General features: G+C 44.9%; 2 protein-coding genes across 3 annotated transcripts; both read left to right on the top strand.

Annotated features, from left to right (window-relative positions):
• The first annotated feature begins 897 nt into the window (after window positions 1-897).
• On the top strand, window positions 898-41,297 carry LOC132589247 (membrane-spanning 4-domains subfamily A member 12-like). Of its 2 annotated transcripts, XM_060261945.1 has the most exons (6): window positions 906-1,213; window positions 10,051-10,170; window positions 21,951-22,007; window positions 37,628-37,759; window positions 40,599-40,709; window positions 41,012-41,292. In XM_060261945.1, the coding sequence occupies exons 1-6, from the start codon at window positions 1,124-1,126 to the stop codon at window positions 41,132-41,134; spliced, it is 633 nt and encodes a 210-aa protein (XP_060117928.1). In that variant the 5' UTR covers window positions 906-1,123; the 3' UTR covers window positions 41,135-41,292. The 2 variants fall into 2 exon arrangements, with proteins under 2 accessions (XP_060117929.1, XP_060117928.1); XM_060261946.1 differs by lacking the exon at window positions 10,051-10,170 and having other exon boundaries at window positions 898-1,213; window positions 41,012-41,297.
• Window positions 41,298-41,513: 216 nt separating this feature from the next.
• Window positions 41,514-86,667, top strand: LOC132589681 (membrane-spanning 4-domains subfamily A member 15-like). Its single transcript, XM_060262413.1, has 7 exons — window positions 41,514-41,517; window positions 80,225-80,475; window positions 81,129-81,254; window positions 82,411-82,467; window positions 84,272-84,394; window positions 85,971-86,084; window positions 86,466-86,667. Exons 1-7 carry the CDS (start codon window positions 41,514-41,516, stop codon window positions 86,502-86,504), a joined length of 714 nt encoding a protein of 237 aa, XP_060118396.1. The 3' UTR covers window positions 86,505-86,667.
• Window positions 86,668-104,412: the final 17,745 nt, after the last annotated feature.

Genomic DNA, 104,412 nt, shown 5'->3' with positions numbered 1-104,412 from the left:
GACAGCCACATTTCCCATCCACTCTAGTATGTCTGGATACTGCTACAAAAAATGCTTGTGGCGGGTAGCATTATCCTGGTCTCAAGGATGCCTTAACACTGCAGCAAGCCCTCCCTTTTGCTCCCATATCGCTTAAAATTTGAGGAAAGGCTTGGGTGGGGTCAGTGGCAGACAGCCTTTAGATCCTGTTGTACTTCTAATGATGTCATAGGGAGCATAACAGGGCCTTAAAATGGGATGGGTTTGAGACTCAACAGTATAATTTAGGTGCTCATCAGAGATTAATCCAATTTCACGAGCACTATTCTGGATTGGAAATGTATCCAGCCACAGCAAGTTTATACTCCCAGCACATCACCAGGGAACGCTGCTCAAATACAGGATTATTCAGTCATTAGTCCCACAGAAACCCCACCTGATGTCACCCAGTATATCAGAAGCAGAATTTTACAGGTAACTTGAACAAGAGAGACACACACTGGAAAATAAAAGTGAGCTCAAGATTAATCATACATCTTTGAACTAGATAACCAAGGATCCTGAACAGGTCTACTCAGAGGTAAGCAACATATGTTTCAATGGGATTTACTTATAGTATAAATCTCTTACTTCAAGGTGTACCTGTGTTATGATGGAGAAGATCCAGGGAAGGTTTTCATATGGATTGCATAGCATGAGGGTTTCTGGCTTCTTTCATGTACCTATGAAATGCTCATTTTTATGGTTTGTATAGCAAGCCCTGCTCTGGCATAGAGATTCCAACAGTTTTCCTCCACGCTTGTTAAATGTATTATTTTAGCATACCATGCAACACACACACACACCCTAGCTCTGTCTTTCTTTCTTCTATTGAAGCTGCACCTTTATCTAAGAGCAGGGTCTGAATTCCTCTCGTAGCATGCTTTTCTCTGTTATGCATCTTCTGCAGCATCTCTGTCTGTGTGACATCATCACTGACAGAAGCCAATAAGACCCTTCTTTCTCCTTTCCCTTGAAGAGTGCCGGAGCTGAGCAGCCAGGTCAAACAAGCTGTCATCCCCGCTCAGCCTGTGGGGCTGATGCAGCTGAGTCTTCAGTTGCTAGGGACTCCGTAGGCTTTGGAGAAAGCACACCAGCAAATCCCATGCAGGGAATGGGGACCATCCGGCTGGGGAGAAGGGCTGTGATGTACACGGTGGAAACCATTCCTAAAGGGAAGAACCGAGTGCTGGGGGTGAGTGACAGGGGAACACTTTGAAAAGGGAGCTCTGTGGGTGTATGGAGGGGAACAAGAGGGGTGGAAGAGACTGGGATGGTTTCTCCTGAACTGTCATCTGATCTTGCTTCCTAATTTCAGGGATAGCATTATTCTAGGTTTTTTTGTGTGGCTATGAGTGAGAGAGAGAAAGAGGGAGAAGACAGGGAGAAGTGCTTGGGTCAGATAATCATAATGGTCTCTTGAACTAATTTGCAGATCTATTAAGCCCCTCCTGTGTTGGATTAGTCAGGATTCATGGGCCATTTGGTTGAAATCCCTTTCTAAAGGCAGCTCATTCTCAGGATGATCCTGACCAGCCATGTGTGTGTGTTTGTGTGTGTGTGTGTGTGTGTGTGTACTGTGGGCATATGAAAGCAAACTAAATGTTCCCAAGAAGCAGTGATTTTTGAAGCCAGCAAGGAACGTGGCAGGACATAGCTGCCTGCTACCTCTGGCATATCCAGTGCTCTGGCTCTGTGTAGATGGGAAACAGATTTCAATTTCCATTTAGAATAAAGGATAAGCGTCACCACCTTCATACATAGGGTGTATGCGGAACAGTATTGCCCTAGGAACAGATCTAGGCCTCCAAGTGGTGTTTACAAGAAAAAATTGGTGTCTTAGAGGCTATTAGCCTTGAATGCTAACTGGAATCTCCACATCCAGGGAGAAAGTATTCCTCTGGATGATAGATGCTTGGGAGAAATAACAGGGGAGATCTGTCAATTTTATGCCCTTCTTGAGGGATTATGATGAACATCTGGCTGGCCAAAGTTAGAAGCAGAATGCTGGATTTGATGGGTAGTTGGTCTGATCCAGCAAGTCTATTTGTGTTTTGCCTGAAGATTGTTTAGAAATGTAACCTGGAAGCTCTCACCTTTAATCCCCGATGTGCATGCACATGTATTGGCTTGGCTGTGATTATTTAGTAGTGATTATTTAGTGCTCCTTCTCATGGATTGCTGCCTTGTCGTGGTGAGAGGGCTTGCACAGTTCAATGAGGCAGTGGGCTATGCCATGCAGAGCCACCCAAGATGGACAGGCCACAGCTGAGAACCCAGACTAAATGTGATCCACTGGAGAAGGAAATGTCAAACTACTCCAGTATCCTTGTAAAGAAAACCCCATGAACAGAAACAAAAGGCTAAAATATACGGCACTGGAAAATGAGCCCCTCAGGTCAGAAGGTGCCCAATATGCTACTGGGGAAGAGCATTCAAGTAACCACAGAAAGAGTGAAGCGGCTGGGTCAAAGCCAAAAGGACGCTCAGCTGTGGATGTGTCTGATGGTGAAAGAACAGTCCGATGCTGCAAAGAACAATACTGCATCGGAACGTGGAATGTAAGATCTATGAATCAAGGTAAACTAGATGTGGTCAAACAAGAGATGGCAAGACTGAACATCGATATCTTGAGAATCAGTGAACTAAAATGGACAGAAATGGGTGAATTTAACTCAGAGGATCACTACATCTATTATTGTGGCCAAGAGTCCCGTAGAAGAAATGATGTGACCTTTATAGTTAACAAGAGTGTGAGGAAGGCACTAATGGGATACAATCTCAAAAATGACAGAATGATCTCGGTCCATGTCCAAGGCAGACCATTTAATATCACAGTAATCCAAGTCTATGCCCCAACCACTGATGCAGAAGAGGCTGAAGTGGACCAGTTTTATGAAGATCTTCAACACCTTCTAGAATTAACACCAAAAAAAGATGTCCTCCTCATCATAGGGGACTGGAATGCCAAAGTAGGAAGTCAAAAGGTGACCGGAACAACTGACAGGTTTGGCCTTGGAGAACAAAATGACGCCGGGCAAAGGCTAATAAAGTTTTGTCAAGAGAACAAGCTGGTCATAGCAAACACCCTCTTCCAACAACCTAAAAGGTAACTCTACATGTGGACATCACCTGATGGGCAACACAGAAATCAGATTGATTATATACTCTGCAGTCAAATATGGAGAAGATCCTTACAGTCAGCAAAAATGAGACCTGGAGCTGACTGCGGCTCAGATCATGAACTACTCATTGCAAAATTCAGGCTGAAACTGAAGAAAACTGGGAAAGCTATTAGGTCATTCAGGTTTGACCTTGATCACATCCCTTATGAATATACAGTGGAGGTGAAGAATAGGTTTAAGGAACTAGAGTTGATAGAGTGCCTGAAGAACTATGGACGGAGGTTCATGACATTGTACAGAAGGCAGCAATCAGCATCATCCGAAGGAAAAAGAAATGCAAGAAAGCAAAGTGGCTGTCTGATGAGACTTTACAAATAGCTGAGGAAAGAAAGAAAGTGAAAGGCAAAGGTGAAAAGGAAAGATTCACCCAACTGAATGCAGATTTCCAGAGAACAGCAAGGAGAGATAAGGAGGCCTTCCTGAAGGAACAATGCAAAGCAATAGAGGAAAATAATAGAATGGGAAGGACAAGAGATCTATTCAAGAAAATTGGAGAAATCAAGGGAACGTTTCATGCAAAGATGGCCATGATAAAGGACAAAAATGGTAGGGACCTAACAGAAGCAGAAGAGATCAGGAAGAGGTGGCAAGAATACACACAAGAATTATACAAGAAGGATCTCAATGTCCTTGACAACCATGACAGTGAAATCGATGACAGTGAAATTGAGCCAGACATCCTGGAGTGTGAAGTTCAAGCTGGGTTTCGGAGAGGTAGAGGAACTAGAGATCAAATTGCCAACATTCGATGGATTATGGAGAAAGCACGGGAGTATCAGAAAAATGTCTATTTCTGTTTAATTGACTATGCTAAAGCCTTTGATTGTGTTGATCACAACAAACTGTGGCAAGTCCTTAAAGAGATGGGAGTACCAGACTACCTCACATGTCTCCTGAGAAACCTGTATAAGGGTCAAGAAGCAACGGTCAAAACGGGATATGGAACAACTGATTGGTTTAGAATAGGAAAAGGAGTTCGACAAGGATGTTTATTGTCACCCTGCTTATTTAATTTATATGCAGAGAATATCACGTGGAATGCTGGCCTGGATGAAGTACAAATCGGAATTAAGATTGCCGGGAAAAACATCAAGAACCTCAAATACGCAGATGACACCACTCTAATGGCAGAAAGTGAGGAGGACCTAAAGAACCTCTTGTTGAGGGTGAAAGAGGAGAGCACAAAAGTAGGCTTGAAACTCAGCATCAAAAAACTAAGATAATGGCATCTGGCCCAATCACTCCTTGGCAAATAGAAGGGAAAGACATGGAAGTAGTGACAGACTTCACATTTCTGGGATCCAAGATCACTGCAGATGGTGACTGTAGTCATGAAATTAAAAGATGTTTGCTCCTTGGGAGGACAGCTATGGCGAACCTGGGCAGTATAATAAAAAGTAGAGACATCACCCTGCCAACAAAAGTTTGTATAGTCAAAGTGATGGTATTCCCAGTAGTAATGTATGGCTGTGAGAGCTGGACCATAAGGAAGGCCGAACGCAGAAGAATAGATGCTTTTGAGATGTGGTGCTGGAGAAGACTTGAGAGTCCCTTGGACTGCAAGAAGATCAAATCAGTTAGTCCTAAGGGAAATCAACCCAGACTGTTCCCTGGAAGGTCAGATGCTGAAGCTGAAGCTCAAATACTTTGGCCACCAAATGAGAAGGGAGCACTCCCTGGAGAAGATCCTGATGCTAGGAAAAACAGAAGGCAAAAGAAGAAGGGGACAGCAAAAGATGAGGTGGCTGGACAGTGTTACTGATGTAACAAACACGAATTTGAGCAGATTTTGGAGGATGGTGGAAGACAGGAGGGCCTGACATGACTTTGTCCATGGGGTTGCAAAGAGTCGGACTCGACTGTACGACTGAACAACAGCAACAACAAATTTAGTGCTACTCTCTGCTCATTCCAGGAACATCATTATTTCATTTGCTGCAGCCATCATTCAGGCCCAGCCTTACAACTGTGTACCTTGAAGAACTCTGTCGGGCTCTGGTTTGGACAAAAGCTTGCCTCAAATCCTGAAAGTAGGGAGAGTTTCTCCACTTTCATTTCCACATATTAAAGGGTGGAAACACTCTGGCATTACATTTGCCATAAGTGCAGTCACATGGAGAAGTAGCAGTCCTATCTTGTGAAACTCCTTACCTGCAGCAATTTTCCTTGGACTTACTTTTCTAAGGTGCCAGTTGAAGTATCTGCCTTTCCAGACACTTGGTGATCTTCAGGTATTTACAGTTTGATAGCAGGGTTGTTTTTTTGCTGCCTTTTAAAACTTGCTTTTAATTGCTGTTGTTACTAACTTAGGGTTTCAGGTGGCTTACTGCTGATTGTTTACTGCTGTTTGATTTATTGCAGAGTTGTGGTGCTTTTTATTTTATTATATTTGCTTACTTTTTGTGAACCTGGGTTAGGAGTCAGTCCAGAAATTTCACACACGCACATCGAACAGACTTGTCATATAGTCTTGGAAGGAAGAAAAAATGCCAGAGATTAATATGATGGTGAAAGGGTTTGAGTGCCCCCTGCCATAACTGTATTACCTGCTAGGTATTCTGCAATGTGCAAATTTTGTAAGCGCAACGTTTTCTTATTCTACAGCAGAAAGAAGTTAAGGCAGGCTTTGTGACCTTTAAGGTTAAAGCTTAAACATTTTTACTTAAGCAATTTGACCTTTCACAGAACCCCGGGGAGTCTTCACACTAATTTACATCAGTCCTGCAAAGGTGCAGAATAAGGCAGAGCAGCACCTACAGAGGAAACCCCATGCTTCTGATTAAGTGCATTAAAGCAACGCAGAAGCATGGAAAGCTCCCACACTGAGACTTTTTTTTTTTTTTGCATGTGCTAAAAATAGAGATGCTGCTATGCTGGGAATTTGTAGATCAGCTGCGCTGATTTCCTTCATTCAGGTTCTATATTTTTTCCTGGCCCCAAGTTGTCCCCATATAAAGGACAGACAGGTAGGAGATTAGTGTAGACTACTGGGCTGTCAAGGAATGAAGACATGATAGAAAAGCAGTTCTATTCTCCACCTGGTGTTAGCAGAATCAGTGTCAACACCACATTGTTATGTTGTCCTAAATTGTACCTGGCTGAAAAGGATTACATTTCTATTTTTCCTGCCTTCAGAAGCTGTCCCAAATGCTATTCATCTTGTTTTTAATTCCGAATTTCATAAAGTTGGATCTAGCCAGATTTACCAATCAATCACTCCTAATTCATCTTTTTACTATAGTTTTTATTCCACCTGCCTGTCCATACAGACACCACAATCCCCAGCATAGCTTCCCCTTTATAAGCGGACTTCCCTTTACATCAGCAATAAAGCTAGTTGGATCCAACCCAATCTACAATTCCATGGAAGCATACATGCATTAAAATGCCTATTAAAATGGGGGTGGGAGGAAGAGAGGGGTCCATGTCTCACTAGGGTTTTTTTTTTTTTTAAAAAAGAGGCAGCAAGTATTTGGTTACTTTTAAAGGAGCACCTGCAAGCCATGCTGGGGGACACCCAACTGCCCCAGTATGGATGTGGGTGGCAAGTCTAGTTATAGGATATTACATTTGGATTTTTAAAAACCATTTTCCATGAAGCACAGCCTAATTCCAAAGCCATTCTGGGGTAGGGTTAGAAGGTTCTTGGGAGTCTGGCTGGTGCCTGGATGGGAGATCTCCTGGGGATCCCAAATGAGCTGCCCTGAGCTGATGAGATAACAAATTACAGGTCTCTGGAGAGCTGTGTATACATTTGCTATATAAATAAATAGCTGGCTATCAGTGAAGATGCCGCCTTGGCCAGTTTATTGTGTAAGCCCGAATGCTTGATTCACTGGGTCAAATATTCCTTAACTCTGGACAAATGATCTGGCAACAGTCAGGGCCCTAGAATTTGCACACACCCCCCACACACGCACCATTTTTATTTACTTATTATATTTTTAGCCCTCGCTCCCCTGCAAGCACCAGTCGTTTCCGACTCTGGGGTGATGTTGCTTTCACAACGTTTTCACAGCAGACTTTTTACGGGATGGTTTGCCGTTGCCTTCCCCAGTTATCTACACTTTCCCCCCAGCAAGCTGGGTACTCATTTTACCGACCTCAGCAGGGTGGGTTACAAAATGTAAAATACAATTCAAAGTTAAAATTAACTTCATCAATTAATTGACAAAACTTTCAGCACCCACAATTTCTCAGAAAGACGGCACTGAAATAGACAAGATAAGGACACGGTCTATGATGATGACCATTACTTCCTTTCTCCCTTTTGATAACCAGTAAAAAACTAAATGGATCATTTAAGAAAAATGTTGCCTCCCAGTGCTTTTTTCACACATCCCTACTTAGGGTTGTCAGATCGCTCCTGGCATCTGGTGGGGGAATGGGAGTGGGAGGAAGGCCCAGGTCACATTGTAGGGTTGCCAAGTCCAATTCAAGAAATATCTGGGGACTTTGGGGGTGAAGCCAGGAAACTTTGGGGGTGGAGCCAGGAAACATTATGGGTGGAGCCAGGAGCAAGGCTGTGACAAACATTATTGAACTCCAAAGGGAGTTCTGGCCATCACATTTAAACCACACCTTTTAAATGCCTTCCATTTGGAAATAATGAAGGATAGGGGCACCTTATTTTGGGGCTCATAGAATTGGACTCCCTAGTCCAATCCTTTTGAAACTTGGATGTATTTTGAGGAGAGGCACTGGATGCTGTGCTGAAAATTTGGTGCCCCTACCTCAAAAAACAGGCCCCTCAAAACCCCAGATAACTGTGGATCAATTCTCTATTATACCCAAATTGATCTCCATAGGGAATAATGGTGTGCCCAGCAGACATCCCCCCCCCTTACTTTCTGATGACCCTGAAGCGTTGGGAGGGCCTCCAAGCTGTGAGATCCCCTCCCCCCTGGGAATTGGCAACCCTACCACATTACCAGCAACATGGTGATATCTCTTCTGGTGTGTACCAGAAGTGACATCACGTTTTGTAGTAAAAATGGCTTCTACCATAGAATTTTTGCTTAGACATTGCCAGTACACACCAGAAGTGTCATCATGTTGCTGGTTACCGTATATAGCCTGGGCTTCCATCCTGTTTCTGGTAAGTCCACCCACTGGCCAGATGGTTGGCAGTAGGGCCAGGGTTTGGGGGTGGGGGATCTCCTGCTCCAGCAGGGGGCTGGCAACCCTATGCCTACCCCATCTTGTAAAGGGCTTACCTTGCTTTTTATCAATTGCCTTTGGAGGAATGCTATTTTCTATGATTGCCTTTTCCAGGTTGGGAAATTCCTAGAGATTTTGCAGTGAAGCCTGGGGGGAGAGGGTGGAGTTTGGGGAGAGATGGAACCTCAGTAGGGTATGATGCTATATAATCCACCCTCCAGAGCAGTCATTTTCTCCAGAGGAACTGATCCCTGTAGTCTGGAGATAATTTGCAATTCCAGATCTCCAGGCCCCACCTGAAGGTTGGCAACCTTCTATACTCTCTGTGTTGCTTGATCTTGTTCTTTTAGGCCTGCCAATAGGGGCCAGGAGAGGGGGAAGAATGTCCAGGCCTTGGGATACAAAGAGGTGCAAATTTTGTCTTCATAAATCTTTCTTGCTTTTTCACCTATGAGATCAACCTCTGTCCTGCTGACCAGAATGCAAGAGGTTTATGTTACCAGACTGGCATAGTTCCTCTAGCTGTTGTAGGTTGGCAATATCAGTAATTCCCTTTCTTCACAAATTGAGAATATTAATATAAGACCTTGGGAGAGGCTGTGGCTCAAAGATGGAACATGTGTTTGATAGCCAGAAGATCCCTGTTTTAGTTGAGCATTTCCTGTTAAAGCATCTCAGGCAGTGGGAAAGACACTTCTGTATCTAAGATCACAAACAGCAACTTCTAGTAGATGATCCAATAGTCTGGTTCAGTACCAGGCAGCTTCATTTTCAACATTTCCACAATCAATACAAATTTAAGTTGAAACTGGATTTTAAAAAGAGCCATTTTATACATATCTTATAAAATCATGGCAAAACCAGGTCACAGTGATCTGGGGTGATGCCAGTGTACAGAGATAGACAACGGGAGTATTATTTGAAACTCCAGTAGATGACAGAATGCTGCAACCTCTGATCCAGATGAACACAGACCACAAGCCATGTTTTTTAGCTACCTGATGTTTTGAGACGATTTCTGCTTTGTGCTTTCCTAGGAAGGTAGCAAAAGATGACCCTAAAAGAGTCTCTCTTGGGGTGCCATAGAATAGCTGATGGGTGATACTCAGCAAGCTACAGGATGTACAGGCCCTACCTCCAATCATGTACCATTGCTCCCAGGCTAATTAGAAGATAACCCAATCATCAATACATTGCCTGCTGGGAAATAATAATATTCATCCAACCAAACTAAGCCTGCTGTAGGATGATCCCCCACTTCCCTACTCAACAGACTTTGGATCCACCTGGCCCAGTTGGGGTACATTTTGTTAGGTGTCTTGTCAAATCACATTGGAACTATAAAAAAAGTGTTAATTAGAGCAGATTTTTAAATGTCAGATTTCAGTCTGCTGGCAAGGGACATTAACCATTCCCATGAGCATCTGGGAATTGCTTAGAGAATAAAGATTTTCTGAAATATGAAAAAAAAAGTGAAAATGGTGAAATACTTTCTTTGTGGAAGGAAGTTATAAAACGAAGTAAATACTAACTATACAAATAATTTGTAGAATGCCTAGCATCAGCCCTTGAAAGTCAGTGCGGTCAGAAAGAGAGGCATGTGTGTATGCTATGTGTGTGTGTGTGTGTGAGAGAGAGAATTTAACCCATGAAGTGCAAAGCATTATTCCCCTGATTGTTCCCACAGACCATCCAGATCATGACTGGCTTCATACATATTAGCTTTGGGATCATTCTCAGCACCTTGACCAGTGTATATACCTCATTCTTTGTGTCTGGAGAGATCCCCTTCTTGGGAGGAGCATCCGTGAGTATCATATGTGGGGCTGGACCATTCCTTTGGGTAGATGGGGAAAGCTGATATCCTAGCAGGGAGATGGCCCATAAAGAACCTCTTGGCGTGCCATGTGAGAAAGAAAGGGACCAAGATGGTGTGGGAGGGGCAGCAGCTGCTGAAGGAAATATCTACAGATCCATCCAAGTTCCTGGATGTGTGATCTGATAAAGATTTTAGCTAATTCTGAAGCATGACACCATGCACTGTCTGCCTGGTTTCTAAAAACCGAACAGATGATGTCTTTCATCTTTCAACAGAGTCTAATCCATTTTGAATCTCTTTTAAGTATTTTACCAAAAAATACAGTGTTATGGACTCCCTTCCTTACTTCAAAAATTTGTTTGGTTACATTAATTTATTACATTCCTGGCATGTTTCTACAAAAAAAAAAAAGATTTTTAAATTAAACTTTTATCAAGATTTTGATCAGAACATCTCCAAGGGATGACTGTACAAAGTCTGTACTGAGATCCAGTGAATTTTCAAGAATGGATACATCATTTGCCCCTAAAAAGCCAGCATCAGGGTTTTCAAATCTGTTTCATGTTAGAGTAATTGGATACTTTCCTGAATGATGTGTGAGTGCTTACAAAATATCTAGCAAGCCTCAAAGACACAATTCCCTTTTTACACAAATCCTTGTTTTCCCGGGAGCTAGGTATTCCCTTTATTTATGGCCCTGGTCCTCAGGATTATTGAGATGTTTGAAGGTGTAGGCTGTGTCTAGAGCACCTGAGAGGTAAACTACACAGTGCACACACATTTAATGAAGCCCTGGTTATTTTAAACCTCTCCCCCCACAAAATCCCCTTGGGAAAGTGAAATTTTGACCAGATGAGCAGCCAGATTAGAGGAACAATTGCTCCTCCCGCTGCTTTTTCTCCCTATCCAGAGAAAAGCAGATGAGGGAGATTTTGAACAGAAAAGCAACTGGCAGGGAAAAGGTTAAAATATACCCTTTTGTTTCCCTCAAAAATTGCAGGCTCCAGAGGCTGGTTTTTATTTGCCCCCAGGAGCTAAAATTTAGTGAATATACTACTCAAGGGAAACTCTGCAGCAGAGCTATCAAACATAGCACCAGAGAATAGCGGAAGCAGGAGGATGCGGCCCCCGTTCCTTCTGGAACAGGCTGAGTGATCTGCATTTCCAAGCATATTTTGTCAATCAGAGATTTAGATCTGAGACCCAAAGTGGCCTGACACACTCCCTTTTTAAGGATTTTCCTGGGTTTTAATATGTACACACATTGCATACTATGAAACAAATGTGTGTTTTGTATAGACTGTGGTCCAGTAGCAGAGCATCTGCTTTGTGTGGAGAAAGTCCCAGGTTGAATCTCTAGTATCTCCAGTTAAAAGGTTAGTAGGTGATATAAAAGATCTCCACCTGAGAGTATTACAGCTAGTCTGCTGACAGCCAGTTTGCTGATCAAATGCTCAATTTAAAGAAGCTTTATGTGATCATGTATTAAAAATGAGTCATGTGCCAGGGAGACAGCAGTTGGTTTGGGTTTAGTATTGCCAACTCTGGGTTAGGAAATTCCTGGAGATTTTGGGACAGGACTCTTGGGAAGATGTGGTTTAAGGGGAGGGGGGACCTCAGTAGGATATAATGCCATAGAATTCACACACACACCCCCAAGCAACCCTTTTCTCCAAGGAAATTGATCTCTGTGGTCTGGAGATGAGTAACAATATTCCAATATTTAGTTCAAAGAACTAAAAGAAGCCCTTTCAAAGATGTCTGTTCTAGATATCAAGACGTTTCATTCGTCTTTCTTCAGTTTGAAGGCTTATTTATCACTGGAACCCAATCTTTACAATACATTCACAGAAGACCAACAAGGTTCTGAACTGTCTTTCTTCAGTTTGGAAGCTTATTTATCACTGGGACCCAATCTTTACAATACGTTCACAGAAGACCAAAAAGATTCTGAACCATCTTTCTTCAGTTTGGAGGCTTATTTATCACTGGAACCCAATCTTTACAATACAATCACAGATGACCAACATGGTTCTATGTGCAAGCTTTGTCAGAAAGCCACTGACCTTTATATTACACTGGGCGTTTTCGCACAGGGCTTTCCCCGGAGCGATGTCCCTCTTCACCGCGCAGCGTCTGCGCGGATTTCGCACCAACTGCTCCACAGAACCAGGAAGAGCCGCGAAGTGCTGCGGCTTTTGCGTCGCAAATGTAAACCGCCAAAAACCAGTTTACATTTGCGACGCAAAAGCCGCAGCTCTTCGTGGCTCTGCGGAGCAGTTGGTGCGAAATACGCACTGTCTTGTTTAACATTTATGGTGTCTCTTGGCAGTTTTTCTATTTATACTTCCTCTCTCTGTGGCAGTGGTCTGAGCCCAAATAGGACCTGCTTTATGTTAGGATTAACTGGTATAGTTAGGTCAGTTCCCATTAGTTAGCACCGCTGAGTGCTTAAACAAAGCTACAAATGCAGGAGTATCACTTAACCATGTCACTCAGCTTATCGAGCCACATTGCAAGTTTAAAAGGAGAAAATACTCCTCTCTGTATTAGAGAAGTACACTTTGGATAGGAAAGAGTAGCAGCAGTATAGATTACTAATTTACTAGCTAAGGATGGAAGCAGATGGCAAAAAGGCCATCTGCCTCATGGTGCCAAGAGCACGTTGTCCCTCCTGGTGTTCGCAGGGAGAAAGGCATTAGCATTGTGCAAGAGAAGGAGGAAGGAAGGAAGTTCCCAGAGAAAACAATCTGCACTTCAAAGGGATAGAGGCCGAAGAGTAGACACGTAGGAAGAAAGGATCGGTGTGACTATCTAGCTATCTAGCTTGTTGCTACAATGTCTAGAGGCTGAGACGGGACAGCACCTTCACTTCCAACACTTCATTCCCCACAGCTGCTATGTGGCTGTGGGGAACCCAGACCTAAGTCTTAAAAAAAAGAGAACACATAATGTGGCTCTTAGATGTTAGCAAGAAAGGTCGGGCAATCTAAGCCTTGCATATGGAAAGTAGGGTTGCCAACTCTGGGTTCAGACCTGGAGATTTGAGGGTAGAACCTGGGAAAATGGAATTTAGGAAGGGGAGGGACCTTGGTAGGGTATAAAGTCATGTAGCCCACCTTCCAAAGCAGCTGTTTTCTCCAGATGAAGTGGAATAAGTGTTTTAAATAAATAATTAATATGTGATTGATGTAGTCTGGAGCTGAATTGTAATTCCAGGAGATCTCCAGTCAATCTGGAGGTTGGCAGACAGGCCTACCACTCTTTTGGTACAAAGCCCCAACGAGAAAAGCCTCATGTAGAGGTTACAGTGGCCTTCCATTCACATGTTGTTGGACCCCAAGTTGCAGGAGTGCAAAGGAACCTGCAACACACCTTATATTACAGAACCACATGTACATACTCTCAAATGTCAAGCTCCTGCACTGTGTGAATGGAATGCCACTGTAACATCTGGAGAGGGCTAATGACTGAGGAAACTATACTCACATGTTGCATATATACGATAAACTAGGAATAATGCACTTTCAATCCACTTTCAATGCACTTTCCAACTGACAGATACTCTGGATTTAACAAGGAAACTATTAATTTATAGTAGTGAAGCAATAAGTAAAATTACAGTAGAGTGAAGCAATAAGTAAAATTACAATAGAGTAGGGTAAGTGTTTAAAGAGATACTTGTTCTTTGAGAGTTGCTGATGCCATCCTTTGCGCTGACTGGTTACCAGCCTCCAGGTGGGGCCTGGAGATCTTCCACTTTTACAACAGATCTCCAGTTGGCAGAGATCAACTCCTCTGGAGAAAATGGCTAGTTTGAAGGGTAGACTCTATGGCATTGTACCATGCTGAGCCCCACCCCCCCACTCCCCCAAACCCTGCCCTCTCCTGGGTCTGCCCCCAAAGTCTCCAAATATTTTCCAAAATAGACTTGGCAACCCTATTTATACCTAATTGAAAAGAGGCAAGGTAAGAAAAGAAGTACCCTGTGCCAATGCCAGCCATCATACTGAACCTGAGTCTGATGGGGGATCATGTTGAGCTACCATCTGGCTTTGCCACTGCAGTACTGACTTCAAGATGGTATGTCATATGGCTTCTCTGCAGTGGTTATGTCATTAATGAACAACAAACTTGGAACAATGTTACCTTATGTTTTTGCCTTGTGTAGTATGTTCAGTTTTTCCATCAGCTTGTCACTCTCTAAAGTGAGAGGAATGGCATCAAAAACAAATCATGTGCTCAGGAGCATTTATTTATTTAGTATATTTTTATTCAACCCCTTCTTCCAAGGAGCTCAGAGCAACATGCATAATTCTCCTTGCCTCTATTTTACACTTTGTGGTAAATTAGGCAGAGAGAATTACACAGAAAACTTTATAGCAGAGTGGAGATTTGAACTTGGGTCTCTGAGCTCCTAGACTGACATTCTTATCACACGCTGACGTCATTTTGAATCAATATGCTTAGTCAGCTAACCACACTGAGGGCTTTGTGGATTTTCTTGCAGTTGCCTTATATTAATAAAAATGAGAAGATGATTCAGAGCCTAACTGTTAGGACCTCAGGCTTCCTTGCCCACAAGTCTCCTTGTGAGTCAGGATATACCCTGCAGATTACTACCTGCCAAGGTCTGGAGCACAGAAGTAGGCACAGTCTGGATCTGCATCCACTGCACAAGAATTTGGACTTTATTAACTGGTTGACCCAGCAAAGCTCATCTCCTTGCACTCAGCAACCCCAGATGTTCCAGGCAGTTTCTTGAACTCTCTGTTGAGTTCTTAATCTGGCCAGAATCCTGCAGAGAACTACGTTTAGAATGGTTCCACAGTTGGTTGGCAAACTTGGCACTGCATCTCCTTTCAGTTCTCTCAACATGAGCCCACTGACTCCACTATTCCTGTGAGGCAGAGTGGGATCCTGGTGGACTCATGGTCCAGGTCCTGGAATGGTACTGAGCTGCCCCAGAATCTGGGGGAGATAAATGGAAGTTCTTGTCATGAGTAGGGTTGCCAAGTCCCCAGTCTGGGCGGGGGTTCCCCTGCCTGGGAGATTCCCAACCCGCCAGCCCACATTGGGCCAGCGGGGGAAACCTCCCCCTACATTGCTGGTGCGATGATGTCACCCGGAAGTGACATCATCGTGCTGGCGACATCCCCGCGCAGCCGCTCTAGGTGTTTCCGGGGAAAATATGGTTTTCCTGGATGCTCTAGCCATTTGGGAGGGGAAACTCTATGGTACAATAGGTACCAATGGCTAAAGCGCCTGGGAAAACCATAGAGTTTTCTCAGAAATGCCTAGAACAGCCATGTGGGAATGTCACTGGTGAGAAAAGTCCCCGGCTATGGGACACATCGGACTCGGCAACCCTATGAGCCTCAAATTCTAGTTCCTCAGGGGGCAGCCTCTGGCACAGCTGGTTCAGACTCTTCTATTATGCTGAGTTTCTTGTACTGAGTTTCTTGTCCTTCCTTGGGCCCTTTTTCTGGTTCCCCATGCTCCTCCTCTGAGGCTTCTGAGTCACAACACTAATTACACAATATGTGGGAAGTTTCATGGAAGCAGTATCCAGTGTTAGAGTTGCCAGTACTCCCCCATGCCTTGCCACCACTTAATGGGCTTGTGAGGGGAAAAATAGCATTGCTTGCTGGCAACTTGTCTGGGGGGGCACCATTAGGCAATGGCATTGTGTCACTTCTGTGGGGAACATGGAAGTGATGTCATGCTGTTGTAGGAATTGCCAGAAACTCTGTGGTAAAACTATAGAACTTCTGGTGATTCCAAGAATAATGTGACATCACTCCCAGGTTTCCTCAGGAAATGATGTAACACCATCACCTAATGGTGATTTCCACCCCCTACCATCTGCTGGAGTGACAGAAGGCAATATGATCTCATACCTCTAGTGGGTAAGCAGGGAGCCTAGAGCAAAATGAGAGGGCAAAACTGTGATCTTTTGATGCCATAAAATCACTTCTGGCTATATAGCTGAAAATGACATCACTGAATCATGGGATGTTCTAAGATTTACTTCAAACTCTATGCAGCCATAGATAATGGCATGAGAAGGTCATGGCCTTGTTTATGGTAAGTCCCATGACCACCAGTCTCTCAAACCTACCCAGCTTTTTAAAAAAAACTCAGTTAGCAAGCATTCAGGGGCCAAATTCACTGGTGTGAAGGGAGGGGACATTTAGCCCCTCAGAATTTTTTCTTGATCAAAAATGCCTGAGGTGTGGCATTGCACTGTACATGTGCACTTTAACAACAGGACACATAGCACTATCTAGGGGCTGCATTTGATTAGGAAAACAATGAAGGGGAAAAGATTAAAAGCCCCATCCCCTATGGCATGGTTCCAATACCAGGCCTGCACCACCAAATGCCAGATTTTAGGGGCGATGCCTGAGAGGGTAAACTTTCAGAGGATGTGACAGCATATTCTCCATGATAACCTAGGAATTTCCCCAACCACTTTGGTAAAGACCATAGATACTGGGGAAATTCCTAAATCATAGTAGAGGGTGTAATATTACATTCAGAGGGAGGTTTATTTGATGTCACTTCTAGGTGATACTCTAGGGATCTCTAAAATCTCCATGGCCTTCACCATAGAGATTGAGAGAATTCCTAGAGCATCACCATTGAAGAAGAAGAAGAAGATATTGGATTTATATCCCGCCCTCCACTCCGAAGAGTCTCAGAGCGGCTCACAATCTCCTTTACCTTCCTCCCCCACAACAGTCACCCTGTGAGGTGGGTGGGGCAGGAGAGGGCTCTCACAGCAGCTTTCAAGGACAACCTCTGCCAGAGCTGTGGCTGACCCAACGCCATGCTAGCAGGTGCAAGTGGAGGAGTGGGGAATCAAAACCAGTTCTCCCAGATAAGAGTCCTCACACTTCACCACTACACCAAACCGGCTCTCCGGCTCTCCACTATCCCCCCCCCCCACTCTCTCCTGTTCCTCAAAATATTGAGGGTGTGGGTTCGCCCAATGTAGGTAAGCAAATGGCAAGGCTAATGCATGCTAAGTAAGTTTTTTAAAATGTTGGGTGTTCTGCACCTGGAACTCCCAGAATATTTTGTCATTAGGCCCTCAGAAAGTCATTATTCTGGGAAAAAATTCTATACAATCCTGAATGTAGAAACTTGAATAGTCAAATGTACATTCAGCAGCTTTGTGTCTGGCACATTCCAGCCATTATAGCATTACGCCATCTGGCAAGCAGCAGGAGATTGGGGTGGAGCTGGCACTGACAGCATGACATCACATCTGGAAAACTTGGAATCATTGGAAATACCTCTAATTTTGGTGATTCCTAGAGAGGACTGATGTAACTTCTGGTTTTTGCTTTCAGAAAACCTGGAAGTGACATCATGCCATCAATGATGGCATTTAAAAAAAAATTCTTTCTCCAATCAGTCACTGGTGTATAAGGGCTGCCAGGGTAGGAAAGGCACATGACAACTCTATGCCATTACCATGGGTAGGCACAGTTTGGAGTATCAAATAAATAATGAATGATATTATGTTTTTTAAGAAATATAATTAAAATTCAATATTTCCTCAAAATTACTCAGGCAAAAAGTTTGTATGATGCTAAGAAGTTGTACTGCACTTCCAGAGTTCAAAATGCTACATATCAGTTATCACTGTAATCTGTACAAGTAGGATTGCCAGCCTCCAGGTGGGTGATACAAAACTGGGAGAAGGTCATGAAAGTACAGATGTAGAAAGCATACAAAGAAAGTATTGAAACCCAAAATAACTATGAAAAATCAATAATATTCCAAAATATTCAAAACGGTCTGTTTTGGCATTTGGCAGCCTATCATATCTGTTACGATTACCACAGTCAGATTTTGCAGAGTTTAAATTTTTGCAGTGTGGTGGTGCAATCCAAGAAATAAGCAGAGACAGTGATCTCTGGAAGTAATTAAGCTGAGATACCTGAAATTAGGATATGTGGATGAAACTGTGCAAAGTTAGGCAGTCCCATCCTTCTACTGATGAAATTCCTTCCCTACCATGCCCTTTTCTCCTGACCTTCCAGAGGAGACTTCTCAAACATTTTAGAAAATTGTTTTTTAAGAATGAAAACTCTTGTGTTCATGCAGCTCTATGTAGATTTAGATTCTAGGCTCTTCACCATATATTAGGCAACAAATACTTAGTATTCTTGAACATTTACCCTTATTAGGCCCTAACCATAGTCCTCTTTGGACATTCTAAGTGCACAGAATAAACATATGTCAAAGGGCACAATTTTGAGTGCTGGCTGGCTCTTACCTTTAAAGCCCTAAATGGTTTGGAGCCAAGCACTGCCTCCTCCCATATTGTCCCATCCTGCAGTAAGGATCTGCCTCACAAGCCCTGCTATCTCCTTGAGATCCGAGCTAGGTGGCCACCAGCAACAGTACTGGTTTTTCAGTAGTGGCACCTCTCCGGGAGTTCACTGTATGTGCTTTAAAAAGTTTGAAATGAGCATGAATATGGCAAGGAAGTAGAGCTGCTCCCCTCCCACATATCCCTTTCCTATGTTTTCCTGATAACGCCTAGTAAAAGAAATATGCAATGTGGTCATCTGCTCAATGTTCTCTATCCCAGCAAGCAACACTACCAGTTAGGGTTGCCAAGTCCAATTCAAGAAATATCTGGGGACTTTGGGGGTGGAGCCAGGAGACTTTGGGGGTGGAGCCAGGAGACTTTGGGGGTGGAGCCAGGAGACATTAGGGGTGGAGCCAAGATCAAGGCTGTGCCAAGCATCATTGAACTCCAAAGGGAGTTCTGGCCATCACATTGAAAGGGACGGCACACCTTTTAAATGCCTTCCTTCCATAGGAAATCATGAAGGATAGGGGCACCTTCTTTTGGGGCTCATAGAATTGGACCCCCTGGTCCAATCGTTTTGAAACTTGGGGGGTATTTTGGGGCGAGGCACTAGATACTATACTGGAAATTTGGCACCTCTACCCCAAAAAACAGCCCCCCCCCCAGAGCCCCAGATACCTGCAGATCAATTCTCCATGATTTTCTATGGGAATAAATCTCCATAAGGAATAATAGAGTTCCCAGCAGACATTTCCCTCCCCTCCCCCCGCTTTCTGACAACCCTGAAGTGGGAGGAGGGCCTCCAAACAGGGGGATCCCCTGCCCCCACCTGGGGATTGGCAACCCTACTACCAGTTAAGTGGAATAGTCATGATAGGAATGCTAAACTGAATGATATTGTGTCATATTTTTGTTTGCTGAACATTGCTGGAGTGTTGCATGAAAGCTAAACAGGTTGATGGCAGCTTTGTGTCCTCTTGATGTCTAGTTAGGCCTTTTATAATTTGAAAGGGGCGGAGGGAGGGGAGAACAATGGTTTTAATGTTTGAAGCTGTACCATACCAAGTACTCTAGTCGCATTTTATTTCTATTCCACTTCTTATTCTCATTGCTGCATTACTGATTGCTTGGTTTTTTACATCCTTTCTCCTCCTGGAATTGTGGGCGTAGGGTATTCCTTAGTAATTTTCTGAATTTGCAGAACTGTGCTCATGTGCACCCTATCCATATTTAATGTCATGTGATAGAGAGGCGGAAAAAGAAAACTTTGAGGAGAGATTGTGAGGGCGTTTCATTCTGAGTTTGTGAAGCCAAGTTAAGCTTCTGCTAAAAATAACCCCCTGAAGCTGTTGCTAGGGTGCCTTAGGGAGGGGGAGGACTGTATGGGTCCAATGACAAGAACATAGAATTTGAAAAAGAGAAACAAAGATTCAAATGTTCCTTTGTGGAGAGGTCTGGGAATATGGGGATAATGACTAGGAAGAGAGGCAACTTGAAACTGCACCAACCACCTGCAGCAAAATTTTGACATCCTTATGCAAGTGTTCACATTTTAACAAGAAAAAGATGAGCTCTGAATATGGATTGTGATTTAGAAATTTTCTGTAACAGATCATGCAAACAACAACAAGCATCTCAACTCCAAAACTGGAAACATTCTGGACTAGGTTTAGAGCAAGTGAAAATAGTAACTGCTGTTTAAGGATGTGTGGGATGGAATTTTGCAGTGTCTATGCACACTCCTACTGTCAACCTGTGGCTGTCTTTTTCAGCAATCTCATCAGCTTCTTTTCTTTATTTGCATGTTGCTGTCTATGGACACATCCTCATTTCTCCATCTAGCCTGTTCTCCTGTCCAGTCTGATTTTCACTAGATTTTTTGTTTGTTTTCTGTATTGTCTCACATTTTCACATGCAAGGCTTAAAGCAGATCTTCCTAAGATGGTTTGTGATGTGAATGTGAAATCTTTTCTGGTCAGAGTGCACATTGGCATTACAAATGCTTCTTTTCTGCTTTCTATGCTTCATTAACAATAACCATGCATCCACTCCTCCACTTGCACCTGCTAGCATGGCCTTGGGTCAGCCATAGCTCTGGCAGAGGTTGTCCTTGAAAGGGCAGCTGCTGGGAGAGCCCTCTCCAGCCCCACCCACCTCACAGGGTGTCTGTTGTGGGGGAGGAAGGTAGAGGAGATTGTGAGCCGCTCTGAGACTCTTCGGAGTGGAGGGCGGGATATAAATCCAATATCTTCTTCTTCATAAATAATAAGGAAATGGTTCAAAGGTGATTTAACTTTCACATAGGAAAGTTCCTTTAAGCTGTGTCTGCACAGCCAGCTTCTTCATGCACATTTGTTTATTATTGGCACAAGAGGGTTGTGCCAAATGTTTCCTAATTAATTAGCATAGCCAAATAAAGTATTGTGGGAAATCATCTCATTGAGTACTGATATATGTCTGTCCTCATCATCCTTGGCCTCATTTGTTCCACACTTTTTAAAAATTCAGTTGTTGGTGGTGACAAATGTACCTTTTCCAAGCTGTCATATATATGAAGAAAAAGTCTACACAGCTTGTCTCTACCTTAAGACATCTCAAAGCAGCTTCCCTTCCTCTTCCCACAACTGGCATCTTGTAAGGGTAGGTGGGGCTGAGAGAGTTCTGAGACTGACCCAAGGTCACTCAGCAGGCTTCAAGTGGGAGAGTGTGGAATCAAACCCAGTCCTCTGCTCTTAACCACCACACTATGCTGGCTCATTATATATCTAAGAATCACTATAGTGTTAGCAATGATCAAAATCACATGAGTGATGACAGCCAATCAGGTTGAATGACATGATGAGTAAATGAGACCAGGGACTGTGAGACAAAGAAGAAGGAAAATGGCATTTAGAAGAAACATAATGAAACATTGCAAACATGTCCTCAATGCATTAAAAATTGCTGGAAATTGGAGACTTTTGTGGAACTCACAAAACAGTTTTGGCTCATCCCTAACAACCATGTATCAGGATTTCATGCAACTTCAGCAGAGGCAGGACAGAGGTGTGAACTATCATACATCCTGCATCCCCCACGTCTGCCTCATAGCTACCCATCACGGGAAAGTGCAGAAACAATCTTAATGTTGATTTTGAGGCCCCGAAGATTGAAGGAGACAATTGGGATGTTAAAAACAAATAAAATGTAAGAACACCATTTTTACTTACCAATAGAAATGCTGATCTTCTGATCAAATGCCAGGATATCTTGCTGTGAGGTATAAAGAGGTATGGCCTCTCAATATTTATGTATGAATAATAACAAAAATCACCAAGGAAGATATCAGTCGTCTTCATTTCTGCCCCAAGCTGTCTAAGGTGGGTTCTGTGACAGTGAGAAGGGAGATTTTCTGTAACAATGTCAACCACTCACTTGTTTTCTTCCTCCCAAACAGTACATTGTCTCTGGATGCCTCTCCATTGGTGCTGAGAAGAGCCCTACTGAGTGTGCAGTGAGTCAGTCTCTTTTGTTATTGTTGTTTAACTGTTCATCCCACTCAGATTGAAGGTTTCTGGGAGTGACTGAACATAAAGACTCATTTTAGCTGAAAGGATGGGGGCAAGGAGGCCCCTTTCAAAGAAAGAGTTGGGGCCTAATTGGTTTCCATAAAACATATGACCTTATTTCATAGAATTCCATTGAAAGAGAAAGTCATAGTCTATGCGGAGGGACACTTATTTAACACATTTGTATCCCATTTTAAATCCAAGGAGGTCAGGAAGAGGTCATGCAGGTACAGCAAAGAACAACACATATGCTTTATTATCACAAAAAAGGGTGTGATGCAAGTTATGTTAAGAACCAGTCATTGACCAAAGGTCACCCATTGAGTCCATGAGTGATTAGAGATTTGAACTCAGGTCTCTACAGTCCAAAAAAATCCAGTAATCTATACATTGCACCACACTTTCTATTATAGGTGCATCTATTAAATAGACTCAATCAATGCAGATAAATCTCCAAAAGAAGAAAACTATGTGTATAACTGTTTCTAGGCAGTACTGCTTCAAAGTACAAGTGAGAAATGCAGGATTGCTAATTCAAAGATCTTTTTCCTCAGGAAAGGAGTTTTCAAACATGCAGTTTATTCCCTAAAGTCTGAAGTGGTACATCCCAGGAATAGCTGTAGGTTGTGTTCAGCTGTTTATATACACTCATCCTATATTCTAATTTACTGTGTACATAAATAACAAAGCCAAAATGAGAGGAAATTATTACTCCATTACTCTGAATATACAGATGCTAGAAGGAGGGGACTTGTAACCATCTTAAATAGTAGTGCTAAATGATGAATATATTGGGCGATAGGATTGACAAAATTTTCTTAGCTAGTATATTTTATTTCACACTGCCTCCAAGGAACTCAGGGCAGCATAGGTGGTCCTTCCTCATTTTATCCTTCAATAACCCTGAGAGGTAACTTGGGCTGACAGTGTAATGTGACTAACCCAAGGTCCGCTTGCAGAGTCTGTTTGTGGAGAGGGTGGGATATAAATAAAAAGTAAACAAATAAAAAAGGTCAGCCAGCAAATGTCATAGTAGGGTGGGGATCTGAATCCAAGTCTTCTAGAACTTAGTCTAATTAAACTCAACACCACACTTGCTCTTGAGCAGAAAGGGTGTTCAAGAGATATTCTCACAGATATCTATGAAGCAGGAGAAGGTTTTTAAGTGAACACAATGATGGGTTTATTTTGTATTCAATGGACTTTATATCCTTTGGCAAGTTTATGTCAGTCCTAATTGTGTACTTGTGAACTGGCACATTTTCCATATGGATTTAGAGTTCATTAGGATGCTTCATGAAGTTTAGTTATGTGCAAATTATTTGGATGAGAGTGCTTAGAGGATGGAACATATTGATCTGTGCTCCCAATTCTCCTGAGTGGGTTCCTGAGGCAGCACATCCTAAGTGAGTTCCCCTTGGAGGAGAAATACCTAGAGCAGAGGTGTCAAACATGTGGCCCAGGAGCCAAATTAGACCCCGGAGGGCTCTTATCAGGCCCCTGAATAACGGGCTGTCCTCTGCTTTCTTTTCCCTCTTTCTTGCTTCCTTCTACATAACAGTTTGCTTTGCCAGGCTTGCTCAATTGCACAGGAGCTACAGAGCAAAACTTCTATTTTCTCCATTGGCTGAGGTTCCTCCTTTGGGATGGAAGAGGGGGGAGGCACAGCTTGCTTTGCCAGACTCTCTCAATTGCAAAGCAGAGCTACTGAGCCAAGCCTCTCTTCCTTCTATTGGCTGAGGCTACTCTCCCTCCTGATCTCCTAGGGAGTGAGGGAAAGAGCCAGAGCTTCCTTTGCCCAGTTCTGTGGGTCCCATGAGAGAAACACAAAGAAAGCACCTTTAAGACCGATGAGTGCTAATGTTTTAAGCATGTTTTCTTTAAAAAAAAAAAATCTTTAATTGTGTTTGTGTCCTTTATAAAGAGGTCCGGGCCTTGCGGAGCCTTGCTCAGTTCCACAGAACCTGCAAGACTGCTCTTTTTCAGCTGGCCTTTACTTAATGATCTTACAGCATACTGTTGAATGAATACCGTCACCATGGAAAAACTGTACGATGTATAACATCAAGCTTTTAATATTAACCTAAGCTTAGAATGCTTTTTAATTACAATGATGATTAATTTTAAAAATGTTTGATTTATAATATGTATGTATGTATGTATAATATGTATTGTTTTAATTGTTGAAGTGCCTGTGTTGTGAGCCGCCCTAAGCCTGCTTCGGCGGGGAGGGTGGGATACAAATTAAATATTATTATTATTAAAGTGTTTGTCTCTGCTAACTAATCTTAAATAGGTACACTCGTGGCCCAGCCCAACATAGCCCAGTCCGATAAGGTCTGATTTATATCAGATTCGGCCCTCATAACAAATGAGTTTGACACGCCTGACCTAAAATCTTCTGGTGTTTCTTTAATATCTTGATTCCCAGAGAAGGCAAATAGGTACTTCAGATTCTCAGACAGTCAAAAACACTGGAGCAAAACAGAAGTGAAGGCGGATTGTAATGTAGATGATCACTTTTGAAAGCGCAGCATTACTGGATTTTTTGCCCAGTGTAAAATCTGCCAGGGACAGGTCCTGTACCCTTGAACTGCTTAACCAACTTATGCCTGTTATGCTTCTTTGTCTCTCTATTCATCACCAGTAACTGCTATTTCTTTATATAGACAGACATGCCTGCTCCTCTGCTCCTCTTTCGGAGGGGTAACCTTATTTAAGTTGAGCAGAGCCATCTCCTAACAATTATCCCTCATTGTTAAAGAGAATTAAGATCCTCTTTTAATTTGCATGGGCTCCAATTACCATAGGTCAAACCTAGGGTCTTTTCACAATTTTTCCAATTTTTTCCACATTTTTTCATCAGTTCTGCGCCCCCATTAGTTCATCCCTTATTTCTGCATGCATCCTTGAGCCTTTTGTTTTGTTTGAGTCTTTTGTCCCCCCCCCCCCCCCCCCATTTCTGGTTATTTTGAGGCCAATTTACCTTGCTGTTTTTCTGGAAGCTGATTTTGTGTTGAGTTTTTTTGTCATGAGGCATGGGGCTTTTTGCTATTGACATTAAGAGCACAATCCTAAAGGGGGGGGGGGGTTGCTGAAAGTGCTCTGGAAGCGACATGGGTGTAAATGCCAATTGTGCCATTTTAAGTCCCTCCACGCTGGCGGAAATGGGAGATACACCCATCTATGGGCACTCAGGCAGGCTCTCTCCCCTGACTTCAGGTGGAGGGGCGCTGCTCCCAGTCAGCACCGCAACTGGGGCGTAGGCAGCCAGACTGGAGCAGGAGAGGGTGGAGTCAGGGGCATGTCCAGGCACAGTCGGCTCCCAAAAGCTTTGGGCCCTGGCACGTCCCCTCCAAGAGGCACAAAATTATGCCAACGAAAAGGCTGGTGCATCCCATAGGCACCCATTGATCCCGAAAACATATTTTCCCCCTGCCGCTGCACGCACCTGCAAATCCATAGGGAGCTGTGTAATTGCTTCACCAATCCCCTTGCGCCTTGGGCTCAATGAGCCCCCTCCCAGACACCCAATTGCCGCTCCTCCCTCCTAAATAACCTTGAGGTCCAGCCTCGCACACTTCCCTAGGTAGGGCACGTGGCATAGGACACTGTCTCGGAACTCCCTGCCGTGTGGACAGAGTGAGGATGAGACACTGGTGGTGGGTGCTGCACAGAGAGGGCACTTAGACAGTATAGAGCAAGCTCTTTGACATGCAAGGAGGAGAGCAAAGTCTCTGCTCTGTGGCTAACCTCTCCCATTTCTAAGTCCCAACAGGTACTCGAATTCCGGACACTCAACACACAAGGCTGGCCACACGACGACAGGTAAGTGTGAGTGAGCACCCCAACCTTGCCTCCACCCTCCCTTTGCTCAAGGCTGGGTGGGGGGGCATGCTGATAGTTCCCAAGGCCCCTGCATGCCGCCAGAGGGCCCTCCCACATTCCAGGGAGATGGTCTGTCCCCTGGCAGGGCCACGGGGGGGGGGAAGGGGGGGTGGCAGCCACGCCAATGTGTATGGGGAGGCAGGTCAGTGACTGTCCATTTAAGACAGTCCCTGGCCAACACGCTGCCTCATGCTGCTGTGGCTGATGAATTGCAAGCAATCCAGGAGCGCAGCAACTCAGGACAGGAGGGTGGGCGTCGACTGGTTCTCTTCTGTGCTGAGGGGGGGGGGTGTTCTATCAAATCCCCCCCCACCTCTGCCAACCCTGGCTGCAGGTGGCTTGGCACTCCTCCCCAGGTGCTCTAAATCTTTTCCTCTGTTTTGCAGGTAGGGATTCGACAGAGAGGCTTCCAGTTATGGCGAGTCCGAGTGCCCCCCCTCTACTCAGTCAGCTGTTCCTGCCTTCCTCTCAGAGTGGAGCCTCATGCCCTGCAGAACTTTTCAACTTCCACCTGGTTCCCGCACAATAAACGCTTAGATGTGTCTCCACTTTGTCTCTCTTGCCTGGCTTCTGCTTCAAGCTCCTATCTGTCCCTCTCCCTTTCCCCTTCTGCCACTCTGTCTGTGGGCTCCCCAGGGAATGTCTCAGAGAGTGAGCTTGCTTGCTCCCCGGGGGGGGGGGGGGGCGGTGGCGAGGGTGGTGGGGACCAATGAGCCACCTCGCTGAGAAACTGGGCAGGGGAGCGCAAGGGTCTTTCCCCCACATATACCATGGGTGGGAGGATGGTCTGGGGATGGATGCATCACTGCAGCCTGCCTAAGTCCGCAGCCTGCCCAACCCATGGGGCTATCATGCTCATGGCACAGAGAAGAGGGGAGTGGGGGGGCAATGCAATGGGCACCTGGCTGGTGCCTCACACTCTGTGTTCTGCTGCCACCGGGGGAGGGGTTTCCTGCAAGGAGCAGGGGGCATGAAGGAGAGACTCCATGTCTGTGCCAGGGAGGGCTTCCCTGTGGGACTTGGTGGCATGCCGAGACTCTGTCTGCTCGTTCCAATACACACATTTTGTCTGGCTTCTCTGAGTGTAGACTCCTGCACTATGTGTTTCCTGTTTGCTTATGGCTCGCTGGGAGGGCACATGACTCCATTTGTCTCCTTGCCATTGGCACAAGTCTCTGACAGTGAGTGGGCACAGCCGTGGGACTGGGCAATCCTGCAGCTCTGCACTTCCCCTTCGCTCCCTCTGCCCTCACCTCAGCAGCGAGCCAGGCTTCTCTCTCTCATGCGTGCACACACCCAGCTTCACTTTTTCCCCCACCCCATGTCGGCAGGACTTCTCTCCTTTGGCTTGGGCCGTATGCCTGTGATTGGCACAGTTCCCTGTCAGGGGGCGGGGAGGAACAGGCGATCAGCCTCTCTGGGGCTGTCTCTCCCCATCCCAACTGTCATGTGCTATGATGCCTGCGCCAGAACTGGCTGATCCAACAGCCCTGTGAGGCCCCTCCCCTCCTGCCGCCTCGGCCGCGCGTCCGCACTCCGGCAGAGTTGCCATGGGGATTGTCTCGCATGCTTCCCCCGCCCCCATGCGCAGGCGTAACTTAGCCTTAGGGAGTCAACCAGTGGCGTCCCAGTTACGCCTACATTGCAATGTCCAACCTCTGCGTAAGTCAGGATTCGGCTGCCTGACTATTTATAGACATTTGTCTATTTATTGTTTTATTTTTGATGGTTTTATGATGTAAGCCACCCTGAGCTGATTTTGGGGGTAGGTTGGGGTATAAATTGAATAAATGAAATTGTGAAGAAAGTCTTTTGAGTAAGATTTTGTACCTCTGTGGACCCAAATGATCTCACTGTTTAAAAGGCCAAGATTTTACACTAATGGGGACTGGTTCATTATTTTTGTTGGCTTGGGTTATCAAAGTCCCATTCAGGGGAGAGGGAGAAGGATATATATTTGATAAAATAAGGACTAGACAGATAATAGCTTTTTCAGAGAGCTGTGGATGCCACAGCAGGACATTTTTTCTCCATGGTATGCAGACCCATCTTGCTGTTGTCCATAGATAATGCAGGTTTTGGGGAATATTTCAACATCCATTTAATTAAATTGATCAGCAATGTCAATGGATCAAAAGAAATAAGAGTATATAGAACATGAAATGATGAGCTGGATTCTGTGGAATGAACATTTCTGGAAATGGGAGGTGGCTTATGCCAATTCCTTTGTCCCATGTCAGATCTCCAGTTTTGCCCTGATGTTGTTCCTAGGTGTCTCCTGCCCTGCAAAAGCAGCAGAGGGGTGGATTTCCAGTCTGCAGTGGGAGGGGGAAGCCCCATTCTCCTTACACAAATCCCTTCCATCAGTGGAGATTCCACTTGAAATCCAAAGCATGAGTACAGCAAAAAAAAAAGGGAGCAGAACCTTGCACAAAAAGGTAGCAAAAAAGGTTGAAACAAAGAAAAAAAAGTAAAATATATCTGTGCACATAGTGCAAATGTACCAAATATAACACATAATTTAATAATACAGATGAGTATTAAAATATCATTTTAAAATTATACCACTGAGGAAGGCATATTGCCAAAACATGTTTGGTATTTGCATATGGAAATATTATGTATCTTTTAACGTGTATTTATTTGAATGGACATTTGTCTATTTATTGGGATTAGGTACTTACAGCACAATCCGGGGGGGTGGGGGCTGAAAGTGCTGTGGAAGCGGACTTACCGCTATGCTGGCGGTATGGAGACCTATGCCGGCGGATCCTCTTCTGCGTTGGTGGAAATGGGGCGTGCGCCACTCTCCGGCTGCCGCAGCGTGTGGCTGCGGCCGGCTGATGGCGGCATGCCACCACACTGCACCTGGGATGCAGCAGAGATGCAGGGCAGCACTTCAGCGTAGGAGGGGGCCAACCCAGGGACGTGGCCACTGCTGGTCGGCTCCCAGAGAATTTTCGGTGTGGGAACGCCCCCCCCAGGCGCAAACTTGCACCCTGCAGAATGCTGGTTTACCCCATAGGCACTAGTGGAAGCAGAAAGCACAAGCTGGCAGCGCTGGCACAGCAGCGCACAAACCTGTTCGGGAGCCGTGTTATCGCCCCACCAATCCCCTCCCGTTCCAGGCTGGCCAAGGCCCCCCTCCCGCACCCTATCAGTGCCCCCTACAAAGGTTTTGACTTCTGCCATGCACAACTCCTTAGGGAGGGCAGGGTGCACGTCACAGCACTCTGCTCCAGAGGACCATGCTGTGCGGACTTAGTGCGGGGAGGGGTGCACTTGATGGAGGGAATAGCACAGAGAAGGATGTTCGTTAAGTTAGAGCAGCTGCACTTGGGGGGAGGTGAGCTAAGTTTGGGCTGTCTGTTTAACCACTTGTGCTTCCCAGTCCTAACAGGTCTCGCTTCCATATGGACAGGTAAGTCTGGCTAGGAGTCCCCGCAGCCCCCAGCCTCCAAAACCATCCAGCATGGTTGCAGCTTCAGCCGGGGTGCTGGCCACCGCACATGTGCATGTGGGGGTGTGCCCTGGTTGTCCATCCTGCTGGTGGCCCCCCCACCCCGTGTCTTGGGCATTCCCGTGCCGGGGCGAAGGGGGTGCGACATGTCCTGGCTTTCTGCAGCCCAGCCAGCGACTCGCCATCTAGGGCAGGTCCTGCCACTCGCGCCAGCCCCCGCCGCAGCTGCTGTGATTGCAGGCTTGCATGCGATTCAGCTGGCCCATTATGCAGGACAGCTGGAATTGTGTGGGATGGCTTCACCGGAGGCAGCCGGGACGCTCGCCCTGCTCCCCGCAGGCTCACCCAGGGGTGGAGTCCTATGCCTGCAGCCGGCAAGGTTCCCCTGTCTCTTTGTCTTTCAGGTGTGTGTGCTGCACTCCAGCCTCTGCGGCCACCGGAGCACAGCCGGCCAATCCCATCAGCCCCGCAGCTGTTGGTGTGTCCTCCGGCAACGACATTTTGGACTGCGGGAGCCAGGAACCTCCATGCGGGAGCTTGCTTTCCCTGCTTGCAGATCAATAAACTTAGCCGAGCACGCCCATCTCGTCTTCTATGTCTTTCACTTTTTCCACCTTGCCCCGGCCCCCTGTATCCCCCGTGCACTCTGCTCGTGGCCATCCTAAGGGCATGGCTCTGTGGCTGGGGGGACTCTCGGGGCACCCACTTAGTGCAATTGTGTGGGAGATGCAGTGGGCGATAGCGGTGAAGGGTGGGGACTGATAGGCGGCGAGGCAGACACTTGTCCGAAGCTGCACCATGTGTCCACGCCGCCTGGGTCTGTGATGCAGCTGATGGGGGGCTGAGATCAGGGTGGGTGCCCACAGGAAAGGGGGGGGTGGCCCAGGGAGTTGACTTGACTGACCAAAAGTAATGGCAGCTGGATGGCAGGCTCAATAAAGAGGGAAGTTGGGCATGTGAGCAGTCCTACTGCAGGGCGGCTTCGAACCCACAGGCCCAGCATAATGAAGCGGGGGAGTAGCTCGCTAAGCCAAGCTGCCTCCGCTGTGTTCTGAGGCGGCTTACAGCTGCTACATGCTGGGGGCAGGGTTGGTCCTGGCTGAGAGTGTCAGCATGATCGGCTACTCCCGGCCCCCTTCGAAGCGGGCTCGGTGGGATCGCACAGAGGCCACAAGCAGGGTTTGGTGAGGGCCACCGTGGGGGCTTCTGGATATGCAAATGAGATAAACCAGTGGACTTGAAGGTGCGCCTGCTCAGCCCAGGGAGCACGTGGGGAGGTGTGAATAGCGGCTATCATCCCCTGTTTGCCGAAGGACGGCTTTAGCTGGGAGTTGAGTCTGTGGCCACTCACACCTCACAGAATGCCTGCTATGGTGCCCTGCCTGACAATCCCATGGCCACGGCTTGTGGGAACCCTGTGGGAATCCCATGGCCACAGCATGCGGAAGCCCAGCATTGCACAGGGGTTCCTGAGTCCCCTCCCTATGTTTTTCTACCTTGTCTTTCTTTTTTGTGTCTCCCCCCAGGACTTCAGCTCTGCCTGCCATTTCGTCATCTTCCCCGTGCCTTTTCCAACGAGTGCATGAATTTTTGAAGGGATCCCGAGAGTGGTCCTGACAATTCTGGTTTAATAATAGAATGAAGTGCCCAAGAGGCATCAGCATACATGGAAGTGCGCCATGGCCCCGGACGTGTGAGCAACCTCACTCATGGCATGCTCTCGTCCCTGGGTGCCCTGCCCGCGTGCTGATTGGCCCATATGTGAGCTCGCACATGCTCCCGATGCAAGTGCTCCCCAAAGTCCTGCTGTGCGGCGGCCCCTGCCCCCGCCTCATTCTCCCCCATCGGCGACCCGGGGTCTGGGAGGAGATGGTCCTTGGGGGCCGGCAGGCATTGCTGTGTAGCATGTGTACATTGATGTGTAGCATGACGCACACAGCGACCAGCTTAGCTACAGGCAGGGGCTGCATGCTGCATCAGCTACCTGTGTGGTGCAGGCATCGGAACCTCATCTTCAGCTGCCCAAAGGCACACTTGATGACCACGCGAATGGCCCTGTGCGCCTGGTTGTATGCTGCCTGGTCCTCGGGCGCGTCCTCCTGGTACGGTGTCAGCAGGTAGGGCAGCAACGGGTACCCTCAGTCACCTGTGGAGGACAGGAAGGTTAGGATAGGGGATGGGAGGGGCGCCCCACACCGCCATCTGCTGGCCTTACCTAGCAACCACTCCTGCCCATCCAGCCAGGCTGCCAGGAGGCGATTGAGGCCTGAGGATGTGAAGATCTGGGCATCGTGTATACTCCCTGGGAACTTCACCACCAGATCTGTGAAGAGTCCCTGGTGGTTGCAGGATGCCTGCATGCTGAAGCTGTAGAAGTGGTGCCTGTTCTGGTACACCATGGGATCCTCCTGTGAGGTGACATGCGTGCAGTCCACAGCCCCCACAACATTGGGAAACCCCGCGACTGCCACGAAGCCAGTTCTGGCAGTCCGCAGCTCCTCCTCACCTATTGGGAATTGCACATGCTGCTGGAGATGCTGAAGCATGGCGTCTAGGAAGGAGTGGAGGCAGTTGCTGGCCGATGACTGGGAGACCTCCAGGACCTCAGCCACCACACCCTGGAAGGATCCGGTTGGCAGGAAGCGCAGGGAGATGAGGACCCGCTGCAGGACGGGGATGGGGCGGGGGCCGGTCACCTGGCTGCAGAGACTCGTCCCAAGCAGCTCACACAAGTCCTGGATGGCGGCGCAGTCCAGGTGAAAGCGGTCCAGACAGGTGGCATCCTCGAGACGCAAAGTGCTCAGGCGCTCCCGGTATCTGTGCGCCCAATGGCATCTCCACCACCACTGCGCAACCCACACATAGAGAGCGGGGAGGATGTGCAAAGGCTGCACCCGGGGCGGCTTTGGCAGCATGATGAGGGGGCAACACTCACCACGGGTCCCCATGGTTTGCGCACTGTGGCACGAGCTGTGGTGGCCATGCTGCTGCCCTGAGGCGCTCCACCACAGCTTCCAGACACTGCTGGAGCTGTGAGGGGCCTTGCACGAGAGGTGGCGGGGGGCCATCGAGGTCAACAGATGCCCTGCTGGTGTCCTATGGGAAAGCTGGGTGGGGTAGCATGAGAGCAACCACTATCAGCCAGCTGTTGTCAGCAGCCCTCGCATTCCACTGCCCGTGGGAGGAAAGGTGGCAGACAGATCGGCATCGACCGAGAGTCACCGCCATCTGAACTGGACTGAGGCAGAGAAGGTGCTCCTCTTTGGCTTGGTGGCCGAGAATGCCACGGTGATGCTCGCTGCCACAAGAGCCGGCGGGGCGAACTCCTGTCGGCAGGGTTTCTGGCGTATGGTGGCGGAGCAAGTGTCCTCTGTGAGCCGGGTCCCCCGCACAGATCAGTCCACCCTGAAGTGTTGGAATGACTCATTCGGCCCTGCCAAGAAGCGAGTCCAGCATCTCATCGCTGAGGGATCGACCTATGAGGAGGTGGTGTCCCGGGCCTTGATCGGCTCTGAGGCAATCATGGGACCTCTCATCCACCTGGTGGCTGTAGCTGGCCACGGCATTGAGGTGATCCACGGCAGGTTGGCACCTTCCCTCTCCCCCTGTCCTCGCCACCATGGGACTGCCAGATTCTGATGGCAACACTCTTTGTCCCCCCCCCCCCAAGGTGACTCCCAGGAATCGTCGTGGGCTGCCATGAGCTCCACTGTGGACTCGGAGGCGGGAGACCACTTTAGCGAGACAGCCAAGGACTGGAGCTGGCTGCCCAGCACCTGTGTGATGGGAGGTCGGCAGGTCCAGCACTCCCCACCACCCCCAGGACGTCCGGACAGCCGTCAGGAGGCACCGAATCAGGGGGAGGACACATCGAGTGAGGAGGTCATGGATGCAGCAGTGGGTGACCTCCGTCTGTTCACAGATGATGAGTGGCCTGAGTCCCCTCAAGGCGCGACACTGAGCGCAGGGCGTGGGGTGTCCACAACTGACCACTCGTGCCAGCATCTGACCCCTCTCCCGTTCCGCAGGTAGCCACACTGTGACACTGACAGCCGACGTGGTGGAGAACCTAAGGAGGGCGTCCCCACGCAGATGTTCGGCCTTAGCTGCCTCCCTCATGCTGAGGACCCTGGATCTGCCCACATCCCTTCCCTATGCCTTGGGGGTCGGGAATGCAAGTGGGCTGGGCACAGCAGACTTGTGTGCAGGGTGGCCCCCATCCCCCCCCAGACTTGGTCCCTAACCAGGGGGAGTTGCTGGGGGATCCGGAAGGTGGCAGCGATGCAGAAGGCTGTGCAAGTGGTGTGGAACCGGAACCCAGGGCTCGGGGACCACGGCCAGCTTAAAGAATCCCTGCTACCCTGTCCTCCATGTGGGCAGGACCGGCTGGAGGGGCACCGGGAATAGCGGGAGGCCACGATCGCGGGAAAGCTGGATGGAGGGGACCGTGTCCATGGCCACTGGCCACCTGTCCAGTCTCCTGGCCATGGTGAGGCAGTCGCAGGAGTGGGGTGCGAGGGTGGAGCAGCTGCTCGCCAATATCGACTAGTCCCTGGTGACTGGCAGAGGGGCTGCTCCTACCACTCCCGAGGCACCCCCCTGGCGAGGTGGGCGGGGAGATGCTGCACGTGGGCACTGTCAGGGATGATGTCTGGGACACCACACCCGCCCCTGACGGGACCAGCTGCCCCTTGGGCAGCTGCTTCTGCCCACCGCAGCTCGAGGCGGCTTCCGGTGGGGGGGCTGGGCAGCAGCCCCTCTGCAGCCCGTTTGCTTTAATAAATCTTATCCCTGAACATTGCGTTGAGTCCTTATTCAAGGAGGATCTGGGGGTGGGGGGAGGCGAGTGCTGCACAGGCCACTTCGAAACCGCCTTGCGCCCCTCATGGGTGTTCGATTCTCTTTCGGCGGGCAGGAGTGCAAGCCACCACGGCGACTGATGCCGGCACCTTTGGTGCCTACAGCAGGTGACCTACTGTGTCCTGGCAGGGGGCCTCTGCAGCATCTGGGACGCCATCCGGCCATGCAGCCCATGGGAGGGACACTTTGGCAGGTAGGCTGCTCCATGGAGCTAGCGGAACATGCTGACTGGATGCTTGCTCAAGGATTACACAGCCACACCATGGGGTTGGGCAGCTCACTGACCGTCGCCATCCAATCCCTGGTGTCCCTGTGGAATCGCCCCCTCCTGTCTCCGCCCTCATGCCACTTTGGGAGCCCACACTCCAGTGTATTTTACACCTCTACAGGCGGCAGCCTCAGCTTGGGTGCGCCGCACTCCAGCGCCCCAAATCCCTTTGGAAGCCAACGAGCGGCGCCATAGATCCACCACGCCTGAGCGGCCGGCCGCCACATATGTCTGGATTGGACTGCCCAATGCTTAACCATAGGATTGTTGTTTTTAATGATATTTTAGCACTCAGAATTGTATTAAGTTATATATTATATTTTGTACATTTGCACTATGTGCACAGTTATATTTCACTTTGTCTTTGTTTCAACATTTTGGTTACCTGAAATCCAAAGCATAACACCTCAATTCCTGCAATGATATTTTCTGTCTCCAGAAACCTAATATGTTGCCAGCAATGGTTGGCAAAAACTGAAAAATTGGGAGGCAGGGGTATGGGGGAGGTGCTGTTGCCGCAACTGAGTGACATTGTTTCTTGGCCACATCTGGAAGTGACATCATGTTGTTCTAGGGTTCAGCCACATTTCTGCTAATTCCTAGAGTGGTGTGATGTCACTTCTGGATTTGGTCCAGAAATGACATTACAATATCATCACAATGGCAATTAAAATAAATATATTTTAATTAATTATTATTACTCCGGCTGGCCTCCTTAGCAGCAGTTGGCAGGAGTTGGCAGCAAGTGGTGGCTTACTGCAGGTGGCAGCTATACTGGAAGACCTGGCAAGTCTGAACCAAACCACCTTCTGTAGTTGAATTTAGAATAGAATTCTGTATTTAGAATAATTCGGAACCTTACTACATTGCCACAGGGCAATTCAAAAGCTAAGGAATTGGAGATTGGCTGTGAGGCTTTTGCGAAATTTTTTGCTGATAAGGTCCAATCGCTCCGCCACGACTGCCCTGCCAATTTAGATGCAGTAAGTGAACTCGAGACCCAATGCGTGTCTTCTGATTTAACCCTGGACTGCTTCGACCCGCTCAGCTTGGAGGAGGTCGACAGAATTCTTGGCACTGCACGATCCACAACCTGCGATCTGGACCCATGCCCCTCCTGGCTAATCAAGGCCTGCCAGGAGGAATTAAGATATCCTATACGGGATATTATAAATCGATCCCTTTCAGAGGGTGCTTTTCCAACACCCCTGAAAGAGGCATTGGTCCGCCCTCTCCTGAAAAAAGCTTCATCAGACCCGGCCGAATTGGCACACTATCGACCGGTCTCAAACTTGCCCTTTTTGGGCAAAATTATCGAGAGGGCTGTGGCGCTGCAGTTACAGGATTTTTTGGAGGACGCTTCCACCTTAGACCCATGCCAGTCCGGCTTTCGCCCGGGCCATGGGACGGAAACAGTCTTGGTCGCCCTCATGGATGACCTCCGACGACAACTGGACTGAGGCGGCTCGGCAGTATTGCTGCTGCTAGACCTATCGGCTGCGTTCGATATGGTCGACCATCGGCTGCTGACCCGCCGCCTCGCCGACGCAGGAATTCGGGGGCTAGCCTTACAGTGGCTCTCCTCCTTTCTTGAAGGTCGGGGACAAAGGGTGGCAATTGGGGGGGAGCTGTCTCAGAGGCACCCACTTCATTGTGGGGTGCCTCAGGGGGCAGTTCTCTCCCCGATGCTGTTTAACATCTTCATGCACCCCCTTGCCCAGATTGCACGGAGGTATGGGCTGGGCTGTCACCAGTATGCAGATGACACCCAGCTCTATCTATTGATGGACGGCCGGGCTGGCGAGGTCCCTATAAATTTGGACCAGGCGTTACAAGCCGTGGCTGACTGGCTCAGGCTGAGCGGGCTGAAGTTGAATCCGGCGAAGACTGAGGTCCTTTGCGTGGGCCGCGGCGGACCGGGAGGGGAGATTACCCTACCGGCCTTTGACGGTGCGCCACTGATACCAGTGCGCAAAGTCAAGAGCCTGGGAGTGCTACTGGAATCCTCTTTATCAATGGAGGCCCAGATAGCTGCCACTGCTAGATCCGCCTTCTTCCATCTCAAGAGGGCGAGGCAGTTGGCTCCCTTCTTGGAACGCAGCGACCTAGCAACTGTGATCCACGCAACGGTCACCTCGAGACTAGACTGCTGCAATGCCCTCTACATCGGGCTGCCCTTATACCGAACACGGAAACTTCAGGTAGTCCAGAACGCGGCGGCCAGGCTGCTAATGGGACTACCACGGTGGGAACACGTGCGGCCTGGGCTGCGGGATCAGCACTGGCTGCCGGTTGTGTACCGTGTTCGCTATAAAGTGCTGGTCATTACCTTTAAAGCCCTATATGGCCGAGGACCTGCCTACCTAAGGGACCGCCTCTCCCCATATGTTCCCCAGAGAGCACTGAGATCCAGCTCTCAAAATCTTTTAACAATCCCTGGGCCAAGAGAGGCTAGACTGAAGATAACCAGGGAGCAAGCCTTCTCAGCAATGGCCCCTCAATGGTGGAATCATCTTCCAGAGATGGTGCGAGCCCTGCGGGACTTGAACCAATTCCGCAGGGCTTGCAAAACATTTCTTTTCCAGCTTACCTTTGAGACAGAACCTGGCTAAACCGACTTGTAGCCACCTAGCCATCTTGTGTATATTATGACTTATAGTATTTTATAGCACCTATTTTATCTATTTTAACTAAGTTATTTATGTAATTGATTATACTTAAAATTGTTGTTTACATTGTTTTATTTGAATCATGGAATGCCATGTCTGTGAGCCGCCCTGAGCCCGCCTTTGGCGGGGGAGGGCGGGATACAAAAATAAATTTATTATTATTATTATTATTATTATTATTATTATTATTATTATTATTATTATTATTGACAGTCCCATTAACTGTGTACAAGTGTAGCAAAATAGAAAAGTACCATGATTAACACTGGACATTTGATTTGAAGCACACAGAGTTTCCTGAAAACCACAGATGGCAAAGCAGAGATTAAGCATGCCTTCCTAGTTGTGCAACAGCTAGTACCCTATTTCACACTATTCACCTCCCAGTAGTAACCTGCATTCAGCATTTATGTTTTTCAGGTGAAGGGCTCCCAAGCCATGAATATCATCAGTGCCATCTTTGCATTACTTGGAATACTGACTTTTATAGTAGACCTGAGCATAAATGGGCCATTTTACTCTGAAGATAACCATCACTATTCCTTGGTTATGGTAGGTTTCTATACCTTAACAATAGCCTTGTCATCAGAAGTAATCCTTTGGAACTAGCAAAAGGCTCAGGAGAATTGGTGCAGTCTTGATCTCTCTCTCTCTTTTATAAAAAAAAAAAGTGCAGGATGAATAGTTTTATAGCATTTGCAAGTTGCTTAAGATGTGTCCAGTTGGTAGACTGGGGTAAGGGTTGCTGGGGGTGCAGATCCAAGTGCTTATGTTTCATTAGGCAATTTTCTGTGCTCCCTTGGTCCCTTGACTGTAATCAGAGATGAGTTGTATTTTATTCTGTTTTGAGGTCTGCTTTTTAATTATGTTTAAATAAATTATTCAAATAAATTTTAATTATTTTCAAAAGAGCCCTGTGGCGCAGTGAAAGCTGCAGTACTGCAGTCCTAAGCTCTGCTCACAACCTGAGTTCGATCCTCGGCGGTAGCTGGGTTTTCAGGTAGCCGGCTCGAGATTGACTCAGCCTCCCATCCTTCCGAGGTCGGTAAAATGAGTACCCAGCTTTCTGGGGGGGAAAGTGTAGATGACTGGGGAAGGCAATGGCAAACCACCCCGTAAAAAGTCTGCCGTGAAAACGTTGTGAAAGCAACGTCACCCCAGAGTCGGAAACTAGTGGTGCTTGCACAGGGGACCTTTCCTTTCCTTTCCTTTTCATTATTTTATATTTAAACACATACCTCAAAATAGGATAAAAATGTAGTACGGCTGTCTGGAATCAGCAGGGCCAGCCCATCTATTGGGTTGTTGGGACTTGTGCCCTGCCCCCCTCCAAGCGGTACCAATGAATGAGCCAGCAACAGTGAAGATCCATGGGCAGCAATCTTGATCTGCAGTAGAAGAGCTAAATTCAAGTCTGGTAGCACGTTCTTACCTGACAAAAGGAGCTTGGACTCTCAGAAGCTTATATTCTCAAAATCTTTTGATAGTCAATGCTCCTTTTTTTTTTTTTAAGGGAAAATACAGGTGATGGGTCTAGAACAGCTTTGGGAGGGGTGTGGGGATGCATGGCTGGATCACAGAATTTACGTATTTTCATATTCTGACTTTCTTCCACTTTGCCATTTCAGGCAACATACAGGGCCTCCTGTGGGAGCATGGATCCTCCTCAGCCCCACTCAGCAGTCCCAGAGAAGGTGGTAGATGGTGCAGGGACTCAAGCTGCACTGCCTTGCTGTGCTGCCACAGGCAGGCAGGCCACCAGGGAGGAGCTCCAGAACTTTGGGATAGCTACCTTTGCATGGGTCCCTGAAAACCTTACCCCCAACAACTTTTTTCTCATAGGAAGGACTCCTCCCTTGATATTAAAGTCCAGGCAGGTGCCCTCCCCCCAGGTCACCTGCTAGTTGCCAAGCTATGCCTGGCAATTCTAAATTTCAGAAATGAAACAGACCTCGTGAGAATGCAAGCATAGGAAAGTATCACGAGCATTTGTGACCTATTTCAAATTCGTAATGAGCCCAGAGAAATGATGCTTAGGCCTGATGCCTAAGGCAGTAAGCCACATGGAAACCATGCTGGACTAGCATGAGTGAACATATGAAGCTGCCTTATACTGAATCACACCTTTGGTCCATCAAAGTCAGTATTGTCTTCTCAGACTGGCAGCGGCTCTCCAGGGTCTCAAGCTGAGATTTTTCACACCAATTTGCCTGGACCCTTTTTTGGAGATGCCAGGGATTGAACCTGGGACCGTCTGCTTCCCAAGCAGATGCTCTACCACTAAGCCACTGTCCCTCCCCATGAAGTTTCAAAGAGCAATGGTTGCATAAATTCCTCCTATGCTATCTGGTACTACTTTCTGGTTGTAAAGCTTGTCTAACTTCCAGGTTGGTACTACATGTGAAATCCTCTGTGGAGGAAGATGCTCCCCATCTATTCATCATTGTTATGAGACTGGGAGCAGGATATGTGACTCCATGGGCGTTTTCGCACTGACCTTAATCGGCAGCGAAGCCCCTCTTCAGCGCGCAGGATCTGCGCGGATTTCGCACTAATTGCCGCGGAGCACCCGGAAGAGCCGGAAAGTCCTGCGGCTTTTGCGGCGCAAATGGAAACCGCCAAAAACCAGTTTCCATTTGCGCCGCAAAAGCCGCGGGACTTTCCGGCTCTTCCGGGTGCTCCGCGGCAATTAGTGTGAAATCCGTGCAGATCCTGCGCGCTGAAGAGGGGCGTCGCTGCCGATTAAGGTCAGTGCGAAAACGCCCCATGTCTCCTCCCCTAGGCTCCTTCTCCAGCATTATTTCCTCCAGATCTTCTCCTCCCCACCTTAAACATCGCTGATGTTACTCACAGTAAATACTGGGAACTAGCCCTCTCAGTTAGCTAGGGTCTATTAACTTCAATTTATGCTTTCAAATTCTAATTGACAGGGATACCAAGGTGATTAACACCATGGAAGCCTTCCATTACAAATCTTAAAAGGTTCCTCCTGAGGCTTGGGACTGAATGTGCTGGAAACAGCAGAGTCTCCTCCCTCCCTTTCTTACTCATACTTGCAATCTCACAGACCTTGCATATTAAATACTAAAAAGGCTGTGGGCTCAAGTAAAATAATCTAGACTAGGAAGAACATTCTGAGTCAGAGCATCATCTGCTGTTAGCAGCTTGACACCCACACAAAGTTGATTTCTATGAGGGCTGGATTCTGCCATTATAAAAAGGAAGGCTCTGCTGACATGGTTTACTTCCTGAAAGTTTTTTTGTGTGTGTGTGTGCGTGCATTCACTTTTCAGAGGGAAATATGTATAAATCTAGGCAGCCTGGGAGATAAGTTCTTTTTCAATCTGTTGAATGTCTTGTAATATTCTTGTATGCTTTCTTTGTGGAGTAGACGGGCAACAGGATTGCCATTGTGTTGCTGACATTCACCGTCCTGGAATTTTGCATCGCATCTGCCACTGCCTATTTTTGGTGCCAGGCAACCCGTTCTGACTCCAATGAGGTGACTATGATTTCCACCGGGATGCTAGTTTGGTAGTTTCAGTACAGTGTTTGCTTTTGGTATATTCTCGTTTAAGTGCATGATAACATTCAAATTTATATGTATGTAATAATCTGCAAGGAAGAAAATGTCAAGGCTAAATTGGGGTTTAGTACAAACTGGACATATGGAGGGGCAGTTATTTCAGATAATTAAGACGACGGCTTTGGGCGAGATAGAAATATGGAATATGATATTTCCACAGCTAGGGATGTGGAAGACAATGGGAACAAAAGTGAGCCTTTCTGCCTTTTGTCTTCCAGGCCATATTGATTGAACCAAACACTATCAGGACAGATGCTGAGATCCCTTCCATAGAGTCATCTGCAAATTATCCACCAAACTCCAATGATGTGAGTCATGATCTAAAAGTAGAGACTGTATAGACGACCCAAGGAGGAACAATGATGAAGAAATTACACCTCTTTTGAGGTAAATGAAAAAGCTGGACCTTTTCCTGCATGACAGATTTCCTTCAAGTATTGCCTAGCTGCCAGGCCACAGTGAGGCCAAAGGGTCTATCTCTTGTCTTTCTCCACTATGGACTCAGGCTGAGGTCAAGAAACGCGCGGCTTGATACGCTCCGCTGTGGATGAGGAGATAACACACAGACTCCTCTTTGCATAGGCTGAGCATGGAACTTGCAAATGGCCTGGCGTATGGACTCTTAATGTGTCAAAAATGTGCTTGAGGACTGTTTAGATACAGTGTTATGGGTGGTCACAAGACAGTTGGGGAACCAGAGGAACAAAAGCACATGGAAGCATGGGTAAGTCATTAGTGGATCACTGACCCAGCTACATAACAAGTGATACTTGTTTGTTAACTTGATTTGAATGGGCAGGTGCCCAGTATTAGCGCTGGTAGATAAAGGCTCCTTATTGAATTTGAACAGATGCTGACGGCTGATAAAGACTCCTTAGTGAACTCTGTATCAGACTCATTCTGATTAGCTGGTGGATGGGACTATCATTTCTACCATTGTTCCTCTTGTGCTTACATATGGGACCATGGGTTCTGTGTGAAAAGCTGCAACTGAGAAGTAATTTGAAAAGCAAATCAAAGCTGGTTGGTCTTATAGAGCTAATCAGCGATGCTGGATCTTCGGGCATTGCCTACCACCTGTATTTCTAACCACTGTACACAAATACAAGTAAAAAGTAACTATTTATTTATTTAAAATATTTTATATCCTACTTTGTTACTCTGAAAAACAGAAGCCCGAGGCAGCAAATCATGCCCAGGGACTTTTCTTCAGGTTTATTCTCTAAAGGGATCAAGCTGCAGCTCCTTTGTTGATGGTATAGCTGGCAGTTATGAATGAACTATCATAGCAGTTACGTATCATTCTCTTTTCACTAGGGATCCATTTCTTGGTGAACCCTGGAAAAACTTTGAGCAACTTTTTATATTAACTGGCTTCCATTATGGGCCTGTAGCATATGACCATTCTAGGTCAGTAATGAGCTAGAGATGTAGGCCAAGGAATGTATCACATGTCCCACTGCCACAGATCTCTGCTCCTACATTAATGGGCAATCCCTATTGGTTTAGTAAGAAGTAACTTTCTAAGCAAAAAAGTTTCTCCTGCAAATAAGTAGTAGGTTGCAATCCTGAGTCTGACCTGGTTTCATGTGTGTGAAGTCTTAAAACTAAATACAGTTTTCTATGTGCCTACTGAAGGATTGTAGACTCCAGACAGTCCCCTGGAAAATTCCCCCGTATAAGTACTACTGAAATATGAGTGCTGCATAAGTAATGCTCTTGCTCTGCTCTGGGGTTCATAAAAGAGAACTTTGTGGTAGACTGTCTTTGGTCAACAAGATAATGAGTTTGGTTTGGGGAGGGTTTTTGCTGCATATGGTGTCAGTAGTAGCTGGTGTTTTCAGAGATCTTATCAATGTTGTTAAGAACTTGGGAATGGCTGGATAGGAATCCATTCCACTGGCTTCCAAGCATCTAGGTTAATATTTCTTCAGAGCATGTTTTCAAGGGAATTTTTTTCTACTGACTATCAAATGGCTATCTGTAATCTAGGGATACCTAATGTTAGGTGACCTTGCAGAGATCTGCTTTTTAGAGCTGTTAATTTTTCACTTGGTCCTTCAAAGGACAAATTTAGATTTTAGGTTATGCAGCTGATCTATGTTTGATGGATATTGCATTTCATTGTTTTGTTTTGTTTTGTTTTTTTTAAAAAAAGAAAATAAAGCATTTCTCTTAAAACAAATATACTTCCACATGTTGAATATTCTTTGTTGGCTGTTAACATCTCCTGTAGGACCTCTTCTCACTCCTGAACAACTTGAGCTGTAGAGAGCCAGCTCAGCATCTCATGGCCCTCTTAATTGCAGCCACAAACAGAATTTTGAAATATTATATTATTTATTTTCTATATGTCTATTGAGAGTTCAATGTAGATGACCATAAAAAATAATTGGGGATAATCAATGTATCTCCAACACTCCGATAAGAATTCAGCATCATGCTGCCTCACAGTGAATCATACTTTCAGCTTAATGTAACCCAGAATGGCCTGCTGTGCTATTCACCTTGACAGGGTCTCTGGCTGAGAACTCTCTCTCCCAAGTCTCTTTAGCCTGGAGACACTGGGACCAAAGTCAGAATGTTCTGTATGCAAAGTGCGTGCTCTCTAATGGAGTGTCAGGTCCTCCTCTAGAGACAGGATTAAAATATGCCTTCAGATTCCAAAATAATAGTGACTATTTAATTCAAGAATTACTGTAACATTCAAATTGAGATCATTTCATCAGAATGTATTCTGCAGGAACTCACAATGCTGATATGCTGCTGGTCACTAAGGCTCTTTTCCGCTGTGCAAACATACTAGTTACTGATATGGCTTATATTAAACTGATTGAGATGGAAGGCCAGGGTGTGTGTATGTGTGTGTGAGGGATACAGCCCAAAGGGGTGGGGGGGTGACAGCACCCTGAGGCTGGCCAGGTAAAACTCAAACATAGGCAGACAGTCCCAAGGCAGAAGGCAGCATGACGTTCTCATGGGTTGTGTTTTGCTGGACATACATTCCTTGCGCTGTGGGGCAGATACTGGCCTCAGCTGTGTTGCAAGGTAATTGTGTGCCCCTGGGAATGGGTGGACCTGACTGGCTCTGAGCAGAGATGAGAGCAAGACTGGAGTGGTGGCATCCGATGCTGGGGTGAGCACTAAAGATGATGGTGTACCTAGGGTTGCCAGGTCCCTCCTGGCAAACAGTGGGGGATGGAGGGGACTTACCAAGAGAAATTAAAAGGCTTGGGTCATGTGACCAGCATCCCACAGGAAGTAACATCCTCATGCTGCAATGTTGCTGCAACAGCCTGGTAATTGGGCAAAAACTTTATGGTAAAAATGGCTTCAACTATAGAGTTTTTGCCCAAATACCAGAGCATCACCCAGATGTCACTAGCATGCTGATGTCACTTTTTGTGTGAAGCCAGCAATGTGGCCTGGGCCTTCACCTTTCTCCTGGTAAGCCCTCCCACCGGCAAGCTGATCCCCTGCCTCCACCAGGGAGTCTGGTAACCCTAGGTGCACCATTCTTGGGGGGTGGCCAATGTTTGCTGATGAAGGAAGGATACCCTGTTACCAGTGAGTGCTTGTCTTTCTTACTCTGGCTCATGGAGAAGAGGCCACTGCTCAGTGCTCTCAGAGAGCTGGGAGACTCTGGGCCTGTGACCCTGGTCAGAATTAAAGTACAGGCTAGACATAGTCTGAAAGTATCTGTTCAGTTTTAATGTTCTTACCCATTGGAGAAGCTATTCAGAGGAGATTAAAGGTTTGTAAAAGTACATACTCATGAAAATGGCTTCTTAAAAAAGAAAAGAAAAGAAAATGGCTTCTTGTTTTTTTAAAAAGGATACTGCATGAGGCTGGCTGGCTGCTTAATATAGAAACAGTGGGCAAGGCTTCATCTGATGTAAACAGTTTTGGATCTCTTGTGAAATGAGGCTGATTTCTCCCACTTGGGAATTTGGCCTTCCAGCTGTTCTGACTCTGGAAAGGAACAGCAATCCTGGCTGGAAGCTCCAGTAAATGTTTGTGCTGGGCTCCTCTGAACCAGAATCTAAAGCAACAGAAAGCAGCCACTATACAATTCTGTAGAAATTAACCCACACAGAATTTGCCCAGCAACCATCCTATATTCTCAGTCAAGCAGCAACACAATATTACACAGTAGCTATAGAGTAATCCAGCAGGCAAAATGAAGCATCTGTGAGATTCACTTAGCATTGTTTCTTATTTTATCTTCTAATCTGCTGATTTTTCACACTGCATGAATAAAGAATTCGTCTAACATATTTTGCAAAGCAAATGAGGACGACACAGTTGGCACTCCTGTCTGACAAAAGATATGGCCAAAGGAATTAAGCAAAATTATCTTTCATTTGTGAGACAAAAGCACTGCCCAATTTCCAGAAAAAGGGTAATCAGCATGCTGAAAATGAGTCTTAATATCACATTTAAACTTGGGCATCACAAATGATGCTGCCACCATTTTTACTGGTACTATTTGTTTGCCTTTAACAGCAGCCTGGCATGATGCTGTTTAGCCGGGGAAGCTTTTCCTGGTTTAGAGTTCCTTTTCTTTTCTTCAACAGCAGAGCCATGAAAATGGTTAGCAACGTTAATCACTAAACTCCTTGTAAAACTTCTCCTTGGAAAATAACTGGACAATAATGGCCAATTCCCTCTCGGGGCTCCTTACTAATATGGTGAAGCTGCCAGCTAGTGATTTGCAAAGGCTAAATGAGGTCCATTTGGGGAACCCTTTCCCCTTTCCGACCCATCCAAAAGGATAAAGAGAGTTATCTGAGTAACAGATAGGCAAATCAGAAAGTCAAGCAATGTCTGAAGCATGGCTCAGTTCAGTGTGGGAAACACTCTGTCTCTTTTTCCTTTCATTCATCCAAGAGACAGTCTGCTTTACAGATGGATACAGAGAAAGAGAGCAGAGACTAAGAGCATGTGACTCATCTGGGTCAAATGACAAGTGGATGAGGATGAAACTGCTGCTTGTGGTTCTGGTGCTAAATGTCCAAAACCAGATGCCCACAACAAACCCAGGATGAAAGAGAGATCCCCCATTCCTGACTTGTGCTGGGAATATGTGTCATATTGAAGGGCAGGCCTGATAGTTACCGACTATGAGCCTCTGGAATGCACACACAGTTATAATCAAGCAAACAAATGTTGCATTCAGGGCAGAACCTAACACCTTTTACTTTACCCAGGGTTTCTGGGAAACACAACATTCTGCAAACACAACAATTCAAGGCAAGAGATAAGAGCAGGGTCAACAGTACAGAATCAGAAAGCTGAAGGTGCCATCTACAGGTCTGGAGAAACAGGAGAGTTGGGGTTCAGGGTCAAAGCTTGGGTTTCAAGGCAGAAGACAGGGTCCAGGTTCCTAACTGAAAAGCAAACACAATTAGCAGAACAGGGTCCAGGGCGGCAAGGCAAGGTAGAAGTCTGTTTGCTGAGTAATCGGCTCATAGAGGATTGGCAAGCAGATTTGCTTCCATGCTGAGCCTTGCCTGACATCTTCTTCCTATCAGCCTAATTAGCTGACTCATCCCTGAAGCACAAGTGTCACTTCTCACTGACATGATGCCTGCTCCTAGAACTACTCTGCTTCAGAAACTAATGCAGGCCACCACTGAGCAATTAGCTGGGCACCCTTTTGTCTCTCCTGAGCTGTCAAATGGTCTCCTCCACTCAGCTGGTTCGAGAAATACAGGTGGTAACTGGCACGCTGACTTTTGTCCCATTTCTTTTGTCTCCCACCAGAGTGAGCAACCCTCAGCACCTGACACATCTTTTGCTGGCTCTGCCTCTAAATCCAGCTGTTCAGGCAGGCTTCCCACTGCTGCAGGGCCTGACTCTTCCGTTTCGTCATCCTCAGAGGAGGAGGTAGCTGGCTAGCTCATGACAATATGTCATGTGCTCTTGGGCTTTCAGCAGTGACACAAAATGAAATAAGTAAACAGTGTATTCAGAAATCAGGACTGATACTTGACCCACCTGGAGCGCTGATTCATCCATCCTATTTTTAAACACAGGTTTTTAGTTGTGACATTGGAGAGCTTCCATTTAAAGAACCAGAGGTTAGTTTTAGAACAGAAAACAATCTAGATTAAAAAGAAGCAGTGGCAAATTCAGCTCCTCCCAGCTGCTCCTACCCTGCTCTGCTCATGGAAAATCCCCCCAGGTTTAGTGTGGATTTTTCAAGATCACAATCACTTATCATTTCTTAAATAATTCAGGGGAAAAAATCCCACTTCAGGTACTATGACTATGAGCATAGCAGCATGATTTAAGAAGTTCCTGTTAATTCAAGAAAGGTGTTGCTTATATAAAAACCTCTACGCTTAAAAATAGCTATTTTCTCCAATATATGTATTTCCCATGCTTCCAAAGCTCTTCTCATATGTGCCTCGTCAGGCCTTGCGCTCAGCAGACCAACATCTTCTAGTGATCCCTGGCCCCAAAGACACCTGACTAGTCCCATTTTCATCCCTGGACCCAGCCTGGTGGAATGAACTTCCCCTAGAGATCAGGGCCCTGTGGGACCTTCTTCAGTTCTGCAGGGCCTGCAAGACAGAGCTCTTCTGCTGGGCTTTTGAATGAGGTAGTGGCAACCAGGCCCCTCCTGCCACATAGCTACCTTATAAAAATGAGTATTATGTAGGGTTGCCAAGTCCAATTCAAGAAATATCTGGGGACTTTGGGGGTGGAGCCAGGAGACATTAGGGGTGGAGCCAAGATCAAGGCTGTGACAAGCATAATTGAACTCCAAAGGGAGTTCTGGCCCTCACATTTAAAGGGACGGCACACCTTTTCAATGCCTTCCTTCCATAGGAAATAATGAAGGATAGGGACACCTTCTTTTCGGGCTCATAGAATTGGACCCCCTGGTCCAATCTATTTGAAACTTGGGAGGTATTTGGGGGAGAGGCACTAGATGCTATACTGAAAATATGGTGCCTCTGCCCCAAAACATAGCCCCCCCAGAGTCCCGATGTTTATATATGTAATAATATTTTCAACTCTGTTTTATTGTTTGCTGTGAGCCACCCTGAGTCATTTTATGGGAAGGGCGGGATATAAGTCATAGAATAAATAAATAAATAAATAAATAAATAAGATACCCACAGATCAATTCTCCATGATTTTCTATGGGAATAAATCTCCATAGGGAATAATAGAGTTCCCAGCAGACATTTCCCTCCCTTCCCCCCGCTTTCTGATGACCCTGAAGCAGGGGGAGGGCCTCCAAACCGGGGGATCCCCTGCCCCCACCTGGGGATTGGCAACCCTAGTATTATGATACAGACTTGGCCTTTAAGAGCCAAAGATGCCTTATTAGGGTTGCCAAGTCCAATTTAAGAAATATCTGGGGTCTTTGGGGGTGGAGCCAGGAGTCATTAGGGGTGGAGCCAAGATTAAAGCTTTGACAAGCATAATTGAACTCCAAAGGGAGTTCTGGCTATCACATTTAAAGGGACGGCACACCTTTTCAATGCCTTCCTTCCATAGGAAATAATGAAGGATAGGGGCACCTTATTTTGGGGCTCATAGAATTGGACCCCCTGGTCCAATCTTTTTGAAACTTGGGAGGTATTTTGGGGTGAGACACTAGATGCTATACTGAAAATTTGGTGCCTCTACCCCAAAAAACAGCCCCCCCCCGGGTCCCCAGATACCCGCAGATCAATTCTCCATGATTTTCTATGGGAATAAATCTCCATAGGGAATAATAGAATTCCCAGCAGACATTTCCCTCCCCTCCCCCCGCTTTCTGACAACCCTGAAGTGGGGGAAGGGCCTCCAAACTGGGGGATCCCCTGCCCCCACCTGGGGATTGGCAACCCTATGCCTTATTGGATTACTTGGAATAATGTAATTAGTTTCTGGATGCCATCATTTTTACTGTAGAGTAATGATTTCGTATTACAATGATAGTTTTAAATATATTAAATGTGTATTTCATTGTTTTTATGGTTATGTTGTAACCCATCCTGAGCCTGTTCATGGGAAGGGCAGGCCAGAAATCAAATAAATTAAGATTTTAAAAGATACGCACACTGTGCTTACAGAAGTGTCTATTGATTGTAAGAAAATCCCAGATTTCTCTGAATCCTGTCTGGGTACATTGGCAGCCCTGCCTACTGCCATAATACTTTATAAACTAATGCCAAGTGATACAAAACTAAAGTGGAAATACTCCAATGTAACCCATTAGAACCATGAAATATTTATCAAAGTCCTCAGTACAGAAGGGCTACTTACAGACCGACACTTTGGGCTGACTCAGAGACACCTCTTAAATCGACCAGAAGAATCTCTCCAAATGGCAACATCTGCCACCCGTCCTCATCCCATCCTCCAGCCTCCAGAGAGTGGCTCAAAAAGCTACCACTTTAGAAGTGGTAGCAATTTTTAAAAGCTATATGCAGACACCTCCTCACTGTCTGCAAGCAGAAGGGAGAAAGCAAGGCGCCTTGGCATGTGAAACCACCAAGCCGCACCAAGCCGCTTCCAGCTTTTTCCCCCTTAAAAACTGCCAGGAGCACATGAACGCTTGAGCACTTAACTTGTTCGGGGGGGAAAAAGAGTGGTCCGGCCTCTGAGGCGCCCCTCTGTCTGATCACGCCGAGTCACCTTGAGATGGGATAGGGCTGCCTCACTGGGGAGTATGTGGAAGCCAGTCTGATTTGGAACACCTCCAATCCGCCCCACAATGCCCATCTGTTATTAGCCAAGGAGTGCTTTCCGGTACAGGAGGAGTGCTTTCTTGTTAGAATTTTTTTTCTTGTGGGAGAATGGTTGTCATTTCAATGTCATTCTTCCATACCAACAGGTGAAAACACCTCACAATGCAGGGGTGAACATCCCTCGCAACAGACAGCCAACTTGATACATCTGCGTCAAAGATACATCTGCGTCAGGAAAGGGATTATCCACACTAAAAAATAAAATATATACACAGCATCACCCCCCTGAAAATAATATTCTAATATTTCAACCACTGTCATACTGTGCCCCTGTACTCACATTTAACATACTGACACAGAATAATCAAAATACACAACAAAGTCTCCAAATCTCTGACAATTCGAACTGGGACTCAAAGTCTTCATAATTTACAAGTTGGGATTTGCTCACCAGGCTTCAAGTAAAACCCAACATCAGCCTGTAACTGTAAAACCTCCATTACATATACCTGCCAAGTTCCTTAAAGGATTCACTCAATTTTTACCAAATACATCTACATCAAAATAGCCCACCATAAGGAGTATAGTGTATTATACTACAGCTTCATAATTCAAAAGATATCTTTATGCATCCCTTATCCTCATATTCATACATACTACATCTTCATATTAACACATATTATATCTTCATATACATACCTACAACATCTTCATACTTTAACATACCACAATAAAAATTACTGTACCTTTCATACATCAGGTACAATAATCTCATAATACCTTCAAACATATTCATATTTCTACATATCATAATGAAAATTTAATTCAACAGATACAATGCACAACTCATGAATATCTTCAGATTTAAAGCAGTTTTATGTGATGATGCCTTTGTCTTAGTACACTCACAATTAAGAATAGCGGCTCTCAGGTCCCATAGTTGGTTTCCCCAGGCTGCTCTTGTGTGACAGCTCCCTAATGCACCACACTCTGCTTTCCCTCCACCATGCCCCCAGTCTTACCTCAGCCTCCTCCACATTTCTATAGTCATAATTGGCTCAAAAATGTATTCATGACCCAGCAGTATTTTACATACCTGTCAGCTTTCCAGTAGAAAAGCTTGGATGTTGCTTACCTGTGCAGAAAAATCCTTACCAATGCATGCTGACATTTCTTTCTTTGGGAATAAGGTTAACATGAAGATAAATTCCAGCACATCATCCTTGGGATCACGTTCTCTTCTGCAATGAAAAACAGCATGATTGGAATTTGTAATAGAATTGCCAGAACCAAACTGGATATTAACATAGAAGGTGTCCCACTGGATCAGACCAGTGGTCAATGTAGTTTGTTACCATTACCGTTTTCGCACGCAGCTAACCTCGCAGTCACAATCCTGTTCCCTCCGCAGCGTCCGGTCGGATTTCACACCATCTGCGCCAGAGTTACAGGAAGTGCCACGGCTTTTGCGTAGCAAATGTAAACTGGGTTTTAGCTGTTTACGTTTGCTACGCAAAAGCCGCGGCGCTTCCTGTAACTCCGGCGCAGATGGTGCAAAATCCGACCGGACGCTGCGGAGGGAACAGGATTGTGACTGCAAGGTTAACTGTGTATGAAAATGGTATATGTTTCACACAGTGGCCAACCAGTTGCCTTGGGAGCCAAGAAACAGGGCCTAGAAGTCTGATGTTGCTTAACATTGGTATTCAGAGGCTTATTGTCTCTGAATATGGATGGTTCCCTTTACTCACTATAATATAATGGCTAATAGTGACTGATAGACCTATGCTTTATGAATCTGTCATCACTGCTTCCATTGATAGTGAACAGTGAAATCTGATTACTTGTTGAGCAAAGGAGTATCTCCTGAATCTATTGCCCAGCAACTTCATTAGATACCCATGGGCGGGGGTGGTCCAATTTGCTTAACATAAGAGCCACATTAGAATAAATGCCAGATGTTTGAGAGCTGCAAGTCATGAACAAATATTACACACATCCTTATTAAAACTCTTAATACTTTCTTTGCATGGAAAGATAAAATGCATAAGTATGCATGTCACAGCGCAACCATGCTAGAAGAAGACTTTAAAAAAAAAAAAAGTTGTGAATAACAGTCGCCATAAGACCAGCATAGGGAAAGGTTAGATAATTGTTCTTTGGAACCAGTGGGAGAAGGAAACACACATGTACCATATAAATCACTAACCGCCATTAGCATCCTTCTGCCTCTCTCTTTGCTTTGACACCAAAGTTAGTAAATACAACTCCTACGAGAGTTATGCAACTAACGGGGAACCCTATGCAGCCTTCTTTAATCCCATCCCTCCTTCCAGTGGCTCTCTCAGCTCTTGCACTCTCTTTCCCCACTGTGGGTCTCCAGGCAACCTCTGTGGTGGAGAAGAGCTTGCAAGCCTGCCTATTCTCCCCTCCTTCCCCACTTCGCACATGGTGAAAATAATTGCTTCCATGTCGGTCAACACTCAGAGGGTGACTGAAGTCCCAATGCTAACCATGCTTATTTGAGAGTAAGCCTCAGTAAGTTCCTCCTCAACCTTCAGGAGCTGCAAAATATGTGTGAAAGAGCTGCATGTGGCTCTCAAGCTGCAGTTTGGCCACCCCTGCCTATGGGGAAGTGAGTAAAGTTCTCTTTCCACTATCTTTCTTATTATTTTAATAATTTATTTGCTGCATTTATACCCAACCTTTCCCCTCATTGCAGCCCAAAGCAGCTTACATTGTTCTCCTGCCTTTCTTTTCATCCTCATAACAACCCTGTAAGGTAGGTTCAGCTGACTGGCCCAAGCAAGCTTTCAGGGCTCATCTGGTTCTCCCAGAACCCTGTCTGACACTCTAACCCACCACCCTGTTGGCTGGATTGGAGAAGGCTTTTGTCTCTTTAAATCATTCTCCAAGCCAAGCCAGCCAGTGGCTTGGAGAATGCATTTAAAATTGTTGTTTTTCCCCCCACATCTACATCCTTCCTGCCTGCCTACTCTCAAACGCCAGGCATTCATGTCTTGCAGCTCTTAAAGATCTGACATTTATTCTAGGTGGCTCTTATGTTAAGCATGTTTGGCCACCCCTGCTCTAACCATTACACTACACTGGCTTGCCACCCCATGCTTTATTTTGAAAACCTGACATGCCCCAAGACTGCCCCCCTGGAGACATGATCTCCCACCATCTCATATGCTGATGTTGGCCTCAGAATAGGAGGGAAGCGGGTTTGTACCACCCTGAACCTTCTCCCAGCTGGAAGACCTCATCTGCTTTCACCAGGTCGCCAGTCCACTCCTCCTCAGCCTGCTCACAAGAGCCTCATTTTACACCTCCCTCCACTCTGTCAAAAAGAGCCCCGTGGCGCAGAGTGTTAAAGCTGCAGTACTGCAGTCCTAAGCTCTGCGCATGACCTGAGTTCGATACACAGCGGAAGCTGGGTTTTCAGGTAGCCAGCTAGAGGTTGACTCAGCCTTCCATCCTTCTGAGGTCAGTAAAATGAGTACCCAGCTTGCTGGGGGGGAAGTGTAGATTACTGGGGAAGGCAATGGCAAACCACCCCGTAAAAAGTCTGCTGTGAAAACGTTGTGAAGGCAACGTCACCCTAGAGTCGGAAACGACTGGTGCTTGCACAGGGGACCTTTCCTTTCCTTTTTCCACTCTGTCAGCCCCGCCACTTCCTTCCTCACTTGGGCTCAGTTTCCACCTGTTAAAAGCAGGCCCTGGCTATTGGCTTCCACTGGCCTTGACCTGGGTTAGGATTCCAGCTTCCTGCCTCCCTGTGGTATGAATCAGGTTCTCCCTTCCTGCCTCTTCCTTGCCCCTGGAACCTGTGCTGTAGAATGGGCCATCATCTGAGCCCTGGAGGAAAGTTGGCCTCTGGAGGTATCTTCTGAAGGTAAGGCAGAGCAGGACTCTAGAGGGCAGGACTCCAACTGGCACTGCACATTAGGATCACCTAGGCTTCTTGCTGGAGTTAGTGGTTGCCATTGCTCCTGGGCCCCTTTTGGCCGCTTCTCTTGGCTGTACCAGTGCATCAGGCCTCAGTCCTGGGGATGTGGCTGGCATGGCTTACTCTCAGTGCACTGTCTTGCTAGACCATACGTGGTGGGCCACAAGCTGAATCTTCCCCGACTGGAGAGCAATAGCTTTAGGCCCTTCCTTCAGCAGATGTTGAACCTTGGCCACCTGTTTCTTTGTCAGGCCCAGGTCAATGTGCAGTTTCTTTTTACTTTTAGACTTTGGAAACAACAATAAAGTCAGTGTCAAGGTTGTCTCCCACCACGCTGCTTTTTTTCAAAATCTCAGAGCCACAAAGCACATCTTTAGTTGACCATATGTCTTGTCATTTAAAAGCAATACAACCAAAAGGAATTATCTGCAAGAATGAGCCAACCTGGATTTTCAGGATGAGTTCACACATTAATGTTCGCCACTTAATTAGAGTACCATGAACTGATGTGTGAAGCAGTCATCTCTAAGCATTCGTGGCATTTCACCTCATTACAAACTATTACTTTCAATGAAGTCAGTTCACATATTTAGCTGAAAACCATGGAATGATGAGACATTGGGTGTCTCACAATACAAGAATTCGTGGGCATTCGATGAAATTGATGAGCAGACAGGTTAAAATGGATAAAAGGAAGTACTTCTTCACCCAAAGGGTGATTAACATGTGGAATTCACTGCCACAGGAGGTGGTGGGGGCCACAAGTATAGCCACCTTCAAGAAGGGTTTAGATAAAAATATGGAGCACAGGTCCATCAGTGGCTATTAGCCACAGTGTATGTGTGTATATAAAATTTTTTGCCACTGTGTGACACAGAGTGTTGGACTTGATGGGCCGTTGGCCTGATCCAACATGGCTTCTCTTATGTTCTTATGTAATGAATTCTGGATATGGTTGCCAGCTCTGTGTTGGGAAATATCTGGAGATTTTAGTGGTGGAGGCTGAGAATGGCAGGGTTTGAGGAAGGGAGGATTTCAATAAGATACAATGCCAGGGTCCATCTTCCAAATGGTCAGTTTCTTCAGGTGAACTGATATCTGTAACTTGCACATTAGTTGTAATCCCAGGACTTCTCCAGCCATCTTGAAAGAGATGGTGGCATGGCAGCAGATGTCAATGTTATTTGATAAAAGTACATCAGCAATGATCAGGCAACTATCAGGTGGCATCACTTCCGAGTGAAGACTCAGAAGTGATGTTACCATGTCAAGTGGTACTCTAGGATTTCCTTCAATTTCTATGGCATTTACCATCAAGATTTGGGAAATTCCTAGACACTTGATTTGATACAGTGACATCACTTCCAGATCGTCATCCAAAAGTGACCTCACCACATCAATCAACAAACCCCACCCCATGCCCTGTTTCCCTGGATACTGAAGCATGACGTGCTTTTGAAAGGATGCACTGAGGGAGAAAAAGCCTCAGTTTTGATTCAGAATTCTAAAGGAAAGTAAGGCCTCATAACAGAAATCCAGGCCACAAGAGTAAAGTGTGCAACTCAAAGTGGCCACAACAATGGTCATATACCTTCAAGTATATAAAGAACAAAACAGAATGCTCTCAGTCAATGGACCTGCTGCATAGACTTTACCAGCCTAGATTTTACCAGCCAGTTCAGCCATTCTTAAGATGGAAGGGATACTCAGACCTTTTTAGGTTGGCCAAGGCAGGGTGTCTCAGATGAAATAGGCAGACTTATTGGTATCATGCCTGTAGCTATAGTGGAGCCTGCTGGGAGGGACCAGGCCCATCCTTTCAACCCTCCTTCCAACTATATGGCCCCTCCATTGGAGGGCCCCCAATCTGCTCACTGCCACTCTGAACAAGTAGTAGCATTGCTGCCAGTCTTTTTTCTTTCTCCTTCCCTAACACAGGTTAGTATTAATAGTTTTTTTTGCTTTTTCTTGGTCTCTCTATAACGGTTTCAGCACCCCTTCAATCAATCATGTCATCCTACTTTTGCTTGTTTAGCAGAGTTCCTGAACATGGAGACTTCGCTAGCTAGAGATATTTTGCATGTCTAGTAATCCAGGTTTTCAGATTGGGAGGTCCTGCTTCATAACGATCTGCAGGTGTAAATCTTGGCACTTAGGTCTTCAATAACTGTGGCCACTGATACCCCTGAATGAGGAAGGGGATCTGGTGCCTTCATAAAAGGTTGCCATGTGGTGGGTAAGAATGCACCATACAAGGTATTACTCGTTGAACTGAATAGTAGTATCTGTCATTGGTGCATGTGGGAATATGCCAATGGGTCCTACTATCTCAGTAGCTATGTGCTTGCATGCTAATGCTGCAGCAGCCCCAGTGCTTCTGCCACCATCTTCTGAAACCCACCAGGAAAAGTACAACCCCCTCCCCACTATTAGCACTCCCAAGGAACCACCACACAAGCCACCCCTGCTCATTACCTTGCAGGAACTGTGGGATGTAGAGAGCAACTGAATGTTCAAAAATTGGTGTGGGGGGGAGAGAAGAGGAGGAACTGGACTGCTTATACTGTTTTGGAGGAGAGATTAGGATTAGGTGCACATTCCCTGATCCTAATTCTGTCATTTGCCAGTACGGAATACTGTGAGTCCCCCCTCCCCCCCCACAATTTTGAAGCTAAAAGTATCCTGATAGATGGGATTCATTAGGCTGAGAGGAAAAATACTTCCTCTAATCTTTATAACCTCCAGTAGGCTTTTAAAATTATGAAGTGGGAAAAGCCCCTAAGAGTATCTTAAAATGAAGTTGGGGGATGCGTGCCGTGAGATAAGTGAGACATGAGAACAGCTTCTGGCAGACTTATGGTTTCCCTTCTATCCCCAAACAAGGGACTTTCATGATGGGAAACCGTACTTCAGTCTCTGCAATCCTTTTATTACAGGATAACTCCATTATAATAGCCCTGTGGCGCAGAGTGGTAAAGCTGCAGTACTGCAGTCTGAACTCTCTGCTCATGACCTGAGCTCAATCCCAGCAGAAGCTGGTTTCAGGTAGCTGGCTCAGGTTGACTCAGTCTTCCATCCTTCCGAGGTCGGTAAAATGAGTACCCAGCTTGCTGGGGGAAAAGTGTAGATGACTGGGGAAGGCAATGGTAAACCACCCCGTAAAAAGTCTGCCTTGAAAATGTTGTGAAAGCAACGTCACCTCAGAGTCGGAAACGAATGGTGCTTGCATAGGGAACTACCTTTACGTTTTTAACTCCATTATGGACTGTCTGCTGGATTTTCATTCTTTGGTCTTTTGGATCTTTCTGTTGCAGCTTAAGGTTGCCAAGTCCGATTCAAGAAATATCTGGGGACTCTGGGGGTGGAGCCAGGATACATTGGGGTGGAGCCAGGAGCAAGGGTGTGACAAGCATAATTGAACTCCAAAGGGAGATCTGGCCATATCATTTAAAGGGACTGCACACCTTTTAAATGCCTTCCCTCCACTGGAAATAATGAAGGATAGGGGCACCTTCTTTTGGGGCTCATAGAATTGGACCGCCCGGTCCAGTCCTTTTGAAACTTGGGGGCTATTTTGGGGAGAGGCACTGGATGCTATGCTGAAATTTTTGGTTCCTCTACCTCAAAAACAGCCCCCCCCCCAGAGCCCCAGATACCTGTGGATCAATTCTCCATTATACCCTATGGGAATTGGTCTCCATAGGGAATAATGGAGTGCTCAGCAGACATTTCCCCCCTCCCCCCCACTTTCTGATGACCCTGAAGTGGGGGGAGGGCCTCCAAACCAGGGGATCCCCTGCCCCCACCTGGGGATTGGCAACCCTAGTTGTTATTGATGGGTTTTAGAGTTGTTTATTAAATTAGTTTTAATTTAATTTGATTTTAGTTTAATGTATTGAATTATTCTGCCTCAGGCTGGAAATGCAGAGAGACAGTATATCAGACCATGACAAATATACTTTGGCTCTAGGAGCCAGCACACCAAAACTAGGAGAATTTTTTAGCATTTAGGATTTCATATTTTTATGACCTCATTTTAAAATTATTGCTACTACAGAACCTACTCCAAACCTCTTCACAGTAGTTTCTCATGATTTTATTAAATCTATAGCAAAAGTGTTGTAATACATAAACAAACAGACACAGGGGTGATGCTGGCTGTTATCACCATAACCAAATGCTAACATAACTTTCCCCCCAATTTCCTCATAATGCCACCATTACTTAGCAAACCAGTACAGAAAACAACAGGTTAAGAAATGAATTTATTCACAATCATGAAATGGTGTAAAGCAGAGGTGTCAAATCATTTGTTACAAGGGATGAATCTGATTTTGTCAGGTCAGGCCTTGTGTGTCATAAAATGTAATGTCAGGTACTAGAGATATAAACAGCAGCTCATAAGTCAGCAGTACAGCTCCTGCACTGCCTGGAGGAGTGGCAAACCCCACCCCCAGCCCACTCCCACTGCCAATCCTGTAAGCCTAGGCCCCAGGGTAAAAATATGAAGCGGCTGGGTGTTCTGAGTTCCCCCCCAGCCCCCAAGCCACCATGGAAGGGGACTGGGAACACAAGCTGACCGCCCCCCCCCCCCATCATGGAAGTAGGGGGAAGCTGACACAAGTCTGAGGACCTGTGTGTGATAAGACTCATGCCAAACAAAGTCTGATAAACTGGAGACACCCCCTTGGCAGCAGCTGCATCTGGCCAAGGCCACCAGGGTAGGGTAATGCTGGGGGGTTCAAGCGGCACCACTCCCATGTAGCAGTGGCTGCCCCAGGCCTCTGGATCATCTGATGGGGAAGCAGGCACCACACACAAGGCCATGTGGGTGGCAGAGGCCCTAGGCCACCCAGTGAATGGTATAACTTGAGATGACCAGTACCCCCCAAGAAGAGACAGCTGCCAATGGCTGAAGGTCACTGGGTGGTCAACAGGGATGGGAGGCTTGGATGCTGAGCTGCATGCTCAGTAGCAGGACTAAGCTCCCTATGTGTGGGAGAAACCGCTGAAGAACACCCCCCCCCTTGGGGTAAATCACTGCCTCTGCGTGGGGGCTGGGTGAACACAGCAGCAGTGCTGATCCCAGCAGGCCCCCAGCAGAAGATAATTTGCGCCCTCTCATATGTAAACACCAAACCCTGCAGTCATCCAGTTCAGCATCCAGGACAGCTGCAAGCTGAGTGGAGAGGCATGCAACCTTGCTTTGGAACCCTGAGCTGGTGTGAATGTGGCTGCGGTGGCCCCCGGTTTATCAGTGAGGTTGCCACTGAAGTGAAGGGGTTCTGCTTGACTGCTGCTTGAAGTGATTGAAGTGGCTCCACCCACTCGCTTCCCCCAGCAACTTCCTATTCCACCCTCATACCAGTTGCTTGTGGGCCAGATAAGAGCTATGGATGGGCCCTCAAGCCTTATGTTTGACATCCCTGGTGTAAACTTTACATGTAAACAAGCAATGGCAAGCACTTCATGCACATTTATCTGTATGTCATATAACAAAGCATTCAGATGGCAAATGATAAATTTTGGCTTAGATCCAGTCCACTTTTTTACTCAATCCCAGCCAATTCCATTCCTTTTTACAGACACCAATCCACAAGACTTGTCCATGCAGGTCTCCTGATCTCAAACACAGCTTTTTGGTGTTTGTAAGGGAAGAGACACATTCTTTCCTTTTTCACGAGTGAAAAATCTAGTTGGATCTGTTTGTGCTTCCACTGAAAATTGCTAAGAGATGCTAAATCATTAAATAACAAAAAATAAAAAATACTGATGAATAATTTCAAAATAAATAACAATAACACTGTCAACTTAATTGTTACCACATGCATTTCAAGTTACTGTCCTACCACTCAAATTCTATGTGCTGTGGCTGTCTTAGGGATGCCATCCTCCATGTGGGAGTTCTGCAGTTATTAAATTCCATTGTCCCTATTGCTGGTCGGCAGGATCCTTCTTCATGTCTCCTAGAAGCAAACCTTGTCAACAAAGGCCCTGCTTCTCCCTGCCATTTCCCTTTTACTCCTCTACCTGCCCTCCACTTAATTATTTCCTCGTCTTCTCATCAATCCGTACTGAGAAATAAAATGTTAATTATCAATTCTAGTTTCTTTTGGTGGTGGGGGGCTGTCAAGTGGATCTCCCCCCCCCATAGAGCCAGCCAAAGTTACTACTCATTTTTATTTTATTGTTTATTATACAATTACAAAATAACAATAATAAACATTAAAGGTGGTGGATTTGACAATCTGCAACAGTGACATCTCTCAGTGTCTCAGGATCCACATGTGGCCTTCCTGAGCACAATTGCTCAATATGTCTCCTGCCCCGTGTTTCAGGAAAGCAGGCATCGCCATTTTCCTATGAGACTTGTGATTGGCAGGTGGTTTCCACCTTGAAATAGGCCACAGCTGAAGGAATGTGTAAGGTGCATACCTCCCTAAGATGTGGGCCTCATGCCAAGGATGAAAGTAAATGTGTCTCTTTTGGCTTATGGTAATTGTGAATGTGGTTCTCTGTGAGCAATGGAGCAAGTATTGCTGATCTACAAAGTGCAAAGCAAATCGTTAAGCCTCCCTCCATCCCCAAGAGAACAAGTACTGATAATTAACAAGTGCCAGGAGGAAAGACAGTTGAAGAACAGTAGCTGAGGAAAGCCTTGATTGTGCTTTTATTGTCTACAAAGGGCTGTCTGGCATTGCAATCCTGTTTTTATCTTTTTTCAAAATTACCTCAAATGAGATCTAAAAAACTTCCCCTCAAAAACTATACATGTGCAACGTGCTTACAATCTATTAACTAAAAACTACTTAGACAAAAATGGAAGGGTAGGAGGTTTTAAACACAAGTATTTATTTATTACTGATTTAACTATGTATGGCTGTATACAGACAGCAAGCCATCATTTAGACTTCATTTTTTGCCCACTGTGCTGTTGTTAGGGGGGAAAAAATCAATAATTGCTATTACACTATCGTAATTGGTCATTTTAACCATATGTGGAGAGCCAGTTTGGTGTAGTGGTTAAGTGTGCGGACTCTTATCTGGGAGAACCGGGTTTGATTCCCCACTCCTCCACTTGCACCTGCTGGCATGGCCTTGGGTCAGCCATAGCTCTGGCAGAGGTTGTCCTTTAAAGGGCAGCTGCTGTGAGAGCCCTCTCCAGCCCCACCCACCTCACAGGGTGTCTGTTGTGGGGGAGGAAGGTAAAGGAGATTGTGAGCCGCTCTGAGACTCTTTGGAGTGGAGGGCGGGATATAAATCCAATATCATCATCTTCTTCTTCTTCTTCTTCTTCATATTGTCTTGAAAGCTGAAATTCCAGGTTTTGGTTGTTTTTTTTTTAAGTAAGCCTGTATCCACTTCCATTGTTGAGTTACGAGAAACATACTGCCTTCACCTTTCCCTTTATAACTCCACAATTAAAGGGGCTAGCAAATTATTTATTTATTTATTATTTTATTTTATTTTATTTTTGCAGGCTTATATTCCACCCTTTCCCATACTTTGGCTCAGGGCAGATCACAACATAAATTAAATAACAATTAAAAACCTACAGATTAAAAAACAGAAACAATACAATAAAATTAATATACCAAGAACAATAACATAGAATACAACATAGGCGGCAAGGACACAGATTAAAAAAGCTGTTGCTCCAAAAATGGAATAATGATGGTAATAATAAAATAACATAGTAGGACAACATAATGTCACAGCAAGGGAGGCCAAGCAGGTGGAATAGCAGATGGAATACGATGCCCGCTGCCTCAACCAAAGGCCTGGTGGAATAATTCCGTCTTGCAGGGCTTATGGAATGGTAATAAATCAGATAGGGCCCAGATCTTCACGGGGAGCTGATTCCACCAGGCCGGGGTCGAGGCAAGTTGGATGTCCTTTGGGTCAGGGATGGTCAGAAGGCATTGTGTGGCAGATCGCAGTGATCTCCGGGGCATATATGGGGAGAGGCCGTCCCACAGGTATATTGGTCCCAGGCCACATAAGGCTTTGAATGTCAATACCAAAACCTTGAAGCAGATCCAGTACTCAACTGGTAGCCAGTGTAATTGGTGTAGCACCGGCCAAATGCTTGCCCAGAAAGGCAATGTAATTAACAGCTGTGCTGCCGCATTGTGCACCAGCTGGAGTTTTAAAAAATAATACTGAAGCTGGGACTTCAGTAGTCATGGCAATACATTGTTAGAATGTTAGATCACAAAAGCACAATAATTATGATTTAAAAAAAAAAACCCACCCTCCAAAAGCCTTCTAGTGGTACTACAGGGGAAATGGCAGCTATAGCTGTAAGAAAAGCCAGCTGTGCTGTACTGCACTGGTATGAAAGAATGCATTGACGTACCCTGTAAAACAGCCACAAATGAGTTAACAAACCAACCAATTATCAAAAAATCAGCTCCTTGTTCATAACTGGCAAACAGGATGTGAGCCAAATCAGTGGGACTGATTTCTCACTAGTGTAGCTCTGCCCCAGGCTTCTTTTTCCCCCTAGTGCAAGCGATCAATTCCCCACCAGTTGCTCCGTGAGTGCATTTTGATGTGGGGCTCCTTCTAATTCCCCACATGGCATCATAATCCTTAAAAGATAGTATTACAAAACCATGTGGGGAACTGGAGGGAGCCTCACGTAAAAATGTGCCCGAGGAGCAACTGGTGGGGAATTGATTGCTTGCACTGGGGGAGACAGAAGCTTGGGGGTAGAACAGTGCTAATGAGAAATCGGTGTGGGTTTCAAGCATTACAAAAATTAAACATCTAGTGTGAAACTGGTCCTTGATGAGATTCCAACTGTTGGCTAATGAGGGGGAGGTGAAATTTGTTGTGTGGTTTGTTGCTGTTTTTGAGATTTTGACAGAAAATACTAGTTCAAAATCTGGAGTAAAATTGTTATTTTTTGTTCCAGCATGTAATATAAGCCTTAAATAGACAAATATTTTTAAACTATTTAATTTTAATAGTTTTTTTATAGTTATGTTTTATAGTTTTATAGTTAATTCTTTTAAATAGGCAAAGAGAAATATTCTGCACATATACATCTGATATATTGAAAAAAAAATTAGTAACTTTGGCAATAATTTTCAAAGGATTCTCTCTCTTAAAGGATGGAAAGATCTAAGAACATAAGTGAAGCCATGTTGGATCAGGCCAGTGGCCCATCCAGTCCAACACTCTGTGTCACAGAAGAACATAAGAGAAGCCATGTTGGATCAGGCCAATGGCCCATCCAGTCCAACACTCTGTGTCACACAGTGGCCAAAAAAATTATATATATACACACACACACACACACACACACTGTGGCTAATAGCCACTGATGGACCTCTGCTCCATATTTTTATCTAATTAGAATAGAAAGCATGTATTTTACTAGATAGTATGGATGAATACAAACACACCTCTGTGCTCCTCCTTGATGGTAGATGTGCAGGTTACAGTAGGTTTATTTTCAGTCACTGTTCTTTTTACTCAAAGAGACAACAAACACTGTCATATTTTTTTTTTTAACAATCCAGCATATTAAGAATCCTGCAGCTAGTCCCTGAGGTGCATCTGCTGAACATGTAGGGCAACAAGTCTGCCTTTCCTTCCTTCTCCCTCAGCCAGGGAGTGATGCTACCTGCAGAGTCTTCCTTAAGGGAATCTCTATCTACTCTCCAAAGTCAAACTGCTGGCCATGCCACAGTTTCCCTGCCATGATGCAAGGTGTGTTCTGAGGCAGTAGGATCTCTTCCCACCTGATTTCCTCAGAACACAACAGGCATTGCCTCTGTACAATAGAGGTGAAAGTGGGAAAGCAGATGGAAACTTAGCTGTGCGGCAGACACTGCACCAGAATCTAATCTTTCATAGAGGAGAGCAGCTGAAATGTGACCTGCAGAGATGACGAGGTGTGGATGGAAGGGAAGACAAACCCTGAGATATGTAATCAACTGGGATATACATAGAAAGAGGCTCTGTGGACAATGCTAAGCCAAACACTGCCAGTAATTTCAAGCAGGGAGGGAGGGATCTACCATTGAGATTACTCCCTGTCACTGAATATCTATGTACTTTCCCGAATAGCAGTGGTGGTATATGACACATCAGTGTCTTTGGGTATGAGTCATGAATGTACTGCCCTTTAACAAGAAATAAGGAATTAAAGTGCTAAACAAATGAAACAAGGATGCATGTAATGCTTCATTTAGCCCAGAAGACTTGGTTTTCATTCCCAGGTCAGTCCTGTAAATACCCTGATACATAATGCAGAACTCTCTGCTTGTCCCATTCAGTCTGGAAACTTTATCTGTTTTCCAGGGAGAGAAACACTGTAAGGGGATACCATTCATTATGCCAGCTTCAAGGTTTTCAAATATGCAGTGTTCTTTACTGGGCTTCTGCGCATGAATGTTTTTACTCATGTGTTACGACAATGTATTATTTAATCAGTTATACGCCACTTGCTGGCAATGGTCTCCAAGTTGCTTGCAAAACATAGCACAAAGCACATTACTGATGCAATTCAAAAATAAATCCAAATGCAGAATAGCAACGGTAAAATCACAGAAGTATGTCACAAAACATGTTTTCCCAAGTAACATTCTATTTTGATCAATTCCCCTTGGGAAAAAAAGAACTCCTGAGCAGGCTGTCATTTATTCATTACCAAAAGCGGAACAATGAAACTCCCTAGGCAGGGTGTTCCAAAGATCAGGAGCCTCTAGCAAGAAGCCTCCAGTCCTTGTTTGCAGCCCAGTGCACTTCTAAGAACTGTCAGACCCTTAGGGCCATGCTTGATGTGATGGGGGCCTGTGTGGCTGCTCTGTTCATATGAAAGGCAGGAAGGGTGGTGGTGGTAGGTCTGTGTGTGTGTGTGTGTTAACACAAAATGCAATGTGTGCACAAGTGGAGCATAACAGTACAGTTCTGTGCAGAATTGCTTTGACTTGAGTAACTCTGCATAGAATTGAACTGTAAATATGTCCCATTTACTGCCTATTGCTTTAAGCATTTTTTTCTCCCTAGTTGGGCTCGTTTGCAGAGTCAGGATATGAGGATCCCAAGTCATGAAGAAGCTTACAGTACATGAGGCAGTTGATAGGGGCAGCCTGTAGTTAGGTCATCTGTTGGCTAACTGTATAGACATGGAGCAAAAAGTATCTCTTAGCCTCAGTTCCTCATCTGTGTGGTTGAAAGATATCAGAAACCAGGCCCCACAAAACTATTGAGGGAGCATGAGATAAGGATTTGGAAAAAAAAAATCATACTTCAAAGGAGTGATGCTGCTTTATACTGCATCAAACCATTCCTTGATCTATCTAGATGAGTGCTGTCTACTCTGACTGGCAGCAGCTCTCCAGGGCCTCAGGTAGAGGTGGAATTGCCAACTTTCAACTGGGGCCTGATTTTTCTCAGAATTGCTATTGATCTCCAGACTTCAGTTCACCTGCAGGAAATAGTGGATTCTGTGGTATCACGTCCCTGCCAAACTCCTTCCCTTCCTCAGACTCTGCCCTCCCCAGACACTACCCCCAAATACCCAGGAATTTCCTAAGCTGGAGTTGGTAACCCTTGCTAGAAGTCTTTCATATCATTAATTGTCTGCTGCCTTTAACACGGGGTGCCCAGGATGGAAACTGAGACTTTTTATAACTGAATGTCCCTCTTTCCTCATTTGATGTATGCAAGGCAGAGGCTAGATGACCATCTGACAGCAATGAAGATTCTGTGAATTTAGGGGAAAGTATTTGTGAGTTTCCTACATTCTGCAGGGGGTTGGACTAGATGACCTTGGAGGTCCCTTCCAACTCTATGATTCTAAGAGAATAGAGGTTTAAATAAACTCAGTGCTTCAAAGGGTTTTGTATTTCAAGAAAAAGAACTACTCTTATCTTTACTTTTACTTCTTACTGTTTTTACAACCTAAGTCATAAACAGCAAACCCTCATCCCATGGAAGGAAAACCTAAAAGGTGTTGTGTAACTTAACAACAGTTGCCAAAATTTTTGCCACACACAGAGTGGTTTGTTTATTTTTGAGTAGCCAGGATTATTTCACTTTTGGAGAAAGAGAGTTCTGATTAAATAGCGGGGAGATCAATTCAGCTCTTGGTTCTGAAAATTTAGGATAGTAAAAAAAAATGTGGTCAACAGAGACAATCGTGTTGCCACCACAGTTGCAAGTATGGAATTCTACTGAATCTTCCTAGTATCACTGCCGAAGGTAGAGCATTCAGGCAGGCTAGCACGAAAGCCCTTCTATACAGGACCGGCGTGTGGGAGTAGGCCAAGTAGGCGGCTGCCTCGGGTGCCACTTGGCCTAGGGGCGCCATAAGGCACCCCCTTTCCCTGCCGCTGCCCGCCGCCGTTCGTTTCCTTGCGGCCAGCCGCTGCCCTCTCCTCGCTCTGATCAGCCGACCACTGCCCTCTCCTCGCTCTGATCAAAGTTCTCTCGTAATCAAAGTCCCTAAGATTTCTTCTAGTGAGCTGGGACAGTTCTTGACTACTAATTTTCCATTGCATTCCAGTATTGTATCCTGGTCACTTATATGGTGGTCCAACTTAACTAGACCAAGGAAACTTGATTCCAGATTTGATTTTAGTATCCTCAAGTTCAGGTTAAATGCTCTTCCCAAGGCCTATGCGTCAAAGGGCAGCTCCCCAACTTTGGATCTCAGAGCTGTTTCAGAAACACACTGAGGGACTCCTAAGATATTGTGCAGGAATCTTAGTAGTGGTTTATCAGTATTGTCTGATACTGATCCAATCCAGACCCCAGGCAACACAGAGAGATTGCAAAACAAAGTTGTCTAATATGTCCTCAGGCATTGGAGATCTCTGAGTTTACCTCGTAACAGGGGAACTCACTGTACATTTACAAAGTTACACTTCATGTGCAACAAAATATGTGGTGTATGGAATCATTTGTGATTGTGACTTAATATACATAGGTAATACAATCAGGCCAGTGCACACAGGAATTTTGGGACACCACAGTCTCATTCGTAACCTCTTTCCCTCCATTTCTTACAAAGAAATCATGTGGTAAGTGGTTTTAAATATTTTGTTATTTACAGATACAAAAAGAGAGGCATGATTGAGGATGTGCAAAAGGTTTTATTAAGGGATAAAGCAAGCTGGATCTTTAGACTGAATACAGTCATGCCCTATGGTTTAAATTAATTTTGGGATTATTTTTGTTTTCTGTAATCTGACATTAAGTGGAAACATTTCTTACAGGAAATCTTTTGTTTAAGATACATTGACTCGAAAACCATAGTAACTCTTTAATAACTTCAGCAGATGCAAGTGATTAGACCTTTAAATTTGTAGTGTCTTGAGTTTCAGGCTGCTGAGATTGACTAAGAGAAGACTTCTTGCCAGTATGAGCTATAGCTTCAGTGGATGTGAGTATGCATGATTATGTTTTGAAGCATGCTTTTTCTATTATTACTATTAAGAGTAATTTTATTGGCAGACTGCCATTTCAATTTTTGTAGTTAAATATTTCTATCCCAACCTGGAAGAAGCCTGTGAGAGAAACAGACACTTCAGGTCAACTGTTTGTCAGCTGGGATGGATTTACTATGGTCTGCTTTATTGACAAGTTGAAATAACAAACCTTTGGCAGTTCTGGAGTATAAAGCAAGCAGCCCTGAAGTTTTGGGATTAATTTCTTTTGGAAGGAGATTTTTCACTTACATCAGCATTTTCCCAATTCACTTTGGTTTGGAGTGGTTTTGAAAGTTTAAAGACTTGAAAGACTATTTGAAGAGATTCATGAACATTATATATTTGGATAAGATTGTGTTGTAATTGTTGCATGTTGGTGAAGTTTATATATAGGACACATCCCTTTGATTGTGGTTAGATATATTTGACTATATTATATAAAATTTCTATTACAAAATTCATTACAAAATTTACTAGGAATTATGGTTGCAATAGCCTTTGGCTTTTTTGGTATCCAATTCAAACCCTGTCAGCATATAACATTTGCCCAATGACTCTAGTGGTGAATACTTTAACCGCCACAGGAACATATTGGCCCCCCCCAGAGGAACAGTAGAATCTTGAGATGGCCTTCCCAGTATATAATGCAGCTCTTTCAACAGAGTTCAGGTGGACCTTCCAAGAAAGGTTTTCTTGAAAAGTGATTCCGAAATGTTTGAAATGGTCCACCTGTTCTGTAGGTTGATCTGCTACTGCTCATTTTTATTTCTTTACCCTTCATTTTTTTGCTGAAGAGGAGAACCTTTGAACCCTCATTGGAGCAGTACTCCGGAAAGGAACCTATAAACTTGCAAATGCTGGCTCCAGATCTTGATATGAAAGCAGTATCATCCGCATATTGGAGGAAGGGTATTTTGACATGAACCAGGTGAGGTGAATAAAATGTATCTCTGGAAATATGAGGAATTAAATCATTAAGATACAAATAAAATAACAGTGGGGCAAGGACACATCCTTGCTTAACTCCTCTGCTCAATGAAAAGAGCCCTGATCAGTTCACCGATTGAGCCACATCTCACTTGGGGTGTAGACTGATCATATAGTTGTTTGATCAAAAACAGGAAACGCTTGTCAATGGATGAGTTACTCAATTTGTCCAATAATCTTTGCCTAGGCACTGTGTCAAAGGCTGATCTGAGGGCCATGAAGGCAGCAGCTAGTAATCCATTTTTTGAGCTAGTATACGTCAACAATGAATTGGAGAGTGTGACAATTATCAATTGCACTGGCTTCTCTGTGGAATACCGCTTACTCTCTGCCCATCTTCAATACAGGATAGCAATTTCTTGTATAACATTTCAAGAAACAGAGCTGCTCATACATAACACAGACCCAAAAGAAATCCTCACCCCCACCAGGTTTTTCTGTTGATTTTGCTGGAATTTTTTCCCCTTTCTTTCCTCTGGAGGCACCTGCTGAACATTTTTTACCAGATATTAATGTGACCTGCTAATTTAATTTTATGAATTCTAGTTTTTTCCTAGCTATTTTGCTGCATTAGCATTAGTGTCGTTTTCAAACTGATTTATATTACAACTTTTTTGTTTTAGTGTTTTGGAATCTGATGAGTTGTTTTCACAAAAACTTATATTTGAATTCTGTTTTAGAGTTTTGCATTTAGATCTTTCGTAAGCCATCCTGAGAACCTACATATATATAATATGGAGATATGAAAGTGTGAATGGAAGAGAAAGTGTGACTGCCACTGGTTCTGCTCCCCTACTTTGATGTGTAGAACAGATCTTCACATCAGTACCTAGCTTGTCATCACCAGCCTCCTTCTACATCCACAATGTATAAATATATGTTGCCCAAAGAATGCTTTTATACATTTTATTCAGGTGAAATTGAAGGATGCCATGAAGAGCCAGTTTGGTGTAGTGGTTAAGTGTGCGGACTCTTATCTGGGAGAACCGGGTTTGATTCCCCACTCCTCCACTTGCACCTGCTGAGATGGCCTTGGGTCAGCCATAGCTCTGGCAGAGGTTGTCCTTTAAAGGGCAGCTGCTGTGAGAGCCCTCTCCAGCCCCACCCACCTCACAGGGTGTCTGTTGTGGGGGAGGAAGGTAAAGGAGATTGTGAGCCGCTCTGAGACTCTTCGGAGTGGAGGGCGGGATAGAAATCCAATATCTTCTTCTTCTTTATTATTTTTCAAGCAATTATCAGTATTGCATATATTAAAACCATAATGTTTAGTGTTTAGGGCAAAATAAGTATATTATTTAGAGGAATGTCTGAAGCTCAGAAGCATGTGCCTGCATTAAAAAAAAACATTTTTAAAGATCCACAAAACAGCTTCCATTTCCTACAAATAGCATTCCCATTAACAGCATCTTTTGCAGTCAACTATCAAGGAGTCACTTGCTACGGCCTAATGAAGGATTAAGGTTCTATTTGATTCAACCTTTAACATACATCTGAGACAATGATTCTGACCAACACAAGTTGATGACACAATGTATATTGTTCTGGAGAAACAGCTGTGTTAGTTTGTTCCAAAAAAATTACTCAAGTATCTTGGTACTTTGAACGCTAACAAGTTTTTATTCTAGCGTAACCGCCTATGGACAGAGCTACTTCATTAGATGCAAGAAATTACTAACTGAACATTTACGGCACTAAAGCCATGGTAAGCTAGAAATAACTTTAAAAGTAAAGGGTAATTACTTCATATATCAAGCCAGACTGTTTTCCTTCCAAATGATATGCATATGACATTCTATGTTTATTTTATATAAGAACATAAGAGAAGCCATGTTGGATCAGGCCAATGGCCCATCCAGTCCAACACTCTGTATCACACAGTAGCCAAAAATTTATATATATATATATACACACACACATATATACACACACTATGGCTAATAGCCACTGATGGACCTCTGCTCCATATTTTTATCTAACCCCCTCTTTAAGCTGGCTATGCTTGTAGCCGCCGCCACCTCCTGTGGCAGTGAATTCCACATGTTAATCACCCTTTGGGTGAAGAAGTACCTCCTTTTATCCGTTCTAACCCGACTGCTCAGCAATTTCGTCGAATGCCCACGAGTTCTTGTATTGTGAGAAAGGGTGAAAAGTACTTCTTTCCCTACCTTCTCCATCCCATGCATAATCTTGTAAACCTCTATCATGTCACCCCGCAGTCGATGTTTCTCCAAGCTAAAGAGCCCCAAGCGTTTTGAATATGAATAAGTACAGGGCTTTTTTTTGAGCAGGAATGCAGTTCTGGTTGGCTCGGTCAGGGCACTGGCTCAAAAAATGGTCTCTGGCAGAGGGAAGACATTAGGCAGTCAAACGGTCTAGATTACGTGCTTCATCCTCTCTGCTGCTTCTAGCCTCTGATGAGCTTGCAAAGAGCGAGAGACGTGGAGCTGCCCATAAGCACCCCCTCTCAGGAGAAGCTGGGCCTACCACTGCCTGCTCCATTACATGTGGTGCTCTCTCTCTCTCTCTCTCCCCAGGTGTGTTTGGGGAGGGGGCAAACAAGGTCTCTCATTGGGCTGTGTGAAATGCTGCATCCATGAAATGCTGCTGATGGCACTGTATTGTTCTGTGTCAGTATGTAGAAAGTAACCTGAACAGCTGAAGGCACTTCTGGTGATGTCAGAGGCTGTGGCCTAAATGCAAATGAGTTCCTGCTGTGCTTTTTCTACAAAAAAAAAAGCTCTATGTATAATATTAAAGCAACATAATAGAAGATAGGATGTAGTAAAACAACACAGTTAATTTTTAGACAGGAGGCAAAAAACTTAAAGAAACTGGGAGAACAATGGCTGGAAAAACATACTCTTCATATGAGACATTAAAATGGTGCAGTTAAGAAGCTGAGATGTAGCAAAATCCCAGTATGGAAAATCCCTTGAGAAAAGCAGTGGTTATGTAAAACACAATATAACACCAGCAGGTGGTGCTCAAGCTTATGTGTGGCCCTGTTCCAAGTTTCTTAGACAGAAGTTGTTTCTTTTTTGTGTAAATGGATGAATCCAAGTCACTCAAGCAATTTTGCAGAGACTGGGTATTGAGAAATAGCCCTGCCAGGAAATGTTCCTGAAAATGTATGTGATGACACACTGGCATGCCATGAAAATGCACCTTAAAAATAAAGTACAAGGACAAACGTATCAGGGGAAAAATATTCTATGGCAATTAGAGCTAGAGGGCTGGTAATCCAATCCCTAGCATGTTTTTGTGGGAATTCCACTGAGTTTGATAGGGCTGACCTCTGGGTTAATATATATTTTTAATGTATGCTTACCAAGATAAGCAGGATTGTTTTTGAGCAGGAACACAGTTCTGGGTGGCTTGGCAGCAGGGGGTGTGGCCTAATATGCAAATGAGTTCCTGCTGATCCTTTTCTACAAAAAAGAGCCCTGTGTGAAACAATGGTGACATCAGGGAGTGTGGCCTAATATGCAAATAAGCTCCTGCTGGGCTTTTTCTTCAAAAGTGTCCTGAAATTTTAATTGTTAAATATTTTTTTTAAAAAATGTTGCAGTCAACATGAGCTGAGATATTCCAGTGGCTTCAGTGTGCTAGTAAGAGACAGTTTTACAAATGGTTGGACAAAAGTCTAGATTGCTGTGACTTACTTGCTATGTCTTACTTCAGTCCATATCTAAACCACAAACAGAATATATGCTCAAGTGCTTAAAAGACTATAAAATTTCCATTCAGCAAGCAGAGCAGACCATTTGAATTAGTCTTTAAATCAATATGCTGCGAAAACTGTAAATCAGTCTTTGCAGAGTGCCTAATAAGAGTCTAAGAAAATTTGCAGAGAGTTTTTTTTTCTTGCCACAGTCAGATTACTGCATAACATAAATAAAGAGTTGCCCAGAGTCCAAAGATTATGAGTTAGAGCAGCACATGTCATGACTGATTGCCAATCCTAGCATTAGTAGAGCTGCAGGGGGAAGCGGGGGGAGAGAGCAAGAAGGACAGAAAAGGTAAGGCAGTACAAAGTACTCCTCAGAGTTACTCTTATATAAAAGTCCCAGCAACACTGTCGAGTAGAGTTCAACAGGGTACCAACACCAGCCTACAGTGATTGCTAACAATTATTCTGCCAAAACAGCATATAAAGCTATGCAGGCATCTGCACCTTCTGATGAACATCAATAATCTGCTGATGGTGTGCCAACTGCTGGTCCAGTACTCAGGCTCTCCTATGTGCCTGCCACCACCAACAATCAGGAGAAAGACAAAGAATCTTACAGTGCTGAAGACAGTGCCGCCCCAACGGTGCGTGGCACCTTGAGCAGGCGCCTGCCACCCTGCCACCGCTCCCCTGCTGCAACCCCCCAAGGGCACTGCACCGAGGCGCTCGCCTGAGCCCCCTCCTTCCCTTCCTGTGCTGTCGCTCCCTCCCCACGCATGATCACAGTGCGCCATGGTTGGCAGGGCCCAGGCACAGCTGGCTGTGATCACGCCAGGGGGAAGACTCAGGAGGGAAGGGAAGGAGGGGGCGGTGGCTGTGGCAGCAGCAGATGGCCTGCGGCAGGGGGGGTGAGTGGGTGCACGGGTGGAGGAAGAGGCGGATGCTCCACAGCCGGCAGGGGCAAGGCCAGGCACAGGGAGGAGGCGAGGGGCAGGTGACGGCTGCGAGCACGTGGGCAGAGGAGGAGACAGGCATATCGCACAGGGCCTGAAGGGCCCAGGCAGTGCACTGTGACCACACGGTGGGGGAAAGGCAGGAGGGGAAGGAGGAGGCGGACAGTAGCAGTGGTAGGCGAGTGTGCGGGGCTGCGGAGGCAGGCAAACTAGGTGCTTGCCTGGGACACTGGGAGGGGGGAGCCCAATTTGGTGCCCCCACCCTCCTGGCACCCTAGGCAACTGCCTAGTTTGCCTAGTGAGCAAGCCGGCCCTGGCTGGAGATGCTCAAAGCATGGTTTCTAAGTGAACCATATATGGTCATGTTAGTCGCCCTGAGCCCGTCGGGAGGGCGGGATATAAATCTGATTAAATAAATAAATAAATTATAAATCTAGCTTCCAACTTCAGCAGACATGAAGACAATCATTTCACATGTCTGTCAAAACAATGTAGGAAATGAGCATATTTCAAGATTCTAGACACATTAAAACCTCCTCAACAATATGTTTCCCCCATTGCAAAATGAGACGAGAAGCGGAGTCTAAGGTGGTAAAGTGGGATATAAATAGGTTCAATAAATCATTACATCTGGAGCAATCCTACCACAGTTTGGTGTAGTGGTTAAGTGTGCGGACTATTATCTGGGAGAACCAGGTTTGATTCCCCACTCCTCCACTTGCACCTGCTAGCATGGCCTTGGGGTCAGCCATAGCTCTGGCAGAGGTTGTCCTTGAAAGGGCAGCTGCTGTGAGAGCCCTCTCCAGCCCCACCCACCTCACAGGGTGTCTGTTGTGGGGGAGGAAGGTAAAGGAGATTGTGAGCCACTCTGAGACTCTTCGGAGTGGAGGGTGGAATATAAATCCAATATCATCATCATCATCATCATCAACAATGAACATGTTAAAACACTATGAGCCTTTTCATATTTCTGTTCTAAACTAGATGTTCTTCATTGCTGTAGAACTAGGGGGGGAGATCCATGGGAGAGAATGCAATTACAACAGTAACTGAAAAAATAACAAAAACCACAATTATATATAAACCCAATTTGTCATTTATATACACACACACATATGAATACTAATCCAGTTCTTGCAAAAAGTATATCAGTCCATCTTTGATATTCCCAAGGAATGTACAAAACGGTCAGAAAGTGCCAAAGTTCCTCAATGAGTAAAGTATACAAAGCTTTGACCTTGAAAAAGTACTTGTGTAAACAATCTTAAGTTTGAGCAGATTGGACTCCTCGTTGCCACCTTTAATGGAGGCCTGTTGGCTTTCATAGACGCACCGTTTCCAATACTTTGTCAAAGAGGAGTCCAGGCAGTCCTACGTACACATCGTCACAGCCACAATTGTCATAAGCCTTCACAAATCAGCACAACTTTTCAGAGTGTATCATTTTGGAGAGGAGGGCTGGGAAGACACCAAGGGTGGGGGGAGTGAATGTCTTCATTTGAGTGCGTGGGTGGGAAGACAGCAAGGGTGAGGGGTCACTTGCCCAGAGCCTCTTTCTATAGTCCGTTGTATTTTTCTTTACAAGAGGTCTTATTCCTAGTCTCATAATAAATACATGTTTTATTGGAAAGGAGCAAGTGACAGGTGAGCTTTCCTAAAACAAGTGGTCTTGGAAGTTCAAGCCATCATTATACCAACAAGAAGGAAACGTGGTAGGTAATTCAAGAAGCCAGTGTGATATGCAAAGGGAGAAAAAGGAAATGTTCAAGAAATGGAGGCAAGAAGTGTATTGGTGGGTTGCTAGGCAATGTAGATCAGTCATCAAAGAGGCCAAAGCTCACAGTGAGCTAAAGCTGCCAAGTTCCCAGGCCGGGTGGGATTTCTCCTGCCCTGGAGGTTCCCAACCCATCGGCCCGCATTGGGCTGGGGGTAGGCTTCCCAATCCCCAGGTCCCAGCGGGGGATCCCCTGGTTTTACAGGCTTCCCCCCTCCCCCAGCCAGCTGGCCGGTGGGGGAAGCTCCACCCCCACAGCCATTATGCACCTCCAGGAACGATTCCCATAGGGAATGATGGGGAATTGATCCGTGGGTGTCAGGGGCTCTGGGAAGGCTGTTTTTTGAGGTAGAGGTGCCAAATTTTCCTTATAGCATTTAGTGCCTCTCCCCAAAATACCTCCCAAGTTTCAAAAGGATTGGACCAGGGGGTCCAATTCTATGAGCCCCAAAAGAAGGTGCCCCTATCCTTCATTATTTTCTATGGAAGGAAGGCATTCTAAAAGGTGTGCTGTCCCTTTAAATGTGATGGCCAGAACTCCCTTGGAGTTCAATTATGCTTGTCACACCCTTGTTCCTGGCTCTGCCCCAATGTCTCCTGGCTCCACCCCCAAAGTCCCCAGATATTTCTTGAATTGGACTTGGCAACCCTAGCTGGGGGGGGATCCTCCCCTGACATTGCCTGCGCAACATCACACGACAGCTGCTGTAGGAGCTTCTGGAAAAACTCTATGGTTTCCCCAGATGCTCTAGCAATTTGGGAAGGAAAACTCTATGGTACCTATTGTACCTGGAGACCAAGCCCTATGAGAATAGGCTGAATGTACAGTGTGGAGAAGAGGAGGTTGAGAGGGAACATGATTGCTCTCGTTAAGTATCTGAAGGGTTGTCACTTAGAGGAGGGCAGGGAGCTGTTCCTGGTGGCTGCAAAGGAGAGGACTCACAATAATGGGTTTAAATTAAGGGCAATTTAAGGACTGGATATTTTTTTAAAAAAACAACTTTTTTACAGTAAGAGTTGTTCAAACAGTGGAATCAGCTACTTAGGGAGATTGTGAGCTCCCCCTCACTGGCAGTCTTTAAGCAGCATCTGGATGAACACTGGTCAGGGATGCTCTCTAGGCTGATCCTGCATTGAGCAGGGGGTTGGACTAGATGGCCTGTGTGGCCCCTTCCAGCTCTATAATTCTATGATTCTTGAATGTAAGTGGAGGAAAATAAATGATGATTAAGGTCAAACACAGGAAAGGGAACATTCTGTGGTGGTGATACATATAGTACAAGCACCTGTACTTCCGTCTCTGCCAAAACTGCATTTGCTCAGAGCCATCCAGGTGGTGCTCCGAGTAACAAAGGGGCATCCATCTGGTGTCTTCATTTTGCCTCTGAAGATATAAATTCGGAAACACTGATGACTTGCTTTGTCTTGTTTGATTAGCATTTCATAGATAAAGTTGCTCACATCATTCATAACATAGACATCTGTAATTTTATGGCACTTTCACAGAATGTTATTTGTGTGTGGTTTGGTTTAATTTTCTTGGATGAATTTTAGTTACTGTAGCCTGAGGACACGGACAAGTTCTGGGCCTCTCATTTACCTCCACAGAATGAGGAATTATCACCTTCCAGCCCCAGTTTCCCTCCCCAGGGAACCATACTCTAGGCATTTCCCCTTGTCTGTCTGGTAAAGACTACAGGGAAGGTAGCCTAGAGTGTCAGCTAGAAGTAACATCACATCCTTCCCAAACTCTGCCCTTCTGGTCACTAACCTCCAAATCAGCCAGCCTTTGTTGAGGCAGCATTGAGAAACATAGCAAAGGGCTGGGAAAACTGTGGCCTACCTACCATGTCAGTGTTTAATTGTCCTAGTACATGATTAGCCTAGCCAGGATGGTTTGCTTGAAATTTATCTAGAACTCACAAGAAGCCTTCATTAGAAGATTCTTCAGTGTGTGTAATCCTAGTCAGTGCAGTTCTGGTAATGTCCACTGATTTCAATTGCCTTATACTGGAGTACAGGGCTTTTGTGTGTGGAAAAAGCCCAGCAGGAACTCATTTGCATATTAGGCCACACCCCCTGATGCCAAGCCAGCTGGAACTGCATTCCTGTGCATTCCTGCTCAAAAAAAGCCCTGCTGGAGTAACTCTGTTTAGGATTGTGCTGTTACAGCCTTTAAAAGGGGTGGATAGCGCTATCGTCTTGGAGTTTCTATTGGGATTGACAGCACTGCCTCAGTAAATGCCGGGAGGTTTTGAGGGCAGTGCCTGGGGAAGGCGGAATTTGGGGAGAATTTGACATCACTTCTGGGTGACACTCTAGGGAGTTCTAATCTCTATGGTAAAGACCGTAGAGACATGGGGAAATTGCTGAATCTCAAAACTCAGGACATTTTGTGGCCACATTTTTTCTTCCATTTCCCAGTTTCTCAACGGTGGGAGACTGAAGCCAAGGATGGGAGTTTATCTGCCATGGGAGGACAAATGCAAGCTTAGTTACTATTCTGGAAGATCAGAAAACCAGGGGTTCCATTCCCCCAATGGAAGCAGGGATGCCATGCACCCTGCTCCCATTGCCTTCCAGTGTCCTAAGTAGCAGTGGGAGAAAAAAATTAAAACCCCTGCAGCATCGAATGCAGTGCCACAGCACGTCTGGCTTTAGCATAGACTTTCTGGCAATTCCTAGAGAAAACCCTTATGGTTGTGGTCAGGGCTTATTTTGTAGCAGGAGCTCTTTTGCGTATTAGGCCACACACCCCTGATGTAGCCAATCCTCCAAGAGCTTACAGGGTGCTTATTACAGGGCCTACTGTAAGCTCTTGGAGGATTGGATACATCAGGGGTGCGTGGCCTAATATGCAAAGGAGCTCCTGTTACAAAATGAGCCTTGGTTGTGGTTGCCCTGATCTAACTACCTAGTTAGTAGAGAACTGAGGGTTCAGTGCAGGAGTGGGGTGGAGTGGAACAGTAATGTGAAAGCAAGATTCAAAGTCTAATAGCAATAAAACCTGTTCCCAAAGCCCTGGAACTTTCTGCTTGAGAGCGGGGAACCTTTGGGACCTCTCGGGAAAACAGATCCTGCAAAACTAGGAGGCACAGTGAGTTCAACTAACCCTTAGTACCTTGGGCAAATTATTGGACTGGTCATCACATGTTTTGGGGACATGCCATGAGGTGTGAGAGGGAGGGATAGTAATCCCTGAGTGCCCATCTCAGTTTTCTGGGCATAGAATGATGACTTTTTTTCATTTGTAACAGAAGGCAGCCACAATGATGATGTTATTGTTGCTCTTCCCACTTCCCTGAATGTTGAGGTGTTGTAGAAGGAGTGTTGTCAGGTTTGGTTTCCTTTGGATGAGAGTTCACTGGAGACAATGGTGTGTTTGTAAGATCTGCTTTATTTACAAATATACCAATACAGCACAGGTGTAGGCAACAATATACAGGGCAGAAGACTACCATTACCCATCATTAGCTCTCCAGAGAAGCATGGGGGTGGGGAGAGATTCTGCACAATAGAGGGCATTGAACAAATCACAACTTGGTCTCCGTCCACTTCTCTGTCTTGTTCTCTCTGCTGTTTCTTCATGCACTTTCAGGAAATGTATTTCTAATGCTTCTTTCTCATGTATTAGGAAAGCAGGCTCCAGCCTCTCCTCTCAGCATGCATAACTGCCGTTTTGTGTGGAACAAATAATGCACATATTTTTGAACTATGGTAGATGCATCCCAAAACCTGGATTTTGGAGAGTACATTATGTGTACCAAATACATACAATATTAACCTTTTCACACAAAATGGCATTTGCCCATACTAAGATGACTGCACCCAGCACACTGCTTGGGTATATTGGATTGTAGTTTAAGAAATGTAATTCCTGAAAAGAGATTTAGTTGTTGTCTACTCTCAGTGAGGCGGGTAGGCATCATTTTCTTCAGGGTCTGATGATCTCTGACTGTTAGGATGACCCAGAAATTACATTGAGACTACTGCTGAGTGAAGCAGTAGTTTTGTCTGTTCGTTGTATATATATCTGACAAAGTCAGCTTTGACTTATCGGAGCTTATACCCTGGATTTTAGCTCTATGTTCACAAAGACACTTCAGTCTCATTGATAGAATTCCCCTACAAGCACATCAAAGCTGTTACACTACTTCCACAGGATTTAGAAAACTAACGTTTGATATGTGTACTTTGAGACACCCACATTACTAGACAAAAAAGGGGGAAGCATTTGTACATCTTTCTCTAAAAATAAGCACGAAGCATATTGATCAAACGTTTAAAGCAATGTGTTTCTCTTTTAGAATTGTGTATCAGTATAATTATTTGTATTGACATACTCAAAATAGGGATATTGGCTGTATATCTCATTACATATGCTTTACCTATTTTCACTATATTTTATTGTATTCCTTTTTCCTATGGCAAACTAGAATTATGTTTACATGTTAAAAAGTAAATTAGGTGGACAAGAACATCACTATCCAATGTATTTCTCTTTTAGCTTCTATTGACACACTCAGACAGGGACTTTGGTTGCTTATCCCATTATATATATTGAACCCATCTCCCATTGTCATTGACAGACAATCTCACATTTTGACATACTACTGTTTTGTTGCTTTCGCATGCTCCTGCTACTCAGATAAAATGTTTGCTCAATTTTTTAATTTTACTGCATACTGCTGTTTTGTTATTTTTGCATGCTCATGCTACTCAGATCAAAGGTTTGCTCAATTTGTTAATTTTACTGATCTGTCATTGTACCATTTTACATTCTAAACCGCTGCCTACCAGATAATTTTACTTCACTGTCATTGGTTCTTAAATCTGTACCATGTTGCATTCTGGGCCACTGCCTACCAGCTATGTATGGCTCTGCTCAGCTATGTATGGCTTTGCTCACTGTGCTGGATCCCTCATCGGATGAAGTGTGCTTAAGAGCACACGAAAACTTATGTTCTAAATAAAAATTGGTTGGTCTTAAAGGTGCAACTTGACTCCTGTTTTGTTCATTATACAGAGAAAACACTTCTTTATAACTGGTCTGGTGGGAATAGCTTCTGCTGTGGCTCTGGTTAAAGCTATCTGACGGAGTACACTAACTTGCAGTTCCCTTCCTGCCTGCTTTAAGTGATCCCCCATACAAGCTTGACATTGATTCACATGCCACTTGCACATTGTTCAGTGGTACGGAATGTTTCTGAAGCTAAGGACTGATATACAGGTATACCATCTTCTAGCATGGCACATGCCTGACAGATAGGCTTGCCAATCCCCAGGTCCCAGCAGGGGTTCTCCCGCTTTTGCAGGCTCTTTCCCGCCACCAGTCAGCTGGCCGTTGGGGGGAAGCCCCGCCCCAACAGCCTCCATGTGCCTTCAAACCTCAAAGGCTTAAGAAGACACTGGGAACAGTTGCTTCTATAAAGGTGTGTGCATGCCTTTAAGAGTCAGGCTGAACGGGGGCAGGCCGAGCCTGCAGAACAAACAGTCTGTTGGAAGGGAAGGAGCCCACAAGCTCTGTTTGCTTTCCAGTCCCTTAAACTGTGTGCACACTAAAATAGTAACCTCTGGTGAACTGGGTTGAGTATAGAGCAGTCAACGACTCCCATGGTGAGTAAATTGCCCCAGTGAGAAAGTTTGTGCCTCCAAACTGTGTTTATTTTGGCTGCTGTGTGACTCTGTGTGTGTGTGAGAGAGAGAGAGAGAGAGTGGAAGTGGAAGTGCTGGGGAATGAGGAAATGAAGACTGTATTCAGGGGAACTGCACTCCTGTATTTTTAATTATTTATTTTAGGGAATGGGAAAGTCTCCTGGCCCCACCCCCAAAATTCCCAGGTATTTTCTGATTTAGACTTGGCAACCCTACTGACAGATCATTTCAGTGCAAGAAAGGAGTCACCCTTTCCATGGATGAATTAATTTCCTAACTTTATATCCCCTCTGCTGCAGTGGCTGCATCATCCAATATGAACAGACAAGGATTTGTGATTGTTCCTCCACCTGGCATGACAGTGTTGCTCCAAAACCAGGATTTGTCCCCTCCTGCCATCAACCTGACCCCAGGAAGCATCCAGAATGGTGACAAGCCACTACAAACAATGTATCAAACAAACCAGTTCAGTGGCGGAGCTGGGACTGCTGGGAAAAGACACAAGGGGCACAGAGTCTTCATCCTGAGAGGAAGCCCCAAAGCACTGGGAGTAAGAGAGAGTCTCTTGAGCACTGAAAATTAAGTTCACGTTTGCTGCAAGTTGTTCACACGAGATGAATAAGATCAAACAGATAGGAAAATCCTGATCTTCATCCCTCTGTGTATGTCTGATTATGATCCAGGAGGGAAGGGGGGAGGAGACAGCAGCGGTAGCAGCTCTTTCAGCAGCTGGCTCCTCCTTCCTGCTGCTGCTGCCTCCTCAACCCCGCACTGATCATGATCGCACCGGAGGGCTGGCGTAGGAACTGCATGCCTCTGGCATGGTTTTACCCACCGATCACCTGATCAGTGCGGGGGAACAGCCTTTAAAGAGTCCAGGGAGTGCGGCGCCCCACCACCCCTTCCCTGGCATTGAAATCGTGAGGAAGAGAAGGAGGAGGAGACTGGGGAGGCAAATAGGGGGAGGGCTGAATATGGCACCCCCACCCTGCCAGTGCCCTAGGCAAATGCCGAATTTGCCTAGTGGGTGGGCCAGCCCTGACAGCATTGCATTGTGCAACACCAATGGAAGGAAGATGCTGCTCCAGTTTGCTGCAAGGCTATTCCAGCACTCAAGATACCTGCCAAACATACTAGATATTTACATTGGCCATTCTTTTGCCGGAGTAAAATTAATCTTATTTTTCTTTGCTGTTCTTACAGGCCATACAGATTCTCATTGGTTTGGTATACTTGACTTTTGGAAGTCTCTTTTTAATGTTCATGTTCAATGAATTGTACATCTCATACATTATGCTCTCAGGATACCTGTACTGGGGTGGAATCTTGGTAAGAAGCATCATCTCTGTTAAAACTTTAAAAAATTATACATTATATTATTCATTTATTAAAATATTTTGGCACCTTTTGGCACATAGTTCCCCAAAGTGGCTTACAAAAATTATAAAAAGTCACTGTACTGTTGATAAAAACATCATATAATACCCTAATAAAATTATAAGAATTATTTGTCTGATGACAGATGATGGAAAGCTGAAGTTTTTCTCATGTTCCATTAGAAGGTGAGTGACATCACTCAAGAAACTCAAGAATACTAATTTTAATGATTTTGATGTTGTTTTATGGTTTTATCATGTTTTACTCTGTCAGGAACCTCGAGTAGGTTCTCTGCAGAGGCGCCATATACATTTTCTAAATAAAACCTGATATAACATGAAGCCCATTATCAAGGTTGGAATTCTAGCAGGAGCTCCTTTGCATATTAAGCCACACACCCCTGATGTAGCCAATTCTCCAAGAGCTTACAAGGTTCTTTTTCATAAGATATTGGAGGACTGGCTACATGTGTGTACATAGGGATGTGTGGCCTAATATGGGGTGTTGGCCCTCCCAGTAAGCCCCTGTTAGCCAGCCCTCAGTTTAGGCTGTAGCTGGGCTGCCACACTCTGTAAAGGGCTTCGAGAATTACTTTATGAGCCCAGACAAAAAATCCCTCTATCTGAGTTCAGTCACATCAACACAAATATCCAATGAGAAGAAATCACACTGTTATCATGAAGAGTAACAAACAGGCTAGTTATTTCTATATGCACAGTACATATTTTCTCATTTTATTCCTCACATTTACCTTCCACTCTTTCTTCAGGGAGTTCCTTCAGTGAACGTGGTCTCCCTATTTTACTTTTACAACCACCCCATGAGGTGTATTAGGCTGAGAGAGAGAAAACTGCCCAAAGTCACAGTTCCCTTTCCCTTCTCCTTAATAAAGGAGTAATTGATTTTGTAGCCACACACCAGTGATACCTTGACCTGACCCCTGACCCCAAATGTAATAGGGGAAGGTAAATTTTGTCCTGTAGTTCCCCCTCCAGCTCTTTAAACAGAATGTCATTTATAATCCTTTGCACTACAGATGACTTTCCCCTCTGAATTCAAAGTGATGATTTACTCTAATATTAAAATTACTTTTCCTTATGTGATTTAGTTAATCTTTTCTGGATCTCTCTTGATGTTAGCTGAACGCTATCAAACATCCTGTGCGGTAAGTCTGGATCCCCCCACCCCCCGTTACACATATGGCCCCATCTTCTGTCAAAAACTAAAGAACCTCTTCTAGACACTGAGTAGATGAACTCTCCTGTGTGTTAACAATATACACCCAATTATGTTCTAGTCTCTCTCAGATTGTCTCTCATTTTATGGCATGGACACAGTTCAGTAATGAAAGTGGGAATAGGTAGGTTTAATGAAAATTGTACGCACTTGTGCTGGTCCATGGAAAAGATCTAAATACAGCAAAGAGTAATACCTTTTTTAAAAGGCACAATTTAAGCATCACAGAGTACGGAACAACCTTTCAAGTTTCCCACAAGTCATCAGGGAGGGTAGAGAAGATGTGTAGGGCATGGTAGAAAAGATCACTGTCTGTAGTTTGTAGCAGACTTAAAGCAGAGTACATGAGGTGCTGTAGATTTCATCAGTTTAAACCAGTGGTTTTTAAGCAGGGCAATATTTCCCCCAAAGCAGACTTGCCAATTTCCAGGTGGAGGCTGGAGTTGTCCTAGAATTACAGCTGATCTCCAGACTATAAAGATCAGTTCTCTTGAAGGAAGTGGCAAATTTATTTGTTTGTTTGTTTAGTTAATTTATATTCCTCTCTTTCCCAAGATCGGCTCAGGGCGGATTACAGACACAATAAAACAGTTAAAACCTACAGTAAAATAATAAAACAGTCAAAGTTCAACAAGATAAAATATAGCATAGGTGGTACAGGCACATTTTATAGATTAAAAGCGTAGATATTATAGATGTTATAGATGTTGGCCCAAAATCTAATAGTCCAGATGGTAATTTAATAGGTCACTGTAGGGGAGAACTATAAATGATATAGACAGTGAAATGAGGAAGGATGACTCTATGACATCACATCTCTGCTGAACTCCCTCCCCCCCCTCCAAATTCCACCTCCCCAGGCACTACCCCCAAATCTCCAGGCATTTCCCAAGCCAAAGCTGGCAACCCTATCCTCAAGGGGAGGTCGACAAATTTTGAGAGGCATTCAGAACTTTTGGGAGCAAATTGGGGAGTATTTGAGAGTTTAGGTAGCCACTTCTTTCCACTTGCAATGCATTCTGACAGCCAGTGGAGGAATGTTGTTTTACATGCTCATCCAATCCAGAGAATAAAATCCCAGAAATTAGATTTCTCTCCTGAATCCTTACAGCGCTGTCTGTAGTGCTATGTTCATGTACTAGTTTTTAAACTTGTGGTTTGGGGAGTATTTGGTGATAGTCAGTGAATTAGATAGTTCTGTTTATTTATTTTATTTTTATTTTATTGGATTTATATCCTGCCCTCCCTGCCAAAGCAGGCTCAGGGCGGCTGTTTGCTAAACAGAGATGCCACAGCCCAGTAGAACATTTTGTTTGCATGTGGAAGGTCCCTTGTTCAATCCCCAGCATTTTCAATTAAAAGGATCAGGGAGCAGATAATATGAAAGACCCTTAACTAGAAAGCCACTAGCTCTCTACATGGAACCCCTCCATACCTGACAGAATGCATGGAGAGTAGGAGCGTGCATGAGTGTGTTGCCCTTGCCCCTGCATGATCACCAGCTTGTGAGCATGGCACCTACAGGATGTATCTATGCATATGCTTCCATAACATAATCAGGGGATGCTACTTTCTGAATGTTCCTAATATTGGGGAGGAAACATATGGATACACACTTTTACCCACATGTTGGTGCCATGTACTCATGGAGAGAGAATGTCAATAACCTGGTGCTCTTTTGCGTTGCTTGTAATAACTTGTGTTTTGGATCTCTTTGTGTTTATGGCTTGCAGCTGAAAGGCAGCCTTGTCCTGAATATAATCAGCAGTTTTGCTGCAGTTGTTGGGATATTTGTTTTCCTGGTGGACATACTTTATTTCCCTGGTGATCAATATCGCAAACATGAAGTGGACTGGGTAAGCATAAGAGAGAAGGTTTGAATTTTTAATTTACTTTTGGGGTCTGAGATCTCTTAATCTTGATATGACAAATTGGTTTGGATGCCAACCTTTGAAACATTTTATATTATTTTTTACATTTTATATTATTTCCCCTTGTTTTGCTCTTGCTCTTGGTCTCAATTGCTCTCCCTCTGTACACACACACACTGCCTGCTATGAAGAACATGAAGCAGTGAACTGTGTAATGTTCTTGGTCCATTAAACACAGTCACCAAACAAAGGTATAGAAAACTGCAATCAGAGGGGACATTCCATGTGACTTTATAGTGTATGTTCATGATTTACTAGTTACTGTCAACTAACCTTTTCAGTAAGACAAAATCTGTATCCACCACTGATAGGAGGGATCTAAGGCAGGAAGACAGGTGAGGCCAGTGAGAAAAAAAGATCTTCATTTGACTACTCACAGGAACTCTTTTCAGAGATGTATCCCATCATCCCTGTAAATGTTGGTCATTTCAGCATGTATCCCAGGGTAAAGCAACAATTGACCCAATCCATCCACCATTGCATTCTTCAACTCTGTTTCCCTTCTGGCAAGCCCTGTCCAAACATCTAGGATACCCCATGCCATGCCACACATGATAGTGACAGTGTAGCAGGCCATACAATCTGTAAACCCTTTACCTGAATCACCAGGGTCTTCCCCTTCACAAGGCTGAAATCATTTTCACCCACATGGTGGGAGGTGGATTGGCACCCCCACCATCAGGTCACCTTCCTCTGTTGCTTCCTGAATTCCACCCAGGGCTTTGCCCTGATTGCCCTAATAGCCACTGATGGACCTCTGCTCTTTAGTTGATCAATCTAAAAAATCTACTACTGTAACTGAATGTCCTTCCTGAAACACAATGCAGAGAAGTTAAAGAAAAAAACTTAAGAGAAAGTGGAAGGTAGGGGGAAAGGGGAAAGGAACGGGGGTATAAAAAGCTTCCAATTTTCTCTAGAACAAATATAATTTTGATTACAAAATTTCCCTTGCTTATAATTACAAAACCAAAACTTAAATAAATATATTCTAGTGACTAAACCCATTTTTGAGTTTCAGATTATTTCAAAATGGGAAAGCATTTAGTGTGGGGGCCCAAACACAGGGGGCACTCATACTGGAATTTGCAGCCAGGGCCTATGACCAAATGCTCCCTGAGAGCTAAACTCCCAGCAAAGCAGGCATTGAACCGCCTCTCCCATGTGGGCACAGGTGCCCACACTACTCAGGAGCCAGTGCACAATGTGCTAGCTGTCAGACCAGTCGCTGCCATTGGGCCTTGTTGGCAACATAACCTGCATCCACAATTGTGGGTGAATCTGTTCCCAGTGCAAGGCAGGATTCATTTGTTGCCGCATATGGAACTCCTCATCATATTGGAGCCATGCCAGGCTTCCAAAATCTGAATACCCCCTGTAAACTATGTCAATATATTAAAGAGAGCGCCCTTCTCTTCCTCCTCTCTTATCATTCTGTGCTGATGATTTCCCCTGTTTGTAATCACATGACCATGATCTGACAGGATTATTTTATGTTTGGTAGAAACTTGCTCAAGGACTTTCGAATACAATTTTGTTCTTTACTGTCCTGGAGTTCATCACTGGAATTCTTGCTTCACGCTCTTGCTATGATGCTTTATACCACCAAGATGATGAGGTAAGAAGCATCTTTGGCTAGAAGAAGAAACAAAATATACTTTTCACTAAATTTCATTCCAAGTGTGAAAGCTAAAATCAGCTCTACTTTTTATGCTTGTGGCTGTTGTTTTCGGTTTGCTTGTGTAATTGTTTTATTGCATGCTCACTTTAAAATTTCTTTGGTTTAATTTTTGTGTTTTCCCCTTGTTTATTGTTGTTGTTATACTCTTTCAAGCCACATCAAATATATTTACATCCTGAGTGTGGGATGTAAAAATCTTAAGTAGATAAAAGGCATAGTTGAGCTAGGAAGACAAAATGGAGCTTGTGAGAAAGAATGCAGATAAATTGTAATAGTGGCCACAGTAAGCTTCCAGTTCTTCATTACCATCTTTTTCAGGTGACATGTCTTATGACAGATGAAGTCATAATACATTGAGGAGTTCGTCTGCCAATAGCTTCTCATCTGCCTCATGAAGCATATGTCCCTGCAGCTGATGACTCTCCATGGCCTGCTAAGCAGAAGGAAAATCACATCAAAAGCAGCTCCTTCAGAATGTAAAATCCATTTTAAATTGCAGATATATATTTCTTAAAAATTATAGTCTGTGCACATTTCTTTCTTCATGATCACTTACTGATTCTGAGTGGTGTCAGCCTCCTATGAGCCTCATTAATGTTTCTACTATGCAAAAATCCTTCGATAACTATAAAGACCAGTTGAAGCTGGATGTAAAACCTTCCTCCTGACAGGGGAGTTGTCCACTATTCGCATTGTCTTCCAGATGTCGTTTGAGTGCAAGGAAGGAGGCTACTTTTGGCCTTTCAAGAGTATCTCCTGCACAAGACAATTACAGAAAGGGGTAATGGAAGGTTTCATCACTTCAACTGACAGATTGCCTTTGTAATGCACCAGAGAACAAACCTATGCATCCTTCTTTTGCACTGAATGTAAAAAATTGATTACCATATCGGGAAAGTGAAGGAACCAAAAGAACATTATGAAATATAAATAATGTTCTTTTGGTTATTTGGGTCTCAAATAATGTAATTGGGTTGCCAACCTCCAGGTGGCACCTGGAGATTTCCCACTATTACAACTGATCTCCAGATGACTTGGAGAAGATGGCTTGAAGAAGGAATCTGGAAACAGGAGCAAAGTCAGCATCCCCATTGCATTGTCTTATGGGATTAAGGAATGAGGATTGCACATACTTTTTGAAATCAATTTTGGACATCGGAATTGGAGGCTTCCAATGGGAGCCGTATGGACATTTAGTTCTCCGATGCTTTTAGCAGGATATCCATTTATTGATTTATTTGCACAGTGGAATCGAGTGCTTTGAACTTTTAATGGACTGTTTTGGCTCTATTCATTTCAGTAAAGTTTGTTGTTAACTTCTAGTAAAGTTATGTTGTAAAGTTCATTGAGAACATAGTACTTGTAGTCACAATATTTGTTTGCTTATATATACCCACCTGGAAGTTGACAACCCTACTTCCAGCTGACCTACATGCATCACATTTACTTTCAGTTTCTTGTCTTGGGGTGGGGGGGCTAGGGCTTCTGACTAGTGTTGGCTGCCCATTCAGCTTAAACAAGCCAGTCTATTTCCACTCCACCTGAAACAGAAAAGAATTCTGATATGATTTAACTCTCCAACAGAAAATAAAGGAGCATGTATTTTTGGAAATTTTATTAAAAATGGGCTAGCAGGATAGAGAACAAGCATGGATAAAATAAAACAGTCTCTTTCCAGGCATCATTTTTAGGCTTTCTGCCTTTCTGCCTTTGCCCCACTCCAGTTCATTCTTTTGTAAGTCAAAATCATTCAAAGTTGTTTCTTGAATGGGCATCCATGGGCATCCTGACAACAAGCACACACACAGGCATGTCTTCAGAAATGGGATAAAGTTCACCAGGCTCAAGTGAACGGAATAAGTCTGTCAAAATTCAACATGGAAGTTTGTTAAGGCCTGGAGAGACTAGGGAAACATGGCTGCCACAGGAAGTCCTGCCTCACCAATCTCTTGGAGTTCTTTGAGTTGGTTAACAAGCTTGTGGATAAGGTAATCTGGTAGACATTATCTACTTGAACTTCCAAAAGGCCTATGACAAAGTATTATTATTATTTATTAGACTTGATTGATTGCCCATCCCTGACTTATGCTGGGCTCTGGGCAAGATACAACATATATAATAAAACAATACACAAGTTAAAAATCAACACAACAATTTAAATTAATTTTCTTAAAGACCTTGATGGTGCCCTATGAGTTTTTGTCTACCTTCTGGACTACCTGAGAATCATATGGCCTGGGGGAGGGGGAGAGAGAAAACCTTACAAAGTGTCTGGGGGAGAGTGGGAAAAAAGAGGTGTCACCCAAATAACAAACCATTGCTGTCCTCAGCAAAAAGCCTGGCAGAACATCTCTGACTTACAGGTCCAGCGGAATTGTATAAGGTCCCACAGGGTTCTGATGTCATCTGGCAGAGTTCTACCAGGTCAGGGCCAAGATGAAGAAAGCCCAGGCCCTGGCCTTGGCTGAGGACAACTGGACCTCCCTATGGCTAGGGAATCACCAGTGAGTTGTTACCAGTGGAGTGCAATGCTTTTCCAAGGACGTAATGGAGGAGACGGTCCTGTAGATTCGTTGGTTCCCAAACCACTCAAGGCCTTAAAGGTCAAAACCAAAACCAAGTACTTCAACAAATACTCCTGAGCAAGTTTGGCAATCATGGGATGAGAGGGTTGGTCCTTCCATGAATTAAAATTTGATTTGATTTAATAGCAAGAAGCAGAGAACATAAATAAATGGAGAGTTCTTACAGTGGAGAGAAGTGGGGTCTCACAAGGATTGATATTTGGATCAGTACTATTTTATTGGTTCCTAAATTATCTAAGGTGGATTGTGAAAAGCTACAGGAGGATCTTTCTAAATTAGATAAAAGGGTGACCACTTTACAAGTGAAATTAAATCTGGGTTAGGGGAAAAAAGCATCTTAATTTGGGGCTTGACTTGGTCGAGACTGGGACCGATTTCACACTCACCCTATGCTGCTCTGATGTTCCTCTTTTCAGTGCGGTGTCCTTCTGATTTCCATACTATCTGCCCTAGGGGTCCCAATCCTCCCGCCCTGGCGGGGGAACCCCGGGATTGCACCCTCCTCCCCCGGTGTCCCAAAAAACGGAAGCGGGAGGGGGGGAGGGGGGAAACGGCGCAAAGGCCGCAAGTCCGGGGCCTTCATAGCAGCAAGTTGAAGAGAAGAGGCAGCAGCAGCGCACAGCGGCGTCGGCGGCGTCGGCCTGCTCTGTTCCCCCCTCCCCTCTGAGGTCAATCAGAGAAGGGGAGGGGGCAGGCCAGGCCAGGACTCAGGCTGCAAGAGCGAGCGGGCAGCAGCGCACAGGCCCCGAGCTGAGCTACAGGCTGCCTGTCTCTCCCTCCGTCCCACCAGGCCGCCGCCGCCGCTGAGGCCCGAGCTACAGGCTGCCTGTCTCTCCCTCCGTCCCTCCAGTATGATTACTCCCTTCCCAGCACGCTGCATGATTTTTTTGCTTCCCGTCCCTTTTCAGTCATCTGGCCGCTGCACCCGAGCTGAGCTACAGGCTGCCTGTCTCTCCCTCCGTCCCTCCAGTATGATTACTCCCTTCCCAGCACGCTGCATGATTTTTTTGCTTCCCGTCCCTTTTCAGTCATCTGGCCGCTGCACCCGAGCTGAGCTACAGGCTGCCTGTCTCTCCCTCCGTCCCTCCAGTATGATTACTCCCTTCCCAGCACGCTGCATGATTTTTTTGCTTCCCGTCCCTTTTCAGTCATCTGGCCGCTGCACCCGAGCTGAGCTACAGGCTGCCTGTCTCTCCCTCCGTCCCTCCAGTATGAACTACTCCCTCCCCAGCACGCTGCACGATTTTTTGCTTCCCGTCCCTTTTCAGTCATCTGTTTTGACCACCAGAAAGTTGGTTTCTTTGATTTCTTGACAAAGAAGCTCCCATCGTAACAAGCCGTCGTCTTGTTTTTCATTAGAATGAGCTTTGTACAAAACAACGCAGGTAAGAGAAACGCATGATGTTGGCTGAAGGAGCTGGAATGCTGTATCGGGGATTTACACCGGTGGCAAACTTGCTGTTATGGACTTTAACCCAAGAGGGGAAGGAACTCTGTTAATTTCAGGCAGCTCTTAACGGTTCCCGAATTGGACTGTGCTTTTAATTTGGCGTGGACTTAGTTGACAGGGTTTTTAGACAGCTCTTTATAACAGAGATGATACTCCCCGCCCATTACTGTCAGTGCCTTTGATTTTAATCTGAGACGTTAGCTATAATTTATGAGGTGAGTTGAGCCTCTTGGCCAGGTTTTTAAGAAAAGTTACCGATTAAGCTGGAAAGTTGGAGAGGGAACAGTTTCAGAATCCATAAAACTAGACTTATTTAACTGGTGTCACAATATAAGAGCTGGAAGGGACCTTAAGGCTCATATAGTCCAACCCCCTGCACAAAACTAGACATTCACAACAACCTCCCCGCAACTCACCCAGTGACCCCTGCTGTATTCCCAGAAGGCAGAAAAACTCCAGGATTCCTGGGCCAATCTCACCTGGAGGGAAATTCCTTCCTCACTTGAAAGTGGTGACCAGCATTACCCTGGGCACGTAAGAAAGGGCGACAAGGGCCAAGCACTGGCTTGTCCCTAGGGTTGCCAATCCCCAGGTGGGGGCAGGGGATCCCCCAGTTTGGAGACCCTCCCCCCACTTCAGGGTCGTCAGAAAGCGGGGGGTGGGGAGGGAAATGTCTGCTGGGAACTCTGTTATTCCCTAGGGAGATTTAGTCCCATAGAAAATCATGGAGAATTGATCTGTGGGTATTTGGGGCTCTGGGGGGCTGTTTTTTGGGGGGTAGAGGCACCAAATTTTCAGTATAGCATCTAGTGCCTCTCCCCAAAATACCCCCCAAGTTTCAAAAAGATTGGACCAGGGGGTCCAATTCTATGAGCTCCAAAAGAAGGTGCCCCTATCCTTCATTATTTCCTATGGAAGGAAGGAATTGAAAAGGTGTGCTGTCCCTTTAAATGTGATGGCCAGAACTCCCTTTGGAGTTCAATTATACTTGTCACAGCCTTGATCTTGGCTCCACCCCAAAGTCTCCTGGCTCCACCCCCAAAGTCTCCTGGCTCCACCCCCAAAGTCCCCAGATATTTCTTGAATTGGACTTGGCAACCCTAATCTGCCCCAGGACTTCGGCTTGCGTTGCCGTTTTTGCATGGCAAAGAAAAGCTGGTTTTTAGTGGTTTCTCTTTGCCTCGCAAAAACAGTGATGCAAGCTGAAGCCCCGGGGCAGAAAGTAGGAAATCAGAAGGACGCCGTGCTGAAAAGAGGAATGTCAGAGCAGCGGAGGGTGAGTGTGAAATTGGTCTGGGACTGAAAGAGATACTGAAGAAGTTGGAAAAGTTTGATGTACTCTAATACAGGCTTCCCCTGGAGCCTGAAGGCCGCACTATTATTATTATTTATTATATTTGATGAATCGCCCTATCCTGGCCAGTGCCAGGCTCAGGGCAATGTACAACAGTAAAATCAGTTACATTAAAAGGAAAGGAAAGGTCCCCTGTGCAAGCACCAGTTGTTTCCGACTCTGGGGTGGCGTTGCTTTCACAATGTTTTCACGGCAGACTTTTTACGGGGTGGTTTGCCATTGCCTTCCCCAGCCTTTTACACTTTCCCCCCAGCAAGCTGGGTACTCATTTTACCGACATCAGAAGGATGGAAGGCTGAGTCAACCTTGGACCGGCTACCTGAATCCAGCTTCTGCCAGAATCGAACTCAGGTTGTGAGCAGAGAGTTCAGACCACAGTACTGCAGCGCTACGGGGCCGCTATCCTACATTAAAAATATATATAAAAAATCAATTACATTAAAAATTACAAACCCTGATGGCATTTTTAAAGTGCTCCTATTCAGTTATTGGATCACATCAGGGGTGGGGGGAAATGCCCAAGAGGGGGTGGAGAAGAAAAGGTGCCAGAATGGCAACCGTTGCTATCCTCATGCAAAGGCTTGGCGGAACATCTCTGCCTTACAAGCCCTGCGAAACTGTAAAAGATCCCACAGGGGCCTGATGTCTTCTGGCAGAGCGTTCCATCAAGTTGGGGCCAGGACTGAAAAAGCTAGGCTTAGGCTCATAACAGTTACAATACCACTTTTGAGACACAGTGACCAGAACTACACAAATATTCCTAATGAGACATCATTTGGAATACTGCATACAGTTCTGGTCACTGTGTCTCAAAAGTGTCATTGTAACTCATGATCCTAGGCCTAAAGCTGCCACAAGTTTCAGGGAAGCCTGTATTAGAGTAGTAACTAAGCCTACATCTCCCAAGATCCCTTCTGTCCCTCTGATTGTGTGGGCATAAGTTTTAGAGGGAAAACTTGCCCAATGCAGAATAGAGGGATGGAACCTTGTAGAAAAGGATAAGAGGCCTAGCTAGAGGAGGAGGGGTGTTCTCTCTGCAGTGGCTGATTAAACCCTGTGGAGGCCCCTAGGCATTCGAAATCTCAAGGGCCCCTCACAAATTATCTCAGAGTTGGAGCACCTGCCCTGCCACCCACGGACCTTGCTGCAGCTTGCACGCACCTTCTTAAAAGACCCTTTTACTAAGCTGTGGGGGAGAGGCAGAGAGAGGCAAACTTGGCAACGATGCCAGCAGCAGCTGCACCAGGCAAGCTGGGCAAAGAGCTACTCAGTTGCTGGCTGTGTGTGCAAGCTGAGAGGCCCGCAAGCAGGGGAAAAAGAGGCAGGGGCCCATAGGCCAGTGCCTACTTGGCCTAATTGTTAATCCATCCCTGTCTCTCTGGAAAGGCTGAGCTGAAGAGAGGCTGCAGCAGGGGAGTTCCCTCAGCCAAATAGAGGTGAATGAGCTGGAAGCAGAAGCGGGGGGGGGGAGGAGGGGGGAAATGTATTTTGTCGCATCAGGGCTTTTATTTTCTTTGTACCACCTTTACTATTTTTCCCTTTTTCACTGTTGCACTAAAAAGTAAAACCCACTTGTTTGTTCTTGAGTACTTACAATAAACTTATTGTTATACTACCTGGCCCCTCATGCCTCTTCAGTCACGAGGAAGGTGTTGGCTGAGAAGGAAGACAGAGGGGATGGGTTAGGGTTGCCAAGTCCAATCCAAGAAGTATCTGGGGACTTTGGGGGGTGGAGCCAGGAGACTTTGGGGATGGCACCAGGAGACATTGAAGGTGGAGCCAGGAGCCAGGTTGTGACAAGCATAATTGAACTCCAAAGGGAGTTCTGGCCATCACATTTAAAGGGACCTCACACCTTTTAAATGCCTTCCCTCCACTGGAAATAATGAAGGATAGGGGCACCTTCTTTGGGGACTCATAGAATTGGATCCCCTGGTCTCACCTTTTTGAAACTTGGAGGGTGTTTTGAGGAGAGGAATTAGATGCTATGCTGCAAATGTGGCGCCTCTATCTCAAAAAACAGTCCCCCCAGAGCCCCAGATACCCATGGATCAATTCTCCATTATACCCTGTGGGAATCAGTCTCCATAGGGCATAATGTAGTGCCCAGCAGACATTTCCCTTCCCTCACTTTCTAATGACCCTGAAGCAGGAGAAGGGTCTCCAAACCAGGGAATCCCCTGCCCCCACCTGGGGATTGGGCAAACCAGAAGCTGCAGTGTAATGATTAGCAAACACTATAAATAAACCACTGCGTTTTTATGTTGCAAATAAATGCTTAACTTAATCAAAAAGTTATTTCACACCACTCTTGTAAGGTAGTACTTTCAAAATCAGAATGTTATTTCACATCACTCTTGTAAGGTAGTACTTTACAGTACTGACAGGTCGCACCTGAAAGACTTTGGTCTGCTACCCATAGGAGGAATCCTATTCAAGCGTGGGACTGTCTACGTCTTTCAAGCAAAGGAGAACTGAGACAGTGGACTGTAAAGTACTACCTTACAAGAGTGGTGTGAAATAACTTTTTGATTTTTTTATGGACATTTAATGAATTTTGGTTTGTGATGATAATATAATTGCATCATTATGAAAGAAATTGCTTAAGCGTTTATTTGCAACATAAAAACACAGTGGTTTATTTATAGTGTTTGTCCACCTGGGGATTGGCAACCCTTGGTTGGGTGGGTGCTCTCCCAGACAGACCCATACCCGAGTGGTGGCAGCCTGTAGAGGTCCTTTCTGGTCCCCTTCTTGTGACAGTAACACTAGAAAAATAAAAAAAAGAGGGCAACCAGTGTAGTTAGAGGACATAGAACAACTTTTCTATAAAGAAAGGCTGGATAGTCTTGTTATTTTCAGTCTAGGAAAAAAGACAGCGAAGGAAGGAGAAACATGATAGAGCAATGCAGCCTATGGGCTGCATCTGGCCCACACAGTGCTCAAATCCAGGCCCCAAGCAACTTCCTTCTCCTGCTTCCTTTCCTGGGCTGCTACTGCAGCTGCACCATAGCTTGTTTCACACCCCTCCCTCAGTGGGCCTTTGCTTTTTGCCTCTTGCCTCCCTCCCCTCCCCTCCTCACCCACACAGACACACAGCTCTGTGGCTGCTTCCTGTTTCATGTGGAAGAAATACAAAGACATATCTCTGTCTCTCTCTCTCTCTCTGGACGCTTTCATATGGTGACTGTTTGCAAGCGGATTTTGCCATTCTTACGTAGTAAAATCCAGTTGATGTGCATTATTTAGTGTGTGTGTGAACACATTCTCTCTCACACTCACACACACACAGAAACACACTGACCTGCTTCCTTCTTTGTGACTGCTCCTCCTCTTTTGGGGAGGAAGGGAGGGAAGGAAAGAGAGAGAGAGAGAGAAAACAGAGCTGGAGGTCCATCATGGCATCTTTAATATTGACAGTATTTTATTTCAGGCATAAGGGTTTTTATGTGCAAACAGACTTCTTTGGGAGGAAGGGAGAGAGGGTGGATTTTTCTGGCAAGCACAATGTACATATAGGAAACTTTTTTGGCTTGTTCTTAAATTTTTTTTAAAAAAAATACTGGATTTCTCTGTTCCTATCTAGATTTTAATTTCTTTCATAAAAGACTGTTATTAGGAACACCTGGATTGGTCCTTATATCTTGGAGAATGGAGTGCAAATAAGGTACTGCATACAATTAACAGTGCTATAAACTACAGCCTATTCCCTTTATAGATACCCTCCATTTCTTTTTACTTTTCCCTTTATAGGCAGGCTGTTGCCAGTAATTTCACATTAAACTATCTGCAGAATGACAGAAGTGTGGGAGCCTTCTTGACCTCCTCCAAGCCAATGCGCAATCCACCCTCCATATCCCACCCTGTATTTGTCTTCTTTCAAAAAGCAGATAGAAATGAGTCTCTATTAATCACTGGCTCTTCTACTTATGCCTCCTCCACTGTGAACAACTTCAGCTTTGAACACCATCCTGATTCCCCGTCCAATTCAATAAAAGCATAATCATTGTGTTAGGAAAAGACACATTTTAGCACAGGGTTGGCCAAACTTGCTTAATATAAGAGCCACACAGAATAAGTCAGATGTTTGAGAGTAGCAAGACATGAACATCAGATATTTGAGAGCAGGAAGGAAGGAAGGAAGGAAGGAAGGAAGGAAGGAAGGAAGGAAGGAAGGAAGGAAGGAAGGAAAATTGGGGAGGGAGGGAGAGGCAGAGGTGGAAAGAAAGCAACTTTAAATGCTTTCTCCAAGCCAAAGTCTGGCTTAGTTTGGAGAATAGATTTAAAGAGAGAAATGACTTCTTCAAGCTGGCCGATAGGGCAGTGGGAGATTTGAGAGCCACCCCATAAGTGTGAAAAAGCCACACGTGGCTCCCGAGCCACAGTTTAGCCACCCTTGTTTTAGCATAATAAGTGCATGGATCCTTTCACTGGTATAATATTCATGTGTGATTAAAGCCAGCAACTATTTTCTTTTTCTTTTGTGACCTGTTCTGGATTAACAATCTTCACGTGGTATTAAAACAAAGATTAGCCTTGTGTGTGCATTTCAAGTATTATTGCCCTTATTCTGTCTGGGAGCCTTACTTTGGGATACTGGAACACAGGTCAAGAAGGTCCCTGCTCCATATCCTTACCCACTAGCATAGGCTTCACATATATTCATATAGTCAAAGGAGCATTCATATGTCATGCGAACCTCTTGACCAAATGATTTGGAAAGCTTACCACTGCCCTCAGGACTACCCTACATGAATTTTTCAAGTCACCATCACCCATACGGTGGTTATATTTTCAAAATGTTGTTTCCATCGAATTATTTTATTAGAACTGCGAGGTGAACAATAGGTCATTCACATGATTCTGTGATCTGCAGTCTGTAGGTTTGGGACTTGGTGACCTTCTCGTGTTCAACTCCCTTGAGTTTTGCATCACCATTCGGACTGCACATTTTTGGTGCCAGGCAACTCTTCCAACAGTAACATGGTAAGCGCTCAATACCTTGCTTGGAATTTAAGCAGATCAGGTTACAAAGTCCAAGAAGAAGCAGGTACAAGGGGAGGGAGAGGTTTCACTTGTGGGTGTAAATAAAACATGAATGAAATATGCCTTCAGGCTACTGTGAAGTTATCTGCAGCTCCCTCTGAATCCATCGCTTGGGTATTGATGCTAGACAGTAAATCTGATCCTGCCTGGGAGATTCTCTATTGTTATACATGACATCTGAATCCTCAGTGCTGAGGAACATGGTTGCCCCCATTTTAGCTGACTGTACCTTGCAGCAAAATGCGTATCTCTTCTGCTGCAGTGTTTTGTCATGAAAATGTCCACATTGTACTCACAACTGGAATTGTCTGTGCCTTTGATGACAGTAGAACTACTAACAATTAAAGAGGGCAAATTCATCTTCCAGTTTTCCAAGGAATTTTTATGCCTTAGTTAAATAATTGATTATGCATTAAATATGTTCTTCAAATTTTCCAGCAGCCAGTTGGAAATAATTTTGTAGACAGGGGAATTAGACTATTACCCCAGCTGATGCATGTATTGCAATTATGATTTCTGTGTGGATTCAAATTGGATATTGTGATATTATTAGTTATGAATGACATATCCCCCCCCACAATTCCTACACTTTAAAAAATTAAAATATTTTAAAAACTGCATTCCTTGGGCACTCAAAATAATGGAAAATTTTAATTCTCAAAGATCTCCTAGTACAAAAGTTGAGTCTCAAACTTGTTGATTACAGATCAGCTATTTTGACAGTAAATCAGGGGTGGCCAACGGTAGCTCTCCAGATGTTTTTTGCCTACAACTCCCATCAGCCCCAGCCAGCATGGTCAATAGCTGGGGCTGATCGGAGTTGTAGCCAAAAAACATCTGGAGAGCTACCGTTGGCCACCCCTTTGCATAGCAATAGTAAGTAAAACCAACCACAAATAAAACTCCCCACATGCTCTGTTGCTCCTCCTCAGAGAAAAATCCTTGGAAATAATTTTAGCTAGTTGCAGGTAGATATGGCACACAGCCCTTCATATTTATCCTCATAACAAATAGGTTAGGCTAAGAAAGTGTGACTGGCACAGTGTGATTCAGAGAACTTCATGGGTTTGAACCTGTTTTTCCCTGGTCATAGCTCAATACTGATACTACTCTCAAGAGGTATCTTGTACTTTTAAAATGGCTTCAGCATAATATATGTGATAATAATTGTGTCAGTTTTTCCAGTTTACTCTGTGTGTGTGTATAGAACAGTGAGAAGGTTGATAACCCTATATCCTTCATTAATGCAGCAGAAACTGGAGTATAGATACAGAATAACTGGGGGAATTAAAAACCCCTGCTTCTCACCTTTGCAGAATGTCACCATAATGGTCAAAATGATGAAGATGATGACATTGGAAGAATTTCTAGTAATGATTGATTTTTTTGTATCCCAGGGCATGATGGTGGTACCCTGCACTGGCAGAGCAGGTGGGGTGGTTCCTGCTGAAGCCAGTCCTTCTACTCCTCCCCCCTAAACGATGTGGTTTCTGCTCAAAAGTGAGAGGATTTATCAAGAAGCCAAGAGAGCGGATTTTGTGTCTGAAAAAATCTCTTCTTTTTGGATACAAATACTCAACAACAACAACAAAAAGCATTACAAGACTGGTGTTAAATCTAAATCCAGAAGTGATGCTATTAAATCTCAGAGATGATCTCAAGATGTTTTGTAGTACGGTATCAGTTGAAGGGTAGCACTTTTGTTATTTGCTGCTAAACTAGCTATTGCACACAAATGGAAATCAGAAGTCGCCCCACGTTGAATTGATGGCATTCTAAACTGTGGAGGTTATATACAATGGCTAAGTTAACAGATATATCTAAAATAAATGAGGATATGATTCTAGTGACTTTGTTGCAATATGGTTTCCTATATTAGAATACCTGCAAAAACGACAAGAGATTCCAGATATTATTTCTGCCTTACACTTATGATAATTCAACAGTATTCAAGGGGAAAAAATCTTATTTTTATTTTTTCTTTCTGTTAACCATGACAGTATTAAATGCTATGGGAAAAAGTATGACTATTTATGTTTGTTATGTTGGTATCAATTTGATCTGCTTTTTTAATGTAAAAATATTTTATGTAAAAGTTAAATAAAATTATTTGAAAAAAGGAAGACAAGAGTGACACTGAGGGAGATACCACACTAACAATCTCAAAATATTTACTTCAATTTTTGCAGAACTGTTCATCTTACTCCCAAGAGACACAGCAAGCTGTGGGAAGGCATTTTTCTGAGGATTTCCCCTTTTTCAAGAACAGCACTGGAGACATGAGGAGTTCACAATGTGTCCTTTTCAGGAGTTAGGAAGTTATGCTACCACTCCCTCTCTCCCTGAGACTGCTATCTCCCATGAGTTCGACCCAGTGCTCCTTTAGGCCACCCTCATGTAAGGCCAACTCCAAGAGCTAGATTTCCCATGGGCTGGACTCCCCTCCCTATCAAATTGCAGAAGTGGTGGAAACTGTGATCAGGTCCTTGGAGGCAGTTTTGGAATGAATGAGAGCGAACAAGCTGAAAGTTAATCCTAATAATATGGAGGTGCTCTTAGTGTGTGTGTGTGGGGGGGGGGGGGGAGTCTGACCCGGGAAATGGGAAATCTCATATTCTAGAAGGGATTGCACTACCCCTAAAAGAGCACATTTGGGGGGTTGCTTCTGTTAGATAAACAGGTGGTAGTAATAGGAATGAGCATGAACCAGGAAAATGAGGTTCGGTTCATGATGTGCCCTGTTTGTGAACCACAGACTGTTTACCTGCTTTACAAACTGATTTGGTTCATGAGATTCATGGCCTGGTAGAAAAGCCCCACCGTGGCGTGCTAGATACACCAAAATCACCAAGGATTTCCATCTGACTCTCCTCTATCTGCCCTCCATGTTTGGTGAGGATTGGATATATGGGGTTTGAGTTATAGCCCCTCCCCCCGGAAGGTGCCCTCAGAAAAGTGCTTTCTGGGTAAATGACGGTCATTTCCCCAGAAAACACTTTCCTGGGGCAACTTCTTTGGAGAATTGTAACTTGGATCCCATAAATCCAATCCTCACTAAACTTGGAGGTCACGTAGAGGAGAGTCAGATGGAGATCCCTGGTGGGTTTGGTGTCTCTCACTTGCACAGGATCTGTACTATACATTCCTGAATCTGCATCTATCAAAAGTTCATGGAAAGTTCATTCTGGGCACACTGCCACAATTTTGACTATGCAAACCGCAAGACAAAATTGGTGATAAATTTTGCTTCATAGTTTGGTTTTTGCCCATCCCTTGGCAGAAGTTACACCCTTATAAATCTCTTTGAGGTCAGTGACAAACAGACAGACGGATAGACCTTTACTGGCATATCAAAGATATAACTCTGCTCAAGATTGTAGTGTTAGGCACTGAAATACAGTTTGGGGAGACCACTTAATATGACCCAAGCTACAGTTCTGAAATGCTTGAAGGAATTATATGGAGTTTCTGAATATGGGGAGAGGGCTTTCCCAGACTACTGAACAACCAGAATTCATTGGAAGAATGGGATGTGCACTTCCATGTCAGAGAGTGAAGGATGAGGATTCTCTCTGACTCAAGCACCTCAGGTTGGTGTACTATACTTCTTCAGGAACATTTCTGAGGTCCCATTTTATCATTCTATAAGTTCAAGCAGACAAATTTAATGTTCCTAATTACTGTAAAGTTCTGCTGCTTCCTTTAAATCCTTTGGCAAAACCAGATACATATGTACTTGTTTGTTTCTTTAGTTTTGCTTAGTCTGCATTTTTAAAAATATGATTCATTTTAGTTCATTTATATGCTGTGGACTACCACATCTTTGCTGTGAAACAGATACCCCCCCACACACACACACACAAACACACAGTGCTGATTGCCCCAGCAGGGGAGAAAATACAAGCCCCACCCCCCATTAACATGTAGAGAAAGCAGAAGTGAGGTCTAGTCTGTTTTAAAAAGAAACTGGCATATTCCAATTATGGGGAGATAACCCTTGCCCTATCCCTATTCTTATTTTTCAGTAAATATTTATAGGATTGCAAGGCTTTTTTTTTAAAAGAAAAGGAACTTATTTGCATATTGGAGCACACCCCCTGACATCACCAGAAGTGACACCACCCATTCAGTAGGTTACTTTCCACACATTTGCACAAAACGGTACAGTACCATCAGCTGCATTTCATGGATGTGTTTTCGCGCACAGCTCAATGGAGAGACCTTGTTTTGTACCCCCCCCCACTCAAAACACGTCCGGAGAGAGAAAACCATGTGTGGTGGAGCTTCTCCTGGGAGTGGGTGCTCATGGGCAGCTCTGCGTCTTGCTCTCTTTGTAAGTCCATTAGAGGCTGGAGGCAGTGAAGAGAACAGAGTGTGCAGTCTGGGAGCGCGTGGCTCCCTAGTGCCTTCTCTTTGCCTAAGACCTTTTTTGTGAGCCACAGCCCTGGCCAAGCCTGCTGGAACTGCATTCCTGTGAGTTCCTGCTTAAAAATTTTTAAAAAGCCCTGTAAGATTGTGCTGCACATCAAACAAAGAGCTCAGCGATAGGGGTGTGTAGTCAATTTGAAACTAATTAATAAATGAAAGAGAAAAGTTATGCCTGCCTTTATACTTTGTGAAACAAAAATGAACAGCATGACCAAATCATCAGTGATCCTTATTGCCACTGACGACATGCCACTGCAAGATGGGTTTTGGGGTGACACAGTATGCCACAAGTTTTGAGGTGCCTTACCACTTGCCCTCCCTCCCCCATAAAGGCACTATGCTAACTGGGGTCTTTCTTCAAGTAGAAGTGCTCCCACACAACAAAGGTGGGATCCCCCCCATTCCCTCTTAGTGGGATAGGTGCGGTTTTATGATCCACCCCTTGAGGCAGGCTGATAGTGCTTCATCCTCAGCAGATAGTCCTAAAAAGGGAAAAGAAAGAAGATTCAGTGGTACAGTTGCCAGCTCCAGAATGGGAAATACCTGGAGATTTCAGGGGTAGAGCCTGAAGAGGGCAGGGTTTAGATAATGGGGTATAATGCCATAGAATCAACCTTCCAAAGTGGCCATTTTCTCTGGGGAAACTGATCACTGTCACCTGGGGGTCAATTGTCATCCCAGGAAATCTCCAGCCACCACCTGGAGGCTGGCAAGTCTATTCAGTGTTACTGTGTGAGGCCAATCCACTTCCCTTGATACTATCAGCCTGTCCAATAGGGGCTGATGCACCCCTGCCTTAAATCTCACTGCCTACCCTAACACCCTCTGTAGATGAGGAGCTAATATTTACCACTTCAGTTCCCAAGTCCCCACATGTAGGTATTGCAGCTATAAAGATAAAAATGTGTTTAAAATTAAATTTTTTTTTAAAAAAAAATCGCAGTCAGAGTATAGTTTTTACAACAACTTTGTCCTTTGCTGTGACCTTATATATTTAGATAATGTCTCCCAAGTTTACTTCTGTGCCCTCCTCATTCACTACTCCAGCCACCATAGAATGTTCTTGTGTCCACAACACAGACAAGAGGAATGGTGACAGACACAGAGCATAGTTTTAATAAAACAGTAACTAATAGTTTATATAGAGGTAGTGTCTAAGCCCCTTTTTCAACTCCCTCCCTGTGAGACAAATGGCCATTTTGTTTATAATATTTATCAGTACCTTGTCCTATGAAAGTTAAAAATTATCAACTGCAGCTCTATATTAATACTTAATTACTGAACAATACATAGCAATAAAATGTGCATGTTAAAATTAATGTAATATTGAAAGAAAATAAATTATCCTCAGTACCTTGTTCTCATTTGTTACCGTTCATTTGGAGGTTTTATCTTCCTGACAGGATGTCTCAAAATTAGTTCGTCATGGGAATCTGATAGGCCTTGCTGTGGCTGGTCATGTTCCTCTAGAGAGGGAATAGATTATTTATCAATTGCCTGAAGCTGGAATCTCTCCTTTCTGAAGACTCTGGTGAGTGTTCTGGGGTGACTCTGACATCATGATCAGTATTGTGCAATACAGACCAAAGCAGACAAGATAATGCGAGATCTATGAATAGGGAAATATTAGCTGTGGGGAAATGGAAATCTGGACCAGAGCTGTGACATGGAGAAGGAATTTTAACCCTTTTCGTTTGGTCTGGTTTCCTATCTTCAATCAGTCTTCTGAAACGTTCTTCTTCTTTTGTCTTTTTTTTTTCTGTTCCTTAAATGGCTGCTATTTGTGAACTTTTTAAAAATTCCTCAATAGATCCATTCATGCTCTCCCAGTGTCATCTTGTCTGTTTTGGTCCTGAATTTCCATTAACAGGTTGGATTACATAAAGTAGTTGATATAGTGGTGTGAAAACTGTAGCTCATTGATCCCATATACAAGCTTTAGAAATGTGCCTCACTGCCTGGTTTTGATTTCCAAGGCAGCAGGAGAAGTTGAAGGAAAACTGAAAGGGAAGAGTAGATATGTGCTGACAGGGAAGTTAGGAATAGGATTGTCCCAGCTGATGTTTTTATGCTCACTGCTTCATGTAGACTTGCCAATGCCAGACTGGGAAATTCCTGGAGAACTGGGGGGAGGGGGTTTGTCAGTAACCTGGAAAGGACGGAGTTTGGGGCAGATCAAAGGTATTCGATGCCATAGAATCTGCTCTCCAAAGGTGCTGTTTCCTGCAGGTGAACTGATCTCTGTAGTCTTGTGATCACTTGTAACTCGGGAGAACTCTAGGCCCCACCTTGAGGGTGGTAACCCTGCCAGTGGTCCATTTGTAAAAATTGTCTCTTTACCCAAGTTAGTTTGTTGTTATTTGCTTTCTTTTGAGACTTGCATATTTAATATCACTTTAACAACTAGGCTCTGTTTACAGCCATAGGTGTAAACTACGCCCCCCCCCCCGGATTTTCTTGGTGGGGGCTAAGCCCACTCCAGACAACCAATACAGGACTTCCGGGCTTCCAATTTAAATTTTCAAGGCGTAGAGATCATTATCTTCAAAGGCATGAATGGGGTGGTAGAGTCCCTGTGTGATTTTCCCTCTATACTGCAAAGAAGTTAGTGGTGTTAATGACTTTACAACCTTAGCTTCTTAGAAACGCTAATTGAGTTAAAACAGAATAAAGCTTTGTCCTTTGCTGTGACCTTATATATTTAGATAATGTCTCCCAAGTTCACTTGCTTGTTTTAAAGGTGTTACTGGACTCAAATTTTGTTCAACTAGTTAATGATTAGAGAAGAAATTGGGGTGGGGGGAGGAATAACACTGTATTGCCATGTTGCATACATATTGCCATAGTATTTGGGGGTTCTTTTGACAGATAGATATTTTGTGTCTTCTTCAAGTCTGTGATTGTTTACATTCATTGAAGTGGATGCTGAACCAGATCCTTTTGAAAATTAATGGCCTCAGCAAACCCTTTTTTTCCTCTTGTCAAAATGACTACACTCTTAAAGACTTGGTCAAGTAGATGTGTATTGACAATTGTTTACCACCTAGGCATAGGGTTGCCAATCCCCAGTTGGGGGCAGGGGATCCCTCATTTTGGAGGCCCTCCCCCTGCTTCAGGGTCATCAGAAAACAGCGGGGGAAGGGAAATGTCTGCTGGACACTCCATTATTCCCTATGAAGATCAATTCCCATAGGGCAGGGGTGGGAAACCTTTTTTCCACCAAGGGCCTTATGGATATTTATAACATCATTCGTGGGCCATAAAAATTATCAGCTTTAAAAACAGTGCTCCACAGAGGGAGAATGATTCAGGCCAGCAAAATTAATGCAAATAATTGTTTTCCTATTTGAAGTCATGTGGGGAGAGGCTAATCTGGTGCACACACACACACCAGGCCCGTTG

The sequence above is a fragment of the Heteronotia binoei genome, chromosome 21, assembly GCF_032191835.1.
Source record: "Heteronotia binoei isolate CCM8104 ecotype False Entrance Well chromosome 21, APGP_CSIRO_Hbin_v1, whole genome shotgun sequence".
NCBI lineage: Eukaryota > Metazoa > Chordata > Lepidosauria > Squamata > Gekkonidae > Heteronotia > Heteronotia binoei.
Note: the sequence above shows the minus strand (reverse complement) of the source record. Positions and strands in the feature narration are given on the sequence as shown.

Coding starts and splice junctions, on each gene's coding strand:
- LOC132589681 (XM_060262413.1), top strand. Junction 81,255..82,410: donor TGTACTGGGGTGGAATCTTG/GTAAGAAGCATC, acceptor TATGTGATTTAG/TTAATCTTTTCTGGATCTCT. Junction 84,395..85,970: donor GCAAACATGAAGTGGACTGG/GTAAGCATAAGA, acceptor TATGTTTGGTAG/AAACTTGCTCAAGGACTTTC.
- LOC132589247 (XM_060261945.1), top strand. CDS start 1,124: ATGCAGGGAATGGGGACCATCCGGCTGGGGAGAAGGGCTGTGATGTAC. Junction 10,171..21,950: donor CCTTCTTGGGAGGAGCATCC/GTGAGTATCATA, acceptor CCTCCCAAACAG/TACATTGTCTCTGGATGCCT. Junction 40,710..41,011: donor CCCGTTCTGACTCCAATGAG/GTGACTATGATT, acceptor TTTGTCTTCCAG/GCCATATTGATTGAACCAAA.